This window comes from Megalobrama amblycephala, linkage group LG5, assembly GCF_018812025.1.
Source record: "Megalobrama amblycephala isolate DHTTF-2021 linkage group LG5, ASM1881202v1, whole genome shotgun sequence".
Lineage (NCBI taxonomy): Eukaryota > Metazoa > Chordata > Actinopteri > Cypriniformes > Xenocyprididae > Megalobrama > Megalobrama amblycephala.
The window spans coordinates 22,328,526-22,461,813 of NC_063048.1; the positions used below are offsets into that span (position 1 = coordinate 22,328,526).

At 38.1% G+C, this 133,288-nt stretch overlaps 1 protein-coding gene and 1 long non-coding RNA gene across 3 annotated transcripts; one reads left to right on the top strand and one right to left on the bottom strand.

The window, feature by feature from the left end:
* Positions 1–16,182: 16,182 nt before the first annotated feature.
* LOC125268787 lies at positions 16,183–80,174 on the bottom strand. 2 transcript variants are annotated; one of them, XR_007184966.1, is made up of 5 exons: positions 80,027–80,174; positions 48,512–48,601; positions 22,943–23,067; positions 22,451–22,508; positions 16,183–16,907 (listed from the first exon to the last, which is right to left on the bottom strand). It is a non-coding gene; the product is annotated as an uncharacterized LOC125268787 (long non-coding RNA). The 2 variants fall into 2 exon arrangements; XR_007184967.1 differs by lacking the exon at positions 80,027–80,174 and adding an exon at positions 68,371–68,819.
* On the top strand, positions 64,707–72,595 carry gpr26 (G protein-coupled receptor 26). Its single transcript, XM_048191261.1, has 3 exons — positions 64,707–66,784; positions 68,305–68,418; positions 70,946–72,595. The coding sequence occupies exons 1-3, from the start codon at positions 66,114–66,116 to the stop codon at positions 71,208–71,210; spliced, it is 1,050 nt and encodes a 349-aa protein (XP_048047218.1). The 5' UTR covers positions 64,707–66,113; the 3' UTR covers positions 71,211–72,595.
* Positions 80,175–133,288: the final 53,114 nt, after the last annotated feature.

Consider the following 133,288-nt stretch of genomic DNA (forward strand, 5'->3'; position numbering starts at 1 on the left):
GAATTCCTTGTATGGGCACTTCTCCCTGATAAGCGTGCACACACACATCTCCCAGAGCAAGAGCACGCCCATCAACGCGATTCGTTCGGGATATGGAAGCAGAGAGATTTTTCAACAATGGCAGTGTTCTAATTCAGGAGCTGCACCCTTCAAAGGCTGCATACATCATCGAGGAAGTCTCATTTAAGAAAAATAACTGTTAGATTGCAACGTAAGAAAGAAATTACAGTATTTTACACCTCACAATTAATATCAATCAATTTTTATTACGGTTACTTTTCTTAAATATTATATCCTTAATGAAGTATGCAGCCTTCAAATGCAACCTCCGGAGGACGCAGCCTCCGAAATGAGATGCAGCACTTGTCACCGAAGGTGTGTGTTTTTGGTTGTGAGGGAAAGATTTACTTTTTTCAGCTTCCCAAATAACCCAGCGTCAAGGGAAGAGTGGATGAAGTTTGTTTTTCTGGGGCAGCAACAGAGTTGTGCACGTATGTTTGTTTGTTCCCGGGATTTCGGTGATGAACACTTTGTAAACAAGTCCCAGTTCGGCGCTGGATTTGCAGATCGTGAGTAGTGAGTAAAGCTACATCAGATGTCTGTATTTTGATGGCAATCGGGGCGCAAGTGCATATAATGTAAACAACACAAACGTGTTTTTGTTCCCTTTTTATTTATAATGATGTCGCAGCTATCAGACGATCTCTATGCAAAAGCTGCACACGCTCGTGACTCTTTAGCTCTGACGGCAGGCATGCCTCCAGGAGAATGGCTTACCCAGGACCCTGCTTAGAAATCCATGCAAGGCATTTTACTTCATGCCTAAATTTTAGAACAACATGTTGCTCTATTCAATACTCACCCTCACATCATTCCAAACCTGTAAGAAGGATGTTGGTGTCCTGACACCATATATATATTGTACTTACCCTTTTAATATTGACTACTTTAACCACTTCAAATTATGAGTAGATTGTAGCTATACAGATTCAAAGTAGCTTCTCTAACACTTTGGCCCTGTTTACACCTGGTATTAAAATGCATTTTGGTCGATTGGATCACAAGAGGACGGTGCTAAATACAGGTGTAAACAGGGTGTAAAACATTTAGAGCTTGTCCACTTTCTTACTTTGATAGGTAGTCAAAAATGTAGCGGTTTCGTAGTGGAAACGCTCATGTGGTCGAATGTGTTCAAACAGCCACTAAAGATGCCGACTCTTCGCCTACTGAATATTTATGGGAAGTGCGCTAGCCAGACAGGATTTAAACTTTGTCGGTGGAAGACCCAAGTTTGCTTTGAAGATGAAAAATGTACCAAGCACAATGTTCTCTCACCATTCCTGATTTCTAACACATACTCACAGTGTTCGGTGTGGTCTTGCGGCTGTCAGAGAAGAAACGAAAGCTGCTGCTCTGCATGTGTTTTTTCGTCTTCTACAGGTGCAATCATATTTTGTCCATTAGATCGAAAGATCTGGTTGAAAGTGGACAAAAGAGACGGGTGTATACCAGGTGTAAACAGGTATGTGTCTCCCTCATCCACTTGTGATCCGATCAATCAAAACGCATCTTAATTCCAGGTGGAAACAGGGCCTTAGATACGATTAGCAAGCAGATACAACAGCATTTTGGGACTGATATCAATTAGTACACAGGGAACCACAGTTAGGATACAAGGAATGTGGGAGTTCACAGCCAGAAGACATGCTTAAGATGCAGCCATGAAAGTGCTTTGTGTAGATCTGCTCTGGTAGATCAGACTGGCTTAGAAATGATAAGTGAAAAGATGAAAAAAGAAGAGATGAAAAGTGTAGACATCTTAGCAAAAATAAAAAGATGAGATTTTCTGCTTTATTCTGCTCTTATTTTTTGTCTTTCCCTCCCACCCTGGGTCGCAGAGTACGAGAGAGACCATCATTTATGATTTAAGGCTGAGGCTTCATTTGAGACGCGTTTCCGCGCTTTTCCTTTTACCCAGTCAAGCGGCTGGTTAACAAGCACAAGATTAAAAACACATTTCTCAATAAACATCCTGGTCAGAGCACTTAAATGGACACTGCATTGAGATCGAAAGCACATTAGTCTAAATACTAAAGCCCTCTCGCCGTGCTTTCAATTCGCGAACTGTCCAATGAAAAACAGAATTAGACTCGACGACTATCACCATCTAATGGACTAATAACAAAATCTGATAAAAGCTGTTATCAGTGGTAGAACTGCAACACAGAGGACAGAGGGGAAAAAGAAAGAAAGGAAGAATAAAAAAACTTGCTCGCGGTAGCAAGCTTAATGGTTTTTCACATAGGGGAAAAGGGTAATTTAAACAAGTACATTTTGTGCTTATTGAGCTTGTTTTGTCTCGTTTGAGACTGAAAATGGGCCAAATCCTTTTTTTTTTCTTTTGAGAATGAGAAAAAAAAAATGCAGTGACAAAGGGGGGGCTGCTATGAAAGAACAGAAATATATAAAAGCCCAGGCCGGGCTTGCTCTGTTCTCAGTGAACAGGCACTAGCGCACACACACCTTGCCTTTCTCTTGTCCCCTTGGTGTAATTACATGAAATTAAAAGCATGTGGCTCTTAATGCACTTGTTATTCTGAAATAGAGCCTCAATACAACATACCCCCATTTTCCATTTCTTCCATTTCTCACCAAGATGGCATTTGTAACCTCGGTTCAATAGGCCGCCAGGCATGCGTATAAAAATTCCCCGAAATGAAGAGTTTAGACAGAAAACAAAGAGTTAATCACTCTCGCATCTCCTTTCCCCTACTTATTTATACTCGCCTCTTTAATAGATTTTACGATAAATTAACTGCATTTTACTTTACAGAACAGACTCCATCAATGAGGCGGGAGAGCAGGGGGCATCGGGTTACAGTACAGGGAACTGACTCGGCACTCTGAGCAGATGCAATTAGGCCCCATTAGCCAGAGTCTAATTAGCCGAGGGTTATGTTGATATTTGTGTTTTGTTTCCGAACAGCATCTCCAAAACCAGCGCCGGGAGACGCGAAAAGAGAGAGGAACGGGTCAATAGAAAGTAATCCGAAAAGAGAACGAGAGAACGCATGATAGCGGAGAAGGGAGAGGAGGAAGAGAGATGGAGAAAACGAGCGAAAGAGAAACGAAAGCCCTCGGCTGAGAGAAATTAAATTGATCTGCTTGAGGTGCCACATTTAATTGTTAGGCAACAGAGGGACATGACATTTTACCTCCTTTCTTACTCTCTCTCTTCCACTCTCGCTCACTCGTTCTCTCTCTCTACTCACATTAGCTCACCGCATCGCCTCAAATTCTCTAGCTGGAGGCAGACAGTCTACCACACGCTGTCTCCTTGTCCACACGTCCAAACCCTCACGCCCCCCCACCCTCATTCATACACACATACACACACTGGACGTGACCCTGACTCATCCTTCTCTGTCCTTCTCACTCATATGCTCGTCATTTTCAGCACTTTTCAGTGCTTGCATCCTTTCCGTGTCATAAACTGTTAATATCAGAGTGTTTTGTTCTATTTTTTTTCATGAGAAACAGTGTAAAATGCAGAATAAAAACTATAGCTGCTTTAAATATTAAGAGACTCATTATTCTAGAATGACATTTTATGCTTCTTTTGTTTTGTTTTTTAACAATCATCCAGCCAGCTGCCAAGAGCAGAGTATTCAGAACAATTGGGTTCATTACAATCAATTACAGTATTCATCAGATAAGATAAACAGAGCAGTTCATCAACATCAGACACACAAAACAAACACTAATACGCACGAGCACAAACATGCCAGACCCTTGCATTCCCTCTCTATGCACACAGACACATTTATCAATCTAAAATATCTCAAATATTTTCAATAATTTAAATCAGGATGTATTAATATATTTGTAAGTTCTAATTAAATGTGATCGAAATTCATAATAAAAATAATATGAATACTTATCAAATATAAGTAAGTATTTTACATGCAACTTAAACTTCATATAAAAACATGAATACAATAAAATTAACACTACAATTAAGACAAAAATGAAGACTGTATATTACCACTCATTAATTGAACTACAAAATAGCTTTACAGCATTGTTTTTTAATATAATATAATATAATATAATATAATATAATATAATATAATAATTATGTTAATTAATAATGCATTAAATAAAATTTGTTCAAATGTATTAATAAATATACATTCAAGACTAATAAATGCTGTAAATTATCATTCAGTTCTAGTTCATGTTACCTATTGCATTAACTAATATCAATGTGTGTAACCTTCTTGTAAAGTGTCGCCAAGATCAGTTTCATACCAGATAGACAATTACTTAATCTTTAACAGAGCCTCTATTTGTCAGAATGGCAAATCATGGAATAAGACCCAGGATCAAGACAAGGCCACAATCCTCAGTCTGTTTACAACAAAGAGAATCAAGCGTGCGGCTGGTTATGTATTGCCAGAAAGTGCCTGGGGGGCTATCAGGTGTCTGCCCTCTGCACACAAACTCCTCACAATCCAAAAGATGCTGTCCACCTAACCCCGCCATGGATCAGCCCACAGCCATGACAGAATCCTTAATAAAATGCTTTTGATGGAGAGTGGATGGAAGTGTTTGATGCATACAGATGATGTTTCTCACTCTGGAGAATAACTATAATCCATCTCCTGGCAACACTGGACATCTGCTTTCAAAACTTAGAGTTTGACGTTGTTTTTTAGCATTAAGGATGAAATCTTGAATAAGCAGATCCATTTAAAAGGGTTGTACTGTAATACAAGTTGGAGAAAATCAATAGTGTAACAGAGGTTAAGGGGTGATTACCAAAAGGCTCCGATGAGAAAAACTGAACATAACCCTAATTTTACATTGTGTGTATAAATATAATTTTCTCTGGGCTAAAGTGGTGTAAATGCTCTGTAACTCACCATTTATGCACTATGCAATAAAAAGAATTACAGAGAGAGAGAGAATGAGAGAGCGGGAGAAAGAAGAGGTAAAATCAATGGCTGGTTCTTCTGTCCACCCGTTCCCTACAATATTTGGTTTCTTGGGGCATATTTGTTTCCACAGAGGCTGAGCATAAAGGCCATTGAATCGAAACGTCAATTCATTATCTCAGAGAGGCAGCTCCTAAAGCATCAGGCTCTTCCAGGAACAGCCTCACCTCAGGACCTGCATCGCTGTAACCAGAGTGCATATGAAAATAAGAAATTAATGCATCCTGATTGATCGACGCCCTTTCTGATCTATTTCAGTTTCAGATTAGAGAGGATAAAACGCTTTTTTTTTTTCTCCTTTTTTTGTGACACAGAAAGAGTTTATGCAAGCACATACAAAGAAAAAGGGTGAGCAAAATTTCCCAATTTTTATAAAAAAAATAATAATAATTCTTCAAACCACGATAAGAAATTTGCTGAAGTAGCCCAACTAAAAATCAGACTTTAATTTGCTTTCAATAATAATAGACCATGTAATCATCACTTGAATATCACACTCTAGAGACTTACACTGTGACATTACAGATACTTTATATAGTGTAGCTTTTATATTATGCACGATATTTATACAAATTTATGTAATTATATTTATGTATTTTATATTTATAAAAATAAAAAAAATTATAAATACTTTAACAAAAATAATATAAATACACATATATATATATATATATATATATATATATATATATATATATATTTTTTTTTTTTAAATAGATGATGTTTTAAATATATATTGTGTATTTATAGATATTATTTTTGTTTGTGTATATATATATATATATATATATATATATATATTATTCATTTTATATAAATTATTTATTTATATAACAATCATTTCTGAACATGTGTATTAAGGGTTAAAGTCAATCAAGATACCTTGTAAAAAGCTGTGCCTATAGCTATAATCTTAGATGAATGATCAATAAATACTTCATCTGTAAGTAATAATGGATGGGTTAAATGAAGTCCATTACTGTCATCATATGTGCTCATAATTATCGTAATAATGTGTAATTATTGATTCATGATTGTGTTTTAGACTCTGAGCCGGCAGAAATGGAGGTGGGAGAAAATGTAAGGATGTCTTAGCTGTGCAGACAGTCGCGGTGGGGTACAGGCGTCTGTGGCCAACCTCCGTTGACATCCATCCGTCCATTTTAACCGCCCTGCACTCATTTTATCCATTCGTATTACTCTCTTCCCTCCATTTCACGTTGGCTAATCCAACTCTTGGTTCATGTTTCGGTCTCTGAAGGGCAATGCGGCACTGGGATCTGATATGGACCTTATCGCCAGCTGGTTCATCCACCATTTACAAATATTTCTTTGTAAATAACATATCGTGTTTTTATGTAACATCCCAGAGGGAAGACGGAAGACCCTCTTGGGTGCAGAGCTGGGGGTCAGTATTGAACTCAGTGCATCTGTCTGGGAATTCGTAGAAGTTTGCCAGTCTGTCAGATCCGAGACCAGTTCGGCATTTTGTGTTATTGCGACATGAAGTGAAATTAGGTCTAGTGAAGCAGATATAAGACGTAACCATCTGTTTGGTGTCTTGACATGGGACTTGAGAGAGTATGTGTGTGTGTTTGGATTCCTCAAGAAGGCCCCAGCATTGACAGTCCCAAAGGGGGGGAGACCGCCTTCTGTTGCCGAGGGCGACAACCCATCCTATAAACCCCCCTCCGTCGCCAGTCCCTTGTTACCCCATAATGGACGACGCATGTCATCAGGACCAAAGGAACATCCCTAAGGACCCCTCTGGGGCTGCCCTCTCCCTGCCCGCTCCCCTTGACTTCTGCTGCTTAAAACATAATAAATAATCCTTCATTTGACATCCACTGAAATTGACTAGTTTAAAACTCATCATTACAGGCAAGTCAAGTCTGAATGAACAAGCAACAGACTGCATTTAATACGGGAATAAAGTGGACAACAAAACAAGATGTTAAATTTCACTTAGTTCTGCATGATAATTTGTGAGTGAAAACAGAATAATAGTTGGTAAATAACCATGTTGGTGTCAGTTTAGGACTTTATAGTGACAACAAAGTCTCAAACGGCTTGAAGGGGAGCAATATTGCCAGTCTCTTTGGATCACATTGAGCTAGAAAGTCTTTGCCAAATGTGTCTAATGCAATATGAGTCAGGCCTTAATAGTATGGAAATTATACACAATAAGACTCTGGACACCACAAACCATTGTGAGAATGTGTGTGTGTGTGTGTGCCCCCATGCTAATTGTGTCCAATTTGGGTAGTCGCCACCTTGGACTCAGACTGCGACATGTTAGCTTCATTAGCAGATTCAATGTAATCACCACACTCTAAAATAAACAAACAGAGTAGCGAAAGCCAGCTCTCAGTCATTCTACCAACGTACGCCAGCCAGCGCTGCAGCTTTTAGGGCCTGCATTTACATGCAATTATCTTCTTATATAATTAAGCACATTCGCTTAACGAGCACCTTGCAAACGGATGGCGCAAATGAGAACCTGAAAGAGGGAGAGATAGAGAGCGAGAGAGAGAGTAATTAGATGTTGATATGTCTGTGTTAATGGAGGAAATTAAAGAACATACAGGATTGAATAGATGAAGGGAGAGACGGGGAGGAAGATGCTGATCGAGAGGCCGAGTTTGCTATCCAAACAAACCAAGGTGGCTCATTACATACATGTTGAGCAGAACTAATATCTAATCATTAGCACAAAAACAAGTAAACTCGAACAATCACACATCTCATTTACTGCAAAAGGGAAAGCGCCGGCTCTCGCTCTCCTGTCAGAAAGGAACCGGCGCCTTTTGCTACCGCTTGCCATACCTGCGGCTCACCTGCAGCCAAGACCTGCTCTACCACAAAGCGCCCCCTTGTCATGTCCCAGTGCCATACTGTCACTATGCAGGTCGCCTCCCTCTCCCCTCCACAGTCAAACTGACCTTTTCTTACAGCCACATAATACCTTAAACCCCTCAAAGGCAACGGCATTGTGCTGCTAATATGGGTCCTTCAGCAGACCCCAGGTGTAAAATATAATCCAACCGGGCCAGGCAGGGTTCAAAGCCTCGCCTGCTTTTGAATGCCTGCCAGAGTCCTATCGCCATGATTGCTGTAGCTCACGCTGAAAAGACGATACAAACTATGCGCGTCAGTAAGAATATCTGGCCGCCTTTGTTCCACTGAGCCTGTCGAACACTTTATCAGCCCTGAGTGCGGATTACCTCAGGGAGCACCCAAGCTTTCTATCCCCCCACAACACGAACATGACACCCACCCTCCAACAATGCAAACCTACCGCGTCCTCCCAGGACTAATTGGCGATGTTCACCTTAGGATCAGAAGGAGTCAGGCATTGGAGAGTCAGCTGTTGTGTTTCAGATTGGGAAAGAGGAGAAAGACGACTGAAAAGAGGAAATGGTAAGTATGAAAATCTTTAAGTGTGGTTTTTCTGAGAAAGTGTTTGTCAAGCTTTGACAACTTGACTTCACATGTTCTGTACAGTTTCTCTGTAACTCTTTTTGTGTTGCCGTCTATAGTGCTGAGAGGTAAAGGGACATTCCCAGAACGTTCCACAGCAGGAAACAGAATGAATGGCTCTTGTGAGTGTTGAGAGAGCCACGAAGACTTGCAGAACTTGGTTGCAGTGCCCTCATCTGGTAAACCGAGTAACTGACTTTGACAATTGCCTGTTAAAAATAACACTATCATGCTGCATACAGCATACAACACCAGTACTTAAGTTGAACACTTAAGAAGAAATGGTACACTATTTAGAGCTTGTATACATTTTGGTGAATAGATATGGTGTGTTTCCTCAGCTATGAGCACGTTTGGCTTTGTGAACTAAAATAAATTCTCTTCAAACACATTTTAACTAGGTTATCTAATTTGTCTACTAACAATGTCCAACAGTAAACAGGTCACAGGAGATCATTTTCTGAAACAACAAATGTCATTTACACAATGCGTGTCAATACAATACATAATTTGAGATGTGGTGGAAATTGGATTTCTTAAAATAGGATGACCTATTTTCATATTTTTTTCACATGTTTTGCATAATTCTTCATCTCAAGCATGCTCTTCAATGACACTGTTGTCTACATGGTAACCGAGTAGGCCTATACTAACCTCACAAAAAAGACTGAGGCAAAATTGTGGGTTGTGACGGAAACGACTCCACAGCTGAAGGATGGTCATAATACTGTATGTGTAAAAAATAATATAATATTATAAATAAAATAAAAATTTGTCATTTGCTTCCAGTCGTGTGTGTGTGTGTGCACAAGACTTTCAATTTATTAGCCGCTATAGGGAAATAACGAGAAGAATATCAAAGTGCAGTAAACTGTAAAACTGTTTGCGCTACAAACCAGCGTGTTTATAATTAAGATAATACATTAAAATAATATGGTAAGAAATACCAATTTGCAATATCAAGCAGCATAAAGAGCTGTTTTGTACAGCTAAAAATAGCTGGAAGCAAATGACACCAGAAGCTATACACATTAAATTTACAAATGGCCGCCCCCGCTGTTACCTGAAAAATAAGGTGGACACAGTGTGTATTTTAGCATTAAAAATCTTAACGTATGAAAAGTAGCAAAAATAAATTAAGTCATGAAAAAAGTACAAATTTGTTAAATTTTATAAGAAAAAAAAATCAACCCATGGGACGTAAAAGTGTCTTTATAGCTTAAGAAACACCAATATCAAGTATTACATATACTGAAATGTATATTCACAATAACATATATACTGAATTCTCTTCAAATGTAATAAATGCTTCATACATTTCAAACATTGCAGAAAGTTTCAACACCAAGTTCTCACCATTGAAAATTCCAATACTACAATACAGCTGAAAAGTTACTGCAGGCCTCACAGTGCAAGTTTACATGTGACAGTTTCATAGAACGATCAGGAGCTGTTCACTTGTTTTGTGAATACAAGCAATGCACCCCTAGAATTTCTGTCCTCTCCTCTTTTTCTCTCATTTTCTCCATCCCCCTCTCCCCTTGTTCCCCACCGGGAGGGGAGACAGTCCAAGGTCTTTCATTTGTTCTGTTATTATGCCCTCTCTATGCTGGCTCATTTTTCACCCAGCTTACATTAAGTATTGATATTGATTTCTTGTAAATGCTGCTGCAATGGACGGGCCGCAGTTCTTTTGTGATTGTTCTGCTTTACCTGTGGGTAATTCATATCAGCTATGCTGAGGGCAGGCCCTCTGTGCCATGGTGTCCAGATCGAACATGCCAGCACAGCCTGCTTGAAGACATTCGTCATAATCACAACTGACTGTAAAATCTAGGTATCTGTACCGGCTTCGAAACTACACAACAGCGCAGTAAAACTGACACGAGACGTAAAATATAAATATAAGTATATATTACAGACATACTTTGTGTTACTGGACACAGCTGCAGTGCGCCAGTTCAATCAATTGCTTTCATTCCTTAAATCATGCAACAAAAATCTCTCACAGAGCTGTATTTATTCTCTAGAGCCCACAGAGAGCTCCTTAATGCCATCGGATGATTTAATTTGTGTCCCGTAAGCAAATGACTGTCAGTTAATATCATCTGAATAAGCCAATAGGGGGTTTCAACGAGTGAATTACAACATGGAACCCATCTGGTGGTCGTGGACGCCAGCATAACACAACAGCATACACACAGTCAGCTGCAGCTATGGTATAGTAGAGCCCGAGGCTATGTTGGTTAGCAAGCCGAACCTCTTCTTCACCCGAGGTTAATGGATGAGGTCGGGCTTAAGGATTTACTCTCATAAAGGAATATTCCAGTTTCAGATCAATCGACAGAATTTGGTAGCATAACCTTGATTACAAAAATATATATTTTTAAATTTATATATTTTAACTCATCCCTCATTTTCTTAAAAAAGGCAAAAATCAAGGTTATGGTGATCATTTCTAGAGGATTTAGCAGCAGAAACGTGAACTGTAAAATGTTTTAAAAGCATTTAAATTAATTCTGTTACAATCTGTTTTGTTGTTGTTGTTTTTAGGTATAAAGCTATTTAAATCATTGTTTTTAATAGTAATTTTAGAGTTTATGGCATTACAAAATAGCTTATTTTGCAACTTTACCCCCCCCCCCCCCCCCAAAAAAAAAGTAGGCATTTTTTGCACACTAAAATAATGTTAACACACATATTGCTAACTTCTTGTGACTAAACCTTTGAAACAGTGAGTACTTTAATATTTTATAGACCTGTTCACTTTCATTGTAAGTGCCTCGCCGCGAGCCAGATTTTTGCTAGAGGAAGTTAAAATAAATGTTTGTGGTAATCAAAATTACACTAGAAGTTTAGTCTACTGAGCTTAACTTACATATCTTATTTGTATAAAAATAAGTTGTTATCTGAACTCTTCAAAATAACTTCACTGTGAAAGTAGACGAGTTTGTTTTTCAAGAAAGTAATATTTCAGTTTTTGAAAATTGCATTTGAAAATTGTTTCCACGGCAAATGTTTTTCAATGTACATGCAAACCCATGTAATGCATACAGTACAAAATCACGAGACATGCCACAGTTGTTTTTTTATGTATAACATGCCACCCAAGAGGGTGAACAACATCATGGCGACAGCGATCATCAGGATTCAGTATTTTGACTGCATGTGATAACCAAGATGGAGTGTTTCGGCTGTGCTTTGAGTGGGCCATCCTCCTCTCTGGCTCATCCTCCACCTCTGTCTTTCCACGAGCGAGGACTACGTCTGCTATAATAGGACAAACCCATTGAAGTTCTACAGGAGGCCATTTTGCAGATAGCGCTCATTAGATCCGTTCATTCCCGGTGCCAAAGTGTTGATCCTACCAATCAGATCTCTCAAACTCTAGGAGCTTATATAACCTTGGTCACCATCCAGCTCTCTCTCCATCTGGCTGCATTAGACCGCTCCACTTTACAACGCACTCGTTTTCTCATAGAGTGCATTCGCTTTGTCTGTCACGGCAGCGCTAAGATCTCTCTAGCTCTCTCCCTCCCCCTTCCCACCTCCTCTCTTAACTCATTTTTTTAATCTCTGTGAAAATGCCGAGCTCCTGCCCGTTATTACTGGGGCGGGTGTGGGCCGACAGACAGCTGTGTTTGGGCCACTTGTTCCTCAGCTGTGGCTGATTGCAGGCCTCATGCTCAAGTGTGTGTGTAGAGGCCTGATCATGCGGCCGACTTGCTGCCACTCGCCCTTCTGATGTACGGTTCAAACACCGGCAAATTGACGTTAATCAAATAACACGGAGGCCCAGAATCAAGCTTGTAAAGTCCCATTTTAGAGCCATGAGAGAGAGAGAGAGAGAAGGGTTCTTTTTATTTTGCCTGCTAAGGGTACAGATTTTGAGGCTTGATTTAATTTCCTTATGTGGGAGAGACCAGCACCCGCCATTGTTCTGCACTTAGATTGAATAAGGCAGTTAGCCAGCACTAGAATGAGAAGTACTACTCAACTCCATGGCAAGCCTGATTGCTCCGAGATACATCTATATCAAGCCAATACCTCAAGAGTACAGCAGTTTATTGACTAATGCAGCTCTCGGAGGACAAAATTAGGTGCTGTTCATTATGAATGAGTCCGGTTTTCAAGCAATTGACATTCATGAACTCTTCACGAAGATGCGCTATTACTGGCTCAGAAGATGATCTCTTTTTTAAAACTTGAATTGTGATTGGGTATTTTTTTCAAAAGTTTGTAGGTATAGGTGCAAAAGATAAAAAAGTAGTAGAGAGAATCAATGAATTATTAATAATTTACTGTCATTATGAGAATAACGTAATCATGCAATCAATAAAAAAGTAACTGTAGTCTGATTATGAGTATTTTAAAATGTAATATAATATAATTAAAAGTACTGAATATTTGGAATCTGATTACGTAATCCAGTTTACATGTAATCAGTTACTACCCAGCATTGCTTACATACACTGCCCGACCAAAAAAAAAAAGTCGCTGTTTTGATTTCAATAGGCAAATACTAAAGAGTCTATGGATGGATCATTGTTACAGTGATTATTATTTTTCTAGCATGTTATATGTTTGGCAACGGTTCTTTTAACCCTAAAAGATGGAGTGTGTAGCTTTTAATTTCTTAAACAACCATGTTTTAAGATGTATCATGGCCATATTCCAGTATGACAATCTCAAGATTCATCAGGCTCAAATTGCGAACAAACAGCGACATTTTTTTTTTGGCCGGGCAGTGTATATATAGTCAAGGTTCAGTTTATACACTTAGATAACGAATACTGTCAGTCACAGGCGATCCACACTCCAATCCAGAAGGGGCAATGCGCAGTAATGCAATGCTGTTTGCTAACCTCCACAACAGGAAATGCACAGAAGAAGAACAGATGATATAGATATGCGTGTAATCTCTCAATCAGTGTTTCAACTGCGGAAAGACATCAATAACAGCTTGATAATAATATCTCACGTACCATTACATTTACCTCAGGCAAGTCATTTACTGTCCACAGCATGTTAGTTGAGAGAAATAAACTCTAAAGGGAAGCATTAATATTCAGTTAGTAATGTTGTTTAGTTTTGAGTGTTGATTATTATATCTAAAAATAAACAGCAACTGGTTAACTGATTCTTGTCTTTGCTTGAATGTTAAAAAGACTGTATCCATGTTCTTCTCTAAACCAACAACACCATTAGCTCCAGCAAGGGTCTACCTGGGAGGACAAGAACTACAAAAGGTTGAAGTATTTAAATACCTTGGGGTCTATTTAGATTCAAAACTGTCCTTTCAAAAGCATGCTCAAAACATTGTCAAAATAACTAACTTTAATATAATGAATTTTAAACATATTAGAGCATCTTTGACAGACAGAGCAGCAATCACTTTCCTACACTCAATGGTTCTGTCTCATATTGAGTACTGCATTACCAGCTGGTCATATGCTGGTTCTTCTGTTATTAGACCTGTTGAATCATGCTACAAAAGGGCATTGAAAGTTTTGGATAAGAAGCCTTTTTCTTACCACCACTGTAACATTCTTGAGAAATATAGTTTTTTAAGTCTCTCAAAATTTAAAACATTTAAATCTGCTTGTCTGATTTATAAAGTTATTCACAATTTGGCTCCTCCCCCATTGAATGAGTTTATCAAGCAGAAATCTCTTAGTGGCTCTGGTTTACGAGTAACGTGAGCCACCGTTAGAGGTGACTGTGAGCCCCCATTTAGACGTACATCCTTTTCTCAAAACGTTCTATCATTTCAGGGCTCAAGGTTTTGGAACAGCATTCCACTTTCAGTGAGGGAATGTACAACTTTTCTTACTTTTAAAACACAATTGAAACGGTGGTTGAGAGAGACCCAAACATGCGATCATATGTGAACTGTATTATAATTAGTTAAGTTTGTAAGATGGGCCTGTGCAATATCCATATTTTATTATTACTTTTCTTTCTCTCTTAGACTCGGTGCAATACAGATGAACTGTAAATGATTTTCTTTCTCTTCCTCTAATTAAATTGTCGCTGTTCTATTGTGTATTTTAATATTGACTGTTGTATTAGCGTGTCTGTCTTTGTCTGATTGTGTTGCATATAGTTTTTCCTTTCTTTCTTTTTATGTGTAACATCTACCTGCCAGGGGGTCTGCAGATGGAAATTAGCCTAAGGCTATAATCTGGCATATTTACATTTGTCTTAATGTTCATTAATATGCATTGTTCTCCCTTTTCTTAAATAAATAAATAAATAAATAAATAAATTTAATAGTTTGGGACCTTGTTGTTAATTGTTACCTTTAATATTATAGTAATGTGCAAGAAAATGCTCCCTTTATATAGTTTACAGCATTAGCTGAGATAGATTTTTTTATCCTTAAGAAAATGATAATTATAATTGAATTTATTTAAAGAGAGAGACAGAATTTGTTCAATAAACCACTGTTTAATAAAAAAAGAAGGAAAAAGAAGCAATTTTATCCCCCGCTGTACCGAACCCGTACCGAACCGTGACTTCAATACCGAGGTATGTACAGAACAGTCATGTTTGTGTACTGTTACACCCCTAATATTATATATATATATATATATATATATATATATATATATATATATATATATATATATATATATATATAGCAGTGTATGGAGAATAAACAAACATAGCTAAAGGCGTAGGATATTAGTATTCAGACAGAAATGAAGACACACAAACTTCTAAAATGCCAGCTATATAAAAAGCACAGAGTAGTTTTAGATATACTGTGCAATGGGTGCGATTTCCATAGCGTCTGAATTCCTCAGAAAGCCACAAAAATCCCATCAAATAAACATGAGGTGCTCAGCAAACAATGCCCAATAGTCTTATTCCTCTTAAATAAAACTACTTCCACTGGCTGTACGGAGGCTTTAATATTGCCTTAAATATTAAACGAAAGAACTCTGGGCTCATCTATTTTTCATTTATTGGGTACAAATGTAAGACATCATCAATCTTAGATAAATTACTGACATTTTCATCTCAAATAAAAAAGGGTACACTTTATTCTGAGGGAGAAAGAATTGGCCGTCGCCACCTTCAGGAACATTATATGCGTCTAGGGTGTTTGAGAAGGCAGCGGATTTTTATTTCAAAACAGCTCCCTGATTTTAACCATTTAAAGCTGAGCAACACTGAAAAAATGGCCCTCAGCATAATATGCTGCTACACTCCGACTTTATGATAAGCGTGGAAATTTCAGTAACCACAGAAGAGTTTTGGGACAAGATGTTTTCACGTCTGTATTGGCGAGTTAGACGCTACGAGGGAAAAAATTGAGGCCTTTAAGAGGTAAACCTTCCCTTATTTCATACCGGCTTTTGAAGAATAAATTGTCAAAGAATTACGTCTGAAGTATTTACAAATGACGGCTGCAGAGGGAACTTAGCAGCATGTGAATTCATTAGTCATTTAATACAGCCATAATTATATTGTGTTTGAATCGTATATTTCTGAAAGGTGAGATCGGTCAATGTAGGCCTGAGGGCAGTCATGGTGTAATTACAACCTGATATACAAATGGGGCCCGTAATGGGGGAACAGTCACAGCCGCCTAGCCTGTGGTGACCCCACCAGAGGATTACCATACAGAAGGGGTGAGCCTGTCTCTCAAAAAATGAAGGGTAAAAAAAAAGAAATCGAGGTCTCTCAATCCGAGGGCCTGGGGTTCAGATATCTACCCCCCCCCCCCCCCCCCACACACACACACACACACACACACACACATCTACCCGCTAGTGAACCTGGCGCGGGGCGGTGACATTAATCTGAACAGCGCGCTAATCCGTCATCGCACAGGTATACAGAATGTTGGGAAAACGGGTACAAAACCAGGCAGTGGGATTTATAACAAAAGCTGCGACGTGCTCAGTTAATTCACCTCTACGGTGCTGACAGGCTACTGCCACATGCATAATTCACACGCTAAAGATGGAGAGAGCAAGAGAAAGTGACACACACACATACACACACTCACACAAACCTGGCATTATAACCAGGCCCAAATCTCTGTCTAGCCTTCTTTCCTCTAATTTCCTCAGCAGGATGGATGAATATTTGTTTATCATTCTCTCTCCTTTTCCCAGTCAGCTCTCTACGGCCCTCGCGCCTCATTTGCATAGGTAGATTGAGATACAGTGTGAATAACGAGATGTGGGGTGAAAGGGAACATGGGGTTTGTGGTTGATGAATCATTCTCTCTGGATGGAGCTGCACTTCTGTAAATGTTTGATTAGTTGTAAATGGAATACTGTTAGATTTTGAGGTTGGTAGGTTTAATGTGGCTTTTGCATTGGTTCAGTGCCAGGAAACGGACTTCCCCAATGGGTACCAAACCTGTGTGTCTGTTTTCTCTTTAGATGTTTGTAATTGCCTCTAGGAGATGCACTGCAAAAAAAAAAAAAAAAAAAAAATTAATTACATTTAAATTAAACAAATAAGAAATAAAAAAAACATTATTAAATCAGGATTTTATCTTGAATGTCAGTTAAAGTTTTAAAATATAAAAATATAGAACAATTTGAATGCAATACATTTATTTATTAAGTAAAACTGCATTCAATATGAAGGGAATAAAAGAAAATATGAAGAAAAACTGCATCCGATATGTACTTGGAGAATATATTTTTGTATTATATAACCATCAACATATATTATATAATCATTACCCTTTTTCTTAGCCTTTTTCTGTGTATAAAACAAATTTAGCAATATGTTGTGAGGTTTATGCTTAAATCAAAATGAATTGAGTAAGACAAATAAACTTAATTCAAGATATATTTTTGGAAAATAATATTATTTTACTCTCTTTTTTTTTTTTTGCCTAATTTTTAAGGGGGGAAAAATTACTGATTAATAATAATCCACTAATGTGTCCTACAATTCATATAAATACTTGAAAAATGTTACACTTTTTCTAACATTCCAAAATATTAGAACACTGAAATATCAGGAGTGCTGCAATGAGCTGTACAGGAATCTCATTTAATCTCTCACCTGCCGTTACCTGCTTGAGGAGACAAGTAATTAGAGAAGTGGAAAGATATTTTTCATTAACTGAAGTTTTGACACCTTTGACCGTTAATCTAATTTTTACACCTTTAATTTCATTTCTGCCACGTTCATCTCATTTCTAACACACACACACTCTCTCTTACCAGCCTTGTCAGACTGCACTTTTCCATCTTTTCCTCTTAATTCTCCATATGAAACATTTCTCCTTTTCTGGGAAATTTATAATGCTGTTGTTAACCTAGTCAGCTTGAAAGGTTAATTCTAGAATAGCAGGGAAATGTTTGTTCACGTATGTGTGTATATGTGTTGGCACCGGGTCAGAGACTCTTTGCACCCCCACTTCCCATGCCCTGCTATCCTGCTGTGTTTCCCCCAATCTGTTTGCCTTCCAGTGGTGACCTTTCTTCGAGTGAGATGTATTAGGCTGGTAGCTCATGCAGGAACAGTGCATTAGGCAGCATCGGCCACGGCCCGGTGACAGCCGCAGGAACTGTAGGCTAATGGCTACAGGCTTGCAGGGAAAGTTCCCTCATGAATCAGTACTGCTAATACTAATGCGGCAAGGTTGTTGACGCCGGGACATCAATGTCGCTCAGTCTCCCCCCGCTTACATTTTTAACTTCCTATCTCTTCATTACCTCATCCACTTCCTTTACTAGCTTCTTCCAGTCACTCATTCCCTCTTCAGTTGTCCGTTATCGGCACGCTCCTCTTTTCTTTTTCCATTAACTTCTTGTCCTTTTCCTTTCATTTTTACTAACCTCTTAACTCAATAGCCAGTGCGCTCCTCCCTCATACTTGTCTTTTCGTGCTTCTCCTTTAGAGGGAATTAGATATGGAGGAAAAGGGAGAGAGAGAGTTAAGCAGCTCATTACTTTGCACTCTGATTGGGTGGAGTGAGTGAGCTGGGCGATAATAAAGCCTGAATTTTTCAATACGGTTAAAAATGGGTCTGTGACAGCCGAGCTGGAGAGCAAAGGGCCGCCTTAGACAGCGCACAGAGGGCCACCGAATTAGCAATACCATACATCATAAAATCTAATTAAACCCGGCTGCACGGCCAAATGAGCTCCCTCACTCTCCCGCCATTCTATTAAACGAGCTGGAGAGGGCTGACTGAATTATTCACAGTGAAAGATTTTGCATTTATACAAAAATTGTGCACTTAATTGTCCATGCTATATTACAGATTTGGCCTTATGTTAACAATGAGCCTTAAGCACACTTAGTGGGCCGTATCCAGAGTGTGACAGAGCTTATGTGGCCGCCGTGGTTTAACCAGGATGAACACTACACTACGATTAGAGACGACGCTCAAGCATGGGAGTGTCATCGTAGGGCTAAAACAACCAATACATTTACGTATTTACAACATTTAAAGGGATAGATCATGCGAAAATGAAATTTCTTTCATTATTTGCTCACCCTCATGTCATTCCAAACATGAATGAGATATTGGTAGCACTTTATAATAAGTATACAGTAATAAAGTACTTACAAATCATTTGCAAAATATTAGTTTATAGTTAATTCATAGCTTATGTACGGAGCCCCGCACATGACATGCAAGAAAAAAAGTTAATTGTGCCTACTATTTTTTTTCTGCATGTCATGCGTGGGGCTCCATACTTATATTCTGTAGTCTCTTTTTTAATATATTACTACACTCTAAAAAATGCTGGGTTAAAAACAACCCAAGTTGGGTTAAATATGGACAAACCCAGTGGTTGGGTTAAATGTTTGACCCAACCTGCTGGGTAGTTTTATTTAACTCAACTATTGTTTAAAAATGACTATATGGCTGGCTTAAAATGAGCCCAAAATATGTTGGAAATTAAAAATCAGACACATAATTACTAGAGGCAACAATAATATCAAAAGGTGAACATTCATTAAAAAGCAATTTAATACATGTTTATTATTTAATTATTATTAATTAAACATATTAATAAATGTTAATTTCCAACCTATTTTGGGTTCATTTTAAGTGATCAATAAAGTAATTTTTAAACATTAGTTGAGTTAAATAAATCTACCCAGCAGGCTGGGTTTAAGATTCAACCCAACAGCTGGGTCAAAACAACCCAATCGCTGGGTTTGTCCATTTTTAACCCAACTTGGGTTGTTTTTAACCCAGCATTTTTTAGAGTGTAGGCTATATACAAATAGTGAGTTCTTCATTCAATGTCACTGTAATTAACAAAAATATTATTGTTAAATTAGCTCATATGTAAAGAGTTAGAAAATGTTTTTATGCTTTAACAACTTAACCATATAAGTGATGTACAATATTTTAGTGAAGTTGTTGTTAATGGTTATTAGTGTTTTTGTAAATATTTCAAGGAACACTTGCAATTAATGTTCAATAAAGGTTCAATACATTTTCTGTGACCTAATCTAAACTATTTACGGTTAATAACAAAGCATAAAAAACATAATCTAACTCTTTACATATTTTGATAATTACAGTGCTAATAAATGAAACGAATAGTTTGCAAATGATTTGCAAGTACTTTATTGCAGTATACTTAATATAAAGTGTTACCGAGATATTTTCTTCTGTGGAACACAAAAAGATTTTTTAAAGAATGTATCAACTGTTTCTGTCCATATAATGAAAGTCTATGGGGACCAAAACAACCAATCTTTTGTGTTCTGCAGAAGAAAGAAAGTCATACAGGTTTGGAATGACGAGAGTGAGTAAATTACCGAATTTTCAACTATTTTTACTTCAATAAAACTACATGATATGATTTTGACAATAAACCGATGTATAATTCAGTCAACAAATGAGACAAAAAAAAACCAAACAGATGCAACAACAAAAGCCAATGATGATTATGATGCTGTGCGATAATCTGGTTGGTTTGAATTAGGACAGGTCCGAAACTGAGAACTGAATACATGTGTACAGTTGCAAGTGAGAGGCAAAGTCATTTTGTGTATTAGTGCTTGTGTATTTCAGGGCCGAGGCTAGGAATTAAAGAGAGAAAGAGTCATCAATCACAACACTTTCACGTTTTTTTCCACCATAACATTTTTCAATCAATGAGCCATTTCACCATATTCCAGAGAAGGGACCTTTGTCATTATAGCTATTGCTTTTTTACCCCCTCTCGGGCTGTGTCTTTCTCCCCCGTTCCTGCCTTTCCCATCTTCCGAGCTTTCCAAAAACACAACTTTATTATAGTCGCTGTCAATACAGTAATAATAAAGAGTGTGTTTGTAGCTGAGGCCTCCGTAATACACTTTTAACAAGAGCGCCGCAGATGCGTGGCCAGTGAATATTGAGTTTTAAAACTCTTCAGCGTGTGATTTGTGGCCCTGTCAGGGTGAGTATTTGTCAGTGTCGGGGCGGTACGGGCTCGTGTTGACAGTTTGCTGGTAAGTTTGGAGTCTAGAAGGCTAAACTCGCTGATCAGCCATTACAGAGAGTCGGTCGGTGACAGTCAGGTGATGGATCTGTGTTTATCGTGGGCTGGGCTTTGCTGCCAGACATTATTATAAAATAAAAGGTAATTTTGTCAGGTTTCAATCAAGCCAGCCATCATTTGTCATACTATCGTGTTGGCAAGCACGTCCTTGCGGTGATGGATTGTTGTGGCGCGGTGTCTCGTGAAGCTGGCTGCTGTTGTTAAAGTCGGGAGGCATTAGCTGTAAGAGCTGTTTGTTGTGCGTTATCTCTCTGCAACTGACCCCATGAGGTCTTAATCTCTTTTTAGCGATGGAGTGTAGCGCTTGCTTTAGATTGTAGTCCTACATGCTGTGTGACATCTCACCTCGCTCTGCTGGACGTATATATAAGCCTTTGTTTAGCTGTTATACGCTCTTGCCCTTCTTATTTCTATCTATATTTCTTTACAGAGTATTCCCTATAGCTCAGTGCTTTGGCTAACTCTCTCATTCATCCACCTAAGATCACAATTCATGAAAACTATCCCTGTCTTTTCGAGACAAACACTCTATTCAACAAAACCGTGGGGGCATCTGATGAGCTTTAACAATCCTTGATCAAACTGATCAGGTAGGAGGGCTAAATAAAATCAAATGTCTAATTCTTCACAAGTCAATTGTAACGGATGTTCCGAATCTACTGACCTGTTCATGAGCATAACCTTGGTTATTTATTTACAGGACCTAACCAACACAGAAAATGTTTCCTCTCATTCAAAAGCAAAATGTGTCAGGATCAAAATTCAGTCATATTGCAATGTATAATGGAGCACTGTCAGGTAACTTAAAAATGTGCTTTGTATGGTAACATGAAAATAAACTTGTTTTATTAATCATTTTAATAATATATAAACCTAACTACATTAGGTTACACCAATAAAAGCCATTTTTAAGGGTTAGATCAGGTATTGGGCTCTGTTAAGTCTCACCAAGGCTGCATTTATTTGAACAAAAATACAGTAAAAACAGTACTATTGTGTAATATTAGTACAATTTCAAACAACTGTTTCCTATTTACTCATCTGATAGCAAAGCTGAATTTTCAGCAGCCATTACTTCAGTCTTCAGTGTCAGTTGGTGCTTCAGAAATCATTAAATAATGCTGATTTGCTGCTCAAGAAACATTATTATTATTATTATTAATGTTGAAAACGGTTGTGCTGCTTAATATATAGAAATGTATTTTAAGTAGAAATCTTGTATATCTTTTTTAAAAAGGGCCTTTGCTGTCACTTTTATAAAAGTATTAATCTTTCAAAATAAAATAAAATAAAATAAAATAAAATGACTGACACCAAACTTTTAAACAATGTTGTGTCTCCTTAAATTGCGTGTTCTTTTTAAGTTTTATTATGCTTTATTAATCCGAGCTTTCAGCAAATCACTTAGATGTGTAACAAGAACAGTTAATTTAACAAATTAATTCGACCTCATACCCAATTAAAGTTAATTTGACCTCTTACCTTGCTCATCAGTCTGTTTTGGTCTATACACCTGCATATTTCAGCATCACAACGCAGCCTTTAAAGACAAGATTTGAAGAGATGCTGTTTTTTCTCAGGCTACAGCATATTCACCTCCTAATGATTGTATTATTTCTCTCTTGCAGGTAAAGTTTCCAAACTGTTGAACAAACTCTCTGAACAGCAAACATACCACATATCATATTAGCTTTAGCACATCATAGCCATTAGCACAACTAGACACAATTTATGTACTATTTCAAACAAGACCATTTTCATAATGTGAGTCTATAAAACCTAGTGTTAAAGTCAGTATCGTATTCACATTTTCTGATTTGAAACATTTCAAACTGACCTTCAGAGTGGCTCAGTCCACAGACAGAGCAGTAGTTAGAGTTGTAATGGGCTTTTATCTGTGATTAGCCGCTAGCTGCTCTGTCACATTTAAGTCTGTAATGCTTTAAAAGTATTAACATTAATATTCATGCACACCTGCACAGGAAGCGCTGTGGTACCCCAGGACTTCAGGTTTGACTAAAGAGCCACCATTACTGCCTGGCATTAAGTTCAGTCTGATGGCAGTGCTGCCCTCCGCCATGTCATGGTTCAAACTCTGCCTGAATTCACCATAGAGAAAAGAAGCCTTTTAAATAAACAGCATAGTCAGATATAGATTCTGTGCTCAAACACCATGTAAAAATCATATAGAGAGTTTTTACTGAAACAGTTGTGGTTCTGTACCCTTTTTCTAAAACAAAGAGCATATGTAAATTGAAGTGGACATCACAGTAGAACCTTCAATAACCTCAACCAATAAGCACATATATGCTAAAAAGTAATGAATTAGTGAAATAATAATTGACAAATGTGTGAGTTTTGGCTGGTTAGCAGTGTAACAGGTGTTTTACTGCATAATATGGTGTAGATATCATGGGTGTTTCATTCCAAATTTATGAAGAATAATTATTATTTTTATTTTTTTTTATTATTTAAAATGGATTGCCTAATAAATAATAATTATAAGTGTATTTAAAATATTATTATTTATAAATTAAATAACAGTAATCATAATAATTATAATTGTATAGGTATATAATTTATAAAGTTTTCACATTCAGACAAAACTATAAGCATGCACAGAAAGTTTGGTTAGTCTGCGGCTGCTGTAGTCAGAGGTGGACACTAACAGAGTACATTAACTTGAGTACTGTACTTAAGTACACTTTTTGACTATCTGTACTTTACTTAAGTATATTTTTTTTCTGGACACTTATTACTTTAACTTCACTACATTTGAAAGAGAAATATACTTTTCACCCCACTACATTTCTATCAAGGTCCTCGAAAATCGTTACTATGTACAGCTTTGAAAGTCAGTGGATGATTTTTTTTCTTCTCTAAAATGTGATTGGGAATTTTTTTGTATTTTTTTTGCAGACAGCCTATATTGGTAATCACTAGGGCTGTGAATCTTTGGGTAGACAGTGATTCAATTCGATTCACATTTCATAGGTGTTCGATTTGATTCAAAAACGATTTCTGCAAATTCAGAACGATTCGAGACGATTCACATTAAAATTCGATGCGGTTCGATTAATTTGATTCAATTCTGCATTTTGATATGCATTTATAGGGATATTGAAATGCTTCCCTCAACATGTCTTAGTCAGGGTGTGAATTACACAGTGGCCTTCAGGAGGTCAGAAAGTAAGGGCAAAAACAAACAAACAAACAAAAAAACCTTTTGTCCATTCTTAATGTTAGTTCATGTTAGTTCTCAATGATGCTACATAACTTTATTTTAACAGCCTATAAAAATTGGCATTTGTGGAAATTTACATAAGCCAAAACTTTAAAAGGGCTTTAAAGGTATTTTTAGGCCTAGTTCATGTTAAATATAGTGGAGGATAGTGTTAAAGGCTACACAACCTTATTAAACTGTTCCAGATAGGCCTACATTAAAATACTAATGCTTACATGGAGAGACTATCATGCACTTTCCCAACTAATCTTAAACTAACTTTTCTTCACAGAATAGTTATAAAAGCCATCTTTGTTCTCTTTATATGGAACATTTTCCTTATGGTGATTCTGAAAGAAAACGCGCTGGGTTTCTACTGTTGCTATAGTAACGAACGCAACTTTAACGCGCATCTCCTTGATAAACCGCGCGTTCTTATTTTAGTGTTGTTAATGGTATAGTTATTTCAGCAGTTTCCTCGCACATTCAGTTTAACAACATTAAGTTCATAATTTCATTTATAATTCATTGAACTGTGCGTATGCATTTAGACACTTACATTATGTATTTGCTCCGTCCAATGCAAAAAAATGCGCGCCTTGAAACTGCTCAGGTAATGTCAATGAACCATTTCCGACTTTTCCACGCAATAAAAGCGTTTTATTTCAACAATAGTGACCGCGCAATGACTTGGCTGCTTTAACAATGGCTTGAGCAGTTTGACTCAGGACTATTGCTGTCTTAATAGAGAACTGTCATATGCTCATGTGAACAGCAGTGGTCGTCCTGAGGAGAGCTCAAACGTGGGCTACGGACTGAGCGCGAGCACAATCCAGTGAAAGGCGGTAAAGTGCAGCCGCGCGTGTCTGTGAAGGAGAGCTGTGAGGGCGAATGATGGCGCACAACGTCTCCATCAAATCGCGTATGTAGTTATTTAATGTTTATATATTTTAAAGCACTGAATCACTAGTGATGGGCAGATCGAGGCTTCGTGAAACACTGAAACAGTTGAAGCAAATGTGCCGTAATGATTCGAGGCTTCGAAACAATCTGACACCCGTCTCCACGGTGACCCCTAGTGGTCAGAACAGTGTAAATGCAACAAAACTCAGGCCAAACATGCATTAAAAATACCCTTTAACAAATGTATTGCAAAAGTTTTATTGAAAGTAAAATCAATCAAATGGAATTAACTAATCATCTAATAGATTAAATATAGAGTGTCTGTATAATATGTGTTCTTTTATCAATTTTAAAGGCTTGTTTCTTTGTTCCATGGCTCAAGCTAAACAGGCCAATAAGAGATTAATAACTACCATTATTAATTTTAATTATTCTAATGTATAATTAAAACATCTACAAATGTATAAAACTGATCGGAGATCAGGCAAAACCATAGGGTAAAGCCCTAGACACTTGTTTAATAGTTCTCAGTGAATCTGCATGATTCATGGGCTCACTTTATCATCGCCCTCTATCGGTGAACCACTGAAATTTCGAACAGTTCGAAAAAGTGATGACGTAACGAAGCCTCGTTTACTAAAATCACGTGACTTTAGCAGTTTGATACACGCTCCGAATCACTGATTCGAAACAAAAGATTCATGAAGCTTCGGAGCTTCATGAAGCAGTGTTTCGAAATCGGACATCACTATGAATCACTATAGAATCGCGATTAATCCGATTCTTTGCATTTTAAATCGATTATCGACCGAAATAAACGATTCACGATTCAAAAAACATGTTTCAAGATCGATGCATATGCATCGTCAGGATTTGTAATCGATGCATCGAGAAAACTAGTGAATCGTTACACCCCTAGTAGTCACTCTTGTAGGGTCATGTGAAGTTCAAGGATTTCCCAGCATTTTTGAACACTGATCAGTTGATGGCAAAATGGACAGCTCCTCTGTACAGTGCGTTTTAAATGTTTGCCTAAAATGAACCATATCACAGCCTTGAAAAACTCACCATTCAACCTGTGGAAGCATATTGAGGTATGTAAACTTTTAATTTCTGGTGAAAGCTTGAAATGGAAATTTTCTGTGATTTTAGATCTATAGTTTCAGTCAGGGGCGGTTTCTTCATTAGGGCAATTGGGCGACGCACCACCAAAAGTGAGAAAGGGACGGATTTTTTCAATCACATTCAACCATAGACAGTAAAAGAAATGGACACAGCGACCCCATTGGAACTCAATTGAGACAAGTGAAGCCCATTTTTAGCGATTTTTAGCACTTCCGTTTCTGACGCGCAGACTCAAACTAAGCTTGATGACGTCAGCAACCTGTCTGACAGATGTAAATCTTCTAGTAGCTGTGCGTGCAAACTGCCATCGTTAATCTTGCAGAGACGGCGAGCTTGAGCGGGGAGTTCTTTGGCGTGAGTGAGCAGGAGTAAGTATTCTGATTAATTATTTTGTATAGTATTTTAAAATGTAACGCCAGTACGCCATATTAAGTTAATGCATACTATTGCCTGCGAGCTTCTCCTCCTGTCTGTACGGTAATTTCTCTACTGTGCGACAGAGAGTCGAGTGGTTATGACGCAATCGTTAGCCTATTTTTACAAAAACTGTTTCTACGGGGCCATAATGTAATATAGAAGGTAATGGAGCCCTTTATACATTGTCGTGTATCTTTAGAAATAAATAATGGACAAATGGAGTCTTTAAACGCCTCAGATGTAAAGTTATTCGCTGTCAAAGTGACGCCAAAATGAATGAGAGTCAATGGGATGCTAACGCAAGTGAAGTTCTGCTACAAGATGGCGGCACGCGGCCGACTTCAACTTCCGGTCGACTGCCTTGGGCACTCATTCAACCACAGAGTTACGCTAGCTGTCACTGCTAGGCTGTTTGTTCTGCCTCTGGATGTAGTCCAATCAGCGTCGAGTCACGCTCTGTGGAGTACCGCCTCTTTTTGGGCATTTCAGTCTGGCGGAGATTTGCCCCGACTGCTCCCATAGACTTCCATTCAAAAAACTTTTTTTTCGAACTGCAGGCACTGCAATGCAATCTCTATGGGTTCCGGGAGGGCTCGCACTAACGTGCTTTCGTCATCATACGTAACTTTAACTTGTGCAGCGATTGGTGGAAACGAACATACCTCTATTAATATTTTTTTTTTAAGATGAAGTGACATCCAATAATTTCCTCAGTGCATAACTTACATTTCACAGACATATTCTCCATCTGTAAATATTAGAAAGTCGAGAAAATATTTCCATTTTGCAGTCAGGCGTGGACGAGCCTTCAGCAAGCACAAACTTCCGTGAACAAGCGCCATCGCGCACATGCGCGCCAAACAGACGGAGTTAAATCTGAGTAAAATACATTTTGTTAAAAATATTTGTTGTTGAAAATTTGTTTTTTTTTTTTGTTTTTTTTTGGCGAACATAATAATTATGCCATATGTAGAATTTCGAACCTACAACTAAGTGTATTTGTACGATAGCAGTAACTGTGTAAAGTGTTGTAGAGTAATCAAAATAGCCTAATAATCGGTCTGTTCTTTTGTTGTTATTTAATTTCATTTTTAGTTTAGTGTATTTAACTGCTGCTTTAAAAAAACATTTAAAATTTTAGAATATAGCCTAGGTCTAATGTGATTTGACCCCTTTTTTGCACATAATATAGCATATAGTACAAGGTTACATTCATGTTTGTTTTTATAGCCTTCAATATGAACATTGTTTCAAGGACAATATTGGGCAGGATGTGAAATAACTTTCCATTAAATTTTTTTAAAAATTTTTAATTAAATACAGATTTTTTTTTTTTTTTTTTTAGATCCCAGCCCTATGGCATGCTTTAAATACTGAATTTCCCCTGTTTTAGATAAGCAGTAATGATACATTATTATATCACTTGTTAAATGGTTATTCAACAATTAGCCTATTCATTCCTGCATTTCTAAATTTTTTTTTTTTTTTTTTTTTTTTGCCCCCCCCCCCCAATTTTTTTTGCACCAGCCGCCACTGGTTTCAGTATGAAGTATGGCCGGACAAATGATTTTTATGGATTTGCCCGCCAAGTTGCCATAGCCTTGAGGATACACTACTAACACATAGGTAAGGTTCGACAATGACGTTAGTTAGCATACAAAAATGTAGTTAGCATACAAAAACATAGTTGGGCTAATTATGTTAACGAAATCCTTTCAGAAATATGTTTTAGCATAATCCTGTCAAATAAACACATGTAGAAACCTTTCTTTTACTAGATGTTTTCAACTTTGAAAAGAGCTTTGTAACTTTTAAACAAGTATTTAAATGAGTTCAAGGTAGTCACAAGCTAGCATGTCGGATAGAGCATAACTGACTGGACCACCATGATGGCACAGCGTGCATTCAAACGACAATAATAAAACAATGCGTTGACATAAAAAAATAAAAATGTACTTTGATACTTAAGCATTTAACTGCAAGTAGGCTACTTCTGTACTTTTACTTAAGTAAAAATCTGTCTTTACAACTTTCACTTGTAACAGAGTGATATTTGACCAATATCCATACCTTCACTCAAGTAATGGAGTTGTGTACTTTGTCCACCTCTGGCTGTAGTACATATCACAACAGGCCAAGAATGTACATACGGATATAATATAGCTATAGAAAATCTTACTGGTATCTACATAGCAAGCACAAAATCAATTAAATCAGCCTCTAAATCTAGTGCTTGACTATTTTGCTAGTTCAAGACTTTCATTCAGCTGAAGCTAAGCCAGTCCCTTTGAACGGTCTTTGTACATAACCCAGTTCCCATCAAAATAAATCTCAAATTATGCTGACTTTCCCCACTTACAGAAAAGTAATTTTACTGCGGCATAGGTTAAAAACTACCCAATTTCATGTCAAATAAGCTCTCAGGCAGGAAGTGCTGCTAATATTATGTCTTCCATGATGGAGCGAGATGTATTCTTTTATCATCTGCTTCTGAAAAGCTAGATTTGTATGACACCTCGCCATCAGGGCATCAGCTTCACGGTCAGGAGATAAAATGGCACTTAGGATAATGTGGTTGCCCTTAAGGTATGTGGAGGTGAATTATATTCTGTGATTAATAATCTGGAAATTAAAGACTCACTCATTTTCTAATTTAATTCCATCTCCAATGGAAAAATGTTCACTCTGAGGTAAATTGGCGAATAATGTCGCTAATTCAAATGCAGATGAAATTTCAATTCGGGGTGGCATTGGGAAGTTTGATTGACGAGTCCCCGGTGGATCGTTACCACCGCCATCCACCATTGCACCAATTCCCCGGCAGTTGTCATAATAACGGAAGCCATGGACGAAATGAGAGGAGTAGCAGGCGTTCCCCTTGTCACTGACTCATTCACTCGGTCTCATTGCACAGTTCTCTAATCGTATTTCTGCCCTTCAATTCTCTCTCTCACCACAAAAATAATGAACAACGCAGGGGAGGTCAGGAATCATGGGAAATTACAGTATTTGCTCTGCATTTCACAGCCCACTGTTTCTAATTATTAGCATGTATAATTACTGGAGTCTGCCTCGATGTGGAGAGTCAGGAAAAATAAAATGGCTGCTGTAGAGTTGATTTAATGAAGGGTAAATGTCAAGGTAATTACATGGCAGCACAGGTTAAAAGCAACGTTAAATTTCCCAGCAGTGAAGTGACATTCACCTGACAGAGAGAGTCTGAGAGAGAGAGAGAAAGAGTCAATATTCAGTATAAATGTTTTGAGCAATCCATATCCATTAATCTCATTTTGAACAATCTGCATGTATTTACAATAATGGTCCATTTAAAGGCAATTGTCACGGTGTGACTTTTTCCTTTACTTTCCATCATACCTGTCTTGAAGATTTGTTAGACCTTTTATCCACAGGCTTCAACAAAAAAATGGCCCATTCTCATCCTGTTCATTTAAAACAATCAATGCCAATGAAAGGCATTTGTTCCAACACATTTAACTCTGAACCCTCCAGTCTCACTGCTCACATCATCACATTATAACCCCTACCACAGCAACACAAACACCATCTTTGAGCTCTCATAAATGTCAAAAGTTGTTGATGCCTTGTCCTGTACTTTACCATTTACATTTAACTGCCTGTATTTGCTTTTGTACACCTATTTGCATTTCCCCTACACACTGCATCTTCAAATGTAGTAATTATTAAAGGGATAGTTCACCCAAAAATGAAAATTACCCCATAATTTACTCACCCTCAAGCCATCCTAGGTATATATGACTTTCTTCTTTCAGCCAAACACAATCAGAGTTATATTAAAAATATCCAGGCTCTTCCAAGCTTTATAATAGGAGTGATTGAAGGATGAGATTTAGAAGGCCAAAAAAGTGCATCCATGGATCATAAACGTACTCCACGTGGCTCCGGGGGGTTAATAAAGGCCTTCTGAAGTGAATCCATGAGTCTGCATTCTTATTTAAAACTTTATAAAGTAAAATAACAAGCTTCCGGCGTGACAGCCAAAAGCATTCGACTTGTGTCTAAAAAGAAGCTTATTTTACTTTATAAAATTGTAAACTTTTAAAGTTCATCCTCCAATCACTCCCATTACAAAGCTTGGAAGAGCCAGGATATTTTTTAATACAACTCTGTGTTTGGCTGAAAGAAGAAAGTCATATACACCTAGGATGGCTTGAGGGTAAATTATAGGGTCATTTTCATTTTTGGGTGAACTATCCCTTTAAGACAATGATTTATTCAGATTATTAAGATTAACAAAATTTCAGTTTTTAATATATTATACCTAAAAAACCTTGCAGAAGCACAAAAATGAAGAACTCTGACATAAAATAAAGCCGTCTTTGGCACCATTACAAACACTAATAATATCGCTGAGGTTCAGTGCTGCACTTTTGGCAATTTCGAGAAAGCAGGCAAGTATGTAGCAGGTGTGGGCTGATGGCTTAGACTCTTTCACATTAGCCTGTGTTTAATGACAAACCAGTACGCTGACTGAAATCTACTGTATGCACCAATGGAGCGGTAAAAGTTTCGCCTGCTTTGTATGGTTTAGTGAGTATTTAGTGATATGAGCAGAGGGTGCGAACTATGTAAAGCTAGGCAAATGATTTAAGCTCTTTTTCATCTATCCGACTGAGCTTAACTAACCACATTTGTAAATTAATGAGACCTTGTGTTCTCCACTCTCTCTTTTAATGCATGAACACCTCCACATTTGGCACTTATTCTCAGAGCAGAGGAGGAGGAAATATTGCAAGCTGAGATGCTGGCTATATTCAGAATAGATTACAAGCATATTCTTTACTATTTCAACAGTAGTTTACTGTGCAAAGTATGCAAATTTGCATGAAAAATCCAGCCCAAATACTTTTGTCCAAATATGTAGTATACAAATACGACAGAGCATTCTATACCAATATCCCACAAATTATTGTGCAAGCAATCTTTCATTTCTATTGTGTAAAGCCGCAAAACAATTTTTTCTGGACTCATTATTTTATCAGACTGTCAATTTAAATGTTTACTCAAATGTTTACTGAAATAAAAATGCCAAAAAACAAAACAAAATTTTATTTACAAGATGATAGTCATATGTGACTCACATACAATGCTTTATTGTGGAACAATACCTACTGTTAAAAATAATAATAATAATAATAAAAATAGTAAGAAGTACCCAGTGTATATAAGGATGCAAAATATATTGGTATATATGTTATCGGCCAATATTAGATACTTTATCAGATATTGTTCATGATCATTTTACATTTAGATTACTATTGCATCATCTAATGCTCTTTTAAATGTAATTTTTCTAACCAATAATAATTTAATAACACTGTTAAATACATTGCCTTGAGAAAGTCATCATACCCTGTGTAAAGCCTTACCTTTTGTCACATTGCACCCTGGAAAATAAAATACGTTAAAATTTTTTGAGCTGTATGTGCACATTATAACCCTCATAATCAAAGTGAAAATAACATTTTTAAATGTTCTGGAGTATTATTAAAAATCGGTTTGGTAAAGTGATCAGCCCCGAGTAAACCATTATAAACTTGCTCAGGTGCAAGCATTCAACTTCCAGATCAAACACCACCTGACTTCAAGTGTAGTGGTTTTGATTACTTCAAAATAAAACCAGCTGTTTCTTGAAGATTCCACTGTTAGTAGTGCATGGTACTACAATTCTGTAAGAAAGAATGAATATTTCCCAATCTAGGTGTGCAAAGCTAGTACAGACATATCCAAAAAGATTAACGGCTGTCATTAAAGCAAAAGGTGGCTCTATGGAGTATTAAATCAGGGGGCTGGTGACTTTTCCAACCCTGTTATTCTAGTTTTTCCATTTTTTTTTTTTTTTTTTTTTTTTTTTGGAAATGGGGTTTGAGTTCAAGCTGTACGACAAATAAACTATTTCAAAGGGGTACAATGATTTTCTTTAGGAACTGTATAATCATATCAATCGATCTCAATCTCAATCAATCAATCTCTAAATAAATATCGATTTTCCATACTGTACATTACAACGTTAGGATGCCTAAATTCAATTTTAAAAGAGTTTTTAATGTTTGTTTTTATTATTATTTTAAAAATAGCATAGAATATTATAATTTACTATAATATAATCATTATGTTATAACAATTTATTTAATTTAAATTATTTATATTTTGTCTAAAATTATTGGTCTAAATAATACATTATTAAAGTGGTGGTATAATGTCATTTTTACAAGATGTAAAATAAGTCTCTGATGTCCCCAGAGTGTGTATGTAAAGTTTTAGCACAAAATACCCCACAGATATTTTTATAGCATGTTAAATTTGTCACTTTTTGATTGTGAGCAAAAATGCTCCATTTTTGTGTGTCCCTTTAAATGCAAATGAGCTGCTGCTCCTAAGCATAGGGCGGGTTTCAAGAGCTCATGTTAGCACATAGCATTAGCAGCGCCGATTACCTCACAAAGACTCACTAAAGATGTCAGAAACTGTTCAGCCTTTTATGTTCAAACCGAAGTCGGACAATGATGGAGAGATTCAAGAAGAAGTGACATCATGTAGAATGCAACAGGACGTTTATGTAGCTGATGTGGGATATCTTAAAGTCATTGATTAGCATATTCTGTCATAATAATCTATAAATCGTCTGTGTGGGAACTGTTGTAAGATACCAACAGAGCCAGAGAATATATGCTGCATGAAGATAGAACAGGTATAGTTTGGTTTAATTACAGTTATAACTTATGTTGGCATGCTTTTATTACATGCAATTGCATTTCAGTTATGTACTATATTGCAATAACATGGCCTCACCCCTTTGTTGCGTGTTCTCGGGGGCAGGGTTTATGTAAATTTTAGGGTTAGTGATGTCACCAACCCGGGAAGAAGCTCACTGTAGTCCCTACCAGCCATTTGTTGTAGTCCTTAAACAGAGAATTCTTTAAAAGAAAATACCTCCCTTTGCTTTCAACTTTGTGCATCCTAACATTGCAGATGTTGTTTGTTCTCTAATAGCAACATTACACACTAACTAAAGTTAAAAAAAAGTGAAATCATAATGAACCACCCTTTTAAAATAAATAATGAAAATAATTAATAAAAAAATCAATATCATCCATTTTTATATTGGTGCATCCAGAGTATATACTACACAACATTCAGTAAGTAACAGCTATTCCATTCGGAACAGTAACACCTCTAGAAATCATTGTGACATCCACACCTTTGCTCCCCGACCCTCTCTTTCTCTCACACCATGTAACAGAGTAGCACAATTCTCAAACATCCAATACTGCGACAATGTCAGAGTCTATTAATTACATTTGGCATGGCAGGTTAGGTGTGCATGAATGAGTGTGAGTGTCAGAGGAGAGGACAGGAGGGGTCATACCTCCCCTAAAAATCTAATAATCCCTGTGGTCTAATGGTCCTCCACCTCTCCAGCTCTCTTCTTCACTCACACATGGCCGGCACTTGAGCCAGCCTGGGCTGAGAGGGACATTTTCTCACCTTATTGTTCCTGTTCTTTTCTTTTCCTTTTCTTGCTCAGCTGAACCTCATAGACTGTGAGTGACAGAGTGCCACTAGAACAGCAGCCGGTGCACAGAAAGATTAGGGCCATGCGAGGTTAAGCCAACAATATGTAGAAGCACTAAGGATTGTGTAGGTTATACAGACGTAGGCCTATATGACTGTGTGTGTGTGTGTGTGTGTGTGTGTGTGTCTGTGCAGACAACAAGTCCATCATTGCAACAATCATTTAAAAGCATGCCTTGCTGCAAAATCGGTTAGGATTGCATGGCAGATCTCTCTCTTTATTATGGCAGGATGTGAATTATTTCTCAATTAGAACTAAATTTGATAATCAGTCACGTAACTTCATAGCCTGCATGGGTTGTAAACAATACTCTTATTTACAAAGAGAGCAGGTGTAAGATCGTGAACAAGACTCTCACGAAGCAATTCTCTCTTTTAAATACACTGAGAGAGGCACTTTGTTTTCAGCCTAACGACCCCATTTAGAACACGTCGGCAAAATTAATGCGGAACAAACTCGGCAGTAACCGGGCCGACTAATTTTTGCTCATTTCGCTTGAATTATTGATGATGGAGAAATATACCATATGCTCCCGCCAGAGTCACGCACATCCATTCTGCTGCGATATCACGCCTGTTTGGTGAAAAGTAGAGGAAACTTATGGCAGTGCTTTGGTGCGAAAGGTAAGTTATAGCCGTGTGTTAATCACGTATAAATCAGGTGTGGTAATTACACTCCCAGCTGCTGCCGGAGGGGGGAGGACGATCTTTTTCTCTGATTCATTTTAATCCAGAGTTTCTCAACCAGGAGGCAGGAGTTGTGCCAAATCCTAACCACATCAAAATCTTACCCACTTGGGCCCCAAAGTGATTCCATTGGCTGACTGAACTTCTTTTGAGTACACTATTAGGTGCCTGATTACAAGGCACCTAATAGTGTTCCCCTAATAGTATAATATAATAATATTTTGAGAAATGCCTCAGGTTTTTTCCCCCTGCATTCATTAAATACATTCACTGCATCAACTGCATAAGAGACTGACAGGGTAGAGAAGAAATTGTTGTATAAAGTCGTTATTTTTGTTTTGTTTTTGCGCACAAAAGTATTCTTGTCGCCTCATAACAGTAAGGTTGAACTACTGTAGTCATGTTAACTATTTTAACAATGTCTTTACTACTTCTCTGGACCTTGAATGTGGTAATTTCATTGCTTTCTATGAGAGAAAAAAAAAAAAAAACTCTTGGATTTCAACAAAAATGTCTTAATTTGTGTTCCGAAGATGAACGAATGTCTGGAACGATATGAGGGAGAGTAATTAATGACAGAAATTAATTTTTTTGGGTGAACCTTAACCCTTTAATGCTAATTTCAACATTTACTAATACAATTGTTGTATCTGTTAATATTATTTAATAGACCTGAGCTAACGTGAACTAACAATGAGCAGTAGTTTTTTTATCAACTAACGTTAACAAAGATTAATAAATATTGTAACAAATGCATTGCTCATTAAGTTAATGTTTATGGATTAACATTAATGGGACCATATTGTTAGGTGTTTTGTAAAAAAATTAAAAATAAAAGATGAAAAACAAAGAAATAATAGCTGTTTTATATGCATTATTCATTAAAAAAAAAAAAAATCACAAAAAACATACCAATAGTTTTACCTTCGTTCTGATTTTGGGTCTGAAATGGTCTGATAAAGGTCCTAGGGTTTATGCTACAAGAGTAGATTACTAATGTCTCATCAACAGTCACTGCCAAGACTGCATAGGTGGCATTCAGGTGGACTGTCACACAGGTCGTTCTTTGTTTGGCCTTAACAAGTAATCCATCTCATAAATGAATTCCCTTCTCTCATTTAAGACCAGTCGATCATGCAAGAATAGCTAAAGATCTAAAAGAAGAACTAGTAGATTGGTGCCATTACTGTCTATGATATCATAATCTTATGACATACGATTGCTCTGGAGGAGAAGGGGGGACACCTAGTGTTGGGTGTCTGATACTTTCACAACCACTAGATTCACCCTTCACAGAAACCTTCAAAGAGGTTTAATGAAGCCTTGCTATTTTATTTTAATCTTTAATTACATTTAAATAACGTTTAAAAGGAAGATATTTAAAGGTGCCCTATAAATGTCGACTTTTTGTGGATTATTGTACTCAGAATTGTACAAAATTGGGTCTGATTCAATTTACCTCGCTTTCTTATTTCTTTAAAAGGAAGATGAAAGGAACAATCTCTAGTTTGTTCCATCCCTGAGAGGCTCTTTCAGTGGTAGTCAAATGGTTCTAACGGGGAAAGTTAGTCTAATTCAGTCTAAGTTAGAATCATGGATAATTTCCTGGTGTAGGGGAAGGGGATTTTGTTTTGTATGTAGCACCAGTAACTTTGCATATATAAACTGCATTTGTATAGCAGGCTCCAGCAATGCAAAACTGTATGGTTTCTCTCTAAAGCTGGACAATAACAACCAGCGGCTATTTAACTGAAACTTTATGTGATGGGAGCAGCTCTCTAACCCTGTTATCCAGAACTTTTACTGATAAGCAAATGCAAGAACAAATTTGTTGGTATGATGATTTTTATCTTCTTTCTCTCATTATTATATGGCTACCATTAACAGCAAATGTGTCTGATAAGAGCGCTCTTCAGCGCGCGTCAGACTAGATTGATGGCAGTTGCTGCAGAGTTCCAGGAATCGTCTGGATTATAGTATGGATCAGTGTCGCAAGTCAAAGGCCATCAAAGATCTGTTGCTGTTGGTCCAAAGTACTTCAAATCAAAGTGCTACATGTATGATGAAACATTACATGTGCACAACTAATGTAGGAATCTGCCTGCACATAATATTTCACAGTGCGTTTGCAATGCTAATCTAATGTAGGCTAAGCACACCAACATAAGATATGGCTATATTTTATATATATATATATATATATATATATATATATATATATATATATATATATATATATATATGTGTGTGTGTGTGTGTGATTTCCCATATGACGTCATAAAGATCATCAAAGCAACGTTTTTCTGTAATAGATAAAGGTATATTCTTAATCATGTAGTATATAAAATATACATAAATATACAGGGAGTCAGAATTATTAGGCAGTTGATTTTCTGTCATATTTTTTTCCCAAGCACATTTTACCAATTCCAATCCACATCAATCTTAATAACTACTATTAATATTGTTTTTAATCATTTATAAGTGATATATAATTGTTCATGAAGGCTGGAAATGAAAAAGCCTTATATTCAGGTGTCAGAATTATTAGGCAAGTTTTCTTTTACAGGCAAAATGAGCCAAAAAAGAGATTTAACTCAGACTGAAAAGTCAAAAATTATTAAATACTCATGAGAAGGACCAATAAAGCAATACTAGAAATTGCAAAGTTAAAGCATGACCAAGGGACAGCAAAATGCTCATTGGGTCAGCGGGGTCAGACAAAAAAGTGGAAAAGAAAAGACACGTTAACACAAAATAATTAAGAATTAAGGTGAAGAATTAATGTGAAACCATCAGGAACCCTTTAGTCTCCAGCGCCACCATTTTCCAGAGCTGCAACCTACCTGGAGTCTCCAGAAGTGCAAGGTGTCAGGATCTCAGAACTTAGGTAGCTAAAGAATCCTAAAAAATGACCCGCACTTGATAAGAATCACAAGCTGAAGTGTTATAAAATACATGAAGACTGGGTTTTTATAGGCCTTATAAACAGACAGCTTGAGAGTGACTCTGAAGGACAGCACCACATCCTCTTGTACCACTGTTTGAAGAATTTATCTTCCAGAATTGCAGTAAGTTTTGGAAGATCATTTTTGTCCATCTCTGCAAGACAGAATTTCAGGATAAGAATGACTAAAAGGAACTCAAACACCTACTGCCAGATTCTGGATAAATTCTTCAAACAGTGGTACAAGAGGATGTGGTGCTGGTCCATAGGAGTCATTCTCAAGCTGTCTGTCTATAAGCCCTATTAAAACCCAGTCTTCATGTATTTTATAACACTTAGCTTGTATTCTTATCAATGCAGGTATTTTTTAGGATTCTTTAGCTAACCTAGTCTCTGAGATCCTAACACCTTGCACTTCTGGAGATCCAGGTAGGTTGCAGCTCTGGAAAATGTGGCGTGGAGACTAAAGGGTTCCTGTGTTTCACACTTAATTCTTCACCTTAATTCTTAATTATTTTGCAGTTAACATGTGTCTTTTCTTTTCCACCTGTTTTTGTCTGACCCCGCTGACCCAATGAGATTTTGCTGTCCCTTGGTCATCTTTAACTTTGCAATTTCTAGATCATTAGTATTGCGTCCTTCTCATGAGTATTTAATAATTTTTGACTTTTCAGTCTGAGTTAAATCTCTTTTTTGGCTCATTTTGCCCGTAAAAGAAAACTTGCCTAATAATTCTGCACACCTGAATATAAGGCATTTTTCATTTCCAGCCTTCATGAACAATTATATATCACTTATAAATGATTAAAAACAATATTAATAGTAGTTATTAAGATTGATGTGGATTGGAATTGGTAAAATGTGCTTGGGAAAAAAATATGATCAGAAAATCAACTTGCCTAATAATTCTGCACTCCCTGTATAATAAGATAAAATAATTTAAAATCAATAATAATGAGTTAAAAAAAAAAAAAAAAAATCACTTTAAGATTTGAAAGATCACTCGGTAATGGTACTGACACAAAACTTTCTTCAATACAGCCTGCCTGAAAAAAATAATTTGCAGTTCAGTGGGCCAGACGTTGATTCAGTTTCAGTTCAGTGAATGATTTGTCAGACTGATTCCAACCGCCAACTAGTCTTTTTGAAGCACTTATTAAAAAAACGATTCATAAGATTCATTGGTTTCAGACTAAATTGCTTGCGTTGTTGTTGATTCACTAAAAAAGGTAGACTCAATAAGGGTAAATTCTTTAATGAATTAAAGGGTTAGTTCACCCAAAAATGAAAATTATGTCATTAATTACTCACCCTCATGTCGTTCCACACCTGTAAGACCTTCATTCATCTTCAGAACACAAATTAAGATATTTTTGATAAAATCCGATGGCTCAGTAAGGCCTCCATTGGCAGCAAGATAATTAACACTTTCAGATGCCCAGAAAGCTACTAAAGACATATTTAAAACAGTTCATGTGACTACAGTGGTTCAACCTTAATGTTATGAAGTGACGAGAATACTTTTTGTGCGCCAAAAAAACGACTTTATTCAACAATATCTAGTGATGGGCGATTTCAAAACACTGCTTCATGAAGCTTCGAAGTTATACGACTCTTTTGTTTTGAATCAGTGGTTCGGAGCATGTATCAAACTGCCAAAGTCACGCCCCCCCCAGTGGTGAACCATTGTAATTTTGAAAACACTTATGACATAATGAAGTCTTGTTTACTGAAATCAGGTGACATTGGCAGTTTGATACATGCTCCTAACCAAAAGATTCAAAACAAAAGATTCATAAAGCTTTGATGCTTCATGAAGCAGTGTTTTGAAATCGCCCATCACAAGATATTGTTGAATAAAGTCGTTATTTTGTTTTTTTGGCACACAAAAAGTATTCTTGTCACTTCATAACATTAAGGTTGAACCACTGTAGTCACATGACGGTGAGTAATTAATGACAGAATTTATATTTTGAGGTGAACTAAAGCACTTTAAATTAGAGAGATGCTGTTGTTTCACTAAAAAGAACCAGCTGCTATATTGTTTGTGAAACGGGCTACACTAGCCCCACAGTGTTTTTGATTCAATAAAAAGAACCACCTCATCTGAGTAATTTCTTTTTTTCACTAAAAAGAACCAAACTTTATACTCATTTGTTAGTGAATAAAATGGTCATGTTCTTTCCATGAGTTGTTTCCATGTTCAGTCAGTAATTTTTCTTTTTAATCACAGTACACATACTCAGTTTAGAAAACAAACTTACAGTATGATTTCTTTTGATGTGGTGCTGCAGTGAAGGAACGAGTGGTGACGAAACACTGTAATTGCACCGAGAAAGCATATATAGTACTTGCACAACAGAAATTACAACATTTTAAGCCTTATAATTCTGTATTTGAGCATTTCTCTCATTTTAATTATCAAGCTATGCATTTACTAATGGAAGGATACTCAGTGTTTTTGTATGCACGCAAACACATACACGCAACATTTGAAATGGCTAAACTCCACGTTAATTGGAACATCAAACAAGTGGGTTTTAATTGGCAGGGAGGGAAGGGCGGTAATGACAGGATCTGTGGCAGTATCAATGTCTTTGTATACTTGAATAAAGAGGTCACAGCCCTTACTGTATCCCACCATTCATGGCTCCTAGCAGCAGAAAGCTCAGAGAGGAACACCTGCTGTTTCTAATCAGACCCTGTTAACCAAACGCTGGCAGCAGGGTGCCGCTCTCTGTTTATATGTTGTGTGAGGAGATTATTGAGAGGTTCAGTCGCTGCAAAGGAAAGGTCAGCGCATGCACACAAATGCATACAAAAGAGCATCTTTGGTGAAGACCACAGGCCGCAACATGGATAGAAGCATTTTAGGGCATAAAATTATTGTGTGTCCATATCTACCCCTCTCTCTGTGATAAGATGCTAATTTATGATGGCAGTGTTGCGTCTAAACAAAGGCTGCATTCACACCGTCACAGCAGCAGTACCAAGCAGTCCTTGGTATATACTCAAGCCGCTGAGGATTTATGGAAAAAATGATAAAGTGGCTCAGATCTCTAAATAACATCTGCTTTCCAACAAGAGAGACAAGGGATGCAGGATCTGTCCTTTTCTTTCTGCAAGGTAAAAAAAATAAGAAGGAAGTGAAACGGCACTCGTATATCTGACGGTTGTTTTGTTGTACGGGCTGAGGATTTCTTTTATGTTGTTAAGGCTTTGCTTCTGTTTTATGTTCACCTATTTAAATCACACAAATCAGCTGGTATTTCTTTTGTTTTGGCCTGTTATTTTGGAGCAGTAAGTAATCACGCGCCGACGATGACACCTCATCCATCCCGAGCTCGCCGTTCTCAGACAGACTCCACATTTCCGCCCACTGTGGCCTTGTGCCATTCACACAGCTGCTTTTAGTTATGGTGAGTGGTAATCACATTGCTAAAGTTTAATTGTTCAATTATTGGTGCGCTTTGTGAAGGGGAAACACAGACCTATCCCACACCCTCTTCTCCTCTCTGCTCTCTCTCTCTCTCTCTCTCCTCCTCTTCTCTCTCTCCACCAAATGGACCATATTTGTAATGGTTAGCAATTAGAGGAAGGGCCCTTTTGCTAAGTTGTGCCTGGTGCAGGCTGCTCAGCCCTAATGAAAAGCTTTTATTACAGAACCCGCTACTGCAGTTAGCAGCAAATTATGGGTCATTTCTGTCAGCCCAGGGCCCCGGCTGCCACGGCTACATTTAGATAAATGACTCGCATCAGGCAATGCCAAACAGCCAGCCGCGGGGACATCCGTCTTTTTTATTTAATACACAAACCCACAGACACTGGCTTTTATCTATCTATCATTGTTCTGGAGGATGGCGTGATGGAGGCAGGTAGACCAGATCAGATTTGTTTTTCCAGGGAGTGATTGAAGTCATAAAGCAACGCGCAGACGCACGTTGTCATTGTCATACACACCATTAGGAGGGCTATGGGGGGCTTGTGTGGTTAAAATCTCCATCTAAGACCACTTTTTTTCTTTATGCTTTTTTGATTTGCATAAAATTAAAAATAAACCCCTGTCATCCTATGAACACAATTCTAAAGTTAGTTTCTCCTCTAGGTCAGTGTCTTTATTATCTAAACTGTTCACTGTCTGGAAATATGCTAGAGATTAATTAATATTCACAGTCACATACTACTTACGTGTTACAAAACCAATTACACTATGCTTACCTTGCCAATTGGCCAACAACATATGCTTAAATCAGGGTAAAAAAAAAAAAAAAAAAAATCTTAGCTGGTTTAAAAGGGTCACATACATCCTGGCAAGCTGGTTTTCAGTTGGTTTTTCCAGCCTGACCAGCCGAGAAGTTCCCAAAACCCCTCTAAAACCAGCCAAGAGACTGTCTGACCAGGAAATAAGACAAGCTAAGTCCAAATAAGCAACTTAGGCTTGTTTAAAGGGTTAGTTCACCCAAAAAATGAAAATAATGTCATTAATTACTCACCCTCATGTCGTTCTACAGCTGTAAGAGCTTTGTTCATCTTCGGAACACAAATTAAGATATTTTTGATTAAATCCGATGGCTCAGTGAGGCCTCCATTGCCAGTAATGTTACTGCACCTCTCAAGATCCATAAAGGTACTAAAAACATATTTGAAACAGTTCATGACTTCAGTGGTTCTATCTTAATATTATAAAGCAACAAGAATACTTTTTGTGTGCAAAAAAAAAGAAAAAAAAAAAAGAATTTTCAACAATATCTATATGGGCCGAGTTCAAAAAACTGCTTCATGAATCTTCTGAGCTTTATGAATCTTTTGTTTCGAATTAGTGATTCGGATCTCCTATCAAATGGCTAAACTGCTGAAATCACGTGACTTTGGCGCTCCGATTCACTGATTCAATTCGTAAAGCACTGAAGCAGTGTTTTGAACTCGGCCCATATAGATATTGTTGAAAAGTTTTGGTTTTTTTTTTGATGCACAAAAATGATTCTTGTTGCTTTATAATATTAAGATAGAACCACTGAAGTCACATGAACTGTTTCAAATATGTTTTTAGTACTTTTATGGATCTTGAGAGGTGCAGTAACATGGCTGGCAATGCAGGCCTCACTGAGCCATCGGATTTCATCAACAATATCTTAATTTGTGTTCCGAAGATGAATGAAGGACTTACGGGTGTAGAATGACATGAGGGTGAGTAATAAATGACATTATTTTAATTTTTGGGTGAACTAACCATTTAAGCTGTTTTTTTTTTTTTCACTAAGACACACTCTTAAAAATAAAGATTCCAAAAGAGTTTTCACAGCAAATGTAAGAACCATTCTGGGTTCCCCCAAAGAACTTTTCAGTGAACCTTTTTTCTAAGTGTAAAGAACATTATAATAATCTAAAGAACCCTTCTAAAAAGAAACTGGAAATGTTCTATTGATTTTAAAGATTCTTCATGGAATCATAGATGCCTATATATATATATATATATATATATATATATATATATATATATATATATATATATATATATATCCCATATATATACACCATCAGAAACACCTGTAAATCCCGAGTTAGCCAACCTCTGATATATATATATATATATATATATATATATATATATATATATATATATATATATATATATTACTGCAATTACTGCATTTCGTGCATCAGAGGTTGGCTAACTCGGGATTTACAGGTGTTTCTGATGGTGTATATATATATATATATATATATATATATATATATATATATATATATATATATATATATATATAGATTTCCAAGTGATTTGCATTTGTTAATTTCTTTAATATATATATATATATATTAGAAATTAACAAATGCAAATCACTTGGAAATCTAACTACATTTGCAAGATTCTTGTACATTTAAAGACACTTCAGTTGTTAGTAATTCTTCACAGTGCGTTCCGACTCAAAGACACTAATTTGGTGGCTGGGGTCATTGTGTCACTGTCCAGTCTGTTCACCACCCAAATACACGTCTGTGTATTAATAATGGCCGAGTCTCTGGCGCCGCGTAAAAGCGACAGTTGCCAGGAAACCGCGCTAGCTATGCCGTCAACTTCATCTGCGTCGCCGGGTAAACATTACCGAGTGATCCCTCTCTTCATTACACTCGCTCCCTGATCTCTCTCCAGCGCTAATGAAGAGGGGAGGACTGTCTTTCTCCAGCACTAGAGAACAATCGCTCTGCATTCTCTAGCTTTTTATCTGCCCGCGGTAATGAGTAACATATTCACGCAGACGCTCTTGAAGATGCCTCCGATCGCGCGCATCACGGAAGCAGAATCCGACTCTCAGCGCTCCTATTCAGCACACACTGACTGCTTCACGCAATTACTGCATTTCGCGCATTTCTCCGCCTTTATGCGGGTGACTTTGTGACAAATTGTCCTTTTCCCAACTCTCTCATTCATTTTCTGCCTTTTTCTGTCCCTTTATTTCCTCCACACGCCATTTCTTTTTATACTCCCACAGATGTGTGCTGTGTGTACCATCATTTCCCTAATACTTGTTATATGTCAGTTATCTGTTTACCAACTACTCTTTTATCTCGACATAAAACTAACAGACAAACCTTTACTGGGCTTGTGTATGTTTAGAGGAGTCTGAGTCAGTCTATCACCCATACAAATCAGGTAATTTACATGGTGTCCATATCTTTATCTCTTCTCTATTTACATTTGTCTGTCCCATAATATTCATATTAAGAGGAAAGCATTTATGGAAAAAAAAAAAAAACCTTCTAAATAAAATGCAATTAAAAAGTAAATTTAATGTCTACACATGTAATCCAACTGAAGTGTAGTCCGCTCATTTGTAGGTATAGTGAGGGCTTTTTAAATCTAATCCTCTCTATGGAGACAGAAAATTAGGCACTGTCGCCATCTATAGGTGACATGGGGTATTGGAGGGTCACATTCACACTTCTATACATATTTTTGGTTTTGTATTGTAGTCAACACACTTTATACCAGATTTATCATTATATTATGCATTACAATGTTTTAGTAAATTAACAATTCATGACATTTCTTGTATTAAGTAAATAATAATGCAGATGTAAAAATCCAGGCATGCTTCCCCCTAAAACTGCCGTGGCATATTGGTTTGGAATTGGGCTAATGAATAAACAGATAAAATGCGATAATGTTTAATATCCTCTTTCATTACAACCAGAGTGCAATACAACAGTCATTTGTATAACGGCAGCCGAGCTTACGGAGCATAAAATACTCATCAATAAAGCTGGCATTGTTTTTCAGAGGTTAGGCAAATCTCAGGCAAATCCAGGCTGTTTTTTCTTGACTATGATTCCTCATTTGAAGTTACTGTAATAGTCTCAAAATATTTTTTTTGCATGACTATCAGATTTTTGAAAAACAAGGTCTTAGAATTTAAATGATCTAATTACCATGCATTCTGTAAAGTCACCGAAACAGTTCTAAAGAACAGATGAATAACATTGCAAACAACTCTAAACCTAAAGAGGACAAAAGAAAACATGTGACCTGTTTGCTCTGCAGGGCCTTATTTGCATTTAAAAAGTGAAGCACTAGAGGATCAGTTATTTGCCATGGCCTCTGTGATCGTGGACTTTAACTGTCTCTCTGGAGCCTTCTGTCCCCACATCCATTCAAAGCAAGGACACAACTGTCAAATCTAGGGCTGAAAACACAGTTAAGCCACATCACATTGATTAGGGCAAATCATATACTGTAGATTATGAAAATGAAAAGCTGGCGATTCATCTCAGCATTTACATGAAAACAAGGCCATGCTAATCATGTGGAAATCCAGTATAGTGATGTATCTCGAAACCAAACAAAAAGTCATAAATCTAGAAATTAAAATAAACATGCACTGTTTACCTGCTTGATAATGAATGTACATCTCTCATAAAGATGTCATACATAGTAAGTGTATGTGTATAACCTAGCGGTTTGAACCAAAGCAATATACTGGAGGCTAAATAAGGATTGCAAACTATAACTTAGAAGATCCAAGTTCAAATCCCTGAGGATCTTCCCAACTCTGACCACTAATGTTGTGTCCTTGAGTGAGGCACTTAACCCCTGACACTAGCCCAGCACAGTTCCACCCCCTGCACATCTACATATTCCTTTGTATATATAAAATAAGATTGGGGGGGAAAAAATCCACATATTTTTTAATTAAAATAATTCTAATAAAAATACAAAAACAAATCTAATAAATCATTTTCCACTCCACCCCATATGTTGTAAATATTACAGTATTTTATGTTCATATGCACGCACACACACACACACACAGCCTCTGCACACATGCCCTTTGCTGAACCCTGATCCATGTTGTTACCAAGAGACAGTGTTTCAGACAATAGAGATCTATGCAGGTCCCAGTGGGCCTTTTGAACAGATATCTCTGTTAGCTGTCCATCGTGTGCCTGTCTCAAAGGCCCTGCTGACTCCAGGTCAGTGTGCTCATACACACATTTATCATGTAATTACCTTGTTTGGGCTGAGTCTCTGATCTTAGGACATCATTACCAGTAATTACAGAACATTTCACGCCTCTCCTCTCACACAGATGGGGTTCCAGACTCCCCACACAAAAGGAGAGTGGAGAGAGGGTCATTTTTTTCATTCAATCTTTTTTCCCCAACCCTTTTTTTAATCCCTCATCCATCGTACCTCTTTAAACGGGGCTCATTGGCAAATGAATTGAACCATATGTGTTCAGTAGTTAATGTAGTGCCATAGAGTCTGGTAGATGGGGCAGGGGTTTTCAAAGATACATAATAGCATAATGATACGTACAGTGTTGATATCAATATTGTTAATCATGTCATAGATGTTTAATTAATGTTAATCTCAAGCCAAAAGTCAGATGTTTCTTAACAATAGAAATCATTGTCTGTTGAACAAGGCAGGGGTTTCCATTACAAACATACTTGTTAGAAAATACTGATATACTAAACAATATGTTTATCAACATTGATATTAAACTAAAATAGTTAATTTCGAGCCAAATATAAGGTGTTTGTCTTAACTAACAATACAAATCATTGTAAGAAAACTTTATTTACATGCATTTCCATACAGGCAATACGTGCATGCAAACCAGCCTGTGAAGAAAGACTTTGAATTTAATATTTCTCACTTACATATGCTGAATTTGCATGTGTTGTTTATTATCCTTTAGCATAAATAGCAATTTTTAATTGATTATTTTTTTCATTATATTATTTTTTATCTGTTGTGGTCATTCTTCACAATCCAACAGTCTTCTGTCACATTCTTGATCATATCTCTATGCAAATCCTTGACACCTTTAGCAAAGTTATGGATTATATTTCCGTGTTACAAGGCCCACATACACAGTTAAGTAATGGGGAATTCCATACATTTCAGCATAAAACAATGTCATTAATCCATCCACAACATGTTTTTGCCCTACATAGTCCGCATATAAATTACCGCTCAAACAGCGGTATGATTTTTTAAAATAAACCCTTAAGGCCCGTTCGCACCAAGAACAATAACTATAAAGACAACTATAATGATATCTATATTAGTATCCACATCAGCAAACGATAACATTCTGTTTATTATAAATGCAAGCTGCAGTTTTGTCATCCGCTGCTTTAAATGCTTGAGTCAGGTGGATTCTGATTGGCTGTCAAAAAACCCCAAAATCATTCTGAAAGTGATTCCAAGGATATGGTTTCTCTGTGTTGTTATCGTAATAGTTGTGGTGTGGACCCTGATATTCTTTTATATTTAGAATGTTTTTAGAACTGTATCTTTACAGTTATCATCCTTGCTGTGAAATGTTACTAGAATTTAAAATAATTGTTTTCTATTTAATATATTTCAAAATGTAATTTATTCCTATGATGGCAAAAATTCATTTTACTCCAGCCTTCAGTGTCACACGATCCTTTAGAAATCATTCCAAAATGCTGCTTTGGTGCTCAAGAAACATTTCTTATAATCATCAGTGTTGAAAATAGTTGCGCTGCTTAATGCTTTTGTCGTAACTGATACATTTTTATCAGGATATTGCTAACATTATAAATGTCTTTACTGTCACTTTTGACCAATTTAATAAGTCCTTGTATTCATTTCTTTCAAAATAAAAAATCTTACTGACCCCAAACATTTGACTGGTAGTGTGATGCGTTTGCAATTAGATATGGAATAAAGCACCATACATTTATCTGGGAGATGACTGGAATGAAATAACACCAGTGCGGTAAAAACAGATGCGAAGTCGTCTATTTAAACCGTTATTAACTACTGAGTCTGTCTGAACGTGCATTGAACTGTTCACCTCAGGCAGAATAACGGCAGATGTGGTCTGTGTTGAGACTGTGTGTGAGAGAGAGGGAAAGAAAGAAAGAAAGGGAGAGGATGGGGGTCACATTAAGCTGTTGTGACCCTCACATGAACTGGGGGTAGACAGATCACCCACTTAGCAGGTGCAGCCTACAGAACTGCAAAACAGGGCTCTTCAGTACCATATTCAAGATGTGTATGTGTGTGTGTGTGTGTGTTTGTGTTGGTTGGAGCATCTATTCTGAATCCATTACCCCCAAGGTCTCCCCTCTACATTCTTACAATTACCTGTGCAAGTGAAACAGGTGCGTTCTCAGGTTTAAAAGGGAGGTCCGAGCCACTTAGCTGTCGGGGGGAAACCTTGAGTGACACTTTGGCCTGGCAGAAACAAAACAAAACAACAAAAAAAGTAAAAAAAACAAGCTAAGACACCAAGTGAGAAAAAACAAGATGAGAAACTAAACTGACAGTCCTGTTTAATAGGAAACAAATTGCTCTCCACTTTCCTGTGACACAGATAGCAGCCCATTTATGCCTGTCCGGCTTTGTTGGGAACAATTGGGAGGAAGTGGTGGGATCCCGAACAGGGATTGGTTTCAGGCCTCGCTGCCCCTCATACTGCTCAGAACAAGCCCCCCGTGGTAAAGCAGTTCAGGTGCGGCTACATTCAGGGAGAATGGAAGCGATGGTTATGGCCCAAGCTGGGATTGGAGGGGTTGGGGGGGGTGGATTGCCGGGGGGGACTTGGTGGATGAATAACGGTGTTGTTTGGATTCACAGAGTGAAACAGTAAAAGAAAGAGCCTGTTCACATTGGCATCTAGTGTCTCAAGCTTTATTTTTCTCACTCACACACAAACTTTTCCTTTCCTATGCACGCACTTGCATTTATCCGCACATACCCGACTGATATATCCATATAAACCTCCTATATACAAGACAGTATCATTTGTATCTGCATGTGAGTGTGTCGAGAGTAGTTAGGGTTTCAAGAGTGAGGGCCATGTTTCACTAGGTTGATTCTCAAAGACATCTTTGAGTACAGGAAACACACAGTCCCCCCCTCGGTGAACCTGGTCCTGTGGGACACACACTCACACTCCTATGTATGTAACCTAGGCTGTGTGTACACCTGTTTTACCAAGGCTGGGAACGTATTGACCTCACCTCTGACCGGCCACTATCTGCCTGATAACTGATCACATGCATCCACATCACAGAAGCCAAATGGCCAGTTCAGTAGCTGAGATTAAGATCGTTTCACTTTACATTTCCATCATTGTATTACCTTTCAAAGACAATTTTCCTCCAGCTTATAACCAGAATCGTTTCCTCACAATGAAATACACTGACACTGTGGGCTCCTGACGTGTATTTATTGTAATTGACTGCCTCCAACCATGAAAAGCACTATATTTTGGAGAACTACAGCCTGCGGAGCGCAAAGCCTCACTGAGCAGCCAACTAATGGGAGTTAATCTCATTTTCTGTCAGCCGGCTCCCAGGGGTCAGGGTTTAAGTGCTTAGGTCAGAGGTCCTATGAAAAGAAAAAAAAAGATAAGCCATTTCAGAAAGGATAGTAAAGTTGGATACAAGTCCATTTTAGAATATAGTGTTTCGCGGTTTTCTACAGAGGTTGGTTTTGAATATTATTATTCAGTGTCTTATTCAGTGTTTGTTTGCATATCCGGTTATGGTTCCTCAGCAAGATGCAAATAAATGGTAATTACAAAGTATAGATATGCTAAAAGAGTCTTGCTTATTTACACAACAGATACTATGCGTTGTCATGCTATGTCCGCTGTAAAGTTGGCGCACGGTAAATCCAGGACTTAATTGTTATCCTCTCTGCAGCTTAAAGAAAGTGATATCCCTGTGACCGGTGTGCCATCTGATTCCTGACCATGTACATTTGCACTCATTTTCCTAATTTTATCCTCTCCACCTGTTTCAGCCTCTGCACTTTTGTTGTAACTCTTTAAACATTTGAATAGCTCTGCGTGCATAAACAGAGAGAGGAATGAATAGATAGAATGATAAATTTACAAACCTCACACTGGGGTTTTGCACAGATAGATTGAACGGCTGATAATGAACCAACTTTCAAGGAAACAGAATTACAGTGGAATGCACGGTACTTTACGGATGTAAACTGAGTACTGTGTGGAAATAACACATTCTACTGTTGTATATTTAAATGATCAAAAGTGCTTTGCATCAAAGCAAATGATAATATTTTAAGGAAATCTCTGTGTTAATATGAATAATGGTCAAAGCAATTTCAACAAGTGGGTGGTTTGATAAAATGCTTTCCCTTATGGGGTCCTGTCAAGTCCCTAAAAATAGGATTAACTTAATTTAGATTTGAAAAAAATGCAACCCTTAAAAAAAACTTTAAATGAACTGTATTCACACAGGTGCGCATGAAACACTGCTGTGTATTCTTTCAAATGTGTTTTTGCAGCCATGTTTAATAAGCTAAATTTTTAAGAAACACAACAAAGTGTATAGCTACAGTGACACCTATGTGTCATATGTGGAATAACAGAAGAAAATAGATGCATTAACTTATACTTAGTTATAGAAGTAACAATTTTAAATGTCTGATAATTGAGATTTTCTGCCATTTTTGGTGCATAAAATATAAAAATGTGAAATGTGTCAAACAAAATACAAATTCAGCATATTTGTGGGACTAAATCCATTTCAGAAAGTTGACGAAAAAGAATGATTTGACCAAGTTGGAAGGAACAAAGCAGATTTCTGTCTGGACCCAAATGGCCTCTTATAACAGAATTTAGCTGATTCTAAATAGCTGAAATGACTGTACAATTGATCTAAGAGGCATCCTTCACTCTTTCACCATTCTCAAAGGCGGATTATATGGGGATGTGGTTCTTTCAAAATATTGCCTCCGTTTCTCTTTTAACAAGGCAATTACCCTGTCAGACACACAGCCGTATCCACCCACATGAACGGACTGACGCACACACATACACGGTTTCTTTTGTCAATTAACCTCTGTTTCAGCCCAGCCAGGGGAAGAGAGCCCCTGTCAGTCTTTCAGTGCATGGACATTCTTCTAATAAACTTGGTTGACAGTATGATCAGATTGTGCTGCTTGCCAGGTCGCAGTGGTTGGCAGATTGAAATTTTTGGTGATAACTTTGCTCAGATTACTAATTGTTGGAGCATTTTTATTTTACTATTAGTTCCAAAACCGCAAAAAAAAAAAGGCTTCTATTTGCTCAAAGTAGGCAAAAACGCACTTGAAGAAACCTATAAAAATAGTTTACACATATTACAGTATCAAGATAATTTTTTAATAAGATCTGCTGCATCATGCCAGAAAAGCTCCTCTGTCTTCTTTGATCTGACTCCAGCTTTGATTCTGTCTCTGCATGTCCGAGACCGTAAATGGGTATTTTATGAACGCTCCCTAATTATATCCCTCATCAGCTTCAGTCTGTTTGTGGTGAAGGGTCACTGTAAGCCTTTTGTACTTGTATCAGATCTTCCTGCTCTTCTCAGCCTGAAGAATGACAAATATTTACCTCCCTTACGCTCATACAGGCCTACACACACATTATATGTATTATATGACACTGAGAGAACTAGACGAGACTTTATAATGTGATATGACTTAATTTTGAGAGCGCAGCGATACAATTTCATCAAAAACCTTGAATTATATCACAAGCTTAAGAATAAGCACTAAAAATTGATTAACTTCCTCTCCTCTTTTTCATATTGTGCACAGTCAGAGTGCAGAAAGCAGCGTTGTACGCCTAAATAAGTGCCTGTTGAAATGAACCTCATAGGAGCACACTTTATCCCCTCCCTTTCCAGAAGAAACGCCTGCGGGGAAAGGTAATAGCATCCGGATGGCCTTAACTAAATATTCAGATTATCCTTACCTCTCATCATCACCCAATCAATCAACACTACCTGGAAACGTGTGTGTGTGTGTGTGTGTGTGTGTGTGTGTGCGCTCTGTGATAGCAGGCCAAACAGCTCAGGCACAGGGCATAAGCCCTTCTTGGCTACATTGGTCCTCTGTTTCCATGGTAACTGGCTTGCCACAGTAAAGAGCAGAAGGAAATTAAGATTATCTGATTAAAAGTTCAAAGTTGAAACCCATAGAAAACAAAATGGAGGGGTGAGTCATCGTCTGAATAATACGGCAGACCTAAAGCCAGTTTGAGTGGGCTTTTGACTTCAATGACTTGGTTCCAAGTCTAATATCGAGTCGTTAAAGGGATAGTTCACCCAAAAAGTAAAATTTATGTCATTATTTACTCATGTTGATCCAAACCTGAATGATATTTTGCACTTTACAAGTGTGTGAGAAGCTATTTTATTTTTAAATTTGACTTTCATACAGTGAAAATCAATGGGGTCCAAAACAACAATAATAAATTATATAAGCAAACTGCTTTTTCCCCCAACAAATTAAAAATTAAAAGACTTCTGTGTCTTCTCACACACCATCTAAGTTCAAACTATCTTCTTTTGTGTTATACATAAGAAAGAAAATCGTAATGAAATTTTTTGGGTGAATTATCCTATTTACCCATATTTTTTGCTCTGGATAGCCTGGAAATTAAAACGTGAAATACGGTGCAACAGCACATCTTCGTTTATTTTATTCCTTGGATGACGTGAATGATGTGTTAAGCAGTTTGTGTAACACCCGACGGGCCTCTCGCACACCGTCCAAGTTCAATTTGCAACCGACACCTCGCATCTGGCCCTTTCCTCCGCGTCCTGCCATGCCAATTCACTTTGCTGTCGGTCTTGTTTTACAAAAAGAGGCTTTAATGCAACTCAATTCACAATTTCCTTCTTGCGCCCTACTGTAGAGGATACGACCCCGTCTCCCCGCTTCCTCCCCCTCTGCCACACACAACAGTGTGCACTATTAAAGACGAGAAGAATTCAGATAAGCGTGGCATTAAACTCAATTTCAGATATCCTCAATCCCCCAACCCACAAGCACCAACCCCCTGCTCTAACTTCTAATCTTCCTTAACTGCACAATAATACTTTATTTATCTGGAAGGGGTGGGTGGAATTGTCCTTAAGCAAGATGTGGTAGCACTTTACAGTATGCATTTCACACAAGAGCTAATCCTCTGGGAGAGAGAGAGAAATGGTTTGCCTTTTTGGTGAAGGTAAGACTATCCTGACTCAGGAGTAGGAATGCTGAGCTTATCTGCCTGCGGTTTTAATGCGTTTTGAAATGCTATGACAGATTAGGTAAACAGTGCATTTGATGAATTGGAGAAGAAGTCAATTGGCCATACAGCGTAGCGTTCAATCCTCGCACAACACAAAAAGCTCTTTCTTACGCTCTGCTCCTCTACTTTCCAAAGGCTTAGAGATGCTTCCTACCCAAATCTGATTTCCCTCACATTAACCTCCAGAAGGGCAGGTTACACTAAAGCTGTAGACACTTCCGCAGGTGGAGAGTTCAGGGAAGAGACATTTTTAGTTTGCCACACTGAATCGGTTTCAAACCAGCCTCAGTTATGAATGAGTGACGAAAAAGATTTTACAAGAAATTATCTTTGACAGTACAAGCCATTCAGTAGTGAATATTAAACAAATTGTTTTTCTTTTTCAACAAATTGTAAATGTAATTGATGTAATATTATGAATGCAGCCAAAATAACCTGTAAACTAGAAGAAAATTCAGTTCCGTTGTTGCCCCTGCCATGACCCTGAAACTCAGCGTTGCTGCCATGAATGACTTTATATCCTCAATTATCCAGAATTGGTGTACACCTGGGTCATTATATAAAGACCTTCATTATGGCACTCGTTCGCGTGCGTGTTTTGCATTCCACTGCACTGTTTCTTAAAGGGATAGTTCATCCAAAAATGAAAATTATCCCATTATTTACTCACCCTCAAGCCATCCTAGGTGTATATGACTATCTTCTTTCAGACTAACACAATCAGAAATATATTGTAAAATATCCTTAGTCCTCCAAGGTTTATAATGGCAGTGAATAGGGGGGCACATTTTGAAGTCAAAAATAATGCATCCATCCATAAAAAAAGTAATCCATACGACTCCAAGGGGTTAATAAAGGCCTTCTGAAGCAAAGCAATGCGTTTTTGTAAGAAAAATATCCATATTTAAAATTTTATAAATTCAAATAACTAGCTTCCGGCGGACGACCGTACACAGAATGCGCAAGTCAATTTGCAGTGGAAGAGTATCCCATGACCTGACACACAATGTAATGATGAATGCGGAGGCGCAGAGGAGAGAGCAAAACAAATCACTGGTCACAGATTATAAGTCTAAAACGATCATTTTTAAAGACAAATTTTGCAGGATTTCGATATAAGAGAAGAGGAGCTTAAATTTGTTGCACAGCGGTATTTGATTGAACCGTGGGAGGCGTCTAAGCTAACAATACTCATACATCCTGTGTCATACATCGCGTCTGAGGATTACTCGTTTGTCGCAAATCGGCTTGCGGATTCCGTGTACGGTCATCTGCTGGAAGCGAGTTATTTGAATTCATAGTTTTAAATATGGATATTTTTCTTACAAAAACGCATCGCTTCGCTTCAGAAGGCCTTTATTAACCCTCTGGAGTCGTATGGATTACTTTTTTTTAATGCATGGATGCATTATTTTTTACTTCAAAACACGGACCCCAATTCACAATCATTATAAAACTTGGAGGACTAGGAATATTTTTAAATATATCTCTGATTGTGTTTGTCTGAAAAAAAGATAGTCATATACACCTAGGATGGCTTCAGGGTAAGTAAATCATGGGATAATTTTCATTTTTGGTGAACTATCCCTTTAATAGAGTGCAACAATTAAGTTTCTGAAGTAAAAATCGTGATGGTAACATTAATTGATGGTAACACTTTATAATAACATTCAGTTATAAGTCATTTATAAATTATTAGTTAATGATGAACTAATCATTTTCAAAACATGGCTATACATTCATAAATGATTAATAACTGATATGTTAGCTGTTTATGAATGTTTTATTAATTCGGTTATAAGTCACTTATAAGTTATTAGTTAATGATGAACAAATCATTTACAAAACATGGCTATACATTCAAAAATGATTAATAAGTGGTATGCTAATATTTACCAATGTGTTGTTAATTATCTTTAAAAATGTGTAAATCATGAAATAAATCAAACAGATCATTAGTAGATGGTTTATAAGTTATTAGTTGATATATTATTTATCACTTATAAATCATTTAAGTATTTATGTCAAAATTGTTTTAGTATCATTATCTCAATAATCAATTCTTAATCATGAGCAAATGATGAACAAACCATTAGTAAATGATCAGTATATGATTTATCGATGAAGTTGTAAGCTGGTCTGTGTTCAAAAGCACAAACATGCAGGTATGCTAAAGCACTATTTTTAAGAAGAGTAATTTATTTGTTTTGAGGTGGATAAACATTTATAAATGCCTTACAGTCAGGTGATTCCAGTGGGTTATGTTAAGGCCGGAACACACCAAGCCAACGGTCAGCTGTCGGGCAGTTTTTCTTCGTCGGCCAACTAAGTTTTCTCAGTGTGTTCCACACCGTCGGCTGAAGTTGGTCCTTGTCGGCTTTTTTTTGACCGATTCGAAATGTTGAATCAGCGTTGGAGCTCGTCGGTCCGTCAGGCCATCTGATCATTCTGATTGGCTGTTCAGATACTGCCACCTGCTAGCGTTGGTTTGGTGTGTCAGGCCAACTTTGGATACAGGCGCTGCCGACGTGAGCCAACCCTGCAATCTGCTTTTGTCGCCACTAGTTCATCGGCGTCGACTTGGTGTGTTCCGGCCTTTAAATCCTTTCACTCATCAGCACAGACTTGTGGAGTGTGTGGGATCTAGTGATAAAGTCAACCTCTGAACCAGTTTTACCTTCCACTGAAGCTCACATCAGGTGCACAGAGTTAAAGACTCCATGTGTGTCAGAGAAGACAGCTGTCTTTACCCTCACCAGTCATCACTAACACTGTAATACACACTACAAAGTGTTCAACACGTTATAGATGACATGTAAACGCATGAATAAATAATTTACAAAGCTTTCTGCATCCCCTAATCTAAAGTGTAAACTTGTAAATGTGATACACATCATTTGCAGATCTTTATAAATTATGTACAAACTGCAATTTGTAAATTTACCATTTATTTGCCATATTCAAAGGTTCTGTTATCAGTTACAGGACATAAAAATCTATACGAATCCCTTATATGATAATTAAATTCTAAATATTTTTTATGCAAATATATTTTTTACTATTATATAGTTATCTTTGAGCCCCTAACTCACCCCATATCTTAAACATGACCACTTTTTAGCCACTTCACAAAAATAAAAACGCAATATAGATATATTTACAGTGACTGTTATCTTAGTTAATATACTATTGTATAAAAAGGATCAATTTAAGCTCCCTACTCCCCCACCCTATAACTTCAAGCATAACTATTTTGAAAATATAGTGTAAGTGTAACAGGCAGATAAATGTACGTTAGTCAAAATAATTTATTTAAAACATTACAAAAAGCAGTATAAAGAACAGACAAAATGACACGTGTGCTACATTACCAGTGTTCTGACAGTAAGACAATTTTCTGTGAGTTACAGAATGAAATTAAAGTGTTTAATGGCTGCAAACATTCCCCTGAACTTCATTTCCATCCTCCAAAGCGTTGAGCTGCATCTCAACTCAACACAGCAACTCCAATCTGGCAAGTCTATGGTGGTCGCAAATCACAAATGATAGCCAATAAGGAGTGAGGTTTGACGTCACTGCCGCAAACCTGTGTCATAGAATTTTGAAAGCTTTAATGGATGAGACAGTGGATATGTTCGATTATTAATGTATAATGATTATATTACAGAAAAAGAATCTTTTTCTCACATGGTGGTATCGTTCAACTTCTGAAGACTAAATGCACAAAATAATGGACTACGTTTATGATCAGTTTATGGTGTGTTTTCATGTTATGGTGAGCAGCTGTCCCATGGGAAACAAAATAAAAAATAAATGATTAAGTGCTGATTAAATGGTGGCAGACTGTTAATTTATTTTTTTAAACATTTAAAGTTCAGGCTTGGGTAAAGTGATGGAATGAGATGGATAATGTCATCTATAACATGTTGAACACTTTGTAGTGTGTACTGCAGTGTAAGTGCTGACTGGTGAGGGTATAGACAGCTGTCTTCTCTGACACACATGGAACTCTGTGCACCTGATGTGAGCTTCAGTGGAAGGTAAAACCGGTTCAGAGGTTGACTTTATCACTAGATCCCACACACTCCACAAGTCTGTGCTGATGAGTGAAAGGATTTAACAACCCACTGGAATCACCTGGCTGTAAGGCATTTATAAATGTTTATCCACTTCAAAACAAATAAATTACTCTTCTTAATAATAGTGCTTTAGCATACCTGCATGTTTGTGCTCTTGAACTTGATCATATACTGATCATTTACTAATGGTTTGTTCATCATTTGCTCATGATTACCAATTGTTTATTATATATATATATATATATATATATATATATATATATATATATATATATATATATATATGGCTTATAGCTCTTTGTTTTATCTTTTTTAATAATCTACAGCAAAAAAGAGGGAGCTTTGGTGACATCTAAGCAAATATTTATTTACTTCAATTGTAATTTCTCACTAGGAATGACATCAGAAGTAGGTCAAAATGTACATTTACACACAAACCCTCCACCAACAGCAATTTTTAGTCGCTATACTATTTTTTAGCTCAACTATTATGGAATGGAACACAGGATTGTGGGATATCAAAGGCAGTGAAGGATACATCTATGCTGCCTTCAAAAATACATCAAAAAAAGGTATCTCAGGAGAGAGGATGTGACATGATCGCTGGATTCGGATTTACTGTTTATGGCAGAAATAGGAGTAATATACTTCTAGCACAGTTTAAAGCAGTTGATCAATCGGAAGCAACAGGGGTTAGGGCAAGTTTCAGTAGCAAGTTTGCAGTAGCAACTGTGTATCTGGGTGGATTTTTTTTATTTTTTTCCATTTTAAAAACACTAGCTTTGACACTGTTTTTAAGCTATTTCTGTTTTTTTGCTTCTTTTTTTTGGAGCATGTCCTAAAGTGCATCTCGAGTCAAGACCACTGGTGTTTCTACTATTCATCAGAGCTGCAATGGTACAATTTAACTAAATTAAAATGAAGGAAAGAACTTGTACTTGTACCTTAGGGCAGCTAAAACAAAGGAACAAATTAATAATGTTAATAAAAGTTTCCCACAAATGAATCATGCAAACTAATTCTTGATTTGTAGATATCTACTTTTTATTCTGCATGTCATGTGCGGTGCTCCGACCGTAGTGTAAAAAAAAGAAAGAAAAGTTCTGTGTAAACACAGAAAACTCTGTTGAGACATATTAAAGATTTATCCCCCAACGTTTTGTTTTGAATTCCTTTATGGGGGATTCCAACTTCTAATAGTGGGGCTCAGACCATGCCAAACTACCCCATAATTCACACCTTGACCTTACAAAATTAATACTTTTATACAAAGTATTTGGCAGAGTTGACTGCCCTCTCTGTCTGTCTCATATACGTCAAATAGATAATCCCCCCAAATATCCCCGAGCAGTGTGATCTCTTCTTTCGTCTTCTTCTTACCCTAACCTTCCTTCCCTCCTTTAACCATCCCCTCTATGCCATTCATCCATCCACAGGACCACGTCTCTCCTTTTCCTCCTCTAATCCTCTTTTAGGACATTACCTGCTAATAAAGACACTAAGAGGGGAGAGAGAGAGGACAAAATATCATCTTACACCCAGTGGCAGATTCACTGATCAGGCTGTTTCACCCGAGCACAGATAAACAGATGAAGAGAGACACAGAAAGACATTTGGCAAGAGAAAAGATCCAAAATATCTATATCATGGAACTCTACTCCAAGCGGTGAAGTCTACTCATAAACAACTCAAGTCGCAGACTAGCAAACAGTAAATTATTATGTCAAGACAAATTTTGGACACACTACTCAAAATCTGGAACAGTTATGATGCTTAAGAGTTGCCAACCTTTCTATTTTTTCCTCCTCAATAGTTAAATTACAGATTTCCGTTCAATATAGTTCCGTTCTCCATAGTTCCAACAAGCCCGGTGTTCAGAAGGACGATCTCTTTCACATTCTTGCCTGATCTGCTTACATTCCTCTGCAACACTTGAAAGGTCATCAGAAGGATCTCATTGTGTTTAGCTAAGAGGCCTTACTTCCCCTTGCAAGCTGCTCACACTGTAACAAGAAGTTCATTGATGTTATTATAATGTTTTAAAGCGAACGCTGGCAGAACTAATTTGACTAATAATCTGACAAATTCTTTAAAACACATTTTTCTTTCTTTGCTGCTTCCTGTCTGAATGAAGTAACTTCCCTCTGAGATGGTGTAGCATAGTATTTAATGATCTCACCCAGAATCTGAAAGGTTAAAACACACAAAGAGCAACTATCACACCATTGTGCCCTTTGAGCAAGACATTTATGCTCTGGTTGGTCCAGCATTATAATAAATGTACTTTAATATGTTTATCTAAATTCAGCTAAATAACCAAATGTTAAAACAGCCTAATTATTTGACAGCTGAGTAATGAGTACTAATTAGCAGTTGCCCTGTGCACACCATACACCAATGAGAGAGCCTTGGAAACTAATTTACTGGCAGTAGAACATAAAAACATGAACTGGCCCATACATTTTTTTTGTTTTGTTTTTAATGGAAGTAAAATAATATATTTTGGAGAATGTTTCAGCTGTTTTGTCCATATTATCAAGTTTTGTCCAATTATAAATGGTGTTAAAGGTGCTCTAAGCGATGTCACGCATTTTTAGGCCATAACATTTTTTTGTCACATACAGCAAACATCTCCTCACTATCCGCTAGCTGCCTGTCCCCTGAACACACTGTAAAAAAACGCGGTCTCTGTAGTCGCCACAAGCTCCGAAAACGGCAATAAAAACAAACTGGTGCAGCCTGGACCACGAAACATAATAAACATGCTCCAGCCAATAACCGACAAGAATGATTTTAAATGCGCGTTCATGACTGTTTCAGGAAGCACGGAGGGAAGGGGGAGGAGGAGGAGGAGGGAGGGTCTAGCTAGCCTCTGTTTTGTTTGACAACACTTTGAACGTCAACAGGAAGTTACTCCACCCAGGATCGCTTAGAGCACCTTTAATTGTATGTTCTTTGTGAAGCTAGGAAGTTTCAGCTCCATTGACTTTCACAATACGGACAAAAACAGCAGAGACATTCTTCAAAATATCTTCTTTTGTGTTTCGCAGAAAAGAAAAAAGTTCTAAGTATGGAACTATATGAGGGCAAATTATTATTATTTTTTTTTTATGATTTATCTCATTAAACTCAGTTGGAAAACAATAGTGCCCTGACAGTCTTGCTAAACATGACAGATTAACCCTGACTGTGACCTCTGTGGACAGACCAAACAGCACTTATACTCTGCCCCCTGGGTCTGTGCCCAGACAATGCACATAGGCATTATGGGATGCTGATGATGTGTTTATTATGTGTGCTAAGAAGTGATGACAAACTTGTGGGACAAGAATTGTTTCAGTAAAGGTCAAGCCCTCCCTCTAGTGGTAAAAAAACAAGGAGCTCACATTCAAACATCTAGAAAAGTAAGCAATTATTCAAATGAAAGCATATACAGTACCATTTGTAAGTAGGGCCAAACTTAGCAATACCTAGAAGCTGATTAAGCCAATTAGTCCAACAACCATAACAGGACTGTTTTCAAACAAAATTAGCAGTGGACAACACCACAGTGCAAGCTGGGTATTGGGAAGAAGTTGGGGGAAATCCCAGGTAAATATGTTTATTTGAGGAGGGCCCCATTCCTGTCTTTGCCTAGGACCCATAAATAGTAAATCCCCATCTAATCAAATAACAACTAGGGTCAAAACATTTTCATCAGGAAAGCATTATGCTTGTGAGGTGAAGACTAGACTTTTGTTCAGTCTGGGCTCCAGCCGTAAGTGTCTAATCAGTTCAATCACCACAGAAAATAAATTGGCTATATCAAAATAAAGATGAAATGCCTCAGAGACAATCACAGACTATGCAGTGCATACATAATAAATAAACAACCACCCTCAAACAAACAGAAACTGACAATAAATAAATATAATTTTGCCTTCTAAGTTTTAATCAAGCTAAAGCCCAAAGCCTAAAGCAACAGAACTTATTACAGAAGGACTGCAGGCAAACTTTTAACCAGTTTAACCACCAGATGGAGCCACAAACACACACAAAAGAACCTGACATAAAAAGACCCATTTGAAACCAGCAACAATACATTTGAATGAAATCTAATCACAGATCAATTGCAGTATTGCAGAATTTGCAGGCTTTTCCTTTTTTCTGGACTCAAAGCAGAAGACCAGAATATTTTACAACCTAAATGAGCTGAATTAAATAATCAGAAGTGATTCTTAAATGTTTGAAATACAGCATTTCACCAGACAAACTGGACTGTGAATGCAAGCCTTACATCACATGCAACAAGCAACACAATAATAAATCTAGCAGAATCATTCAGCAGTGGAACCAGAATGCAATGCATCTAGTCCACAGGGTAGCATTTCAGGGTTTTTACCATGCAGATCATGTGTACATTACACACGTTCACAGGGTTTGGGGAAATTAGAGTGCACACAAATCTCAGGCTGTGTATTCTGGGCATTAGAAACAATAGCATCATCTAATTAGACACCATTACCATCAGTATAATCCACTGAAGCACAAAATGAAATATGTACATTCAAATGAATGATTTTGACATCCTCCTTGCCTTGGGCTCGGTCAACCTGTGCTTCTCAGTGTTTTAACCCATGCCTGGATGAACGGATTGTCAAGTTTGAGAAAAATATATAAGCAAATTAATATAAAAGATCAACAGTTCAATGAAAAAAATCATGAGGGTCCCTTAGCAAAGCTATACAGCCTTTGTACCATGTAGAAACATGAATTCAGTGGACCAAAAGAACATGATGTCCTGTGGCAAGAATGATACCAGTAGTTCAACATCAACAGAATCACCAACGTATTTCAACCACTGCGCTTCCTGCAAGCTCAAAATGTCCACTGATATTAGAGGCTTTTGACTGTGGACTAATGTAATGTAATATAATATAATATAATATAATATAATAATAATATAATATAATAACAAATATGACAAAATAATGGCAAGAATTTAGCAAAGTCAAAGCAAGCTTTGGCAGGGACACAAAATGATTAAGCCTCCATTTAAAGTCAGATTTTTCCTGACTAAAAAATATTTACTAATATTTTAAAACACTAATTAGATTTAAAAAAAAAAAAAAAAAAGAAAAAAAAGGGAAAATTTATTGAATTATGCAAAAAAAAAGGAGATGGAGATAAAAGCCTATGTTTCACATCAAGACAAGCTGCCCATATCGCCCCCTCAAGAAGAATAACGAGATCTGTGCAGCTGCTCTACTGATTGGTCAGAATCGTTCATGCTGTCACAAAGGATCATGGGATGGACCACCACACACCCACTGCCCAGACAGCGTGGGCGTTTCCGTGGTAACAGAGGACAGCGGCGATCTTTACGCGGCCTCAGCGAGCCACTAATGAGTATGAGTAAGAGTGTGTGTGTGTGTGTGTGTGTGTGTGTGAGTGCGCGCTTCATGCTGCAGTGCAAACAGGGGGTTATGTTGTAAGAGACACTGCAGTGAAATAGAAATGCATCCAACACAACAATCTGGGCTGGCGTGTGTCTGTGTAAACTGATCTTCTCGTAAAAGTAAATGTCAAGGTTGCTTTCTAATTAGAAAGTAATTCCTCAGCAAAATATCTGGTAAAAGGAAAAAACTTCAAATGTCATCTTCGTGCCAGTCAAAAAGTGCTATTGTTATGAATACTGTTAAAGTCAACATGAAACAGAAGTTTTGTGATAGTATTTTCTTCTCTATTGTGACATTCACCGATCAGGAATAACATTATGACCACCTTCCTAATATTGTGTCAGTCCCCCTTTTGCTGCCAAAACAGTCCTGCCCCATCGAGGCATGGACTCCACTAGACCCCTGAAGGTGTGCTGTGGTATCTGGCAACAAGATGTTAGCAGCAGATCCTTTAAGTCCTGTAAGTTGCGAGGTGGGGCCTCCATGGATCGGACTAGTTTGTTTAACTCATCCCACAGATGCTCGACTGAATTGAGATCTGGGGAATTTGGAGGCCAAGTCAACACCTCAAACTCGTTATTGTGCTCCTCAAACCATTCCTGAACCATTTTTGCTTTGTGGCAGGGAGCATTATCCTGCTGAAAGAGGCCACAGCTACCAGGGAAAACCTTTTCCATGAAAGGGTGTACATGTACTGCAACAATGCTTAGGTAGGTGGTACGTGTCAAAGTAACAGCCACATGGATGGCAGGAACCAAGGTTTCCCAGTAGAACATTGCCCAAAGGATCACACTGCCTCCACCGGCTTGCCTTCTTCCCATAGTGCACCTGGTGCCATGAGTTCCCCAGGCACCCGGCCATCCACGTGATGTAAAAGGAAATGTGATTCATCAGACCAAGCCACCTTCTTCCATTGCTCCGTGTCCAGTTCTCACGTGCCCACTGTTGGTGCTTTTGGAGGTGGACAGGGGTCAGCATGGGCACCCTGACTGGTCTGCAGCTATGCAGCCCCATACACAACAAACTGCGATGCACTGTGTATTCTGACAGCTTTCTATCAGAACCAGCATTAATTCTTGAGCAATTTGAGCTACAGTAGCTCATCTGTTGGATCGGACCACACGGGCCAGCCTTCGCTCCCCAAGTGCTTCAATGAGCCTTGGCCGCCCAGGACCCTGTCGCCGGTTCATCACTGTTCCTTCCTTGGACCACTTTTGATAGATACTGACCACTGCAGACCGGGAACACTCCACAAGAGCTGCAGTTTTGGAGATGCTCTGACCCAGTCGTCTAGCCATCACAATCTGGCCCTTGTCAAACTCGCTCAAATCCTTATGTTTGCCCATGTTTCCTGCTTCTAACACATCAACTTTGAGAACAAAATGTTCACTTGCTGCCTAATATTATCCCACCCACTAACATGTGTCGTGATGAAGAGATAATCAGTGTTATTCACTTCACCTGTCAGTGGTCATAATGTTATGCCTGATCGGTGTATAGCCGAGTGAATGGCTTCTCAAACAAGATAAAAATGTAGGGCATGACTAGTGATCTTGTGCACCGACAAATTATTTATGATAAATGATGAAATATTCCATAAATTCCATTTTGTATTTATGGTGAGACATTAAAGTGGTGCCCTACATGTCAACACGCAACTATACACACGTGCACATGGCATGCACAAATTCACATACAAATTCATGTACACAAAGTGACAGGAAATTCTTCTGACATATCTCGCAGCCAAGCAAACAAGAGCCAAATGCATCAAGCTTGGCTCTCCCCTCAAACTCAATCTCTATTTTCGTATTCAAAAGTGGAGCCAAGTCACAGCATAAGCTCTTATTAGTAATACTAAATTCATTATTATTGATATGGCACATTTAAAAACATGCTAAAACATGAAACATGATTATCTGTTCAATTTAGAGCATGCAAACCCTGTGCAGATGTATACTGGGAACGATTTGGACAATAAATATATCCTATTTCTCCCCAAGGTAGCTTAAATCAATACTTTACCAAAGCTTTGATTAAAAGTCGCAAGGTGCTAGACCTCAAATCTCTCTTTCACCCTCTATTTCTCTTTGTGTCTGCCTCTAGCTATTCCATTTGCTGTTAAGAAGAGCTGCTCTCAGTTAATCAGATTATTTTTTACCCTGTCTAGAAATTATTTGATATTAATCAAATATTTGATTGGCAGAGATTATAATTTAAAATTCCAGTTTTCATAAAAATCTTTAGTGTGTCTCTCAGCATGTTAAATGGTGAGGACAAAATGTCCTCAGCCAAACTCAGGCAGTAGGCTACATTAACATTGTGCCTGATATTCATATCTTAATAAGACTATGTCCTTTCCATTACACAATTAATTCTGGCCCATATACACGTGTTTACTGTACTCCTTGACACTAATTTACACAGTTTAGAAATGTCTTTATTCGAAGTAGGTAAATATGTCAATATTATATCAAAGTCTGAGACATATAGTTCAACAAACCACCAATTCACAAAATTAAATGTGTTACACATCGTGTTTCTAAATGCATAAAAAGTGACTATACTGCACTTCTAGATCTTTTAGGGTGAATGAAGCTCTGTGCGCGAGCGAACATAAAATTGTACCAGGAGACCCGGGATTTTGCCTCATCGTGACGTGAAAGAGTTCCCTTCGACAAATATAACACTTTCTAAATTTAGTCTCCTCAAAATATCAATTCCCTGACGATTACTTTGACGCTAGTCACGTGTTAGCATTTCGTGAGTGTGAGTGTTGGGGGGTGGGGGTGACATTTTGACATATAAAGCTGCTTCAAGGGCGAATTCTGCATTAGAAGCGCGCGCAAAACCGAGCTGCGCAATTGCGCGAGGCATTCATTTAGGGTTGCGAGGGAGCGCGGATTAATCGTCCAGTCTTGAGATTTCGCGAATCAACTGCTCGGATGGATTATGCCAACTCTTCGCGGAATAAACGGAGGTCAGAGTCATGGAGAGCAGTGCATCGACCACCCGTGCACCGCTGGATATCACGTCCAGGGATCTACAAGTTGTACTGATGCAATTTAGTTCCCCGTCATGAACTGTCCAGGAGTCGCGGTTCAAAGTTGGGGGCTTTAAGAGCGGGGAACACCATGCACACCGCAGAGCTCGCGCTCTCTGTCCTACTTGTCGTGATCATCGCAGTGTCGTTGCTGTCCAACGTGCTGGTGCTGATCTGCTTCCTGTACAATGCAGAAATTCGCAAGCAGGTTCCTGGCTTGTTTATACTCAATTTAACGTTCTGCGACCTGCTTCTGTCCGCCTCCAGCATGCCGCTGACTCTTTTCGGTGTGTTGAGTAAAGGGCATCCCGGAGGACAGGTTTTCTGTCAGGTAGTCGGGTTTCTGGACACTTTCCTGACTACCAACTCCATGCTGAGTATGGCAGCGCTCAGCATCGATCGGTGGGTTGCTGTGGTGTTTCCTCTGAGTTATCATTCCAGGATCCGTCACCGGGACGCTGTGATCGCTCTGGCTTACACGTGGGTGCACTCCTTGTCCTTTTCAGTGGTTGCCGCGTGCCTCTCCTGGGTGGGCTACCATCAGCTGTACGCTTCGTGCACACTCTGTAACGGCAGGGCGGTCCATGCCAAGACCCAGTTCGTGATATACACACTGGTGCTGCACGCGCTCACGTTCCTGCTGGTGTCAGTGGTGCTCTGCGTCACGTACCTGAAAGTGCTCAAAGTAGCGCGCTTTCACTGCAAACGCATAGACGTGATCACCATGCAAACGCTCGTACTGCTAGTGGACATTCACCCGAGGTAAGCATGAGGGAGAATATCAGATTTTCACGGTTCAAAGAGTAATAAACTGCCAGGGGTGGTTTCCAGAACTTTACCGTAGAAATACAAAGACGATGATATACAAGTATATCAGTGGCGGCCCATTTTACATAGGGCTATATAAATAAATAACAAAACCCAAACAAATGTACATAACCAATTAGAAAAAAAGCTAATGTGGCTTGTACAGAATTCTGGGAATCCCCCTTTCCCCACATTACCATATTGGGTTCTATTGTTGTTTTACAGTGATATACTTTGATTCTTTTACTTTTGATTTTAAGTGTTTGCACAAATAAATATTAAATCACATATTCAGTACTCACGTTTAAATCGAGCCCAGAGAAGTTGCTGGGTTTCAGCACCACAGTTTTGGTCCACAGGAATTTAACTTGCTGAGTCTTATATAATTGTTCTAAGTGAACATATGGATTTTACTTTTTGGATATGCCATTGAAACAAACTACATTTTAAAATAATAATAGTGAAAAATAAAAAAAATAACATTTATTTAAAACATTATTGGTTAAAATTGTAATGGGTGGGAAACTACGAAGTAGAAGACTCACAAATCTGAAAACTGCCACTTTACGTCTCCTGTGATTTATATGCGATTAGACTGATCTTTGAAAAAAGCATATTTTAATGGATTTAAACTGAAATTAAACGTCTCAGGTCATGTGACTTCACAGTAAACCCCTCAAACGAACCGTGATCAAAAATTTCTGCTTTTAAATCAATCAACAATCTTAGATAATACAGCATGGCACATGTTTGTATTGCACTACCAAATAATGAGGCTGAAAAAAAGTTGGTGGCTGATGTAAACACACCTCTCTGGTGTGCCAACAGATATCAAGACACATTTGTGCTTGTCAGAGAGTGAAGTTTATCATCTCATTGCCCAGAGCACTGGATGACTTTCAGTGGTGAAAGTTTACAGTGTTGACGACAATAACTTGTTAACCAACAATGATGAATTAGAATAGTCCTTCCTACGCACCACATGTAATAAGCACATCTGGTGTTCAGACAGGGGATGTACCAGAGCACTCCACACATTCAAATAGATGAGAAAATGACTGCCAGCTGTTGGCTCTTTTGGGATTCATGTAAAAAAAAAAAAAAAAAACCTATAGCTTTTTATAGACTGATATATCAGTCAAACTAACGCATCGCACTTCTGTGTAACACAACCGACCATGTCAGCAAGTGTTAAACAATCCAGTGCAGGTGTGACATAGTTAATCTGACATCTCAATGATTCACTGAAACAGCCTGGGCAAACATCTTCACTCTATGGGAACACCTGTTATGTCTCTTGAATATTTTGCCAGAAGGTTCCCAATGATGTCAGTGGTGAAGTATGCAATTTCATCCATAAAGGGTCCAGTTTTAGATCATATCTATTTGAAGCATCTCATCTCATTTCATATGCAAAACAGCATAATACACAGTGCTAGTGGGAGAAATCATCTAAATGGAGGTCTTTTGTCCAGTGTTCGTCAGCGCTGTCTGGAGGAGCAAAAAAGGAGGAGACAGAGAGCCACCCGCAAAATTAGTACCTTCATCGGAACCTTTGTCGTCTGTTTCACCCCTTATGTCATCACCAGGTGAGCCATCTGCTTTTCTTCCTGGGCTCCTAGAGACTCGGCATCTGTGAAGTCATGCTGTTATTATAGTGTTATTGTGACGGCCAGGTTGAGATCCCTGAATGTAATTAACACTGCATGCTTGATTTAATACTCTGGAGGACACTGTGGATTGTTTAAGGGAGACCGAGGGCAGTTTAATAAAGCAGTTAAATAAAAGACAGTAAAATAATAATTTAAACACACACACACACACACACACACACATATATGTACAGGGCCTAAAACTTTTTGCCACACCTGCCGATGGCTGGTGACTTAAAAGTTAGTTCACCCAAAAATGAAAATTCTGTCATTAATTACCCTCATGTCATTCCAAACTTGTAAGACCTTCATTCATCTTCAGAACACAAATTAAGATATTTTTGATAAAATCCGATGGCTCAGTGAGGCCTGCATTGACAGCAAGATAATTAAAACTTTCAATGCCCAGAAAGCTACTAAAGACATATTTAAAACAGTTCATGTTTTACAGTGGTTCAACCTTCATGCCATGAAGCGACGAGAATACTTTTTGTGCGCCAAAAAAAAAAAAAAAAAATCTTTATTCAACAATATCTAGTGATGGCCGATTTCAAAACACTGCTTTATGAAGCTTCGAAGCTTTACGAATCTTTCGTTTCGAATCAGTGGTTCGGAGCATGTATCAAACTGCCAAAGTCACGTGATTTCAGTAAACAAGGCTTTGTTACGTCAATTGTTTCGCAACGTTTCGAAATTTCAGTGGTTCACGTGACTTTGGGAGTTTGATACACGCTCCGAACCACTGATTCAAAACTATTTTTTACCAGCCATGAAATAAATACAGGCAGTTATGAGAAAATTCACAATCCTCTATTCCAATTTCGATGCCATGGCCAAAACTACTAGCTTAACTAAAATAATTTTAATAGCCTGTTTTTTTTTTTAAAGGTCCCGTTCTTCGTGATCCCATGTTTCAAACTTTAGTTAGTGTGTAATGTTGTTGTTAGAGTATAAATAAAATCTGTAAAATTTTAAAGCTCAAAGTTCAATGCCAAGCGAGATATTTTATTTAACAGAAGTCGCCTACATCGAACGGCCAGTTTGGACTACATCCCTCTACTTCCTTCTTTAATGACGTCACTAAAACAGTTATTTGACTAACCTCCACCCACAGGAATACACAAAAAAGGGGGCGTGGTCTTGTTGCGCTCCCACGGAGAAGAGCAAGAGTTGCGTTTGTAGAGTGTGTTTGTCGCCATGTCGTCGAAACGCTGTTATTTTCATCCCGCAGTCCAATCACCTTTGTTTGGCCTTCCCAGGGACGCTGTACTTAGAGATCAATGGTTACAATTTATGTTTAACTCGGTTCCCGAAAATTATAATTGTGGTATCCTTACTGCAATAGTTAATGTTGGACTGCAGTGCACATAATGGCCACAAGAGGGGACTATGTTTATGTATATGGCTGTTTTCCGTATGAGGTACTCTTCTGAGTGAGTGCTAACGTTGTACATTTTCTGTCGCTGCTTGTGGAGATTAAAGAGTTCAGTCTCTCGGGAATTATTGTCTTTTGTGTTCATTCGGCACAACACCACAATAATCCACATGTAAAACTATGTGCAGCACACGTTATGGTAAGAGGCGTGACCTTTCCGGGCAAGGTGCGCTCTCTATGGCTCTGGGTTCGCTAAGCTGCTGTCGAATCACAACACAGGAACCGCTGGCACAATCAGAACTCGTTACGTATTTCTGAAGGAGGGACTTCATAGAACAAGGAAGTCATCAGCCCGTTTTTATGACAGTGGAAACAGCGGTATACAGATAAGTAAATTATGTGAAAAATACTGTGTTTTTTTACACGCGAAACATGAACACATGTTATATTGCACACTATAAACACAATCAAAGCTTCAAAAAACCACGAAAAACGGGACCTTTAAAGACAAGTAAACAGTAATAAAATAACTGTTAGAATTCATAAAAATGTTCCCAGCAGCAATTTTTACTCGCATTTGATGCTTGGTGAGTGTTAATTATAGGCCGTGTATATATATTAAAATATATTACACTACATTTAACGGATGGTTATTTGAAAATTTCTCATAAACCGGTCTCCCCTACAACATCCTACAATTTATGAAATGTGAAGCCTGTAGTTCTAGTTCTACTGTCACTGGTCATATATGTCCACCTGACTGAATGAAGAAGGGCCCCCTGATTAGGCTTGTTACATAACCTTGGTGAGCTCAGAGAAGATGAAAGGATGAACTGTCTTGTGTATCCCTGACTATTGCTGCAGCTTTTCTTTCTCAAAGCCCGTCAAACACAATTTAAGAGCAATTGTTAGTGTCCTTCAGGCCACAAACTTAAAACAGAAATTGTTCTGCATTCACTACCTCTTATAAACAAATATATAACCTTCTATATTGCAAAGAAAATACTGAAAATGCGTTAACTGCAGAGTAAACAATCAGGTCTTTGGACTTTGCACCATGTCTTGCTTATATCTGTGTCATATCTTTAGGATTGTGGAGCTGTTTGTGACAGAGCCATTTAATCCATACTGGGGCGTGCTGTGTAAGAGTCTGGCGTACAGCAAAGCTGCATGCGATCCTTTCGTCTACTCTCTTCTGCGACACCAGTATCGGAAGACCTGCAGTGACATCATCAATCGACTCATGAAGCGCAGTTCCCTGAATGACTCCAGGCATCAGCAGGAGAATGGAGAGATCGGGAGAGCTAAGGAAACCGTAAAAGATGGGGAAGTCAAAGTCAGACCTACAGACTGAGGACTCCTGTTGCTATAGAGATGAACAATCACAAAGGTAGAGCTTCGACTCTGGGAGGAGAGAAAACAATGAAAGTAGAAGAGACAGCGGGATATCAGGCTCTGCATTTCTCAGCTCAAAAAGAATTCAAGATGTTACTGTAGCAAGAGATTTTAGTAGCAAAAGAGATTTTTAAATAAAAAAAAAATATATATATATATTCTTTCTTTCTTTCTTTCATCCATTCTGAAGTCAAACTACTGTAAAGCTGCAATCCACGAGAGCTGCTAGTTAGCCAACATTCAAAGAGAATCCGTTGGACTTATTATTTATCGTGGTCTGATTTGTCTCTTATGTTATAGTGATAAAGTGCTGTTTAGATTTATGAATAGGTGACTGCTTTGACTTCAATTGAGTAATGGTCAAATGTAAGAAAACAGAAGATCGCTTCTAACATCGTGAGTTTTTCAAAACAGAATAAGAAACAGTATTTTCTAGATGATGTTTTAGTGGAACTCAATGGCATGTGGCTTTGATATTTTTGTAGCATGTATTGTATTTTCAGGGTTTAGATATGAAGTCCCAAAGCAAATGGCAGACCTGTTCTTATGGTGCCTTTATTTATTTTATTGAATTATTTATTTAAAACGAAACCTCTAAAGACTGAATTTTAGTTATCTGAAATTAAGAAGCTCATTTCAGCAGAGAATTGTAGAGAAATCATGTTGTGTAAACCAAAGGTACAAAGGAGATAAAATAAGTATTTATTGAGTGGAAACACAATAGGACTTAAAAAAAAAAAAAAATGTTAGATTAAATTCTGACAGCATAAACAGTCTCTTTTTCTAACTTGCCTCTGAAAATTATGTGTGAAAATATTGTGCAAGTGCCTGAAGTGCTGTCATGTGAATTTAATTAATGTTCTCTGTGTGGGAACACTGGCCACAAGATATAGGGAAAAAAATACTTGCAAAAGACCTAAACGGGAGGAAAAAGAATGAGAAAAAAAAGAGGTTTTCTTTCCCCAATTTTTCTGTTGAGTTTTACAATGCTGTTCATTGTCAATGTATATATGCATACACATTTTTGTATTTTTAAAGAGTAAATCATTTCTACAGGGTAATTTATATCTGAATGTCACTCTATAGTAAATATGTATTGTTTTCATTTTTGTAGCGTGCACGTACGAGTATGTGTGCGACTGTGATATTTGGAAGTGGGAATATTATTACACTTTGAGGGTGTTTATGTATAAAACTACATGTTTAAATGTTTTCTTTTGTGCAAATGTAAAGCCTTAGGAAGAAACATGTCTATTTTTGTTAAACAGAACAAATGTAGTTTTAAATTTTGCTACATAAATATCTTTGTGACTTTGCTGACAATAAACAGTGGGTTTGAAAAGAGATTTTTGTTATTTGTTTGACAGAGAGCAGAAAACAAAAGAAATGAATTGTAAGCAACAAAGTCCAATTTTTGCTCTGCATATCTGATGTATTTGGTCTTCGCCTTCCAAGTTTCCCCCTATCTGAGAAAAGGAAGAGAAATACATGGAAAGTTCAATCCCAAAGTAGGAGAAAGAAAGTGAGAAAGAACGATAGGAATGTGGGAGAGACAATACTTTCTGAAACGGTTTAAAACAGATTTCTTCCCTCCTCTGTTCAGCTTTGCACTTTGCACTCGTGCTCCAGCTCAAAATCCTCACAATAGAGAGAGAAAGAGTCAAGAAGTCCCTGTAATTGCAGGTTCAGAAGAAAAAGAAAAAAGGGAAGATAAAAAGAAACGTAGAGCGTGAAGGCAGACGTTAGAGAACAGCAAGAAATGAGACCACTAAAGAATTCTGAGTAATTATTACCGCCCCCCACCCCCTGCCCAACTCATCACCACCCCCACTTGCAATGCAAACAAGAACAAAAGAAAAATTCATGAGAATCCAGCCCTGACAGCCCCCAGATTATATCCTTACTCAGGTCTTCTCTATCTCTACTGTATTTGTTTAATTTTGTACATTTTTTTCTACTGCTGAGTATTTCATACCCACTTCTCTGTGATCCTTGAATGCTGCCCTACAAAGGCATAAGAGAGTAATCATTAACAACACTGAAGGGGGGGGGGGTTGTCTGTTGTGGTAATATGGTGCCTGAGACAACAGTCAATTACACAGTTTAGAGGTCAAAAAACAAGAATATTTGACAGATTGATTGACCAATCAAAATCAAGTATTCCATTTAATAATGGTAGGTAATAGTAATGACAGGTTTAGCTCTAGTTATAGATTAACAATACTTGATTAGTACTGATGCAGTGGCACAAAAGCAAAATATCTAATCTGTCATCTCCCGAGTTTACTGCATTTTAAAAAAACATTTGTTTATTCACAGCCTGACTGATGTCACAACGCAGGGTCTTGGTCAGTAGATTCTCAATCCATGTGCGGCGTTTACTGAAATAAAGACAAAGGCAGTAGTCAAACAGGGAGAGATAGTCAGCAGGGAATCCAAAGATAGTAAATTCAAACAGGGCAGAGACAATAAACAATTCCTAGTACACGGGCAGAGGTCAGTAAACAAGCAAAACGGAATCCAGAATAGAAAACACTAAGAAGACTTCGCAACAAACAAATGAACAGTCAGAAAGTGTATAAATAGTCCAAAGGAAACAACGAACAGTTGGCACCAATACCGAGTCCGGGCAGAGGATTCCAGGAAGTTAAGTCCTAGAACTAAGCGGTGATAGAGATCTAGTGAGGGTATGAGTGGAGACAGGAAGCTGCAGCGGGTGTAACAACTGAAAGACTGTTCAACAAATTATCATGAGAATGTGAGACTAATGCCTGGTTTCACAAACAAGGCTTAAGCCTAGTCCCAGACTAAATTGCATGTTTGAGCTGTCTTAACTGAAAGCAACTTGCACTGACATATCTTAAAATATTTTGTCTCAAGATGCACACTAGTAATGCCGGGTTCGGACTACACAACATTTTTGTCGGTCATGATAGTCACTGTGTCAGATTATACGATTTTGACTTCTAAAATCTTGTCGTGTCATGGACAAGAAATATGTCAGACTACACATTGCTACCTGACCATTCATCGCATGCTGTCTATAACCACATGCTTGCTGTCATCGACTGACAGAAGGTGCCGCGAGTGTAAACAAACAATGACTAGCAGCGTGTTTTGCTGTTTTGTCATCAGAAAAGCCTAAAAGTGGACACACATCTGGATTGCATTGATATTTGGATTTCCTCCAAAGAGAACAGAGGTAACATGTTTTATTGACCTTTTTTCACACTATCGCTGTAACTGTACCGAGGAAACATCATTAACGCAGAAGTATTGTTACCATAGCTCCACAAACATTTCCTCCACCTAGCAAGAACAATGCCATTGTCTCTCTTTCGTTTCGGCATATTTGAAAGCATGTAGGGACAAGTGGAGACAAGTGGGACAAGGTGTAGGCTCCCTCGTCCCGGTTCATGGTCCATGATGGACTGGGATAATGCCAGGGTCATCGGTGCTGAAAGTAACACCGTTGGATTAGGGAGGCCATTGAAATTAGGAAACGTGCACCAAGGACCATGAACCGGGACGAGGGAGCCTACACCTTGTCCCACGCCTGGGATGCGGTCCTGGAGAAGGCATCAGACAGTAGGGGGCACAAGCTCTCCCTACTGTCCGGTAAAACAACATAAGCAGCCTACAAGACACGTCACAGCAACATCACGTGACGCTTCTGACGAAGGCTACAGGAAGTAGCCGAAACTAGTCAAGCAGGTAAACAAACGCTCCTGTCTATCAAAAAGAAACTATAATACAGGCGCTTCTGTGCTTCTACTGGCCAGTGTCACACGTGGTGGAACGTGGATGGCCAAGAAAAAAAATGTAACGTGCTAGTCTTTCTGTCATGATGTCGTGAAGCATCGCAGAAGCGAAATCGGTTGTAATCCAGTGACACACTACACCAGATGAAACTATCAAATCTTGCGTCCCAACGCCAATTGTCGTTTACGAATCCCCACGACACCCAATGTCAAGCAAATCGTGGCATAATTGGGGTCCTAATTGTGGCATAATCCTGTAGTCTGAACCAGGCATAATGTATTTTCTAGCCTGATTTTGCCACGATCTTCTTGTGGCTGTCATGTTACTTGTCCACAGCATGACAAGATTTTAGGAGTCAAAATTGTATAATCTGACACAGTGACTATCGTAACCGACAAAAATATTGTGTAGTCTGAACCTGGCATAAGGCACGTTTATAAAAGCTACTTAAATATCCTAATTTATCTAAGGCCTAATCCTGCCTTAATCTAACCCTGCTTTAACCATAACGACCAAAGGCATTTTAACAGAAATAAATAAATAAATAAAAAATCTTTCTTTCCTCTTAGCTTAGAAACTTGGAAACTCATACCGAGTGTTGTTTGATAAATTGCTTGTGATGTTTCTCTTTTGTAAGTCGCTTTGGATGTGTATCTGCTAAATGACTACATGTAAATGTTATTACATGCTGCCATCTTGAATAAAGTCTCCTGCTGTTATATACTAAAACCCCAATGCCACCATTAGTTTTTGTAAAACAGGATGTGGGCTACAGTCTTATTCCACACATACATTCAACAGAAAGACACTCTTAACCATAATCATTTAAGGACATACTTGTACAAACATTTAACCTCTTTCACACACACAATCACACATACACAAGCCCAAATTCCTAAATTACTATGATTCACTCCAAGACTCACCCACACAGCACACAGCTCTCCAGGGATGCACGCAGTGAGCCCAATTAAAAACCAAGCAAGCGGACAGACAGAAAGAGAGAGGGGTAGAGAAGAGAAGGAAAACAGAGAGCGCTGTCTGTTTGTTCTCCGATTTCCACTTGTGTACGCCACAGCTCCACAGCAGTACAACAGCGCAACTTGTGAGAGACCAACTCTTCAGAAACTTCAAAGACTATTCTGCACTAAGTGCAACTGTTTAGGGTCAATCTGAAATTACATGCATCCCCTCTCACACCACAATACGCATTCCTCACAGAACAAAAAGGAATTGTTTTAAAGATTGATTTCTTTGGGGTTAACAAGATCTTTTAGAGATGAAGTATGACATATAAGATGTATTGTTTTCACTCATTGACTACTTCAAATCCCTGTCTGTAGCTTCCAGAAGATAATGCAGTGATGCTTTGTCCTCAGATCACCGTTCTTTGCTGTAATTGGTCAATTGTAAAGGGGATCAGAACATGAGATAACTTGGTACTTCCTTTAAGGCTTTGAAACCATGTATCCACATGAGAAGGACATTTAGAGTGATCAATGCAGACACAAACACACTCACTGATAGTAGATTGAGAACGATTGCTGTGAGCTCCCTTATAAATGAACGGAGTCAAAGGTTTATTTGAGCTAATACAGCTAAATCCCTGGAGAAATAACCACTGTGAATAGTCTGCAAGAGATACTGGGAGAGACACCGGGACAAATGAAAGGAAAATTGGAATCAGGGCAATAACATGAACAATGGCACTTCTTCCTCGGCTTATACTATTCAAATAACATGTATTGCTAGGTTAAACTGGCATGGTTTATATTAAAATTGTAGTATTTTTTTAAGGGATGCACTGATTTTAAAATTCTGGCTGAAGCAGATAAGTTTTGTACTTCATTTTGAATTCTATAATATTTTGTTGAAACAAATTAAGAATAAAACATTACTAAAGTGAATTTATTACATTATATACATAGTTTAATATGTACAGTACGCTGTATGAATAGACCTTGAAAGTTGCTAAAGATTACATTTAAAAAAATTTAAAGATTACATGTAAATTAATAGTTTAAAAAATAATAATTTTAATGTTAGAAGATGCTCTAAATGTAAAATTATGGTGAGAAATTTTAAACAATTAAATATCTAATGTCAACCAAAATTTTTCTAATATAGACCGGTACCAATAAAAAATACAAATGAAAAACAGTCAGTTACTGACAAGGCACTGATATATCATGCATCCAAATTTTTTAAAATAATGTTTGTTTGTTAAAAATTTCAAAAACTTGCATGTGCATGTCATACTGTAGTTTAGAGCTGCACAATTTTAGAATCATTCATTTTTTTGTTTCAAACAGAGATCACGATTCTGAACAGACAGCTAAACAAAATAACATGTAATTTACCAGAGGTTAACAAAATGTTAATTGCTGTAGTCTATTTAAAATGTTTAATTAATTTGAATGAATTATTTAAAGTGCCTCTATTATGCTATTTTAAAGGTTCCTAATTTTGTTTAGGTCTTCTAAATCAGGTGTACATGCATCAAAGGTCAAAAAACACTTTCACTTTCTCATAATTTACATTGCACATTACCACATTTTTCCACTGATTCTCAAGCGACTCATTCCGATGCTTCAGTCTCTCTAAACCCCTCCTTTCTGCAAGCCTGCTCTGCTGTGATTGGCTAGATTGCACATTCTGCTGTGATTGGTCTACCACTTATTGAGCCTGAGTTAGCCGGTTAACCGGAGACATAGGCTACGCAATATAAAAAGCATTTTGAACAATCAGTAGAAAATATATACATCAATAATTAATCATACTTCATCTTTAATGGATAAGTGTTTTGTACCTCACGGATATTTGAGAAGCCATCATCAAGAGGTTATACTGCTGTTGTATCGCTGTGGTAATTTTAACCACTGACTCTTCACACCCTCATCCCTTGGAAGTGTTTACAAAGAGAATTTGCTTTTGAACAGCAAAAAACAGCGTCTTCTCGACATGTACACAATACGAACCAGGCAGCTTCAATGTTTGAAGGTGGGTCAAGTTGTAGGCAGGCAGACAATGTAGAACATACTGTAGACGGGCATTAGGCAAATGTGTTACCCATTGACGTCTGGCCATCACAGAAGTGGGATTCGGATTCCTGATGACTCGTTTAAGTGGTTCAGAGTCGACTCTTCCTTTTGAGAGACAATTTTATATATCTTGCACTTTCGGCTTCACAGTTTTGCAGATTGTTTGCATTCACAGACAGCCTTATTACACATTGCATGAAAGATAATTTTAGAAAAAGCATAATAGGGGCATTTTAAAAAAAATCGGTTTGAATGAATGATTCAATGACTCAATCATAAAGACTTCACTTGTTTCATTACTGGATGAATCAGTGTTTTTGAACGAATTTCTGAATGACTGAATGATTCAATGACAAATCATTTTTTTACAGTATTGTCGTCACTAGCGAAGCACCAAGTTACTTTTGCTCTATTATGATCGCTTTCTATAGACATCAGTGTTCCTATCTGAACTACAAACTTTTATCCCAGTACTCATATAATTTGTAACACAGAAATAACAATACTGTGTGGTTGAAAAGACTGTTTGTGAAGCTGTTTTCCACAACTGCTTTCTGTGGGTCACCAGCGCCAGCAATGCAGATTTGAATGTTCCGCTGTGATTTTGTCATTTAGGAATGAAGTCGCGTGAGTGTTTGAATCGAGATTGTGATCTTGAAGTTTATATAGGTAGTGTCTGCTGCACAGACAATTCAACCTCTCTCTATTCACCCCAAGGACAGAATTATCCCAGACAGAAGGAAAGAGACTGATATTACTAATTCCTCACAGTGAGAAAACAATTACAGTTGAGTTGACACCCTGTAAAACAGAGAGAAATTGCAGCTGTTTGTGTGTGCTCATAACAGCTATGTACACTTTTGCTGTGTTTTATTAGGTTCTCCTCCCACTTAGTTTGCATGCCTCAACAACATTTGATTGGATTAAGGAAGTTTTTATAGCAATAGTCTGGATTTTGAGTCAAGAATATACAGTCTTTGGAAACTACAGTAACACATGGGTTTCATTCCTCTGCAGAAGGAACTTGTTTTGTCATCTCAAGCAAGTAATTTACTTACTTCAGTACATTTAAAGCTGCTATCAGATGCACTATACAAATTAACAAAATTTACCTCCTTCCAGCATTACTCAACTGTGCTTTTTAGCTTAAAATAAGCCTTGGCATGTGGTGTCAAATTGTCAGGAGTTTAGCGCTCACAAACACACACACATACACACACCCCACGCACAAACTTGATAGTTGTTCAAAAGATATCCCCAGCATCCAAGCAATTAGTGCTCATTGTTTCCATAGCAACCCAAAAGACCAGTGGGAAGGAGCCAAAACTTGGACCATAATTGCGATTTTCCCCTTCCTCCCCAGTACATTCCCTCTCTACGATGCATTATGGATTAAATCTTGCATATTTTTGCAAGGAGTGATTTGCAAGTTGCCAATAGCTTCCCGCTGAGTTGTTCAAGTGAAACCATGATTAGCCATTTTAGATGTATTTGACTGAAAAAGGACCTAAACCATATTAAATCTGATGTCCAGGTGTAGGACCAAGCTTTATAGTAGTGGCTTGCATTTATGGATGCTATATAGAGAACATTTTTTCCACAAGGTCAATCACATAATTGAAATTTGATAATTGCCGACAGTAAGTTACTTACAGCTAACTAGCAATTATAGTTAATTAACTGCCATTAAATGTAATTATGTGTACCGTAAAAAAGTATGTAATGCTTAAGGCAAAAAACACAATAAATAAGTACATATGCAGCTCAAACTTCAAATTACAGCTCTGTGGATGAACAGGTCTTTGTTCATTCATTGGATCAAATCTTAGCAAGTCACACTGCGTCAACAAACACATCTGATGCATATTTTAATCATCCATTCAAATGAATCATTATAGAAACATCTGTTATTCTGTTCATCACTTTGCATTTAATAAACACAAAGACAGGAATAGAATAATAATTAACTCACCAAATGGTCAGAATCAGTGAAGCAGATGAAAGTTTCATCAGGCCAGATCCAGAGGGCAGTTTATCAATCTCATCATCCACACTAGCTGGAAAAATTATATATGAATGCAGGGAAATTGTGGTGATACTGTTTGCATGATTGTGTTTGATTGCCATGTTTGATAAGGGTTCCGAAAAAAGGACGGTCAAAATCTCTATAATAATAGCACCTAAAGCCTGGAAGGTAGCTTGAGGGATGCATCAAAATGCACACACAACCCACTTGGTTTATCCAGTGAACACACACTCAAAAAAACACATTAACCTGTTTTCATTATCTGCAGACACACAAACACACACATACACATCACCATTATATCCCTGTCAGTCCCGTGGGAGGTGAAATTTGATATGATGGAGGTTAAGCAGTCAGTTAAGGCCGGGTCACTCTTGCACTTTTCTGATTCCTATGACTGTCAGACTGGGTCAAGTCCATGGCCGTCACCAAGGAGACATAGCCACTGAGGATCTTTCTATAGAGTTTTTGTTCAGCTTCAGTACTATTCACCATGGCTCCTGTAATGAATTCAGAATGTAAAACCCATGAAATACAGGAATCCACAAGCCTTTGTGTTTGGTTACACTGTCATTTGGGCTGGATTGACAATTTCAATGAATCGTTTTTAAATTGATCTTTTTTTTTTCTGTGCTGTTTTCATTACTAGTAGCATACCTGCCATCTAATAATCACAATAAGCTTGGAGCTTTGTATCTTTTGATAAGAAAAGTGTCAGTTTTCAAATTATGTAAATTTTATCATGAAATTTAATTGGCACTTTTTAAATGTGATGAGACAAATCGCTGTAGCGCCTCAGTTCAAGTGAAGAGGCAGCATGGAGGGCACATCACATATCATCACATCCTCTTTACGAGTGGTTATAACACGAAATGTTCTGAGTGCGAACACCTGAAGCGCACTCACACTAAAAGCCTGTCACACAGTGCGCGAGTACTGAATTAAAGGGATAGTTCACCCAAAAATGAAAATTCTGTCATTAATTACTCACCCTCATGTTGTTCCAAACCCGTAAGTCTTTTGCTCATCTTCGAGACACAAATAAAGATTTTTTTGATGAAATCTGAGAGCTTTCTGTCCCTCCAGGCAGCTAAGCAACTACCAATTCGATGCATCAAAAAGTTCATAAAGAGATCACAAAACTAATCCATATGAATTGAGTGGTTTAGTCCAAATTTTCTGAAGAGATATGATATGATATGCATGAATATCAGTTTATGGGATCCATGCATTAGGTCGTAAAGTGACAGCAGCCTAACAAACCCATCTGTGTCTTTAATGTAAATCAAACAACAAAAGACAAAGAGAAAATCTCTCACAGCTCTTGACTGAATTTAGCTTTAAAAATCAGTGTGTAGCTATTTAATTCATACAGTGTGGCCTGTTTGTTTATTCAATTTCTTACTTGAATGCTACTGTTACAGTAAATACACATACTGTATCTAGAAATATTAATGCACTGTTTATTTATTTTGGTTTCTTTTATTGTATTTGTACTATTATTTGTAATGTGCATCTTTGTTCTCATTTTTAATAACAAAGATAAAATAATAATAAGATTTTGGTCGAATCGCCCACTCCTACTTTGGCCTAAAGTCCCGTTCACACTGCCAGCGACACGCAGCAACAAAGCGTCAGGATCCCATTCATTTAAGTAGAGCGCTGGCGACTTCCGGCGACAAGCGCGACAGAATGTAGGCGTCGAGAGACACGCAACAAAATTTCAGATATTTCAACTTTATGCAAATTGATGACAACCAATAGGAGTGGAAATCTATGGAGCTCACGTCTTGAGTGCAGGCAAGATAGATAGCAATAGTTCCAGAGCGATTTCACTGTTTTATATGATTTGACTACATACATGGATATAATAAAATGATGTGTAGAAAAGAAACGGTCGGCAGCCTTGTGAGTTTGATTCATACATTTTATGTTGTTAATTATATGATGCTGTGAGCAGTTTAGCACTGCTGCAGTTCATATTACACTTTCCCCTGCATTGTGTTGATTATTAGGGACAAGGAAATTGAATATTTGTCAAATTCGAATGACGTTTTAGTATTTTTTGACAGTATGAGTGAGTTTAATTTGTTGATAGACCAAACGTTAATCTAGTTAATGATTTAATGCACTGAGCTCTGCAGTCACAACACTCCACAACAGCAGAATGTTACTTTTAATTATTTTAAATACTATTCAAATTAGAATGATTTATTAGTTTTATATATAATTTGTGATTGCATTTTCTATAGATATGGCCAGACGTGCAGTCTACCAATGACATTAGAGCGACAGCACTAGGAACGCACACAAGCGACTTCACAGTACAGAGACCGGCGACATGCAGCGAAAAAGTCGCTGGCGGTGTGAACGGGGCTTAAATGGCCTGTCATTCTTCCTGTCATTTTTTTTCTTTTTTTTTTTACCTTGGAAGGCTAAATTTTTAAAATGGTGAAATTATCACAATTGTCAGTGACTTCTCTTATAAAACTTTTTTTTCTGTGTAAACTATAAAAATATATCAATCCAAAACAAATGTTTAAGGGCAAATATGTTGAAGATTACTTGATAGGCTGTCGATTCATTGGATCAGCCGTTTTCTCACAAAAGCAGTTTATTCAGCATAGTAAAAGCTCTCCTCCATTGACATCCATTCAAAGAAAATGGCCTTTGGTCTCCCTCCCTGCGTACTAGAGCATTCCATTTTTTGGGGGGGGATAAACTTAGAGGCATGCCTAAAGCGGTTTTAATCCTAAAGACCTTGATTAGCTTGTTCAGATGTGTTTGATTAGGGTTGGAGCAAAACTCTGCAGGAAAGTGGACCTCGAGGGCCAGAGTTGAGAACCTCTGGTTTACAGCATTTTTTGAGATTTTCTTTCCTTAAAAAAAAAGAAGAAGAAGAAGAAGAAGAAGAAGAAGAAAAACATACTGTAGCTGATATATATCCAAATGAATCGATACTGAATAAAACCAAATCAAGATCTGTGTTGATGCCAGGTCTAACTGTAATGGTTTTAAGATTTTGAACTTAATAAAATAGATTAAAGGTGAAATGTGTAATTTTATCACCAGTTGGGTCACAAAACATATGCTGTGTAACAATTTGCTTTTGTATACTCCTGATAAACTGGTCGGTAAACAGATAGTCCAGCCCCAAATACCAGTCATTTGTTGAGCCAACGTTGTCATTGAGTGGTTATCATGGCCCTGAGGCCCCCTCTGGCCATAACTACACCATCTGGCTTCAAGAAGCATGCTTCTCCATATTGACTGCAGAGAGCCAGAACATTCTTTGAATGTTACAAACAACATTTAAAATGGAAAATATTGCATTATTGAAGATGTTTTTTTACCAGTGCCCAATTCTATTTGAAGGGTTCTTTAAAGTGTCTTTTATAAGCATTAACACTTTTCAGGGACATCAACTCAAAGTGACTTACCATACAGTAAAGCTGTCTAATATTACACAAGGACAGGAGATTATAACGTCAAAAAAATTACACACTTCACCTCAAAGTCATGTATTTGACTAACTGGAGAAAGATGATTTTAGACTATTTAGTCTGTGGAAAAGTCTAAGCCAGTAAAGCTGCAATGAAAACATGATGTCAAAAAAGCTGACGTCCAGTGAATTTCAGTTTCAAGCAGTTGAGAACTCTGACTGAAGTGTGAAACACCACAGACTAGGGGTGTGTGCGATATACTCCAATCAGACATAACATTATGACCACCTTCCTAATATTGTGGCGGTCCCCCTTTTGCTGCCAAAACAGCCCTGACCCGTCGAGACATGGACTCCACTAGACCCCTGAACCAAGATGTTAGCAGCAGATCCTTTAAAGGATTAGTTCACTTTCAAATGAAAATTACCCCAAGCTTTACTCACCCTCAAGCCAGACTAGGTGTATATGACTTTCTTCTTTCTGATGAACATTCTCGGAGATATATTAATAAATATCCTGACGCATCCGAGTTTTATAATGGCAGTGAGCAAGACCAACGAGTATGAAGCTGAAGAAAGTGTTTCCGTCCACATCGAACCATCATAAATGTGTACTCCACACGGCTCCGGGGGGTTAATAAAGGCCTTCTGAAGCGATGTGTTTGTGTAAAAAAAAATATCCATATTTAACAAGCTATGAAGTAAAATATCCAGCTTCTGCCAGACCGCCTGACGTATTCAATTTACGAAGAAAGTGTAAAACTCTTGCAGTTCAAAAAGCTTACGCTACATTCTACACCTTCCCTATTCAGCTTACGGAAAAGGTTTAACTGACGCGACGCCAGCTCCGTTTTTTTTTCCCGTAAGTGCTAAATGAAGTACTCTTTTGCATTTAATCTAAAAAAATAAACACAAAAATTGTGATGAAAGCTATTGTGCATTTAGACGACTAAAATTTTAGGATCTTAGAAATGGTATTTTAATCAAGACTGACTAAAAATAAATGTTTATTTTTTATTTTAAAACTTGCTGTCAAATTAACACTGTTTTGCAAGACATTAATCCTTTATTAATTCAGTTTATTTTCATTTGTCACGTTCCTTTGTTCAGTTTCCCACCACTCGTCTGTCTCCTTGGTTACTGTCATTATTAGTTCATATGTATCAGCTGTGTTCTAGTCATCATCATTTGTGTTTGCCTTGTAAGTTGGTCCCTCACATTCATTCCCTGTCTATTCACCGTCTAAGTTAGCATGTGTTGCTACATGCTTGCCTGCCTGTTGGAATTCCTGCAACCCACCGTGACACTATTCATCAAATGCTAAAAAAAAAAAATAATAATTTCATTGCTCAGTGTCATTGCTCCCTATGGAGGCCTCATGGAGCCATCGGATTTCAACTAAAATATCTTCATTTGTGTTCCGAAGATTAATGGAGGTCTTACGGGTGTGGAACAGCATGAGGGTGAGTAATTAATGACAGAATTTTCATTTTTGGGTGAACTAACCCTTTAATGCATATTTAAACGCATCCAGACAGAGCGAGCGTTTTGCAGGAAAGGAAGAAGGAAATCTATCGCAAACGCAGACTCTTTCAAGACCCAGAAAACTGTAAAAATGTGTTCTCATCTCTCATGCAGCAGAAGTAGAAGTGGTTCAGTCAAAACACTGCATCTGTAACTGCCTATGAGAATAATATATGAGCCGTAAGTTTCCCACTGACATGTTGCAAGCTTTATTTAACATCAAAACAGACATAACATATGGAATACTCAGAGTCAGTTACGCAAATGATTATTTTTGACGTCACTACAGGAAAACAAACCAATTTATTAATAAAATCATGTAAACGCAGTTTACTTGCGTTGTCAGTTAACTGGTTTGCATGAAAACTGGTTATTTCAATAATTTTTTAATATTTATTTTAATATTTTGTTAGTTATCAGCTTATGGTGTGCATGTAAACATACTTATTGTAGTAGTAATATTTCACAATATTACGGTTTTACTGTATTTTTGATCAAATAAATTCAGCATGGTAAGCATAAGAGACTTTTTTCAAAGACGTAAACAAAAATTAAAAAAAAAAAATTCACAAACTCAGAAACTCAATTTTACACTTAGTATGAAATGGAAAAAAAGGTGATAGAAATCAAAGAGGAGAAATAAAGAGCCAAAGTGAAAACATGCAATTAGCTGAAAGATATAGAGGAAAACGAGAGAGAGAGAGAGAAAGAGAGAGATTCAAAGGCAGTGGCCATTAGACTGACTCCTGCAGGATTCATAATTACTAAAAACCACTGTGAGTATATTTTGTGTGCGTGTGAAAGTGTAGGCAGATGTGTGCATGTGCATATGTTAATTAACACTCACTTTAATCACTTAATTAAACAGGAAAATTAGAATCCTAATTTGCAAATAATTGCATCTGCTGCAGCATGTCAGCAATGACGTTTCAAGTGATGACATGCACTCACTGATTCTCATGACAGTAGCTGATCCCACTATGTATGAACCATGTTCACCCACTGCTAAAATGACGTGGCTGCTAAAATAACTGTCACTCAAAGCACAGAGTGTATTGTCATGGTTTTGAATAACATAATATCATCAGAAAATATCATCTGAATATGACCAGTGACTCATATTCAGATTTTCAGAGTCAGAAAAGGCCATTTAGGGTCCGCAGTGATGAAAACTATCTATTGTCTGCATACCATCTATTGTCTGATTGATAGTTTATTTGTTTTTATTTTTTTTAACCAGTAAAAGGCCTTTTAGAATAATTACAGGTACATGTCTTTTTGTGGTGTAATGTTACTTTTTCGCCATACAAATATCAGCAATGGCACCAAAAAGCTCAGTTTAGCCCTCTTATCGTTTTTTTTTTTTTTTTTTTTTTAATCCGAGTACGAGCACCACATTCTCTTACAGCATTCCTTATCAGTTGACACTGACAGACAGACCGACATCAAAATATTTTAACTATGCACTCACCGGCCACTTTAACAGGTACACTTGTTCAATGCTCGTTAAAGCAAATATCAGCCAATCACATGGCAGCAACTCTGAAGACATGGGCTATTTCTCAGTTTTAAGAATGGACCTGCGTTCTTCTGGAAACTGGTCTTGCCAGGCTACATCAAAAGAAAGGAACGAACTAGGTAGGACACAGTGATCTTGTTGCTCAACTGACCATTCAACAAATATTAGGCAGTGGGACAGCACCATCCATTTCACAAAACATAACAACACAGATGTCATAACTCAGTGCAAACCTGTCCGCTTACAATGACTTCTGGAATTTTTAGTGGTTCACGCACAACAATCTCTAGGGTTTACAGAGAATATATCCAGTGAGCAGCAGTGCTGTAGCTAAAAATGCCTTGTTGATACCAAAGGTCCTAGGAGAATGGCCAGACTAGTTCGATACTTATGGAAAGGCAACAGTAACTCAAATAACCACTTGTTACAACCGAGGTATGCAGAAGATTCAAAACTTGAAGCCGATGGGCTACAGCAGCAGAAGACCACACTACCCTGGGTGCCAATCCTGTCAGTTAAGAACAGGAAATTGATGCTACAATTAGCACGGCTCACCAAAATTGCACAATAGAAGATTGGAAAATCTGTTGCCTGGTCTTATAAGTCTTGATTTCTGGTATGAAATTTAGATGGTAGGGTTAGAATATGGTGTGTAACATGAAAAGATCCATCCTGCCTTGTATCAACCATTCAGACTGGTGCTGGTGGTGTAATGGTGTGGGGTATATTTTCTTGGCACACTTTGGGCCCCTTAGTACCAATTGAGCATCATTCAAAAAACCAAAGCCTTCCTAAGTATTGTTGCTCACCATGTCCATCCCTTTATGACCACAGTGTACCCATCTTCTGATGGCTACTTCCAGGATAACAAGCCATGTCACAAAGCTCAAATCATCTAAAAACTGGTTTCTTGAACATGAAAATGAGTTCACTATACTCAAATGGCCTCCACAGTCACCAGATCTCAGTCCAATAAAGAATCTTTGGAATGTGGTGGAATGTGAGATCCACATCATGGATGTGCAGTCGACAAATCTGCAGCAAATGCATGATGCTGTCATGTCGATATGGACCAAAATCTCTGAGGAATGTTTCCAGTGTCTTGTTGAATCTATGCCATGAAGAATTAAGGCAGTTATGAAGGCAAAAATGGGTCCAACCCGGTATTAGCAAGGTGTATCTAATAAAGTGGCTGTTTATATTTATTTCTTTTAATTGTGACAGTTTCTCATAATTGTGACATTATTTCTTCAAATACTAAGTTTATTTCTTATTTAAACTACATCTTACAATTACCTTCAATTGTTTTCTGTCTGGAAGAAACAGGCTTCAATAGTAACTGGACTGTTGAAGGATGTTTCACTAAGTTTCTTTATCAATGATGAAATTTGTTGGCTAAATTCTACTGATCAAGACCATACCATAAGACGAAAACATATTTATTGCCCAGACCCACTACAATTTCATTACTTTTTATCCACTTTTTTCCTACGCCCTGACACGATTTTTTTTTCAAAATTATGGGAGTAATTTCCATTAATCTGCAAACAATCAGCAAAAGACTCGCTCTATAAATGCAATAATACACTTTTTTAAAAGCTGGGTCTAATGAAGTGACATTATTCTACTCATGCACCTACCAACCCATCGAACATTAAAAGGAAACTTAAAAGTAGGGATTGTAACGGTTTGGTGTCATTGAACACGCACGAAATAGGAATATATTCAAAACTGACTGAATGCAGGAGATAAACATTACAAAAAGGCAATAACCGACAAAGGACTGAACAGGACGGAGTATATATGTAGGAGATAACAATGAACTAAATAATGGAATAGACTTTAAATGGAGGGACATAAATCTCTCATAAAATTGTATTGAAAAAAAATATATATATATATATTCATTTGTGTTTGGAAGTTGAATGAAAAATCTTATAGGTTTGAAACAACATGAGGGTGAGTACATGATGACAGACTACATTTTTGGATGAATTATACCTTATAAATACAGTAAGCTGAGCCTTGGACAAACTAACTCATATCGTTTACATCAACAAGACATATTGTTGCATTTTTATATTGCCGATATCTCAATATAACATTGTATCGTTACACCCCTACGTAAAAGTGTGTAAAAGCATTAACAAAGTACTTTCAACAGACCATAGATAACCCCATAAGCTTGATTCTTTCCGCAGCAATATCATGGACCGTTAAATATCACTGTAGTAATATATGTCTTATGTAACATAGCCTGCCTTATCAAAAATGTTCATTAACTCTAGCATCGAGTGATATTACAAAGTGCTTTCTGCCATTTTGACATAAATATTGTATTTAGTAAATACAATTTAGTAAATATTAACACTGTTGATAAGGATTAGAAGTGAAAAGGGAAAGACTATTACATTTTAAAGCATCTAAGAGATATGAGGCTTTGGGGAGAAAAACAAGAGATTCGTAGTGCATTCCAGTTAATTATTAATGGAATTTATTGTGAATTAAATTGGGAGAACAAATGTGCAGCATTTTCATACTGTTACAGCAGAATACAAAGGGAAAAGAAATAATCAGGAGGAAAAGAAAGCAGCGACTGAAAAGAGCTCTTACCAAAGATATTCTTGTGATACCATGTCACATTAAAATACCAAGTGTTACATTATTCTCTTGAAGGAAAAAGGTGTATATTATCCGTTTTGTTGTTTGGCACGATCTTATTCAGATCTATATGGCAGCTCGAACCAAAAGTCTGAATCACTCTTTCACTTCATGCTGAAATTCACGACCCTTTAATGTCAGAGCCGAAGAGAGAATCCAGGAATTATCTAGCTGCCCACTAAAATCAATTAACCCCAGTCCCCTCATCCTGCCCAGGTGCAATTCCCATCATTCTCAGATTAATGATTGCACATCAATTAAAGACACATCACTGTGGCTTATCGTGGGCAGCACAGGAACGTCAGAGCAGTACAACAATTTAAGAAGAACTGTTGCATTGATGAAGATAAAGGGTGTTCACTCTGCTTTCTGAATAACAGTTGGATGTTCATTCTCATAAAATGTCACCAGGACCCCATGGGACAACGGGAATTGTGTTGATGTGTTTGTGACCTTCAGCATGAAAATGATCGAGACAGTTCTTCAGATAAGGCAAGAATGTGCTGTGCCAAATGCTGGAAACATTAACACCATTCAGACAGTTTCTCAGGGTCTTTAAAAGAATATTTGCATTTGTGATCAAGGTAATATTCCCCCGCATATTGGATAATGGTGTATATTGGATAAAGAGTCTACTATCTGATTAAAAACCTGAGGACAAATCTAGACAAGACAAGTTCTCTGTTCAAATAAAAAGAATCTATGGTTCAATACAGTAAAAAAAATCTAACTACTAAATACTAACAAAACAAAACCAAAGCATAATAACAAAACAAAATAAATCATGGTTGCTTCAGGTGAGATATTTTTTTCCTGCAGAGTTTAGTTCCATCTAATTAAATGCACCTGAACCAATTAACCAAGTTCTTTGGGTTTACTTGAAAATAACCGATTGGAAGGTCATCCAATGGCAAGGTAAAATTATCTTTACAAAGAGCAAAACACAATGTCCTTTTCTTAATTTCCTTTGTCCTACATTTCTTTAAATACTTCCACTTGGCCTTGGAAAGATAACAGCCAACCTCTTTTCTGTATGACTCATGGTACTATTACTCATAACTGAAAATGTAGCAGTAAATTGAATAATGGTCAATTAGACAGGTGCTTCTAAACACTAGAAACCGAAAAAATAACAGCAGATGGGCCTTTTTGAGGTTAGAGGCTCTCTTTGGTGTTCAGATTGTTAATAAAGATGGATTGTTGTGTGGTTTTAATCAATTATTTTAGAGAAAATAAAAAAGAATCCGTGATTTACATCTCATGACTAAAAAAAAACAATCACCAGGTTTAGTCTTAGTCAGTGGGTTAGTTGCCATTAAAAGTATAAAGCTTAGTGAGAAATTGAGAGGTACGGGGGGGTAGATATGTATGAACAATTGCTATGGTAACAATATTTAAAACAGACAGCAAACTTTTCATAGTTCTTTTCTTTTTCTTTAATATGCAGACTTTTTTATGCAGAGTTTTTTTGAAGGAAAAGTTACTACCTTTATTCTGAAAGTCCGATGTGTAACCTTAGTTGTTGTGTGTTCAATGTGACGCTAGTACTAGATCTATAAAACATTTAATAACATTATACTAAATTATACATCATGCAGAAGCCAACCTGTTTTGCTTACTTGGAGGCCGGCTGGTGTCTTACCGAAAGCCATCAGAGGCAGATGGTTGGTGATAACTCCACCCCATCAAGGGGTGAGAGGACTCTACTCCACTGAGGAGTCGGAGGGACACTGAAAGCCATTGGAGGCGGAAGGTGTTGAAATAAGCCTGGAAGTTGTTATTAATGTGTCCCACAAACCGAAGCTCTCGGATTCTTCCATTCAGACGGGTGCCCGAACTTAGAGATTCAGGCAGTTAGAGCCACTGTCCGACTGACTGATCTATGTAATTTTTTTTTTATTCTTTTTATAACTTTTATTTAATAATTTTTATTCTCTGCTTTTATTGTTATTTTATTATTTTAAAGGTGCCCAAGAATGCTTTTTCACAAGATGTAATATAAGTCTAAGGTGTCCTCTGAATGTGTCTGTGAAGTTTCAGCTCAAAATACCCCATAGATTTTTTAAATTAATTTTTTTAACTGCCTATTTTGGGGCATCATTAACTATGCACTGATTTTTTCAGCGCGCCGCCCCTTTAATTCGCGTGCTCCCTGCCACATGAGCTCTCGATTATATTACAGCACATTTACAAAGTTCACACAGCTAATATAACCCTCAAATGGATCTTTACAATATGTTCGTCATGCATGCTGTATGCATGCTTCGAATTATGTGAGTAAAATATTTATTTTGATGTTTACATTGATTCTGAATGAGTTTGAGGCTATGCTCCGTGGCTAACGGCTAATGCTACACTGTTGGAGAGATTTATAAAGAATTAAGTTGTGTTTATGAATTATACAGACTGCAAGTGTTTAAAAATGAAAATAGCGACGGCTCTTGTCTCTGTGAATACAGTAAGAAACGATGGTAACTTTAACCTCATTTAACAGTACATTAGCAACATGCTAACGAAACATTTAGATAGACAATTTACAAATATCACTAAAAATATCATGCTATCATGGATCATGTCAGTTATTATTGCTCCATCTGCCATTTACGCTGTTGTTCTTGCTTACCTAGTCTGTTGATTCACCTGTGCAGATCCAGACGTTACTGGCTGCCCTTGTCTAATGCCTTTCATAATGTTGGGAACATGGGCTGGCATATTCAAATATTGGGGCGTACACCTTGACTATTACGTAACAGTCGGTGTTATGTTGAGATCCGCGTGTTTTCCGGAGGTCTTTTAAACAAATGAGATTTACATAAGAAAGAGAAAGCAATGGAGTTTGAAACTCACTGTATGTCTTTTCCATGTACTGAACTCTTGTTATTCAACTATGCCAAGGTAAATTGAAATTTTGAATCTAGGGCACCTTTAATTCATTTTCTATGTAAAGCACTTGGAATTACCATTGTGTATGAAATGTGCTAAATAAACAAACTTGCCTCGCCTTGCCTAAATAGCAGGTTTAAAAATTGGTATGACGTCTCCATGCCCTGCTTTCTAAACAAATGCTTGATTACATTGATTAGGTAATTAATATGTGCCAGTCTCTTATTTCCAAAGAGGTTAATTTTAATCTCACAAAGCCTCTTGGAAAATGAGAATGGAACAGGTTAATTAAAATGACGCTCTGGGCTTGAACTCAGAAATGAAGTCGTACCTCAGCTCAACGACAGCAGATTGCATTTGCTCAAACTCAGATGAAGGTTAGTTACTGAGTCCTTCCTCAATTCTTTCTTTAGCCTGCTGTCTCGTATACACACACCTTTAAATAAATGAAAAAAGGACTGGTCCACATTACAGATTATTTGGTCAAAAACTGACACCTATTGAAGCTCCATGCATGCTGACAGACAAAAATTAATTTCAAGGTCGCAAGGTTGTGCTGTTGGCTTAGCTTTAGAGCTGTGGAATATAATTCATTGTATGATGCATTGTGATGCTGACGCAAACGATACTGCATGTGCTGTTTTATTGTAAATAAAAGAGGATACTCTTATTATACATTAATAAAAAGTTGCGTATGTCTTTAGGAAGCACTTACATCTGATGTTTCATTTTTTAAGAAAAGAACATGCATGAATGTTATTAAGCGCAATAAGCCACAAAAAAGATCTCAATACGTTACTCGTGCTGACACAGCCGAAACGTGGCCGCAGAATGCCGACTGTCAGATACACACAGAATTATTTCAAAATATCTGTCTTGGCGAGTATTCACTAGGGGTGTAACGATACGCTCAGGTCACGATACGGTACGTATCTTGATACGGAGTTCACGATACGATACGTATCACGATATTTTGAACAAAATGAAACTGAAATTCAAACAAGATTTATTAAAAAAACATGAACAAATTTTCCTTGTTGTACATACAAGATCACATTTCAATAAAATAAATAAATATAAAATTTTAATAAAAACCTTCTGTATTCAAATTAACAGTTGAATAGGGCTGTCTGTCACTGAAAAAAAAAAGTTAAATTTAACATGAACTTAGAATTATGAATAGGGGCCGTTCACATATCGTGTCTAAAAACGCGTGGAAGGCGCGGCCGCACCGCTTCTCCTTCTTTCCAAAGCGCTTGCGCTCCTGTGGCGTCGGTCGTTGCTATGCAACCATGAACTGAGCTCTCCAAGAGGATCAGGATGTTTCTGCAAAGGATAAATGATTTCTAGCCCTTGCATTAGTTTTACTACGAGATATATTGATGGAGATAAGATATAAAAACCACCATGAACAGCTATGATCAGCTGTTCGGCTGAGCTTTTGATGTTTTGTTACGGAAAGGCCATAGCTGATCGGTTGATTCTTGTCACACGACCTGCGGTGCGCTTGCGGCATTCTGAGAAGTTGAGAATTGCATGCGCGTCGCGACCGCGTTGATCCCATTATGAGCGCGCCTGCCGCCTGGCTACATTTGAAAATAATAACTGACTTGCACGCGGAAAAGACGCAATATGTGAACGGCCCCTAACTTAAAGCAAAGCATCGCAAGCGTCTTTTGCTTTTCTGTGAGCACAGCTGTTGCTGTGCACTGCGGTGAAAGAAAGCCACGACTTTTCTCACGCGACCATGCAAGAGACTGACATGAGAAACATTTAAACCTGCTTGCAAGATTCAATGTGTGCCCGAAACACTTAATGAACTAGAGAGCTGATTGAGACACACCATCTACGATAAATCGTTACACCCCTAATACTTATAGTAATTTAAAAATGTGGTAGCATTGGATCTGGACAGGAAGGATAACTCTGGGAGTTGGAAGGGGTGTGTCGCGATTCTGCCTTCTCACATCGCGATACAGGTTCGTGGACCTGCGTATCGCGATTTCGGTTTCATATTGCATATCGTTACAGCCCTAGTATTCACATGAACATTGTCGGTTATGTCTTAAGTGAACGTAAACAGTTGGTGCAAAAAATCTGATGTATAACATTATATTAGATCAGTGATCTTAATATAATAATCTTGCTGATGTCTGTTATTAATGTCAACTGAGCAACAAAAGAAAATAGGGAATCACTCAATGCTCTTTACTAAATAACTTTTGTAGCTTCAACAATAATCAATTTATTTGTAATTAATACACTAAAGACTACTGTATGCAGTGATTTTTACATATGACTATTAAATTTCTGTATTATTTCTTACCTGAATGCTTCTGTTAAATAAAAGTAAAGCACTGTAAATTTAATTTGTTTCTTTCTTATATTGTATTTGTTCTACTGTTTGTTATTTGTATTTTTGTCCACATTTTTAATAACAAAGCTAAAATAACAAACCAATATCCAATAACCAATAAGATTACTGGGGAAAAAAGCAAGTAATAAAAGATTGAGAGGAAAAGATGCATCATGATTGTTTTATAATCGAATTGTTACCCTGTGAATCATAATCAAATTGAATCATGAGGAAAGTGAAGATTTACACCTCTATGCAATAGCATCCAACTTTATCAGGTTGCAAGTCACTGTCTGCTGTGACAGCTAACCATACTAACAGAGTGAAGTGAAAAATTTATTTGAACAGTGGAATGAAAAATTGGAGAAAATGTGTAATTAGAATTTCTGTGCATCCAAAAGTACAGACTACTTAAAAAATATATATATATACAGCTATACATAGTATGTGGATATTTAAATAATTTTCTACTAAGAGCCTTTAACAAAATTTTAAATATTTTGCAAAGATTGGCCTAAAAAAAGCATTGACAAATCCATTATTTTATCCTCAAAAGTGCTTGTGTACAAAAATGAAATTGCATAAAGCCAATCAATCAAATTAGAGCTTGTGAAATTGCTGACTCTTCATCCATTACCTTTCAATGAGTCTTTCTAGCATATCTACTCAGTATGAGGTATTCTCAAGTATTAAATAATTGCTACTAGGGCTGGGCGATATATCGCATGAGATTGTCACGTGCATTTTGTCAGTAAAGCCGGTTCCCTGATTACCACTAAATCGCCATCACCTGCTTTCAAATGGAGCGCCATTTAATAGACAGAGCCGTAGTTCACTGACAAGCTACGCAATATCGCGTTCATTATCGCAGATGAATCGCCTTCAATAATGAACGCGATATTGCGTAGCTTGTCAGTGATCTACGGCTCTGTCTATTAAATGCCGCTCCATTTGAAAGCAGGTGATGGCGATTTAGTGGTAATCGGGGAACCGGCTTTACTGATGAAATGCGCGTGACAATCGCATGCAAGCCCTAATTGCTACTAATAAATGATATTCTCAGAAGTGTATCAGGTTTGATAAAACTTCTTCCTGTGTAATTTTCAATTGCTGTCAGATTTATGTTATGGATGATAATGACAAGAACTGTCCTCAACAGTCTATTGCTGAGAAATATGTTGTTATGCTCTCAGATGCCGTCAGCCTGAAGAGGGAATGCAGGGGTTACGGCAGAGATTAAATTCCAAGACAGTGATGAATGACTCATAGTTTTTCACAGGCTACATGTGTAGGCAGACATGCTAACGCCCAAGCATCATTACAAGTGTGTGTGCAAGAATCAGAAATATATTCTAGACACTCTCTCTTTTTTTTTTTTTTGGCTGTTGGTTTAAAGTTTTATTTTGTTGTAAAATTAGCAGAGAATCCCATTTCTTAATTGGGCAACCAAAACCAGCCTTCGTACTGGGAAGCATGGCAACTCAAGTTGCAAATGCTCTAAATTCACTCATGCAGAGTCACGGAGTAAAGGTGGTGCCTGCGAAGAGTGTAGAGGAGAGTTTAGCGGTTTGTGATGTAGTGGGTCATGAGTGTATGTTAGCAGCATCCAGAATGAATAACCCAATTTTACTGTTCCTGAGCACAGTACAGAAAACGAATTAAGGGAATAAACATGGTTTGTTTACCCCAGTACTACCTCTTTCTAATCCCGCTAAAAAAAGTCATCATTTCAAATGTTTCATTAAAGATGAAATGTTGACTAAGGAATTGTCACGGTTTGGCAAACTGATTGCTCTCCTGAACAAGATCACTAGAGAGTAAATTAGAGTTGGTAAAACTAGAGTGTTGATCAGGCAATTCATGTATATGATACTGAACAGAAACAGAACTGATCTTGACCTAAATCTTAAGTTCAAAGTGGATGATTTTAATTACACCATTTTTGTTACTACAGACACGATGAGGTGCTTTAGGTGTGGAAAGTCTGGTCACTTGATATGTGGGTGCCCAGAAAACATTGTTCATCACAGTAAGCAGAGTGGTGGAGTAAAAAATAACTACACAAAATGAAGATAGAAGTTGCTAGTAGTAATCACATAGTTACTACTAATGCGCTGAATTCTACTCACATGCTGTGGGCCCCCAATCTGCTCAGGCCAAAATGCATGTGCATACCCTGCATGCCTAGATGCTAGGCCACTGGTGGAGGGTGTATTTCAAAATGATAACATGTTAATGGACATGGATCAGGTTGTTTTCAAAACACCTCTGAAGAAGAAAAAAATGACAGTATTGAAAGATGCCGGAAAGAATCAGGAAGAGAATGGTACACAGGTAGACGACGAAAGTAGTAAAAGCGAGTGCTCTAATTTCAACATCTCAGTTTGTTCTGAATCCAGTTGGTCATGTCTTAACTATAGAGTGGAAGAGATTTTTTTTTATTTTATTTATTTTTTTTTTTTTTAAGTTGACTTAAAAATATGAGGAGTGCAAACTGTAGAATATTTTCCAGATCTCAGAAGACTTCTTAAAAATATAATTGTTCAACAAGTAAAGTTTAAAGAAAATCATCATAAAAACTCAACTCCAACTGATTAATGATAATGAAATGATTTTGTCTTATGCCCTTATTAGATGCCTTGCTCTCTGTAGTGTAGTTTCTTTTTCAATGACCAGCGACATTCACACTGCATCTATAAATGTAAGACTGCAGAAAGAGAGCACAGATATACGTAATAAAACAATGACATTCTGTTTTTACAGGAGACAAACAATGATGAAAAAAGTTGCTATCAAATAAGCTAAGGAGTGGGGTGGTCTCCTTTTTCTGAGTCATAATACTTCATGCAGTGGATGTGTTGCAATTTTAATAATAAAAATTTCACTCCCTCATCTTTTACAGTAGAAGAGACTGTAAAAGGTACAGTACTTGGCGTAAATGAGTACACCCCCTTTGAAAAGTAACATTTTAAGCAATATCTCAATGAACACAAAAACAATTTCCAAAATGTTGACAAGACTAAGTTTTATATAAAATCTGTTTAACTTGTAAGTAAGGTTAATAATATAACTTAGAGAACAAAATTTTCAGTTTTACTCAAATTAGGGTGATGCAAAAATGAGTACACCCCACTGAAAGTCTCTGGAGCAAAGCTAAATTTTAGACTACAAATGTCTAATTTAACAAGAATTCAACCACAGGTGAGTCTAATTATTCATTACACAGGCGTCCCGCAGACAGTTGACTATAAAAGGGTGTTAAAACCCCTTCCCATTCCATGCTGTCAGCAATGGCACCACATGGAAGATAAATGGTCACAAGACCTGAGAAAGAAAATAATTTCTTTACACCAGAAAGGTGAAGGCTACAAGAAGATCAGCAAAGCTTTACTTATCAGTCAGAATACTGTAGCAAAAGCGATACAAAAATGTAAAAAAAGATGGAACTGCAACCATCTTACAGAGACGTCTAGGTCATCCACAGAAGTTAACACCTCGACAGGAGCGTCTTCTGATGAGAAGGGTTGAAGAAAATTGGCAAGCGAGTTCATTGCAGTCATCTAAAGCAGTGGTTCTCAAACCTGTCCTGGGGACCCCCCACCACTGCACATTTTGCATGTCACCCTCATCTAATACACCTGATTCAAGTCATCAGCTAATTAGTAGAGACTGCAAGAGTTGAATTGGGTGTGTTAGATGAGGGAGACATGCAAAATGTGCAGTGGTGGGGGTTCCCCCAGGACAGGTTTGAGAACCGCTGATCTAAAGAAGTAGAAAGCCAAACTGGGGTGACTATTTCCTGTGACACAATACGTCGTACACTGCAGAGGAATGGCATGCATGGGTGCTGTCCATGAAAGAAGCCTTTCCTAAAGCCCAGGCACACAAAAAAAAAACTCCTAGAGTTTGCCAGGGCCCATGCTGACAAAGATGAAGACTACTTGGGCTCTATACTCTGGAGTGACGAGACCAAGATAAATGTTTTTGGAACTGATGGCTTCAAAACCGTATGGTGTCACAAAGGTGAGGAATACAAAGAAAAATGCATGGTGTCTACAGTGAAACATGGTGGTGGCAGTGTCCTTACGTGGGGCTGCATGAGTGCTGCTGGTGTCGGGGAGCTGCATTTCATTGATGGCATCATGAATTCACAGATGTACTGCTCCATACCGAAAGAGAAGATGTTACCATCACTCTGTGCCCTTGGTCGTCGTGCACTTTTCCAACATGACAATGATCCTAAACACACATCTAAGGCCACTGTTGGATTTCTGAAGAAGAACAGGGTGAAAGTGATTCAGTGGCTCCTGGGGAAGAGACAAGTTGAGCATCACTCTCCATCCAGCATCAAGTCTTTAAAAGAGTCATTCTTGAAGAATGGAAAAAGATAGATGTTGCAAAATGTCGCCAACTTGTTCATTCCGAGATTGACAATGTTTTTTTCTAGACAAATTTCAATCTTAGTTTTTTCAAAAATAGCTCAATTGTTCCATTAGTTTTCGCCAATCATAGTTTGGTTGTGTGTACACTGATTTTAAGTTAAATAGTCCTTATTGGCATTTTAATGTGACATTATTAGATTTACAGTTTAAAGATGTTTTAAGAAGTCTTTTAAAGAACAAAAAGATCATTTTTTTCTCTCTACCCCTGAATCGAATCCTTTTGCTGAATTTTTTGAGGTATCAGCAAATATTGTATCGCTTCTATAAGAATCGATATTGTATCATATCGTGATGAACTGCCGATTTACACCCCTATGCATGAGTGTGTTTATGCACAGGTGTAAGGGAATGGTGATTTGCTGTGGAGGCTTTGTTATGCCCTTTATTCCCTGACGCCTAGGCTCCTTCACCCTGAAACTCAAATGTCCCTGATTACTCAGGTCGCTCTGTTTGTATTTTGTTAAACTGCAATAAAGTTGTTTTCTACATTTAATTTTTGTTTAGTGATTGCTCTTTTTCTCTCTGTGCTTTTGTAAAATCTTTTTATCTTTAATATAATTTATATTTTTCTTTAATATCTACGCCTCCTGCCAATTCACTGTGAGCCAACCTTTGTTGCCTGAAGAGGAAATTCATTTAGTATTATTCCAGAATCCAGGGTGGTGTAGTCGCTAGTGTCAATCTTTAATCCCTACATGCTCCACCACATTTGGTGTAAAATATACAAATAGATGGCAGAAAGAGTGTCAGCTGTTAAATTTTGTTTTGGGTAAAAGTAAACTGGCAAAATACAACATAAATTACGTACCAACTTGAATTTTGAAATCATACTGAGATGAAGTTTAAAATAAGAAAATCACATTGTAAATTGAAAGGTGAGATATAAAGTTGCAACTGCATACAAAAAAAAGTTGTAAATGTGAGAAATCGTAATTGTGAGATATGTTGTAATTACAAGGAAAGTCACAATTGTGAGAAAGCATCGATTATAAGATATAAAGCTGAATTAGAATTTTTATAGAAAATTATGTACTTGAATTGGAAAGTCAGAATAACCAAAAGTGACATTTCCTAAAAAAAACAAAAAAAAAAAAAAAAACACCTAATTTGTGAGATATAAATTCACAATAACAAGAACACACAAAAAGACATTTGTGTTCTGCAACAGTAAAAAAGCTTTAATGTTAACACAATAACTGTACTGGCCTGCTATTGCGTAAACACGTCTCCCATAGAAACACTTTCTTAAAATGTCAATGCAATTTTAAAAGATGAAGAAGTAGAACAAGGACAAGAAGAAAAGAATGCAAATGGGTTGAGGCCTGTAGTTGGCTGAAGAGGGAGCCGCTGCAGTATCATCATGAATTAATACTTCAAGGATCCCAAAATTAGTTAAAAAAAACTTTGGTAATTATTAGTACACTGAAATAAATTATTTAAAAAACACTGAGGACAAACTCAGACAGAGACAGCAAGCCCCTGAATCATTTTTCTTGTTTCCTACAGCAAAATATTATAGCCGTTTTGCTGATTTAAAGTATATGAACTATTTGAAGCTGAATTTTATAAAACACTCAGTGCTGAAAAAGGGATTTTTTTCCCACGCAAACAATGTTTTATAATTATAACTTTTATTCGGATTAGATTTCAGTGGGAATACAATTTTTTTGGAGAGGTCCAAGGGATCTACATTGCATTGTGTGACAATGACAAATATTTCTCATTCAGATGTTCATGTCTTATATTTTTCTCTTCTTCTCTAAGCAATCCTCCATTAATGAGAAGAGTACTGTAGACCATATGGAGATGCAAAACATCCGGAAGACTCCTGTTATTTAAAAACCACATGTGGTGTAAAAACAGGAAAATGTACCAAATGTTTGACCAGCCTGGATTATTCCGTAAAAGAATTAATTTCTCAGCTACCGCTCTGTGAATAACAACTCAATTATAAATTTATACATCTGTTGACGTCATAGTCAGAATGTCTGTACATCTGTCATACGTCATAGTCAAAATGCTTCCTGCTAGATTGTCATTTTGATTCACTTTCCTCATTCATGTTGATTTCCAATCTGACCGGGAAGTTCACGTCATTAAAGTTTTGAAAGAGCAACCTTTATAGTAGGGATGCGCCCGAAGCCTAATTCCGAATTCGGAAAGGCCAGGAAATGAATAAGGCATTCTACAGAGCCCCTAATGGTTATGCTTGCTGCGGTAGTCAGTTACATGATCAGATTTTACTTATCACATGAAGATAGTAAAGGCGGGCATACACGGTGCGAATTCTGATGGTAGGAAGATCGTATGTCCATGCACACATCACAAGTGAGTTTATCTGAAAATCGTACGGACGAGGTGATATACAACACGATTTTTCGACCTGCCGATTTCCGAAGCAATCGTACAAAGTTGTGTGGGTGTGTGAGTGAGAGAGAGAGAGCATGCGAGCGGAGCGGAGCGTGAGCTCAAATCAGAATACCCTTTGTGACATGCTGGATAGAAAATATGTGAGATAAGTTTTTTTTCTCATCGACTTTAGCTGTTCAAGCCATTAGTTGACTAATCACACTGATTAGTTGATTATTCACATTCAATTTCTTAAATACTGGAGAGAATAAAATATTATAATTAGCATTTATATAGCACTCAAGCGCATACATAAATCTTGTCATAAAGAACCTGCAAAAGAAACGATTATGAATTTGACAAAAAAACGGCAAGGAGACATTTTTATTTTTTTTAATAATCTAATGTTTTCTAAATCAGTGTCGGCTGCAAAGATGAAGTTGATATATTACTGACTCTCATCATCTTCGCAGTGGATGTACAGAATGCACTTTTCATTTGGATTACATAATCAGAGAGTAGCCCATTTCTTTTCGTTTTGAATTATTTTGTTTAAAAGAAGACAATTCAAGCTTTCTATAGATGTTTTTCTCGTGTCTGTGAGGCAAGCAGAGTTTCGGTTCATATAGCCTATAAGTCGCGCTGCAGATCAAGTGCAAGTGATCGCGCCCGCGCATCCATGAATATATTTGCTTCTTATTTATTAAACCAAGGCAGTTGGTTGATGGAACATTGATTAAAATTAAGATACAATTTTTACAAAACGAAATTCACTTTAAAGAAAGGCTTTCTACAAAACAAAACTTAATGAAGTGGCCAAAATCATGTCTGACCTTGACTGGGTAATCCCAGCCTGATCTGCTGGCGATTTGATTTCGCCCGGCAACTCAGTCTGGAAACCCGTACATTCATTTCTGCTGCATCTGTTACACTTTTGCGGGAACCAATCACAGACTGGCTTATCCACCTTGCTCGCTATTGGCGGGTCAGAGCTCTTTCTGTGACTCTGGGCGAGTACAATGACGTCTCTCGCATGACCGTCAATCCAATTCCTTTTAACCTCTCAACGATGCTAAATGACTTCTTTAGTTTAGCAAACAAATCACTCGACTGGGTGTAAATACCATCCACTTTCATGTTTTTTTGCACAACCTGCAAAAATCGCTCAATGCCATTGCTGCTTCTGCAAACCGCTGATCAATGCTACAAACCAATACAAACTAAACCTGTCTGGAGTTTTCGCGTCGCTCTGCAAAAGTACGACACCCGGATCAAAAGTACGTCACCCCAGACCAATGTTCAATTTTAAATTGAGCTTGGTCTGGTGATAGCCAGACAAGTCTGACCCACTCCATGTCTCCAGATGTATAGCGCATCTTATGATGTATTCTGCCTTACTCATGCTGTTCACTTTTCTTAATCAAATAGATGAAATTAAAAAATAACATTATAATAGGCATATTTAAACATAAATATGAAACTAAATATGTTTTCTTTAATGGCTACCAACACGTATTGTACTTTTTTGACATGTTTAAAAATGATCGGGAGGTCGGGAAGTGCTCGTAAGGCACTCTGCTCGGCTCGTAATTCCTCGCACATGATACGAGCCGCGATCATACGGGCATACACGATTTCCACACGATTGAAAAAAATCGCATGCGAGCTCGTAAGACAGCAAAAAAATCGCACCGTGTACGCCCGCCTTTAGAGAGACAACTGACAGGACGATTTCAAAAGGTTTGGTGAGCAACAGATCCTGAGCGTCATTGACAAATATCTTCTCTTCTAAAATGTGTGCTTGGTATCATTGCTCCCTATACATGGAGTAAGCGTGATTGCAAATTTGAAAACGAAAGTAAAAGCAATTTCAATACCCCACATAATTACTGATTTGCAGCTCGCTGATGCACGCAAATTATATACAATATAAATTTCTAGGGATTCGTGCAAGGAATTTTGTAACTAAGTAGCCGACTAGTCTAACCCCCTCAACAGTCTTTATATGCAATCCATTTGAAATAGACTACTTAATTTATGAACAGTCAAATCCCATACTGAATGCCACTAAAATAGGTCCGATATATGCCGATGTGCTTGCTTTGCATTATGATCATTGTATATTATGCTTAAGCATTCACTTAAGCAACCTTAGCCATTATAGACATATTTATTCCAAATCAAATGTATTAATATGTTCAAACTCAATAGCCAATTATAAACAGATTTCCTCAAATAAATGTTAGTCCACTTAAGTCGGCAAGTTAAGGTATTGTTGGCAATGCAGCCTTTGTAAAAATATAAAGCAAAATATTAAATGTGAAAAAAAGTACATAACTAATATTTCCAAGTCTACTAGCAGCAGCAGAATCATTTAACCAGCCAGTCGAATAGTCTCGCACATCCCTATAAATCACCCATACATTTGCAAGAGAAAGCAAAAGCACTGAAATATATCTTTTCTTCCCATGTCATATTTTTTTTCCATCACCATGTCCCTTTAGGGGCTCCGTAAAATGCGTTGTTTCCTTTCCGAACATAGTATTTGGCTTTGGGCACATCCCTACTCTGTAGTCTTTAAAACTATCTATCTAGATGACAAACAACTGGACATATCATCACTCTGATATATGTTTAAAACCACATCTTATGATATCATACATTCAGAAAGACATGATATTGTTCAAACAGACTTTAATAGTTTGAGCCGGGGACACACCTAACGATTAGCTGAAACATTCTAAGACTGAACTGAACACACATACCGATTGTTTCCTTCGACTGGAGCCGATTTATATACTTACACATGGAATTTGAACACCGACTATAATCGCAGACTGAACGCAACTGGCTCAGACTGGACGCAACTGGTTCAGACTGGATGCGTTTGAGCGCGATCAGTCATAAGTATCAATTTACATTCATAATCGGCCATTACAATCGTTAAGTGTGTGCGCGGCTTAAGTCACAACTATTGAGAAATAATCTACTACTCATTTTTAGGTATTTCATCATGTTGGTAATTCATAATGACTTTTTGCATTAAAACTGCAGTCCATAATTTTGCCTCTTTGTCTCCATCTCTGTTTGAAATTGCAGTTATTTGCGGAATTATCATCTTTACGTGGGTTGTGCCTCGGCATGAATCTAATGTTCCACGCGGATTCATTATGCTCCGATGCTTCCTGAAGCAGTGTTTTGAAATCGGCCATCACTATATAAGTCGTTATTTTGGGTTTTTTTGGCGCACTAAAAATATTCTCATCGCTTTATAATATTAATATTGAACCACTGTACTCATATGAACTGATTTAGATGTGTTTTTAGTACCTTTATGGGTCTTGAGAGAGGAAATATCATTGCTCCCTATGCAGGCCTCACGGAGCCATCGGATTTCAACTAAAATATCTTAATTTGTGTTCCAAAGATTAACGAAGGTCTTACTGGTGTGGAACGGCATGAGGGTAAGTAATAAATGACAGAATTTTCATTTTTGGGTGAACTAACCCTTTAATGTTAAAGCTGCTGTCCGTGATTTTTGGCCCTCTAGCGGTTAATAAACAGAACTGCACGCGTCTTGTGGAAGAACATTGTAGCCGGAGCTATTTTTCTCAGTGTATGTCTATGGCGAGTCACGCAGTTACTGGGATACTCTGTGGCGGGTCCCACCAGTCCGGTCTGAAATAGTCTGAATATAAACACGTATTATAAGTGTACCATAATGATTCAGGGTAAGACAAAAAAAAAAAAATGGATTCACATTGTACATTCTCATTATATAATTTTTGTAAATTTTGAACACAAAAAAAGTTATGGACAGCAGCTTTAACAATATCAGCATTGCGTGACTATGTGTATTTAGTGTGTATTAGCGCTGTAGATTTTAATTTCTGTACAGTCTAATCTTTAACGTTAATTTGTCATACCATACAATCTGCCATCAATATGATAAGTTTAATTATTGCAGCTGCTGTGAGAAAAGGCTATAAATGATCCGCCTCATATGCGATATAGCCTACTAGCTGGGACTCGTTCTTTATGTATCAAAAATTTATTTTGGATAATTTTTAACAAAAAAAAAGACAGCAGCTTTAAATTCAAACAACAGATGTCCTTAAAGGTCCCGTTTTTCGTGGTTTTTTGAAGCTTTGATTGTGTTTATAGTGTGCAATATAACATGTGCTCATGTTTCGCGTGTAAAAAAACACAGTATTTTTCACATAATTTACTTATCTGTATACCGCTGTTTCCATTGTCATAAAAACGGGCTGATGACTTCCTTGTTCTATGAAGTCCCTCCTTCAGAAATACGTAATGAGTTCTGATTGTGCCAGCGGTTCCTGTGTTGTGATTCGACAGCAGCTTAGCGAACCTTGCCCGGAAAGGTCACGCCTCTTACCATAACGTGGAGATGCATGCGCTCATTGTTACTGTAAACATGTCTTTAATTTTACACTATCAATTTGAGCCGGAATCAGACCCGGTGATGAAAATAACAGCGTTTCGACGACATGGCGACAAACACACTCTACAAACGCAACTCTTGTGTATTCCTGTGGGCGGAGGTTAGTCAAAAAACTGTTTTAGTGACGTCATTAAAGAAGGAAGTAGAGGGATGTAGTCCAAACTGGCCATTCGATGTAGGCGACTTCTGTTAAATAAAATATCTCGCTTGGCATTGAACTTTGAGCTTTAAAATTTTACAGATTTTATTTATACTCTAACAACAACATTACACACTAACTAAAGTTTGAAACATGGGATCACAAAGAACGGGACCTTTAAGGATCCCCAATCACTATACAGCGTGACATCAACCAGGTCTGCTATATGAAACTTACAGCAATGCAAGGACCAGCTCTTCTTTATACATCAAAAGGCTCTGTCTGAAGTAGTTGGTCATGGTGCAGTTTTAATAATCAATGTGGATTCTAATTACTCAGAGAGATGTTATGTCTTTGATGATCTCAGTTTTTTGAAAGAGCAGCTTTTAGATGAGATCTGTTTATGATTTAACACTGAGAGATTTAACACAAAACAGTACATAATCATACCGATTTAATTGGTATGTGTACAAAAAAAAATGAATACGCATTGGATAGATGTACAGACAGACAGACAGATTTAATCATACTATTAACATTATGCTGAGGTTTATACTGTATGTGCTTGTAAATTTGAGAAATAGATCCTCTAATTGCCATGTTCAGGAATCAAGAGTTTATCTTAATTCTTGACAAAGTTCTTTTTCCCCCAAGTTAAATCACCATGGTTACTAAACAGACAGGATAGAATAGTATTCTGAGTAAGGATGTTTCTGATAAAGCCTTAGAACAATAAACTTAAGACTGCTCTATTTCTCCCAGTGTGCTGAACTGAAGATATCTTTTATGTGAGCTACATATTCATTGTCCACTGATTTTTTTCCTCTTAGGCTTCACAACTGCATGAATAATGAATTATCCTGTGCGATTTCTAAACAGAATTTCACAATTTATGCAGAGAGATTTCAATCATCAACTTTATCTTCTCCAGTTTCTTGGAGCACATTTGAATAATTCATTATAAGAATATCCATCTCTGCAAAGAAATACAGATTAAAATAAAAGTTTTGATTAAATTGTCATGACATCACCAGGGCTGGCCTTTAGAGAAACAAATGCTAATCTATAATAGTCAACACAGGTGATCAAATAAGAGTATTCTAGCTGACATGTAGTCAAAGATATATCTATGTGGTATCAGAGCTAAAATTTACAGCTACATCTGGGTGCTTTAAATAAGTGAAAACCACTAAATTAATTTTCTATGGAATCACTTAGATAACATCAGCTCCCTCTCTTGCTAGTTGCTCTCTCGTATTGTCCATTTGTTCCATGCTACAAGGCAAAATACCACACTTTCATAATATAGAACCTCAGGCAGTCTTTAGCAATAAAATATAAAACATTTTATATGAATAATAGGTCATAGCCAGTGAACAAACACAGGCAATGCACCTCTCAGAAATGCAAAAAAGGCCAACGATAAATAAGTCTTTTCAACACCAAGTCAACAGGTTCAGCATTTTATCTATTAATTTATATGCATGCTTTTAACATCAACATTTTCATATCTATATATTATTATTTTAGATAGGGATGCACCAAACAATTATTGGCTGATTCTGATACCGATATTTATCACTTACTCTCTAATGTTGTCATTAAAACAGATAGTATTTTGATCATGTTGTATATCAGCGAATTTCAAAAACACATGCATTAAGTTATAGATAGCCTAGTTTATTGCTGCATCATCAAATCATTTCTAATGAACATGGATTGGATCCATTTATCATTCAGCAGGCCTACATAAATACAACAGAACAAAGATACATATGAAATAAATATGTATAAGATCTCCTTTACTGAGGCGAGACTCTTAATTTGACAGGTCTTCTAGTCTACGGAGCTATACGGGTAATAAAAGGGAGAGCAGAGTTATTTTGCAGATTTAAAGTTTGCCAGTTTATTAAGCACCCCCTGAAAAAGCATAAGGTCTGAATGTATTTGTTAACTGCTAATGTAATAAGTGTTTTGTTTAATTCACTGTATGTTGATGATGATAATGCAACAAAGAGAGAGAGTTTATGTGCACTTCTTGTGCTGTGTTTTGTTTAGCGCTTACGGCGGTATTTATTTTATTTTATTTTTTTTTTTGAGTGAAAACAGACGGAATAAACTTAATAAACCATCAGTAAAGTTTTGGTCATCATTCCGATGGGGTCAGCTACACTTATGAAAGTTACATAAGTTATTTTGTCAAGAATAGTGTGCAATTTTTTTGTCTTTTGTTAATTGATTAACATTAAAGCACAGAGAGCAGCGCTGGGTTTATGACATTATACAGCTCAGTGCCTTCATCATTGATTTGTTATATCTGCCTTTTTCCTGCTATAGCCAATATGCCAATGGTAGTAAATTGAGCAAAAATTGGCCGATAAATATCGGTGGTCGATACATCGGTGCATCTCTATTTTAGGGTAGAATAGGTGTCCTTTAGTAAATTGAACAGGATTGAAGAACATCATGAAGTCTCATGAAGTCAAAAACTGCTTTTGAACCAATCAAGCTCATCTGCGGCTGTCTTCCTTCCCCCACAGCGGCCAATGCATCAAATTCATACTCATTATTGTCTGAATGGATCACAAAATCATCCATCTGAGGATGCCCTGCAGCCTGAAGCGCTCTCTATCAAGCCTAAATTACCATTGTGGGCAGTGTGAAAGTGGTGTGTGTGTGTGTGTGTGTGTGTGTGTGTGTGTGTGTGTGTGTGTGTGTGTGTGTGTGTGTGTGTGTGTGTGTGTGTGTGTGTGTGTGTGTGTGTCAATGTGTGAGAGTCTATGTGCTTTCACTGCATGGTAGCACAAAGAAATCAGGATAGAGGAGCTGAAAACTTCAAACCTTTTCAAATATAAAAGTGAGTAAAAAGGCAGATATTTATTTTTTATTAAAACTCTAAAATTCTAATATTAAAATTCAATGTCTAAATAAATAATCTAAGTAAATGTAATAAATGTAAAAATGAATATTAATTTTGAGATTTGCATGGTGTTAAATTAGCTTTTTAAAGATAGAGTGGTAGATATAGCTGTTGAGCTTTCTCATTGTCCGTCATTTTGACAAACAACGTATTAATAATCTGTCAATCTATTATTACCTGTCATTTAATTTTCCTATTTTAATTATAATAAGCATATAGCTTTTGTTACATGTTACAATAAATCACCCTCAGTGTAATCTGCCAAATCCTCAAATGACGAAATATATGAATAGAAAAATATTCTGCAGGTGGATTTGAAATGTTTTAACTAATCATCTTGTAATGAATAATTTCAGTTCTACTTTCTGAGTATGAATTAACAAAATGCAGTAAAAGACAACAATACTTAAGCACTGTAAATGGTTTTGCCACAAACTCAACTGACTGACTTCTCTCCTGTATGATTTCATATGAGTCTCTTCAGACCTTACTGTACATGATTTATGAGCTTCTACAACTTTTGACCTCCTAACTGAACTCCTTTCCACAAATTGATCATAGAAATAAAAACAGTATATGAAATACAGTGAATAATGAACAACAGTTTTCTCTTAGTCTTGAGTGCAAACAATAAGTGCAACCATAATCAAAGTACACTCTCAATATTCAAAATGCAAATAGAGACCAAATTTTTCTTCAAGCATGATACAGAGCTAAGAGATGGTTACAACTTCACAGCCCAGCCTAAGATAGCTTTCATATTGGGAGATATTTGCATGCATAAGGGAGCAGCTTTCAAAATGCAGAGTATAGATGTTACAATGGAGACACCGGAGGCAGATGTAAAAGCAACAAAGGTTTGTTTATTGGTGAAACAGCAGAGCAACAGGTAAGGGAGTGAAGTTTAAGCAGTTCTTGAATGAGGATGAGAGGGTAATACTGTCCTTATGTTGTATTTCAGATGCGGATGGTGACTGGCGCTGGAGAATGATGGCGGAGACACTCACACACACAGGCAGGTAGGAACACGAGGAGAACAGGAGACAATGGAGACGACTGGAGCAGGTAAGTATAGCGTTTGGAGTCCTTGAGGTAAGCATACAAGTAATCGTAGTGCAAACGAGACCGGACAGTGAGTGTGTGTGAGTGTGGGGTTTAAATGCTGGTGGTGATTGCAGTGCTGATGAGCTTCAGGTGGCGGTGATCAGTATGCTGGTGATTGAGTGCGTGGGTAAGGGAAGTGGAACCTGACGTGTCTTTGACAGTACCCCCCCTCCCACGGCCCGCTCCTGAGGGCCGAGGACCCCGACGACGTGGTGGTCGTCCTCTAGGGCGTGGGGCAGGTCTGTCCGGGTGGTTGGTGTGGAAAGTCTGTAACAGATTAGGATCAAGGATATCATTCTTGGGAACCCATGAGCGTTCCTCGGGGCCATAGCCTTCCCAGTCAACCAGATATTCCAACAGACCACCACTGCGCCGGGAATCCAGAATCTCACGAACCACGTAGGCAGTACCATCATCCAGGATGAGTGGAAGGGGGGGCTCGACGGCTGCCACGTCAGGTTCTGTGGAGGGAAGAACAGAAGGGTGGTGAGGCTTTAGAAGTGAAACGTGGAATGTGGGATGAATTCTTTTGTACTGTGCAGGGAGTTGGAGGCGGTAAGTGACGGGGTTGATCTGTCGGATGATGGTGAACGGGCCAATGAAGCGGGGACTCAGCTTCTCGCAGGGCAGACGCATCCTGATGTCTCTGGTGGACAGCCAGACCTTCTGCCCCGGTTGGTAGATTGGAGCGTCGGAGCGCCGAAGGTCAGCTGTCATCTTGCGTCTGCGCAGGGCTCTCTGCAGTTGGTGATGAGCCGAGTCCCAAACCCTCTCGCTCTCCCGGAACCAGTAGTCGACTGCCGGAACGTTGGAGGGTTCCCCATCCCAGGGGAACAGTGGGGGTTGGTAACCGAGTACGCACTGAAACGGTGTTAGTCCAGTTGTGGGATGGGGCCCTCTGTCGGAGATAAATTGGGGCCCTCTGTCGGAGACTATGTCTTCGGGGATTCCATAATGACAAAAGACATGGTTGAACATCAGTTCTGCAGTGGTCATGGCGGTAGGTAGACCCTCCAGGGGGATCAGACGGCAGGATTTTGAGAAGCGTTGTTTGAGCAACGAGAGGGTCTCATTGACCCCCGGGTGGCCAGTGCCAAGTGAAGAGTGAGCGTTGTGCAGAAGTGGAGTGCGACGTGCCCGTGTGACGTATTGCAAGCCTTGGGGGCAACCCGGCGGAGTGCGTGAGGAGGCATTGGAGGAGGGTAAGGTTTCTTCCGACCACTGGATGGGGCTCACGAAGATCAATTCAGGCAGGATAGTTTCTGGAGCTTCAGTCTTTTCTTCTGGGGCATGGAGACGAGACAGAACATCAGCTTTAGTATTTTTGGAACCTGGGCGGTAGGATATGGAGAAGTTGAATCTTGAGAAGAACATGGCCCAGCGAGCTTGGCGAGGGTTGAGTCTTTTGGCAGCCTTTAAATACTCAAGGTTCTTATGATCAGTGAGAACTTGGAAGGGATGGTTAGCCCCCTCCAACCAATGCCTCCATTCTTCCAGGGCAAGCTTGACGGCCAGGAGCTCACGGTCACCGATGTCGTAGTTGACCTCCGCCGGGTTGAGCTTGCGGGAGAAGAAGGCACATGGATGGAGTCTACTTGGCGTCCCCTACTGCTGTGAAAGAACCGCTCCCACTGGTGGAGGCGTCCACTTCCACGACGAAAGGTAAGTCTGGGTTAGGGTGGACGAGGAGGGGAGCGGTGGTGAAGGCTCTTTTGAGGGTCTCAAAGGCATTGGTGGCTTGTTGGGACCAGGACAGAGACTTGGGCTGGTGACGAAGCAGGTTGGTGAGTGGACTGACGATGGTACTGTAATTCTTGATGAAGCGACAGTAGAAATTGGAGAATCCGAGGAAGCGTTGGAGTTCTTTGATGGTTGTTGGAGTGGGCCAGGTCTGGATAGCGGAAACCTTCCCCTCGTCCATCCGGATGCCACTGTGATCAATCACGTACCCCAGGAACTGGACAGAGGGCTGGTGGAAGGAGCACTTCTCTGCTTTGAGGAATAGGTGGTATTGCCGTAAGCGTTGGAAGACCTCCGCAACGTGGTGGCGATGTTCGGCCAAGCTCCGGGAGTAGATGAGGATGTCGTCTATATACACCAGCACGAACTTGTGGAGAAACTCCCGGAGCACCTCGTGTATGAAATCCTGGAATACGGAGGGGGCGTTGACCAGGCCATACGGCATGACAAGGTATTCATAGTGGCCGGTGGGCGTGACGAAGGCGGTCTTCCACTCGTCCCCCTCACGTATCAGGATGAGGTTATACACGCTGCGGAGGTCCAACTTGGTGAACACAGTGGCACCGCGGAGATGTTCCAGGGCCGCTGGGACGAGGGGAAGTGGATAGCGGAACTTGATGGTGATTTTGTTGAGGGCACGGTAATCGATGCAGGGCCGCAAGCCTCCGTCCTTCTTAGCCACAAAGAAAAAGCTTGAAGCAGCAGGGGAAGTAGACGGGCGGATGTATCCTTGGTTAAGGGCCTCTTTGATGTATTCCTCCATGGCCTTCTCCTCCGGTAATGACAGGGGGTAGATGCGTCCCCTGGGCACTGGCTCACCCGGTAACAGATCGATGGCACAGTCCCATGGCCGGTGTGGAGGTAGCTTGGAGGCGCGTTGCGGGCAGAAGACGTCACTGAAGGGGGCGTAGTCAGGTGGAACATCCACGGAACGCTTCTCTACAGGACTTTCGATGGACGTGGCATTGATGGAGAGAGTCTTGGAGAGTGGAGAGTTCGGAACAGGAAGTACTGGGAAGCAGTCAAAGAAACAGTGGTCGCCCCACTTCAGGACTTCGCCCGTGCGCCAGGAGATGGTGGGACTGTGTTGCTCAAGCCATGGGTGCCCTAGAACCACGTCAGCGGTGGACTCCTCCAGAACGAGCAGATGGATGCTCTCCATGTGAAGTATACCCACTCGAAGTTGAAGAGGTCCCACACAGTGACGGATCGTCTTACGGCTCAGGGGTTTGCCCGTGATGGAGTGGATTTGATAGTTAATCGGAGACGGGGAGATCTTAAGCTTGAGTTGTCGACAGAGGGCACCGGAGATGAAGTTTCCTGCTGACCCTGAATCGAGGAGCGCCACCACTGGAACAGAGGCATTTGCAGCAGTAAGGTTTACAATAGTAGTGAGTGGTTTCATTTTTTGAATGGAGGGAATGATTGCACTCACCACGGGCCAAGGAGGACGGTTTGGGCATGTGGAGATGACATGCCCCGGAGATCCACAATATAAACATAAATTCAGGGTCAGCCTTCTCTGTCTTTCAGCTGTAGTGAGACATGAATGATCCACTTGCATGGGTTCACTTGCTGGTTCTGGAGAGCTGACGGGTTCGGACCGACAGAGGAGGATGTTGGAGAGTGGCTGGCCCTGGTGCTCGAGGAGACACGACTGCATACGAGAACCCACGTGGATGGCGAGTTGAATGAAGCGTTCGAGTCCTATGGAGTCCTCGTATGCAGCGAGATGCAACCGCACATTAGGCTCCAATCCTTGACGAAAGGTGGTGATGAGGGCTTGTTCATTCCATCCGCTGGTGGCGGCTAGCGTTCTGAACTGCAAGGCATATTCGTTAGCAGAGTTATTTCCTTGTTTTAGATTGTAAAGTTTCTCACCAGTCGATGAATCTGTCAGAGGCTTCCCGAAGACCTCACAGAAGTGAGAGACGAACGCCAAATATGACTTTACAACAGAGCCTTTCTGGGTCCACAGAGAATCCGCCCATTGAAGGGCCTTACCTTGCAGTTGTGAGATGATGAACGCGGTTTTAGCCGTGTCAGTGGGGTAGAGGTGCGGTTGCATCTCCAGGACCAGTTCACATTGAAGGAGAAATCCGCTGCATTCCTCCGCCGATCCTGAGTAGGGCGCCGGTTTGGCCATGGGACTGGCGGTGAACGCTGGAGAAGGAGCAGTGATGGTGGGTGCGGAAGCTGCAGCGTTGGTGGAAGACGGTGAAGATGGTTGTGGGGTGAGTGCTCGGCGCAATGCGTCCACGAGCTCCTGGAGAGGGTCGGTGGTGCTCATGCTGTTGACTGTTGTTATGGTCCGGTCTTCTGTTACAATGGAGACACCGGAGGCAGATGTAAAAGCAACAAAGGTTTGTTTATTGGTGAAACAGCAGAGCAACAGATAAGGGAGTGAAGTTTAAGCAGTTCTTGAATGAGGATGAAAGGGTAATACTGTCCTTATGTTGTATTTCAGATGCGGATGGTGACTGGCGCTGGAGAATGATGGCGGAGACACTCACACACAGAGGCAGGTAGGAACACGAGGAGAACAGGAGACGAAGGAGACGATGGAGACGACTGGAGCAGGTAAGTATAGCGTTTGGAGTCCTTGAGATAAGCATACAAGTAATCGTAGTGCAAACGAGACCGGACAGTGAGTGTGTGTGAGTGTGGGGTTTAAATGCTGGTGGTGATTGCAGTGCTGATGAGCTTCAGGTGGCGGTGATCAGTATGCTGGTGATTGAGTGCGTGGGTAAGGGAGTGAGGTGGAACCTGACGTGTCTGTGACAATAGAAATGTGTGCTATCGTTTTACTTTCACTTTCGTGAACATACGCTGGTACTGAGCACGCATTCTACAAAATAAGACATTTGTCAGATGCTTAGGCTCTATTGAGCAATGAATCCTCAGCTACGGTCTTGTCAGTCATCTCGTCACTTACTCTTGTCACATGATCAGTGAACTCTGATTCCTGCTGCATTACGTACAAATCTGTGAGCCAGCACAATTCAATTAAATAGCCAATATTGTCTGATTTATATCCAATATCAACCTATACATAAATTTAAAAAAAATAAATAAAAATAAAAATTGTACATCCATTAATGCCCCGACATACCTAAAAGTGAATCATAGATTATCTCACAGATTAATCAGTAGGCTTTTGAATAAATAAAACAAGGAAATCACTTCAGCTTTTGAAAATGTCTTTTTAATTAACTTCGAGCCAACGGAATACCAGGTGGGGGGCGGGATTCACATATGAAACAGGATTCTATGACAGCAGTGCACCGAGTACAGCACCTGGACAGTTTAGAGAGTGCACAGGCTTGCAACGGGGGAAGCATTATGAAGCTTACTTGACAACATCATACCAATATCAATAGAAAATAGCCTTTAATAATGTTTAGTTATTGGCACGTCAAGATTTTCTCGCGTTTCTCTTTCCGCGTACAGGTACTTTAGCTTTTACATACAAGAAGCGCACTCAACATGGATGCACAAACGGTTTTAAAGGTGAATGAACGTGTCCTGTATCTGAGACTAAAGTAATAAATATTGAGAATGCAACATCCCATAATATATATTCTAACTCCAAACGATCAGCCACTGATCGGATCCAGCTAATAATCACTTCCTGTCATTTGATATGTCTGTCAACTTTACGTTCACACAAAAACAGATCACATTTTAATGATGCAAAATACACGCTCATGTTCACACCATAAGAAGGCGCAGATTAACACACAGGCTTGCCTAGGGGCCCCACATGTGCAGGGGCCCCGGATTGGACAGACTTTTTTTTTATGATTTATATTTCAAGTTTTGACTGCAAATGTCACGTCCATAACGCTGGAATTGCCCATTACCAGATATCACAATCAAGCAAAACAAGCCCCTTAAAACGCAATATAATAAGTGTTAAAACTGTACCAGAGGAACAAGTATAAACAATATAAAAAAATTTACCAATATCCTACAAAGTTAAAAAGCAGAAACTGTAATTTATTAAGAACAAAATAGTTCAATATAAAATATTTTGATATTATAATTTGATTGATGATGAGACTAAAATAATAATAATTAATTAAAGTTTAATAACACCAATGAGTTCTACTGTATTTATCAGTCAGTTGGGGGCAAGGACAAAGGTTGTGAACCTCTGATTTAGATCACCCATTTCTTTGAAAGATATGCACAGTTCCTCAATCTTTCCACAGAGGCACTCTGACACAATACTGCACACTGGTTGATCTAATCTTTAAATTAATCATTTCATTTCCTTTTTTTCAGTTTCATTTTATTTTGAGTTCAAAAGATTCAAAAGTTTTACATTTAAAGTCTAAAAATCTATGCATATACTGAATCGAAATTTGATTCAAAATCGATTTTTAATCGAATCGTGACCCCAAGAATCAATGTGATCCCACGGGTCATGGAATTTCTGGAATATCATGGAATTGTAAAAGATCTATTCCAGACATTGAAAGTCAGGGAATTCTATATATATATATATATATATATTTTTTTTTTTTTTTTTTTGTCCAAGTCATGGAATATCAGGGATTTTTGTTTGTTGCTTTAAATTTTAGTTTCAATTTATCAAAATGCTATTTTTCAGCGGCATTTTATTCTCTTCCCGCTCGTCAACTTAAGTCAAATGCAGTCACCTGTACATGTTAACTAAGGCAAACATACCAGGAAAATGTACATTTTAAGAGCTTTGGCTACAAAATGACCACTTCAAAGACTGTCCTAACCAGCCGCAACATGACAAAGGATTCTATTTTTGAAATGGTTTCTATATTTCTGGGATTTTGCAGCTAATAGTTCAGGTCATAGAGAGGGAACAAGGACATAAATGCACAAAGAAAAGTATTTATTACTTACAGTTTGAACATTCTTGTTCCCTTTTCTTTCTTTTCAAACTCTGAGGTAAATTATCCATTGTTGCTCTCATAGTGGCTATTAAAGTCATGCAAAATGATATTCAAGCTCAAACCATTTTAATATTAAGCAAAGCTCAAACAAGTATATTTCATGACAAAGATTGTATCAGTCACTGTATTTTGAATATATGGTTTAATTAAGTTGGCTTGAAAAAGCCAGCTTACTGTTATGCTATTTTCTTCTGAGACTAAAATTTCTGACTCTAACTCCTCCTAGAGCTTTAACTCTACAAACTCGGGTCAGACCTTCAAACTGTTCTGACTTAGTGTGCTATATCTTTTCTAACTGATCCAACTTACGGTTTTCCTAAAAATGCTGATTAAATCTTGGAAAAATCCCATTGACTTTCATTGACGGAATGTTCAAATGAGCCAAGACTTTCAAACTCCAACTGTCAAAATTCAAATTTAAACTACGGAAGCCCATTAGACTCAATAAAGCTGCCATTCTATGTACTATTTCTAATCCATTGAAACTCATTGAAACTCATAAACTCTATCTATCTATCTATCTATCTATCTATCTATCTATCTATCTATCTCATTGAAAGCACCCAGAATAACCTAGCAACCACTTAGCAACCACCCTGAACACCATGGCAACCACCTAGCAACCACACAAATCACCCTGGCAACATCCTAGAAACCAGTCCGAGTACCCTAGCAACTGCATAGCAACACCCTAGCAACCACCCAGAATATCTTAGCAACCACATAGCAACACTAGCAACCACCCTGAGTACACTAGCAACACCTTAGCAACCACCCAGAGTACCCCAACAACCTCATAGCAACACCTTAGCAACCACCTCGAGTACCCTAGCAACTGTATAGCAACACCCTAGCAACCAACCCGAATCTAAACTACTTAACTAAAACTTTCAAACTGAAAACTTTTAAAATTGCTTCAAACTTTCTGGACCGGCTTTTTCAAGCCAACTTAAAGTTTGTCTTGACAAACTTTTTTTCATCTAGTTTTGTATGGTTTTCGTGTTTAGCTGCGAACAGAGCCCGTCCACATGCTGTTATGATTGGCTGTGATTTATGATTGATTTTGTCATCTTGTAGCTTTGTCAAGTCTGGTTAGGACACAGTAAGCCGCCTTTTCACTGCACGATTGTCGCATTTCGACCCCTATGGCAGTCGCACAGAATTTTCAAATTGGTCGTGCATAGCCGTTACCTTCGTTTATTCACCATGGTAGAATGAATAAATATAAATACATTAATAAATGCACACTGGATAAACTACCAACATTACCTCTGAAGGAAAAATATTATGGGACTTATTTAATAATTATTATTTTTTTCAGACTTAAATAATCATAATCAAATAATTTTGTTTATCATAATCATTTACAGAAATAGCCTAGTGTCAAACAGTATAAGACGGCCTGCAAAAACTAAATGTGAAGAAATTAAAAGATTTAATGATGAACTTGATGAGAAACAGAAAATTCTCTAAAGCGTTTAACCCCTGAACACATAAAAATTATAAAATAATTTCTCTAGAAATAGTACAGAAAAATATCAGCATGCATTTAACAGGTAAAAGCACAAAAAAAAGTAGTGCGTATGAGTGTTTAACTTAGTTTTTAGTACAAAACTGTCTGTGAACAAGTAAATAAAACTTGCAAATGGATGGATTCAAAATACTGTCTGTGGCTGATTTTTGTCTGCTCAGTGCTCATCACAACAGTTTTTCCGTTCATTATAGGTCATGGAAATTCAGCTTTTTAGTCAGTGAAAGTCAGGGAAAAGTCAGGGAATTTGACATTTGGCTTAGAGTGGGAACCCTGATGATTCACACCTCTACTGAATAGACCAATCTCCTTCAGGTTTTCTGTCCTCAGAAGTCATCAGCAGGCCAACTGCTAAAATGACTAGTACACTGTGTTTTTATTAGGACTGTGTGAGAAAATGGACATGTGGTGTGAAAACAGTGTCAATTGTGTGAGTCTGAATGTGTGAGTTGACAGCCTGGCATATAACAGCTTTTTTTGTAGTTATATTAAACTTCGTTCACACTCCAAAGTGCTGTGTCTTCTTTTCTTGGATTAGCTTCTTGGATTGGGAATGGGTGCATTACAGTATTGTGCTATAGCACCCCACTGGTCAAACCACGTTATTCCAGGCCCTTAAATTAGATCATCAAAAGACTATTCAACAGTAAAAATATTTGTCGACAACAATATCTTGTGATAGTATTTTACCTCCAAGCAAAAATGACCTTTGCTGTCAATATATCCAGGTCTGAATTCCACAAACATCAAAACCACTGAATGCCATAAGCACCACCAAACCGCCAAAGACAGGATGCACAGAGCATATGTTCTTATCTGCAACACAATAGCTCAAAACAGCACCAAGCAGCTAATCAAAACTTCACTTTTATCTACATTACTTTGGTAATACAGATATGATCCCAGACCTGAAATCTATCTCCCTGAAACAATATGTTTTTCCCTCTGAGAGATTACAGCTAAAGACAAACAATGGATGAGTCATGCGCACGCTTGTCGCTCCATCCACCCATAGAAATACGGCACCCCTGTATTTCTCAGAGGATTCTAGGAAGAGCAGGTGAAAAAGAGGCAGACATAGTGAGAAATGTGTTTGAGGAAATGGAGCAGAGAGCCATGAATAATGTGTGTGGAGGTGTGTGTGTCTGCAATGTCATACTCCATCAGAGTGTAGCCAGCTCATCGTGAGTCAATTCTCAGCATAGAGGCTGAGAGGTATATTAATGATATGTCATATAAAGAAAGGTTTAATATTATGCTTCACAAAATCAGCCTTGTGTTCTGGTTTAGATGTGCACAGAGATTGTCATCTCTTCGCAATAAATTGAGAAGGTGTTGTGTTATTTTGATTAGAAAACCTCTCCTACAATAGCAGGAGGCTGTCAAAAACATCTCTGTGCAGTTCTGAGGTGTGAATGCAGCTGATGTGTATCTTTGAAAGTCCTAATTTCCTTGGCATTCAAAAACAAGAAAAGAGCTCGACGTAAGAACTGCCTGACATTTTTAGGTCAACTGACTGAACATTAAAAGGCTCTGCATAGCAATAGTGAATTTACAAGGTGCTGGGCTGCATTATTGCAGAAGAACATGTAAGCTTACAATTTTTTTAACCCAGTACAGATTTTAAGATTTCTTCTGTTCTGTGTCTGTCTGACATATTTAAGCACTCAGGGACCAGCCATACAAACTAGCTGAAGCACAGTACCTTTGTCAGCTGAATTGCTTAATACATATGGTCAAAAATATAATTAATATTGCCTTATTTGAACCTTAGATATTGCTGTGATGTGTAAGTATTTGCTTTACTGTGCACATCACACTTCAACAAAAATCACCTTACTACCCCCCAAATATCAAGACTGACATTTCCCCACCTCAGTATTTCCATCTATAACCAATCGTAAAGCAGTTCCTGTCTGACACAGTGATGTTTCAGAGTTCTTTTCCTCATTGGTGATTCACACATCAACAGAGCTGAGAAAAACTTTTTTTGATATATCTCATTTTTTCCATTATAAAAGGACAATGCAATGCTGAGCTTCTTTTTTAAAAAATAGAATTTTTATATAATAATAAACTGTCAAGAGCTATAGCCAAATGAATGTATCCAGCCAGTAACTTTCATGCAAATTTGTGGGTTATCGATGATCAATGTTATCAATAATGGTCAGACTGTGGAGAAAACTGCTGCTCAAAATAATATCACCAATTGGAGTGGACAAACAAGAGCAAAGTGGAAGAGAGAAAAAGGACAGATGCTTTAAAGCATGACCCTGAGAGACCTGCCTTCCTCCACAGCTCTTTTTAATACAGACACTCACAATGACGCAGTGAAAGTTTATTAAACTTATCAAAGTGATCAAAGAGTCTATTTGGCACATATACAACAACAGCCTACACAGCAAATAGAAAATCTCTTTCCAAATACAATTTAACTTTCATATTTAGAATTTTTGTCAAATATGTGTTACATGAACGGTAGATTTAACACCGTTTATCAAGTTAGTTCCTTAATGACTGTAATCTGTTATTGTCCAAAGCATTATTGTTCACTGTCACTGACATACAAAGGTGTTCATCTATTATGGTGGGGACTTTCCATTTACTTCTATTGATTTTATTCTTATGTGATATTTTCATCCCTTCACCCTAAACCTAACCTAACACATGTTTACATTTTTGTTAATGCATTATGTTTATCAAGGTAAGACACCACAGTCCACAGGAATTCAGGTTTTACTATTCTTGTGACAACATTTGGACCCTTCAACATAGACAAACCCTGACTCCCTATGTCTCTGGGCCTGTTTGATTGTGAATATCTGTTATCTATGTTTCTTGAAGTTACTAACTGGTTTAGATTCAGGTACTGAGATGCCACAAGGATTTGTGATATTTTAAATTGTCCTTTTCTGCCCCCTTGTGCTGTAATTGCATTACTGCATTTAAAACAATAAATTCTATCATACAGACTGAATTTAACTAGGACTCTAGGTCACTCACAGAAAATAAAAATGCTTAACATGATTAAAATATAGAGACAAAAATAAGAATATACACTGCCACGCACTGATAGACTTATACAATCTAAAGATTTCCTGCAACAACAACATGCAAATAATTAGACAAAAATACTTATATTTCTATGTACAGTGTCAAATTCTGAGTAAAACTAATGCTGCCTTTTGCACTATTGGAAATTTCCTACTTCCCACTTCTGAAGTCGTGATTAGGTTATGAGCTCGTCACATTCAAGTATTTTGTTGTTGGAAAGAACAGAACTCATGGAGGACACCAGGGGCTTATATCATGGTGGTAGATGAACAAATTCAGGGTTACAGGATTAGTTTTGAATTGACAAAACCAATCCGATCCAATCAGGCTTTGCTGGTACCATGATGCTCATCATCAACTTTCTCTGTCAACTCAGGCTTTGATCCTGAGTTCATATGCGCATGCACATGAAAGTGTAACATTAGCGAACAGCCAATCACATGCCTTGAAACACAGAGAAACTGCGATTCACTTCTCATAAGAGAATCAGCAATATTTTTTTCTCTCTTCTACCAAAGACTAAAGAAATAGTTCATCCAAAATGAAAATTTGCTGTCAATTTACTCACCCTCAGGCCATCCAAGATGTAGGAGACTTTTTTTCTTCAGTAGAACAGTAAAGAAGATTTTTAGCTGAAACCGTGGTCCTCAGTGATTCATATAATGGAAGTCAATGGGTGCCATCACTTTGAGATTCAAAAAAATATATGCAAACAAAACTAAATTAATACCCGTGGCTCCTGACAATACATCAAGGTTTTAAGAAGTTAAACGAACGGTCTGTGTAAGAAACTGAACATTATTTACAACATTTTTACCTCTAATTCACAGCCTTGGCAAATGGTCCTAAGTGATGATTATTCGTGTTAATAGGGGAGGGCGATATATAAGTAGACACGCTTAACTGGTATAAATGTGTCAACCAGAAGAGATTTTAGACTATTGCCGTTATGATCACATGACGTTGCTGTGTCGCATGCGTGGTCACCAAAGCTTATCGTCTGCATGCTTTTTCTAAGCATTGTGGTTTAAAATTAAGTGATTTTAACCTATTGAAGTGCAATAGGCAGCAAAACAGAACTAATTTCACTATAGGCTGTCTGAGAGACGCGCACACGTTAAGCTGCTGCTCAGTGAGAGCGTGTGAACTGAATGGTTATTTTTGCTGCTTTATTGGCCTTGAACGGTTAAATATACACACTTACATGTGTCAAAATGCCTCTCTGCAAGTATCCTAGTAAATACAGTCATTTATTCCTTAATTAAACATACGAGCAGCTCTTAAAGTGACAGCAGCCTATTATTCCTGCGGTCTGTCATTCATGTTAATCAAACAACAAAAGAAAGCTCTTCACTAAATCACTTTTTGTAACTTTATTAAGAATAAATGTATATTTAATTTACACAGTGAAGACCACACAGTGTTTTTTAATACATTTGATTACTTTATTACTATGTTGTGACATATATTGTTATCGTGAAATAAAATTAATCATATCGTGATATAAGATTTTGGTCATGCCACCTACCATTTCAACATGCATTAGCTACTTTAATGACAAGACAAGATGATGTCGCTGTTGTGGAAGAAGGGTACATTTACTCCTAGGGGTGGAACGGTTTGTATCCCATTTTTATTGTCACGGTTTCTGTACAGTTCGGTATTTGCTATGATCAGTAAAAAAAAAAAAAAAGTACAATTGTCAAATTAAGATAAAGAAAATAAAAACAATCTAACTACAAACAGATTAATTAATTAATACAGAGATAAGATACAAATAAAATAAAAAATGCTGTACAGGTTTTTCAGGTATCTAACAGCTTTCTGGTACAGAAATTGAACAAAGTAATCAAATATAAAATAGCACTTCATATAAACTTCTATGAATAATTAGAGTTGAAACATTAAGTTACAATTTCATTGAAGTTACATATTCAATCAAGAGTGATTTCTTTGTCCTTTGATTAACATTAAAACACATAGAGCAGGAATATTAGACTGCTGTCCCATTAAGACATTATTCACAGATCCAGTACACTGATACTGATACACTTGGGTTGGCTATCTTGTTTTTCTCTTAAAGGCACAGTATGTTTTTTCGCCTATAGGGGTCGCTAAACTCTTCAAAACAATAACAAAGGCGTAGATTGATGACGCAGTGAATGAGTGTGGGCTCATGGAACTTGTCATACCGATAGATCTAATAATGTTTATGGATGAGTGAATGCATTCATGTTTTTAACATGACTGCGGTATAAAGCAAGGCGTCATACTAAACCGCATTTGAGTGTGTTGAAAGTTGTAATGTTTTTCTATGTATTAGTTTGTTGGCTGTATGAGACTTAACAGTAAGCTAGATCAACATTAGAATATCATACTGATGATATTCTAACATTTCATCGTGTTGTGCTATATAACATTGATTCGTCTTATGTAGCCTACATTTGCTTACCTTGTCTAATAATGTGCAAGAGCGGCGTCGAGCTCTGTTAAGTCAAAACTGTCACAATCTCGGAAAGGCCACGCCGATATTGTTCCTCCTTTTATTTCTCGTTTGTCCCAAAGTTTGCTAGTTCCATAATGTTTGAACGAAACAACAACAGCGTGCTGCTAGACGTTACCAAAGAGTATATTCTTTGACGTTACCAAAGTCCCTTTAAAACAAGTCATTTCACTCGGCGGCCATCTTTGAAACTCCTCTCGGGCATTCAAGTGCAGCTCCTATCTCTTTGAATGGGGAAAAAATCAAATTTTCCAAAGCTGTTTGCCAAGCTTTCGATTAAATTTCATATTTGAAATCACCAATGAAATCTGACAACAACTGCCTCAAATTGTTTCTAAACACTCGAATCATGACCAAAAAAAACGGAATTATTCAGGCTGGATCAAGCTAATGCGCATACGCAGTCCTAAATGCCTAAAAGTCCTAAATCCTCTTGTGCCTCATTTCGGAGGCGCGCGTCTGACTGAAACCGAAGCTTCTAATGGCCGCTGCGTTCGGTGACGCGATGACTGTACCAATCGGCGATTGGCTCTTATTTAGAAGGCGGGACTTATTCCGCCATATTGCTCGTTGCACTTTCTCCCATTCAAAACAGTACGGGTATTAGGATATGATTTTAATAGAGTTGTATACAGGATATTAATTAAATATATATACTACTGGGTTAAGTGAAAGGATTTAAATATAGAACGCGGATGCTCTAGTATATTCTGAATCTTAGGAGACCATAGAATTAGTCTGGAGGAGCTGAACACGCAGCGCCTTGGGAAGAAGGAATAGGATAGACAGAAGGCGTTTCTCAATGTCAAGGATACTTCCTTGGAAGGACTGGTCCTTCCAAGTCACTTCCTTCAGAGGCTAGGCGAGGCTCCTCTTTAGCATTCAGAGAACACATAAATGGAACAGACTAGCAAGTGCACGTCATTGCGTCATTACCCCCCCCCCCCCCCCCCCCGGTAAACAGCTGCTTGTTTTCTACACGGAGACGTATGAACGCCTCTGTTTGTTCCTTGGACCCTGTTAAAAAAGACGAGAAAGCTATGAATAACGCTGTGAATGGTATAATGGTATAATATTAACGTTAAATTACTTTGGACAACTTAACTATTTATAAAGGAAATGCCGGTGACGGCAACCAAGCTAACAATTGTTAAATGACGGTCCGGTTCAGTTAGCCATCAATAACGTAATTTGTATTTGTATAATTTATAATATCAGTACGGTAGTAATTTGTACTGGCATTTAAACATTAAACTTTATTTATCTGACATATTTACTACAGTTATAACAAATGTTTGGTGATGTAAATATACTTACATTTGAAAGCATATTGCCCGCTAACGTCCAACATTTTTTTAAACATTTTTGAACAAGATCGCAAAGCTGCGCGCATAGGATTGTGGGTGATTATAGAGCGCGAAGAGTACGAAGGCTACACATATGCATTTCCTGTGTATGGGATATTTTTCGAACGAAGGACTCAGTCCTTGTTTGAAATTCCGAGGATCCTCGACATTGGAACAGTCCTTTGACAGACGTCGATGACGTAGCATCCTCGAAATTCTGGCTTCCGAGGATCCTTCCTTGACATTGAGAAACGCCTAGAGCATCAATAAATTATGTAAGTATGAATATTTAATTAGATGTGTAAGTATATGTGGAAAAACTAGAAAAGAGCAAAAACAAGGAAGAATTTGATTAAAAAATAAATCATGACTGCATAACAGCAAAAGTAGGTGGCGATATGAACACAGGATGCAATGCGCCAAAAAACAGATGAAGAAGAAAACCTGTTTTGCACAAACAATTTTGTAGATGCGTCGTCAGATTTGTACGGAGCCCCTAAAGGGACATGGTGGTAGAAAAAAAAATGGGAAGGAAGGAAATTTTACGTGGTGGTGGAAAAAAATTTGGGATGGGAGGAATTTTTTTTTTTTTTTTCAAATATTTTGCGTTCCCTCGCAAAGATTGCGTTCCCTTGCAAAGATATTTTGCGTTCCCTTGCAAAGATATTTTGCGTTCCCTCGCAAAGATGTTTTGCGTTCCCTTGCAATGATTGCGTTCCCTCCCAAAGATGTTTTGCGTTCCCACGCAAAGATGTTTGCGTTCCCTTGCTGTGAGCTCGGACAAACACTTCCTCTTTAATGTCCCGCTGGCTGGCAGTAGTGTTTCAGTTAGTAACATACGTTAATAATGCACACAAATAATGCGCGGCTCATAGAGTTTGAACTTGTTGGACTCAAAAATGAAGAAATGCAGTCAGTGCTTATGTCAAGCAGTTCAGTTGGCAATATATTCACAGATTCGAGCTTCCCGGATTAGTAACTCGTGAGCTAAACGTTGTTAAAAACACAAATGAAGCTACTTCCAATCATAGTAACCTAGACAACAAGCTACAACAACCCAATTTTCCTCAAATGCGTTTTATAATAAATTGGTCTCTTATGAGCAGGCGGCGGAGATACACGCCTGAAGGGACCGTCTGAAAAGTGCAAAACCCAACACTTAGTTTGATTTTTTTTTTAAAAAGCATAACGTTTATGATTATTAATTATTAAATAAAATAATATAATAATAACTTCACTGTTATTAGTAAAAATATTAAATAAATTGTAATGCCATCAAATCCAGTAAGCCATTATCATGCAAAAGCTGTTGTATGTAAGCTGTGTACCAACATCATTTGTGTAAAGAAAGCCTTTAAGTGCTACTTGCCAAACTAAGTGTTGTAGTACCTATAACCAGCAGGAGAGCAGTGATGTATGAACTGAATTTGGTGCCAGTACAGTGTGTTACAGTGAAGTTATTGAGTATTTTTCGTAATATAAAATGAGCAAAAGGGTTTCGGGTTTTGCACTTTTCAGACGGTCCCTTCAGGCGTGTATCTCCGCCGCCTGCTCTTAGATACCAATTTATTATAAAACACATTTTAGGAAAATTGGGTTGTTGTAGCTTGTTGTCTAGGCTACTATGATTGGAAGTAGCTGCATTTGTGTTTTAACAACGTTTAGCTCACGAGTTATAAATCCGGGAAGCTCGAATCTGTGAATATATTACCAACCGAACTGCTTGACATAAGCACTGACTGCATTCATTTTTGAGTCCAACAAGTTCAAACTCTATGAGTTACTCTCATTATTTGTGTGCATTATTAACGTATGTTACTAACTAAAACACTACTGCCAGCCAGCGGGACATTAAAGAGGAAGTGTTTGTCCGAGCTCACAGCAAGGGAACGATTATAACTTTGCGAGGGAAAGCAAACATCTTTGCGTGGGAACGCAAAACATCTTTGCGAGGGAACGCAATCTTTGCGAGGGAACGCAAAACATCTTTGCGAGGGAACGCAAAACATCTTTGCGAGGGAACGCAAAACATCTTTGCGAGGAACGGCAAATCATCTTTGCGAGGAACGGCAAATCATCTTTGCGAGGGAACGGCAAAACATCTTTGCGAGGGAACGGCAAAACATCTTTGCGAGGGAACGCAAAACATCTTTGCGAGGGAACGCAAAACATCTTTGCGAGGGAACGCAAAACATCTTTGCGAGGGAACGCAATCTTTGCGAGGGAACGCAAAACATCTTTGCGAGATAACCATAGACTGTAAAAAAATATGGACGTAGCGTCCGTGACGTCACCCATAGAGTTCTGAACAGCAGTTTTGACGCCTAAATGAGGCCGCGGCCATCTTAGCTGCGCGTCACCGCACGTCACTCCCGGATAACTGAAAATGGGCAAAGAGGCGGGGAGGTGGTTTGAGCTGATATGACTGGTTGCTGTAACCACGCCCGCCTAGCTCGACGTGACCATGTTAGCAGCAAAGGAGCTATCTATCTATCTTAGATACGATCTAAAATATTAATGAAGATAAGTTTTATCATCAGAACGTTCTAAAGGTTTACTGTCAATCTACGGTGTTTTTTAAGATATAGATGCTCCAACACCAGTAGTGTTGGTTGTGCAAATAACAACATGAAATAATCAAATTGGACTTCATACCTTTATAATGAAATAGAGATCGCGAGATGAATCCAATCTGTGGCACTTGGGTAAAATATGAGTGTCCATTGCAAAACAAAAAAACATTTCACATTTCTTCTGAATGATCTGCTCTCTGTCATCGTTCTTCAAGAAAGGATGCAATGAGCAGCCTTTATGTTATAAAACTGTATACGATCGTATCTAACAAACAAATGAGACCGTGTCCAAAGTATATTTTTTTTCAAAATAGTGCAGCAGTTTTAGTTATAATATCCAAGCAGTGCTGTCGGATTTTGATATCCTCCCGCCATTGTCATTGTAGTAAATCTCACAATCAAAACTTTCAGCCAATGCCACGATCCGACAACGTGTGTTCTGTGTCTCTTCCCCATGCATGCGCATCTACACAGACACACATCAGTCTCGAATATTATGCAGCAAGCCATATTTTATAATTGTATAAAATAATCGAGAAAAAAGCACAAAAACGGCTGAGATGCCAAATTCGGCGGCAGCTGAGGTAACATGACGGCTCAGACAGCAGCGCAATCTACCTGTCACTCAAGTGACCACGCCCTTAATTATGCAGAACTTTAAGGCTTAATATAATTTAAACGGATAAGTTATAAAAAAATTCACCCCCCTCAGAGTTGTCATGAAGGGCAAAAATAGCAGTATAGACCAAAACCACAATTTGAACCAACTTGAAAACATGTTTTTTTCTGCTATAAACTTGGCCAATTTAACATGGGACTCTATGAGATTCTGCTCTCTTTTGGAGCCTGTCCCTAGCGGCCAGTCGATGAATCGCAGTTTAAGTTACTTCCGTATTGGCTTCACGAGAGAAAGGGGGAGGTTGCCGCTTGGAGATAACGCAATCTTTGCGAGGGAACGCAAAAGATTTGAAAAAAAAAAATTCCTCCCATCCCAAATTTTTTTTCACCACCAAGTAAAATTTCCTTCCCATTTTTTTTTTCTACCACCATGTCCCTTTAGGGGCTCCGTAGATTTGGGATGAACTGCGGTGCAAGCGCGTGCCGAACCGTGGGTGGAGAACCGAACTGTTCGTTTTTTTTTTTTTTTTTTTTTACAGCGAACCGTCCCACTACTCCTACTAAAAAGGAGAGGGGTTTTTTTTGCGTACAGACAACAACATTGTCAAAACGATCCGTTCACACGGATCCGCGAAAATGATAAAACCGCTGTATTACAGGCCAATGACACGCGATGACACTTAAGCTGTGTCCCAATTCAGGTGCCGCGCACTTCGAAGTGCATGAAGGGGTGGGGTTTTGGAGTGGAGGGTTGCCAGGTCTGCGCAACAAAACCATCCCAAACGTAGTGTAATCACAGCACAGTGTAAAAGTATCCCAATCCCAGACGTGGCAACAATGAGCCGAGCGTCGTTACATAGCTAGCGGCTGTGTGACAGACAGCTGATGTTTGTGTGCGTTTTAAAGTTTTATGACTTTATGGGGTTTTGACATGCTTCACTGCCGAAGATGACAGGACACTGGACCAAAATATGTATGGTTAAACTATATAATGTTAGTTTAGTTTAATATCGTTAGCAACTAGTTAACCTTGTTTGTTTTTATGTTAAATGAAATGTTAACTGTCAGTTGTTTTAACTAAAAGAAACTTGCACTGACATCTTAAAATATACCTGCTGAGCATGTCTATTTGTAACAGGCGAGAATTTTAAAGCTATGACCAAGACAAAATTTGAATGGGCCATAGATCTGTTTTGTATGTTCAAATATTTGATTTTTATATATTTATATAATACGCTCCACCAGCGTCTCCTTTCTCAGCCGAATGAAAGATGTTTTGTTCTGTTTTATATATTGATGATTTAAAATGTTATGCTATTTTTCTGATGTTAAATCTAAGTTCTGTTGTATGTAGTTGTAAAAGGTAGGCTACTTTATGTAATGTAGCTTTAGAACGATGTATAATGTAAAAACATGATGAAAAAATTATATAGGCCTACGTATAATGTTTCATTTAAAATTACAAAGAAATAAACAATGAACAGAACAATTCTCTTTTATTTACACATGTGAACATATGTAAAAAAATGTTTAACAGAAATTACTCCAACTCATTTACAAATGCATTTGCCAACTTAAAAAAAAAAATGTACAGAAATTAGGCTGTTTCATTGACAAAGTGACATTTAAATAATATTTATATCGACACATTTTTATGCACTGTATTCTGTTCTTGAGAAAACGGGGAAAAAAGCGTCCTTTGAAGTGCGATTCACCCATAGACAGTAAAAGAAATGGACACAGCGACCCCATTGGAACTCAATTGAGTCAAGTGAAGCCCATTTTTAGCGATTTTTAGCACTTCCGTTTCTGACGCGCAGACTCACACTAAGCTTGATGACGTCTGCAACCTGTCTGACAGATGTAATTCTTCTAGTAGCTGTGCGTGCAAACTGCCATCGTTAATCTTGCAGAGACGGCGAGCTTGAGCGGGGAGTTCTTTGGCGTGAGTGAGCAGGAGTAAGTATTCTGATTAATTATTTTGTATAGTATTTTAAAATGTAACGCCAGTACGCCATATTAAGTTAATGCATACTATTGCCTGCGAGCTTCTCCTCCTGTCTGTACGGTAATTTCTCTACTGTGCGACAGAGAGTCGAGTGGTTATGACGCAATCGTTAGCTTATTTTTACAAAAACTGTTTCTACGGGGCCATAATGTAACATAGAAGGTAATGGAGCCCTTTATACATTGTCGTGTATGTTTAGAAATAAATAATAGACAAATGGAGTCTTTAAACACCTCAGATGTAAAGTTATTCACTGTCAAAGTGACGCCAAAATGAATGGGAGTCAATGGGGATGCTAACGCAAGTGAAGTTCTGCTACAAGATGGCGGCACCCGGCCGACTTCAACTTCCGGTCGACTTCCTTGGGCACTGGATTCACCGCGGCGCGAGGAGGGATGACGTAATTCGAGAGCGACTTCAAGTGCACCCTCTCCGTTTCCCAGTGGAATGAAGCGCCCATCTCAAGACACTTCGCGGTCTACACTATCCCACAGTTCATTGCGCGCCAGTGACGACAGGAGTTCAGGTGTGAATTCAAATAAATGTAAGCAATGCCCCGGTTTCACCAATCAAACTGTAATATCCGTGATGTCCAAGTCAGTTCATAAATGCAATATCTGTCTCTGAGATGGAGTGCAGTTGAATAAAATCCTAAAGTACTGTACTTTTAATTCAAACTTAAATACAGAGTAAATGTATAAATATGAATGTATATATTTTCCAAATTAACATTTCATTTAACATAAAAAACAAACAAACAAGGTTAACTTGCTAACGATATAAAACTAACATTACATAGTTTAACCATACATATTTTGGTCTAGTGTCCCGACGTCGGCAGTGAACGTGTCAAAACACAATAGAAAGTCATAAAACTTTAAAATGCACACAAACATCAACTGTCAGCTGTCTGTCACACAGCCGCTAGCCATGTAACGACGCTCGGACTATGCGCTCGGCTCACTGTTGCCACGTCTGGGATTGGGATACTTTTACACTGTGATGTGATTACACTACTTTTGGGATGGTTTTGTTGCGCAGACCTGGCAACCCTACACTCCAAAACCCCACCCCTTTCACTTCGAAGTGCGCGGCACCTGAATTGGGACACAGCTTTTGTAAAGAAAAACTACAACTCTACAGACAGAACCAAGCGGCAACCTCCCCCTTTCTCTCGTGAAGCCAATACGGAAGTAACTTAAACTGCGATTCATTGACTGGCCGCTAGGGACAGGCTCCAAAAGAGAGCAGAATCTCATAGAGTCCCATGTTAAATTGGCCAAGTTTATAGCAGAAAAAAACATGTTTACAAGTTGGTTCAAATTGTGGTTTTGGTCTATACTGCTATTTTTGCCCTTCATGACAACTCTGAGGGGGGTGAATTTTTTTATAACTTATCCGTTTAAATTATATTAAGCCTTATGCTGCGTTCACACCGAACGCGTCTGGGGCGTCAAATTCGCGCCAGACGCGTCTAGTTGGACGCTTGAACATTTTGAAGTCAGACGCTTCGGACGCGCGTAAAATTCGCTCAATTCGCGCGTCTAAACAAAGTGTGTTCAGACGCGAATTCGCGTCATGGGAGGGGCTTTCATGTCTTTCTGCACAGATCCTCTGAATAAACACATAATCTCGTCAGATGGAAACCTGTAGCGGCAATTTAACTCGGTTATGCCGGCCGGATTTTGAAGGTGGGCTAGTATCAACGGCTAAAATCATGCAAAAAGTTTTACAACTAACCAGATTGTCCGATTTCTTCGCTTATTCTTTTCCAGGCAAGGTCCTTTTTATTCCTGTCTCGATAAAAATATAATGACACATCATAGAGCTCAGGGTGGCAGCGACATCTTTGTTCTGGTCTCCACCGCTGATCACATCATAAACACGTTACTACCAAAGCAGAGTCCCTGATTGGTTAACGCGCCGCGAATTTACGCCAAAGTTCAGATTTTTCAACTCGGGCGTTTGGGCGTCAGACGCTCAATTCGCGCGTCAGCCGCGTGAACGCTCAATTCGCGCCGCGCCATTCGCGCGTCAACGGCCGATTCGCGCCGCGCTAGACGCTTGATTCGCGCCGCAGGACACCTAGACGCGCGTTTACATTGACTTAACATGTAAATCAGACGCCTCAGACGCCCCAGACGCGTTCGGTGTGAACGCAGCATTAAAGTTCTGCATAATTAAGGGCGTGGTCACTTGAGTGACAGGTAGATTGCGCTGCTGTCTGTGAGCCGTCATGTTACCTCAGATGCCGCTGAATTTGGCTTCTCAGCCGTTTTTGTGCTTTTTTTCTAGATTATTTTATACAATTATAAAATATGGCTTGCTGCATAATATTCGAGACTGATGTGTGTCTGTGTAGATGTGCATGCATGCGGAAGAGACACAGAACACACATTGTTGGATCGTGGCATTGGCTGAAAGTTTTGGTTGTGAGATTTACTACAATGACAATACCAGGAGGATATACAACTCTGACAGCACTGCTTGGATATTATAACTAAAACTGCTGCACTATTTTGAAAAAAATATACTTTGGACACGGCTCATTTGTTTGTTAGATACGATCGTATACAGTTTAACAACATAAACGCTGCTCAGATTGCATTCTTGTAGAACGATGGCAGAGAGCAGATCATTCAGAAGAAATGTGAAATGTTTTTTTGCAATGGACACTCATATTTTACCCAAGTGCCACAGATTGGATTCATCTCGAGATCTCTATTTCATTATAAAGGTATGAAGTCCCATTTGATTTTCCATGTTGTTATTTGCACACCCAACACTACTGGTGTTGGAGCATCTATATCTTAAAGAAACACCGTAGATTGACAGTAAACTTTTAGAACGTTCTGATGATAAAACTTATCTTCATTAATATTTTAGATAGTATCTAGATAGATAGCTCCTTTGCTTGCTAACATGGTCACGTCGAGCTAGGCGGGCGTGGTTTCAGCAACCAGTCATATCAGCTCAAACCACTTCCCCGCCTCTTTGCCCATTTTCAGTTATCCGGGAGTGACGTGCGGTGACGCGCAGCTAACTGCTACGCTTCAAAACTGCTGTTCAGAACCATTGCCCAAGGAAGTCGACCGGA

What these genes read in the sequence shown, in the direction of transcription:
- gpr26 (XM_048191261.1), top strand. Translation starts at nt 66,114, where the DNA reads ATGCACACCGCAGAGCTCGCGCTCTCTGTCCTACTTGTCGTGATCATC. An exon ending in CTAGTGGACATTCACCCGAG is followed by an intron (nt 66,785 to 68,304) that starts GTAAGCATGAGG and finishes TCTTTTGTCCAG; the next exon opens with TGTTCGTCAGCGCTGTCTGG. An exon ending in ACCCCTTATGTCATCACCAG is followed by an intron (nt 68,419 to 70,945) that starts GTGAGCCATCTG and finishes TCATATCTTTAG; the next exon opens with GATTGTGGAGCTGTTTGTGA.